Below are 121896 nucleotides of genomic sequence, written 5' to 3'. Positions count from 1 at the left end.
AGTCGGTGTACGCAAATGTGGATCATTTTTTAGGCTCTACTAACCCGGGTTCTCAAATAACAGCTTTCATGTGGCTCATGTGGTATATTTGGAAAGCGCGAAATGCTCGCGTTTTTTGAGGATGTGATGGATAACCCGCTGGACGTAGTTAGGTTGGCGGAGGGAGAGGTGAATGCCTGGTTGTAGGTCCAGGTGGATCTTGTCCCTACTCCTAGACAAAGGGGGTCTACAAGCTCCCTTCCTACCCTCTTTACAGGTTATCGGTGTTTCGTTGATGGGTCTTGGAAAGCGAATGATGCTTTTGCAGGTGCAGGTTGGGTTTGTTCTTCCTCTCAAGACTCGGTGTTAATTATGGGAGCAACCAATTTCCGACGAAGTTTGTCCCCCCTACATGCTGAAGTAGAAGCTCTCATTTGGGCCATGCGGTGCATGATCGGGCACGACTACCAGGACGTGGCTTTCTATACGGACTGTTCTGACTTGGTGAAGATAGTGTTTTCTCCTCACGACTGGCCGGCTTTTACACCCTACCTCGACGACATCAAGATAGATCAAGCGGAGTTTTCTTCCTTTTCCCTATCACTCGTTTCTCAAAATGCGAATGTAAGTGCGGATTCTTTGGTATGCCAAGCGCGACTGTCTCTGCAGCATGTTTTGTTTGTAGACTCTTTACCCTCTAATTGGCTCTTTTGAACTGATTTTCTTGTTGTCAAAAAAAAATAGTTTTTGAAATTAACAACGTACATATGGGTCGATCCCCAGTATAATTTAATGAGAAACTGAATCTTAAAAACTTAGAAAAAAAAACACATTTTTCTTCTTCAGTAATGGGCTAAATATATTACAACACATTTTCTTTTTATAATGTTGTTATGTTATATGTAATGGGCTTTGACGAAATCTTAACTTTTGAATTCGATTAGTGACCCAATTAAGTATTTTTGACAAAGCCTTAGTATTTGTTCAAGCATAGTTAGTTTCTTGTGACCCATAAATAAATCCATTCTAAGTTGACAATTATAACTGCGTTCATTTAGGCATTGAATTGCAACAGGTTTTTCATTGGGTTTTAGCTTTTAGATTTTGATTTTTAAAAATTTGGTTTTTGGTTTTTGCAATATATTTTAAAAAGTAATAAACCAAAAAAATCAAAAATCAAACAGTACATTGAATATAAAAGTTTTCCACAAAAACCTCAAATTTATAATATTTAGTTTCTCTTTGAAATTTGGAAAACCTACTTAAAAACTAGTTTCCCTAACTTTTAGGGAATCTAATTTTTAAAAATCTTGAATGGTAAAAAATAATTTTTTAAACAATCAAAAACCAAAATCTACTTAAAAACTAGTAACCATTCAAGGCCTTAGTTTACCTATTAGCTAATTTGAGGAAATCTGATTGTAGTCATCGAACCCATTATAATTTATATAGACCATATAAGTTTTGAGCGACCCATTTAGTCATAGTCTCGTAGATGACTTTGACACATTTGTCTCCACCAATGTCTTACATTATTCGTTAATCTTTGTAATGTCCCAACTGCCACTTTACAGTGGCCCTACGTCCAATTTCAGTCCATAGACCCACCTTAGTTAATGGACTTTACGTCTTTTCACTAGGTCCGTGAGTGCATTTATATCTGACAGCCAGTTTGCTCGTCGGGAGGTTTTAAAGACTTGTTACCATCCCTACAAATCACCACATGATCTTTCCATGTGTTTTGTCCTCACACGCACACTTAACTTTGGAGTTCTCTCAGGATCCTTGACCGAAAATATAAGTGCACTTTGGTGATATAGGTGCCCAAATAAATTCTTTTAAACTTCTTTGCAAGTCTCTGAAACCGGGATGTCACAATTCACCCCCACTACCAGATTGCAACGTCCACGTTGCGCACCAAGACCATCACCCTCAACGGTGTGAGCCCACTCGACTCCACACGCGTCTGGATTCGGCTCTGATACCACTTGTAACGTCCCGACCGCCACTTCTTAGTGGACCCCATGTCCAATCCCAGTCCATTGGTCCCATCTTCTTTATTGGGCCTCATGTCCTCTCACTAGGCCTGTGAGTCCATCTATATACGACAGCCAGTTTGGTACATCCGGGAGGCTTTAAAGACTTGTTACCATTCCTACAAATCACCACATGATCTTTCCCTGTGTTTTGTCCTCACTCGCTGACAATCACTTCCTAGAAGGTCACCCATCTTGAGACTACTCCAGCTCAAGCACGCTTAACTCTGGAGTTCTCACAGAACCCTTAATCGAAAAGATAAGTGCACTTTAGTGATATAGGTGACCAAATAAATTCTTTTAAACCTCTCCTCAAGTCTCTGAAACCGGGGTGTCACAATTTTTGTATAGACGAATATTAGTTTGGATGAGGACAAAAGTTTTAAAAGTTTTCGTATTGAAAATAATTCACGTATTCACGTATTCATGTATTTACAGATTTTATCTTTTTTATAAATGTGCCTTTGATAATATATTTGTTTCCCTTCCACAATAATGCATAAGAATAATAAGTTTTGGCACAAACAAAGATGAGGTAAATTCCATTAAGTGGTCCTTATTTCCACTTGTACTCTAACTTAGGCATTTGTTTGCCATGTGTGAAATAGATTCCATCTTCTCTAGCATCCCAAAAGTTTTTTTTACCATAATGAACTATGATACCACCACCTTCATATGCCATAAATGATGCATGAAACTTGAAATTAGGTCCTTGCCATAAGTCACAAAAAAATTCTGTTCCCGTAACACTATCATGGAAACTAAAATCGTAGGTTTCTCCCGTACGCAAAAAATGGAAGCCTAGATTGTCATCATGTGATATGCAATGAATCTTCAAGACATTGTTTCGACCAAGGGAATTCTTGAAGAATACAGAGTTTTTCTCATTCCATTTAAATTTGGCGTCACTACATCCTACGCACAATCCAATAACAAACAGAAAACACGAGAGACGATTCATTGTTTATCTGTTTGAATTAGCCTTCCTTCTATAATTTTCTTATAAAGTTAAAAGTAATCTGTAGATAATTTAGAGGGACACAATATCTTTTTATACAAGAGTGTTACATGGTTGATCATTAATTCTTGGCCTTTTCTATTTTTAAACATGGTTGTTTTGACTAAAATGAATCTGTTGATTGCCTTTGCTGTTTTCTTTTCGCCCTTATCGATTTTTTGGTTTCGCATCTATTTAAAGGATTAATGCCTCTAATAGATTTATCTCAGCGTTCGACTTTTACATTTGTGATATGACTTTGACCGTTTATGTAAAAGATCTTAATATCCAGTTATGACTTTCATTTCCGTTAATAGCATCAGGAAATTTGTGAATATATATTCATTTATCTCTCAATTTTATTTAAACACACATCGATTTTGTTCATAATTTTCTACAAATGGTTAAAATTTAAAAAGCATTATTGGTAATTTCAAAACACAGGCGATTGTGTTTGATTGCTGGAGAAGGAGAAGAGCAAAAGTAATTTCCGAAGGTATAAGATACAAAATAAAGTGAGAATGCTAAGACAAGCACAATGGTTGCGAAATAGGCCATTGCTCGATCTTTCTCTCCGTACCATTAATTAACATCCATTATTATTCTTCTCAATTCCTCACTTAATATTTTTATACTTTTATTTCTCATGGTAGTAAACTGTAATTAAATGTGTGCAGCTAATACAAGAAACAAAGACTGAGTATATTAGTAATACAAGAAAATCATTTATCGTTGGGAAATTTACTATACTAGGACATAAATTGTGGTTTACTACTAATTTGGAGGGTAAGGAGGTTTGGTTTTTAATGGCTATTTCGCCCTTGGAATCGTGTAGTAGGAAAAAGAATTATGAAACATACCATCGTAATTAAAAGTCACCTAAGAGAAAGAGTGTTGGTACAAAATTCTTTTTGGAGGAAAAATGTCCCACCAATCCATATGTAGAGTTAGATAAGAATGGTAGAGTTAGTTTATTTATTTATGATTATTCTGAGAATAATGCAGTAAATTGATGTAGCGTGGCGGTAGTGTCATAGTTCTATGAGAGAGTTAAGAAATTAGTAGAGTTAAGTGGAAGAGTTATATGTAGTTATGGTAGACTTATTAAAATCCACATAGTTATGGGGTAAAGTTAGTAACTACCGCAGACTAATTTGTAGTGGTGGTCGGTAATTAAAAAAAAAATTATTAGAGTTATGGGCAAGATAGAGATAGACGATATATTTAATTATAGTGCTAGTAGAATAAGTATATATAAAAGAGTTATTGGGCATACTAATAACTCGAAGGGTTTTCTTGTGAAATCCCGGTTTCAGAGACTTGAGGAGAGGTTTAAAAGAATTGATTTGACCATCTATGTCACCAAAGTACACTTATCTTTTCGGTCCAGGGTCTTGAGAGAACTCCAAAGTTAAGGGTCCTTGAGCTGGAGTAGTCCCAGTATGGGTGACCTTGCGGAAAGTGACTGTCGGAGCTGTGCGAGTGAGGACAAAACATAGGGAAATATCATGTGGTGATTTTTAGGGACAGTAACAAGTCTTTAAAATCTCTCGGACGTAGCAAACCGACTGTCGGATATGGATTGGCTCACGGGTCTAGTGAGAGGACATGAGACTCATTAAGGAAAGTGGGCTCATAGACTGGGATTGGACATGGGATCCACTAAGAGGTGGCGGTCGAGGCGTTACAAGCCGAACCTAGCCGACTGTGGAGTCGAGTAGGCTCACACCGTGACAGTCTTGGTGCGCAACGAGGACGTTGCGATCTGTTAGTGGGTGTGAATTGTGACACCCCGGTTTCAGAGACTTGCGAAAAGTTTTAAAAGAATTGATTTGGTGACCTATCTCACCAAAGTGCACTTATCTTTTCGGTCCAAGGTCCTGAGAGAACTCCAGAGTTAAGGGTGCTTGAGCTGGAGTAGTCTCAGGATGGGTGTTCTTCCGGGAAGTGACTGTCGGAAATGTGCTAGTGGGGACAAAAAAAAGGGAAAGATCATGTGGTGATTTGTAGAGATGGTAACAAATCTTTAAAATCTCCCGGACGGCAAACCGACCCTCGGATATGGATGAGCTCATAGGCTTAGTGAGAGGATATGAGGCCCCTTAAGGAAGGTGGGCCCATGGACTGGGAGTGGACATGAGGCCCACTAAGAGGTGGCGATGGGGCGTTACACTTCTTCTTCCTTCCTTAGTCAAAACCAGTATCAAAAACATTCCTAAATTTTCTGAAAAATGGTGGAGATCCCTTTCTTATGCGAGAAGTGGTTGTTTTCTAAAAACCGTTGGTTGTTTAGAGTTGATGATAAAAGATGTTGTAGGGTGTTAGGCCTTACTAGATGATTTTTTTATGAGGAGTTTCTTGATATGGTGTAAGAGTTTGTGAGGTTAAGTTATCATACAAATTGTCATCGAAGAGTGCATTGTTTTCATTACCAGAGGACACCCCACTGGTGTTTGTTTGTCATGGTCGACAGTTTGAAGGACTCATCTGACAATGTTAATCAGAAGGAGTTTGTCGACTATGCGTTGAAATCGATGATTCAAGGGAGAAAGTGGAGATCTCTACTACTGATGATTACCATAAAGTGGAGATCTCTACTATAGACGATTACTATAAAGTGAAGGCGGATGGGGAAACAAGAGTGTTAGAAGAAGAGGACAAAGGGGAAGATGACGATGAAGACAATCAAATTAGGTTTAATTGTTGCAATGACCCAGATGGTTTGCCTACTATGTATGGAGTAGACAAAAATAAGGATGCCGAAGGAGAGGTAACTGTGGAAACAATTGAAGAAAGCAATGTTTTTTGTTTCCAAAAAGTGATTGTAGTTTTTGGAGTATGTTTGAGGAATTTAGAGATCAATGATATTGATATAGCTGTTGGGAAAACATATGAGTCAAAAGAAGCTTTGCTGGTTAGATTGAAGATCTTTAAGTGTGGTCCAAAAGTTTGACTTCCATTTCTTCTGACAAAATTTGTTACCTCGCAACTCAAAGTAAATCATGCTCATACCTGAATAAATCAAGCATACGACGATGTGAATCAATTCTCATTGGAGAAGAAAGCATATTATGCTTTAAATCAAATTAGAAATCGAATAAGAAAGCAGAAGATGAAATTGAGTTATTATGAAATCGATTCTCATCTCACAGAAGAAGAATTATGCTCTAGCTTGCTATGAATTTTATGCTTTCAAATGGCGGTGTTAGAAAGAAAAAGTTGGAATCGAGATGTTTAGGTATTTCATCGGGCGACAATTTTTGTTTATGTTCCAGCTTGTCAATTTTTTTGTGTGAGCTGTTTAGTTCTTATATTTTGATAGACTATTGATTTTAACTGATTTGTCAACACTAGCTTTAATGTTGAGGCTGATGTGTCATACCATGAGAGCAACACATTCTTCTTTTATTGTATTGATTGTAAGTTGAAATTAAAACAAAAATATAGAGGTGAAGGAATGACGGCTGAGTTATTAACAAAGATTAATTGCTAGAATATTACGGCTGAGTTAGTAGCAAAGATTAATTGCTAGAATATTATTTATTTACGGCCGATTTATTAAACGATGCGGCTGATTTGCAGATTTTCAGTTCAGTTAAGACATTAAGCGACTGAGTTTGACAGCCGTTTTTTAGTTTTTAATTACTATAATAGTATTAATGTTACGGCTGACTTATAATTTTGTTGGATGACTGATTTAATTAGGCTGATTTACATGTTTGTTTGGTGGCTGACTTGCTAGTTCGGCGAATCATCCATGTCATCATTCCATATCATCATCTTCTAAGGAAATACGAAACGTCTTGTTTTTGACTCTTGTTCTTCATCTCGTTCAAAAGTGAAGGATTTACATGTGTTTTATATTGTTCTTCGCCTTGTTCTTCAATTCTTAATTTTCCTCAATCTTCTTCATTTTCTTTCATGGATCCAGTTCCGGTAATTGTTGTTCCCGGTAATTGGGTAACGATGAATTGGATTGAACGCGTTAAGCCATCAGCTAAATTTGAGTTACATGTTCTCGAACAAGGCACTGAAACATATGTCGCATGATACTCCATCAATTTATGTCTCCAATGATCGAGAGTTGCAATGTTTTTTGGGAATCAGCTACGTCTCTTTGTGGAGTCTTCGGCAAAACATTCTACCAAAATTAGTGGTAAGGACGGATCAAGAGGAATGATGAAATGGCTAATAAGTCAGCCACAAAGCATTATAACTCAGCCGTCATATAAATCTACGGGACCTTTTGTTTTTCCTTAAGTATTATAACTCAGCCATGAAATAATATAAATCAGCGAATTACTTTAAGTTTATTTCTTGTTATAAGTCAGCCACCAAACATTATAACTCAGCTGTCATATGAATCTAAGAGACCTTTCGTTTTCCCTTAAGTATTATATCTCTGCCGTCAAGTAATAAAATTTAGCTGTTTACTTTTATTTCTTGTTATATGTCAGCCACAAAGCATTATAACTCAACCATCATATGAATCTACGAGACCTTTCGATTTCCCTAAGTATTATAACTCAGCTATGAAGTAATACAAATCAGACATTCACTTTCACTTTATTTCTTGTTATAAGTCAGCCACCAAACATTATAACTCAGCCGTCATATAAATCTACTAAACCTTTCGTTATCCCTTAAGTATTATAACTCAACCGTGAAGTAATATAAATTAGACATTCACTGCCAGTAATGACTTGGAATCATTTGCTGTGTGTATTATTTTAAATATATTTGGAATTAAAAATGAAAAAGTAAGCCAGGAAGTTACTTGTAATTACACCCAAAACACTAAATATATGAGTAATTTTTAGAAAATGTATAATATACCAACAATATTCCTACTTTTCTATAACATCTGAGTAATTTGTTCTAAAATGATTTGCTTAGATAATTTTGTCGATAATAACTGTTGATTATGAACTTATTAACTTAATTTCGGTAAACTAAAATTTTAAAGTACAAACAAGATAAATAAAAGGTCCAAAAACAAAAAAGTTATGGTCATGCTTATAATTTACTAGATTAGGCCCGCATATTAACGCAAATATAAGAAAATTATGTGAAATTTTAAGTTGTATTCAAAATATTAATTTTATTTCATTTGATTTTTTTTAAAACCCCGATTTAGAGTTCACACACTCTATCTTGTAATACAATTTCTTTGTATATTACATGATAATAAAATAAGATTTTAATTCTATGCACTCAATCCTAATAAGTAACAATTAGTATTTTCATATCAAAAAAATGTGCATTGTATCAAATTTATATCTTACTTAATATTTTTTTAAAAACTAAAAATTAATAAAATATAACTCTCAAAGAAAAAAAAAAGAAAACTACTTTGATCTCATATTTGAAAAAGTAACAATATCTTAAATATATTTTTTCATATTTTGTAATCTCATAGGTAATCGTTTTACTACTTGTCCAGCTAATTTTAAATAAAACTATACTAACATTATCATTAATTAATCAAAAATTCAAAGACGTTATTATGAGAAAAATTATTTGTTTATGTAAAGGTGATTATCTACAATCTTTTTTATTTTAGGATTAATAATTGACAGTATAATTTATTTGATTATGGTATTAGAGTAATTAATTGTATAATTTTCTTTATTTTTTCTTATAGAATTAGTAATTTAAAATTAGAATTAGTATTCTTTTTTTATATACATATATGAACTGTCTTTTATAATTATTAAATTGTTTTAATTTTAATTTCTTATAATTTACAAATATGTTAAAATAAATTTTTTGTATAACACATGACAAAATCTTTAACTGTTAAAATTGACACGTGTCGTGATCACATGACTTACTAAGTTTGAAAACCAAGGTTTATATAATAACATAAAATTAAATACGCTATCAAATCATTCACCGATTGAAAAACTTAAGAAAATTACATTAATTTCTTATTTTGATTATCTTATTTTTCTTATATTATGTTAATCACTAATTTTAACACATTAAACCTTTTTGTAATTTAATCATTTTCTGTATAAATTTCATTTTACTATATGATTATAATAAATAATAATTTTAATTAAATTGCAAATATTTTCCTTATTAATTGCACATATTTTCTTATTGAAATTTGTAATTAATATATAACTTCCCTACTAGAATTAGTGATATAATATATTACTTTTAGTTTTATATACTTTTCAAAAATATTAATTGTAATCCTTTTATTTTTCAGATTTTTTAATTTTCCTATAATTATTAAATAAATTTTCTTTTCACATATGTCAAAATATTATTTATATACTCGACACATGTCACGATTATATGAATTACTAACTTTTAAAACTAATGTTTATATACTAAGGAGCCAAAAGCTACCAATCAAGTGGAGACTAGTACTAAACCATACACATTCACTCGTTTCCTCACATGAATTGCCAAAGAAAGATAAGATAAGGTTGTACCTCTCCTTAATCATGTGGCAGTGAACCACGTTATCATGAAGCGTTTTATCTTTAGGGTTTTTTGCCTCTTGTTGCTCTCACTATATATAGGTGAGGAAACCAATAGAAATACCATTAAGTAAGATAAAAGAGAAAGAGAAGAAGAAGAAGAAGTAGTAATGGCTTCCTCTATGCTCTCCTCCGCTGCTGTGGTTACCACCCCAGCTCAAGCCACCATGGTCGCTCCATTCACCGGCTTGAAGTCATCCGCTGCTTTCCCCGTCACCCGCAAGGCCAACAACAACATTACTTCCATCGCAAGCAACGGCGGAAGAGTTAGCTGCATGAAGGTAAATGTCATTGATAATAAGACTCGTTAATTTGTCACGTGTAATTGAACAAAATTAAAAATAATTGGAATTGGGAATTATATAGGTGTGGCCACCAATTGGAAAGAAGAAGTTTGAGACTCTATCTTACCTTCCTGACCTTACGGATGTCGAATTGGGTAAGGAAGTTGACTACCTTCTCCGCAACAAGTGGATTCCATGTGTTGAATTCGAGTTGGAGGTAATTTTACTTACATTGCAAGACACCAAAGTCAATAACCGGATTTTCTAAACCAAAATTGATTCACCATGTGAATCTTCCAATGTCAATTGTATTAAATGGTTTTCTCATGTGTATGTAGCACGGATTTGTGTACCGTGAGCACGGAAGCACACCCGGATACTACGATGGACGGTACTGGACAATGTGGAAGCTTCCATTGTTCGGATGCACTGACTCCGCTCAAGTGTTGAAGGAAGTGGAAGAGTGCAAGAAGGAGTACCCTAACGCCTTCATTAGGATCATCGGATTCGACAACACCCGTCAAGTCCAATGCATTAGTTTCATTGCCTACAAGCCCCCAAGCTTCACCGGGGCTTAGTTTCTTTTTTGGAATATTCAATGTTGGCTATGGGGAATCCAGTTTTGTATGGTCGATGTAAATTTAAGTAATTATCAGCCAACTAAAAAGTTGAAGACTTGTTTTTTTAAAAGTGAAAAGTGAAAAGGTTATTTCCTATCATTTCCTCTATTAATATAATTTCATTGTTCTTAGCACTTTTATTACTCTTGTATATTCGTTTTATCTCCTTTAATTTAAACAACATTTTTGTTCCTTTAAATTCCCCTCGTAATTCTTGGTTTTGATTCTCTAGACTAAAGATGAAATTTGCAAAGAGAGACCTTTTCGCTACATTTCGCTACCTCGTATAGGCTCGTAACCTCTGATGAAAGAGAGACCTTATCGCTACCTTTTTTCAAAAAAAAATTGCACGTGAAAGCATAACAAAGATGGTTCAGAACCAAAAGCTTAAGTAATGGGGGAGACCATTTTAAAGATGAAATTAGCCAGTAAAAGGTAGTACAAACACGTATAAAATCCAAATGTATACATTTTTTTAAACCATAAGGCATTCCAAACCCGTAAGTGGGATATATATTTAAGTTTGATTCAAGTTCAAAAAATAAAAATATGGCATCGTATCTAGCAAGGACCGACAAGAATGAAATTTATAATGGAGATATCAAAGCATGAATATCTTGAATTTGGAGAATGTTCCCTATGATGATTATTGACTTGAAAGTGTAAACACTTATTTTTTTCCGAAAGTTCAAGATTAACGAAAGAAATATGAAACTATAGTCGATTACAAATGATGATGAAAAGTTGAAAACGTAGCATCCAACAGGTTTTTTTTAGTTTTCTTCAGAAAGAAAAAAAATCCAATATTCTTGGATTTTTCTATCAAAACAAAATATATACAATGCAAGAATCAAAGGTAAAATACAAAATTAAAAAAATGAATTATTAAATATTCTTTTTCATTTTGCCCCTCATTTATTCACATAGTTTTGGTGTAAGAAAATCCTAGGAAATGAAAGATTAAATCTTCTTTTAGTAAAACAAGTATATACAACGAAAGGGGCAGTACCTTGCAACGCACTACAAAATTGGGATGATATAGCTTCAAAATTTGTTACGCATATAATCTGTAGCAAATATTTGTGACGGTTACTTACTAATTAGTGACAAAAATTAAAATAAACTATCTTGTAGCAAATTTGTAGTTTTTTTTGTAGGATATAGTGAAAATTTAGTTACAAATATATTTTGTGGTAGATTGTTACTAAAATGTAACAATATTTTTGTAACAAATATACTCACAAAAAATATATCCTAACAAAATTTGTAGTAATTAGTTACTAATTATTTTCACAAATTATAATGTAGAAATAATTTTAACTTTAAATTCTTTTAAGTTTGTTACAATTTATTAGTGTAACAAATAATACAAATTGTTACACAATAATTATGACAGTTAGATATATTTAGCATTGTTTTATTAAATGATGTGATTATTAAATTTTAGTATCATTTGTTTTTGGTTAGTATCATTTGTATTAATCTTAGCATCACTTAGTAAATGATGTCAAATATTTAGTTAGTATAAAAAAATTATAAATGACGTTAAATATTTAGTTAAGATCGATTCTGAGAAATGACGTTAAGTTAACTTTTAGTATATGCATCACTTGGAAACCGATTCAAAATATTAACATCATTTAAAAAAAAATTATCCTCTATTTCGATCTACGTTTTATTCGACATCTTCCTTTTAGATCTTAAGGTCATCTCTCTCTCTCCTTATCACCGATGGCGGAAGAAAAGACAAAAATCTGATGATCGCTTTGAGATCGATTTGAGAGGAGAATCGAGAAAAAATACCCAAGAAACTCGTCTCTAATCCGGCGTGATCAGCATCTACACCGCGGCTGATTCAAACTCTAATTCTATCTAATGAAAGCTATTTGGTGACCAAAAAAAAAAAAAAACTCTGATTCTATTCTAGTTCCAGTCAAGTATCATGTCTACTTAACCCAAATGCCTTCGATCTACTCTTTTTTGTTTCTTGGTGAAACGTTAGTTAAAATCTCTGTGTAAATTTATGATTTATGCTTAAAAAGAAAAATTATGTCCATTTAAATCATAAAATTTGTTTTAACCATAAAAGAAAAAAAAGATATATCTAGTTCACTACAATGAAAATAGACCACATGTAGAAAACAATATATCGATGTTAACTCTTCATAAATCCCCATTTTTGAGTACGTTTTTTTAGTAGGCATCGAGAAGAACAAATTCAAAATTGCTAACTTTTAAGAGACATAAGCCACCAAATTCAAAGCAATTTTATAGTCCAAATAATACTTGATGTTTTACACAACCACTCGATGCTATTAACGGAGTGAAAGTCTTAATTGGATATAATTAAGATCTTTTACATAAACAGTCATGATGCATATAAAAAAAAAAGAAATACTCTTAAATAGCTCTTAAAGATGTTTTATAGATAAAAATAGTACACCTTCTCTCGAGAGAAGCTGCTCCTCTGTAGCTCTAGTCTGAAAGGCAAACAAAAGGGACAACCTATGGTGGATTGAAGAGGAAATTGGTTTCTCAAGGAGGCTCTTCCTCTCGACTGTTAGTTTAGACGATAAGAGAGTGTAGCTAGTGTAGGAAGTAGCGATTGAGTGTAGAGAAGTGTGAGTGACTGTAGATCGGATAAGAGAAAAGTGTAGAAGAAGAATTCTTACTTCCTACTTAATTTCGATCCTAGGTACAAACTACATATGGACAGTTACATAAAGAATATTCTACAAAAGATGCTGTACACATTTTACATAGTGAAAGCGACATGTCTCCTTAAACCCAACATGTGACTTCTCTTTGACTTTGCTCACCCACTTTTTCGCAAATCACCAACGGCTCTTTAAAAAGGATCTAGATATTTTGCTGCCATATAAGACTCACTCTCATGGGCTGGACTCGCTTAACTTCTTCTTGGTACGGACGACCCATCTCGTGTGTTGGTTGTACGGACATACGGACGCACGAATGGTGGTGTGAGTTCTCATACTCTCTCTTAAGCTTGATCAAGAGTATTTTTCAAGCTTGGACTCATGAACACCCACCTCATTAAAAACCTTAGTATAAAAAACCACTTGGGAAAAACTATACTCAAGGGAAAAAGAGTGTACGTGCCATGTTTGGCGCTTATGGCCGAGTGAGATCCTTAAGACCAAGTTTGGAGTGAATATATTCACATACTTGTGGACTTGTCGCCTTGGTGAGAATGTCGGCGAGCTGTTCAGAGCTTTTAGTGTGGCAAGGTAGAGTGACACCAAGTTGAATTTGTTGTCGGACCTTATGACAATCAACCTCGATGTGTTTTGTCCTTTCATGAAACACGGAGTTAGTGGCTATGTGAATGGCTGCTTCATTATCACAATGCATTGTGATAGGTTTTGGGGATTCAACTCCAAGATCCTTTAGTAGAGCTTTAAGCCACATCAGTTTGGTAGTTAGTTTCCTCATGGCTCTATACCACCTTTTGTTTCTTGCTTTTCCATGTGACAAGGTTGCCTCCTAGGAACGTGCAGTATCTGGTTGTGGATCGACAATCTTCACGGTCGCCGGCGTAATCAACATCACAATATCCTACCAATTTCATGTTCTCATTTCGTCCCATCCAAATTCCTTGTCCGGGTGCACCTTTGATGTATTTGAGGATCCGGTTCACCATTTTCCAATGATGGACAGTGGGGTTTTGCATATGTTGGCTAGCCTGGTTCACAGCAAAACAAATGTCAGGTCGAGTAATGGTAAGATATATAAGCTTACCCACTAGTCGCCGATATCGTGTGACATCTTCGAATGGGGCTGCCTCAAGCTCTCCCTTTCCTCCTGCCTTATAGTTTTCCTCAAGTGGTGTTGACACTGCTTTTAAACCTAGTATACCTGCTTCACTCAATAAATCAAGAGCATATTTCCTTTGTGATAAAAACAAACCTTAATCCGACCTATATACTTCTATCCCAAGGAAATATTTAAGTTCTCCAAGATCCTTAATGTCAAATACTGATTTTAGGAAGATTTTAGTGTCTTGAATACCTACCTTGTCACTTCCAGTTATGATGATATCATCAACATATACTAGAATGACTACAATACCTTTGTCACTTGGCAATGTGAAGAGAGTGTGATCAGTCTCTGATTTGCGAAATCCTCTCTCTAGTAATGTGGTGCTTAACTTATGGTACCATGCCCTTGGGGACTGTTTTAGACCATAAATTGCTTTGTTCAGTTTAAATACATTTCCTGGACCAATGGTGTCTTCTAAACTCGGTGGCGGTCACATATATACTTCATCTTCAAGCTTACCTTGCAAGAACGCATTCTTAACATCCATTTTCCACAATTCCCAATCTAAGTTGGTTGCAAGAAAGAGAACTACCCGAACAATATGGAGCTTTGCCACCGGTGCAAACGTATCAAGGTAGTCCCCCCCCATACGTTTGTATGAATCGCCGTGCTACAAGACGCGCTTTATAGCGTTTAATCTCCCCATCACTCTTGTACTTAATGGTAAAGATCCATCTTGATGTTACCGCTTTCTTGCCCTTGGGGAGGTCAGCCTCGTCCCAAGTGTGATTAGATTCCATTGCTTGCTTCTCGGCACTAACCGCATCACGCCATTCTTTATGCTCTTTGGCTTCTTCATAGGTTTGGGGAATCTAATGTTTATCAATATGGCCAAGAAACATTTGATGCTCCAAAGGAAAATGTGCAAGAGTGCAAACGGCTTGGATAGGGTGAGCAACCGCCATATTGTTATAGTAGACCCGAGTGTTTCGCCAGTTAGAGGGGTCAAGCTTAAGACGTTGGCTGCGACGTAGGGGAATAAAATCTTCATGATCATGTTCCTCATCATCAGGATCATTTGATATCATTGCATCGTCTGGTTGTGTATCTTCAGATTGGTGTAAATTTTCCTCATTGGCACCGGATTGTTCAGCTTGAGTGAGAGGAGCTTCGGCTTCGTTTGTCTCATTAGGGTCAAGGTCACCGAGTGGAACAGTATCTCTTGGTGAGTTTGGCCCGGTGATACTAGGGTTTTTGTGTCTCCTAGCAGGTTCAATTAACCTTATGCAGTTGTAATACTTAAGGTGTCAATCCAGTTGGGAAACTTCACTAACAATTAAGATGCAATCAAAAAATCACAAGTCAAGCCAATTCAAAGAGAGTGTTTGTCTAACAGTCCTAGAATGATCAGAATGTAAAACGGAAATGTGTTCTAGGATTAGAAACGAAAATGCACGACAAAAAGCGAAAATGAATAAAAACATAAACGATTCTAAGCATGAACTAAAAGGCAAGAAACGAAACAGTCTCAGGAATGTAATAAAAATCAGAAAGAAAGAGGTCCTAAGGATGGGAGTAATTGATGTCGGTGAAGTTTCCTAGCATACAGAGTGTTTAACATGCCACAAGAAATCTATCACTAAACAACGAACATTACAACTTAGCTAATCCAATCTCTTGGCAAAATCTACTCAGACCCAACCACTTCCATACCCAGTTCTCACTAGAGAAACATGGTTGAGCAGGCATGACAAACAAGTTCGTTCATGTCAACAAACATCCTAGACAACTAATCTCTTAGGCTAGGAACGTAAGTCTCTGGCACTAGTTGGTCAGACATTTCATCAAACACCTTTTGGGTGTGGAAATGTCTCGAACCTAGTTCCAATTGATCAGAGAGAAAGTAGCATTTCTAACACTAGTCCAGAAGGGAATCATAAAAATCAAAGCTTAAACACTCTACATCCTAAGATCCTCCACCTAATCTATCCCATCCTCAAGGACTACTACACTACTCAGATCCGAAAATCATTATCAAGGATGCAAACCTAGAAAATATAGAAACAAACATTCTTAGATAGATTGAAAAGTAAAGAACAACTTGTAAAAGAAATCAAATGAAAATATTAAATAAACTCAAAGGTGTCGGAATACAAAGTCTGAGAATGTTTTTGGTGGCTAGGGTAAACCTTCAGGAAAAGAACGAGATAAAAGATGAGATGTCTCAGCAAAGACTTAACAAAATGTATATATAGTAGTCCAACATGGAAAGCCCTAAAACTTAAAACGATAAGGTAAGGAGTCGGTTTGGTAATCTCCTGAAGCGTGTGAAACCAAACGTCTTTCTTCCTGACATGTGCGAAGGAGTCCGTGCGCGTCGAATGGAATGCAATGTCATCATGACTCGGACGGACGGCTGGGGATCATGGCTCGGATGGACGGCTGGGGAGCATAGCTCGGATGGATGCACTGGGGAGCATGGCTCAGACGGATGCGCTGGGGAGCATGGCTCGGACGGATGCGCTGGTGAGCATGGCTCAGACGGATGTGCTTCCAACGTCTCCTCAATACCTAAAATACTCCAAAATGCACAATGTATGCACGAATGATGCAAGAACTACCTAGACATGCAAAGTGTATAGAAAAGAATAGAAAATGATGCAAAACAATCAGTTATCCTAGCTAAATGCATGATAAATATATGCTAAGGAGAGACAAAATATAGACATATCACCCGGTTGAACTTTGGTTGTCCCGATCATTTGTGTTCCCCAGCCTCTCTAGTATAATGCGAAGGTTCCTTGCTCGATCAGATGGAGAAGTAGATAAGCCTTTGAGGTCCTCCCAATTCTTTTTATCATAGTATCCTCGAGATTCGACGAATTTGACATCACGAGACACCAATACTCTTCTAGTTTCAGGTTCATAACATTTGTAGCCCTTTTGTGTGGTGGAGTAGCCAATAAACATACTCTTGGTGCTTTTGACGTCAAGCTTGTCTCGCAACTCACCTAGACAAAGCACATGCACCCAAATACACGTAAATGATCAAAACTAGGTTTTTCTTTGTTTAGTACCTCAAATGGTGAGATGTCTTGTAAAATCTTTGTAGGAGTGCGGTTGATTAGATAACACGCTGCTAAGACCGCATCACTCCAAAAGCGCCTTGGAACTTTTGTGTGCAACATCATGGACCTTGCTTTCTCTCAGCTACACCATTTTGTTGAGGAGTGTATGGACAACTTGTTTGATGAATGATGCCATGTTTGTTGAAGTGTTGTTTAAAGGCATGACTTGTGTATTCGCCACCATTATCTGATCTTAGAATCTTAATCTTTGCATTATAATGGTTAGTCACATAATTTTGGAAGCTAATAAAGGCTTCAAGAACCCTATCTTTAGAAGGGAGAAGAGTTAACCAAATATACTTAGATTTTTCATCAATAAAAGTGACAAAATATTTTTGATTTTCTCTTGATAAACATGGTGAAGTCCACACATCATAATGAACCAAATCAAAACAATTTTCATAAATAGTAAGAGACTTCGGAAAGACAGATTTGCAATGTTTACCAAGGATACAAGCCTCACATTCATCATTTTTAAAAGAAATACTTGGAAAAATAAGTCCTAACGCACGAGTGCGAGGGTGTCCTAGTCTAGCATGCCAAATAGAGCTATTAATCTTATCAGCAACTGAATTAAAACATGAAGAAGAAGAAGATAGGTTCAAGTCCTCAAGCACATATAGATCATCCTTAGAGATTGCTTGGCCTAGCACTTTACTTGTCTCAATATCCTGAAAATGGACATCATTAGGACCAAATATTGCATAGCAATTTAAATCAGTGGTAGCTCTATTAACCGATAACAGATTAGATGTGAAACTAGGCATATAAAACGCTTTAGACACTTTATCAAATAATTTCAAGTTTCCAATTCCCTTAACTGGTACTTTCTCACCATTAGCTATAATAACATTTCCAAAGGCCGGTTTAATTTCATTTATTAGTTTAGATTCACTAATCATGTGATGTGAAGCTCCCGAATCAATAATAAGAGGTTTAGTAGACTTAAGAGAAAGATAAGAGTTACCAGAAGCTTCCTTGATGGATTTGATTAAGGCATCAAGGTCGGATTTCCTCACTAGCTTTGAAGTAGCTGCTAGTGCGGTTCCATTTCCTCCAGAGGCTTGGTGGTTTGGCTCGGAAGACGTTGCTTCTCCCATCATAGTCGCTTGATGGGCTTGCGGCGGTCCTCCTCGGTTGTTCATAGGCCGATTGACTCGGAGATGGGGGTGAAGGATCCAGCACCGACTCTTGAAATGACCAATATTCTTGCAATGGTCACTAACTGGTGGATTCTTGTCATCTTGTTTTTAGTATACCTTGTTTGCGGAAGCTATCTCCACCTTATTGGCCATTACAAGTTCTCCTTTGCTCCCAAACAAGCCCATGGAACCATGTTCCTTTTGGATCTGATTACAAACATCATCAAGGCTTGGGAGCTTATCCGACCTTAAAATATGCTTTATAAGGTCGTTGTAGGAGGGGTTTAGAGTTAGGAGTAGGCCAAACACTTTATCTTGCTCTCGCCGCTCATTCAGGATAGTTAGATCGAGAGTGGCCGGTCGAAGCATCTAAAGCTCTGCCCAAAGGGATCTGAACTTCCCAAAGTGTTTAGTGAACTCCATGTCCTCTTGGCTAAGGTTATTGATGCCTCTCTTAATCTCAAAAACTCGGTTTAAATTGGTTGTGTTTCCAAACACATTTTGTAATGTGTCCCATAGATCTTTGGTCGTCTCAAAATAGGAGTAGGCTTCGAGTAATGGAGCATCAAGATAGTTCTGAATGATGGCTAGAACACTTAGGTCCTCTTGGAACCACTTGTCTTCGCCTTTAGTGGCAACATCTTTGTCGTCTTCGGTTGTAGCCTCCTTTGGGGCTTCTTTTGATGTAATGTGGGTCCAAAGCCCTCGACCACACAGTGCCGTCTTTGTGGTTTTTGCCCACAACAAATAGTTCTCTCCTTTGAGAGTAATCGGAACAATCAAGGTCTTAGTACCTTCCATGCCGAAGAAACCATTGATTAAAGAAGAGAGACTTTCAAAATAGAAACAGAACACGAAGGAGAGTTTTGAAGGGTTTGAAGCGGAAGCATTTGGTGGGTGTGAAATCTAGAATCGGGAGCATTCACTCTCTGCTACCATGTTAGTTTAGACGATAAAAGAGTGTAGCTAGTGTAGGAAGTAGCGATTGAGTGTAGAGAAGTGTGAGTGAGTGTAGATAGGATAAGAGAAAAGTGTAGAAGAAGAATTCTTACTTCTTACTTAATTTCGATCCTAGGTACAAGCTACATATGGACAGTTACATAAGGAATATTCTACAAAAGATGCTGTACACATTTTACATAGTGAAAGCGACATGTCTCCTTAAACCCAACATGTGACTTCTCTTTGACTTTGCTCACCCACTTGTTCGCAAATCACCAACAGCTCTTTAAGAAGGATCTAGATATTTTGCTGCCATAGAAGACTCACTCTCATGATCTGGACTCGCTTAACTTCTTCTTGGTACGGACGACCCATCTTGTGTGTTGGTTGTACGGACGTACAGACGGTGGTGTGAGTTCTCATATCGACAACCACGATTTTCCAGTTATGTACAGTATAATGAACACTGACATCGTCAGAAGTGTTTGGCTGTGGATAAAGTGGGGTTAGCGATTGATGCGGCGGATCAGGGGTTGGTTGTAGAGCAAGGTTCGGTCGCTTGTGATAACGGTTCTGCAGGAAAGAAAAGTGGTTTCTAAACCACTATTTCTGGACTGGGCGGAGCAGCCAATGGTGTATAATATGGTCTTGCTAGACTCGGCTACTGGTCCAGTTATAGACTCACGGGATACTACAAGGGTTGACGCAGGAATCAATTTAGTACGGGTGGAGGAGGATTTGGCTCAGGTGTCTCTTAACTTGGAGGGTTCAGCGATGGTGGAAAATTTGTGTTCTGAGGATGTTGTGGAGCAACTCGGTGCTGATGACAATATGGATTAGGTGGAGTTGGTTACAGTTTCAGCTGAAGGGGATGGTCGCCTATTAGAAGAGCTACATCCTCAGGATGCATCTATTGATGCTTGATGGTGCAATCCCACAGTTCGGGTCAGAGGAGCCGTTTGATTTTTAGGCAGCTGAGAAAGGTCTTTTTGATGATATGCTAACGAAGTTTAATGGGGAAGTACGGGATGAGCTGGCCGCTAGGCTGCTGCTTCACCTGGTTTGCATCCGCCAATTCTTGATAAAAAGGGTTAGCTCCAGGAAGCGTTTTGCGCAATTGCTAATATCACTGCGGAAGCGGCCTGTTTTGGGGGTCTTTTGGATCTTGATATTCTTACAGGTTTTAGGATACTTTGGAGGAAAATGGAGGAAAATAAGCACTTCTGAATACAAACAAGAATATGAGATGGATGTTAGTTCACGTGGAAACCCGCCAGTCTAAGAAACCCGCCTGGCTAAGTAACGAATCCTAAACCGAAAATTTTCACGTTAAAATCTGCCTACTAGAGAAACTTGCCTAGCTGATAAAATACCCTAACTAGGTTGTTACCTTTTTTACCTTATTTTGAGAATTCTATAAATACTTTTTATTGGTTGGGAGAAGGAACCATAAGTTTTATTCCATGCAGCTTTTGAGAACTTGTAAGATTGAGGAGAAATATTCCTACTCTTGCTCTTGATTTGGAGTAGAATTTTGAACCCTTTGAATCTATTCCTTTGCAATTTCATCATGTTTTCTTCATATATGATTTCTATTAATTTTGTTATGTGTGATTAGATTTCCAATTGGGTTTTAGGGTTCTAACTAGGAGAGTCAATGATTTAATGGTTTAATTGGTTGATACGGAAATTCTATCTCTTTGTGGTTCTTTTATTTATATGTTCTTAATGCTACAATATGATTGATCCCCTTATTCTAGATTCTAGGTTTTTCTATGCATCAAAAGTGTTTGATAGAATGCATGAACCAATATAAATTGAGCAATATTTCTCTAACCTAGGAAAATTGATGTTACGGGATATTGTGAACTTAGTGGACTTGTTTGAAAATTCAAATTTGATTAGGAGATTACAAATGAAAGTTTAGTAATTGAGAGCTGGTATGTCTATATTTTGTCTCTCCTTAGCATGTATTCTTCATGCATTTAGCTAGGATAACTCATTGTTTTGCATCATTTTCTAGTCTCTTCTATAAACTTTGCATGTTTAGGTAGTGATATACTCCTGGCTGAGGATCTATTGGCAAGAACACACTTTGCAAGGTCTTGAAGAGGGATGAACGAAATGATGAAGAAGAATGGGTGGAAGATGCAGCGGAATGGAGAGATAAACGGCGGAGAAGGTGAAGATGTGGAATTGCAGCGGATTGAAGGGGAAGAACGAAGTGTACTTCTAAGAGAGATGGAGATCTCTTAGACTACAAGCTTGATTACAAATTAGATATGACACACTAAGAAGTAAACAAGATGAGAAGGTACTACACACTTCTCAGATCAAACAAGTAAAAAGAAGGTTTTTGATTAAAATGTTTGATAAGAAACAAATGAGAACTAAATTGTCTTTTTATAGGAGAAGGGGGACGAAGGAGTAGAGGAGAGAAGGGAGAAATAAAGGTCTAGGAAATCAAGCAAGAGCATTAACAAGGTCAAGCTCATGCACAATGCCTAGAAAAATACAAAAGCAATAAATGCAAAGTTTAAACGAGAGAAATAGAAAATGGGCCATGGCAAAAAGATGAGTCTTGGACCACGAAATGGGGTGACAAAGGGGCCTTGAAAGTGCCACTTAAGCCTCATTAAAAACCTTGTCAAGAAAACCCAATGGGGCAAAACTTGACAAGGGAAAAAGAGTGCATAAGCAACACTTATCCCTTCATCGAACACCGTGTGCTTCGGTCATCATTAAGGTGGTTTGAGCCATGTATTCTTGCTTCTTGTCCAGATCCTTGGTTAGTCCATTGATAGCTTGGTTGAGCCTCCTGGAACGACCAACACTTCCTCCAATGCTTCTGCTGGTACAAGCTGATCCTCCAATGCTTCTTCTGGTTCAAGCTGCTCCTCCTGTCCATGTTCTTTGGTTGAGCTGTCCATGGTCTCATCATCCTCTCCCACTTGAAAAGGATTTGACCTCAAATCCGAATTATCTGCATAATAAGGAAGAAGATCAGAAACATTGAAACTGCCATTAACTTTGTACTTACCTTGGATGTCGAGTTGGTAGGCATTGTTGTTGATCCTTTTGAGCACTTTGAACGGTCCATCGATTAGTTCTGACTCCTATTCAGCTGAAAATTGTTTACTCCTCAAGTATACCATTAGTTGTTGTCGAACCTCAAAGATCATCCTAAAACAACCATTGGATTTATGATCATGCATCATAATATCTCCAATTCTAGTCCTCGCAAAGACTTTGGACGAAATAAAATCTGGGGGCTCCTCTTTTGTACCTGCAAAGTTGTAAATACCTTTGGCAAAAATCAAGTGCATCATTATAGTCATGGATTCACTATAAACATGAAAACATATCTCAGCTTGGTACAAATCATTATCATTGTCATGTTCTGAATGTAATAAACTGATAATCAAAGCTCTAGAATCTTGAGAAACAAATTGGATTAGGGAATTACTTAGCTGAATAGTGCCTTGGGTATGATTGATGCTCATCATGATTAATGGAAGTGGATCTGGGGGTTCTTCTTGGATCATTATGACGCCGATGACATGTTGTTGCTCATCTTGATCCAAATCAGGTGGCTTAAATCGTTTGTCTCCTACTTTCTTTTCAGTTTTTCTTGTGCGCTTCATGACTGCTCTAAAGTCTGTATTCGCTCTGTTGACAAAGACAAGCGAATCATATCTGTGTGATTTTGGATAAGAGAGTCCTTGAGAATAAAAATACTTATCTTATGATTGTTGGATATGAGCACAAGTATTGCATCGGGTGGTTCATCTTGGAGCGTTGAGGAAGCTTTCATTACTTTTCCATGCTCCGCAAGATCTCCTACATCAAAAGGAAATAGTTTAGGCACATAGAAAAAGATCAAACAGATATTCATGTAGTTGTTATCAAAATAGAGTTTTAGAATAGAGCATCTTTGAGCGATCGAAGTAGTTTTCCTGAGATACTTCCAGATTCTAACTTCAAAATGAATAAATCATTTGTTGGCATATATCTGGTGGTTTCTCCTTGATTTGAACAGAACATGTTTCTTCTCCAAAGTACTTATGCTTCTCCATGTAACCTGTTCCTTTTTTAGCACTCATGGGATAGAACAAATGCATTATACTTGAAATATAGAAATAAAAAACATGATCTTTCACATTTGGTTTGCAATGCTCATTGTACAGTTTACAATCACACAACTCTTTTTCAAGAAAATGTCTCATGTCAGAAAAAGGTTTACCCATTACATGCTCAGTTTTACTTTTAAATAATTCCATTGCAATGTTACACAAAGAAACTCTCAAAGAAGAGTTAAATTCATGAAATTTTTCAAACAACAATCCTTTTGGCTTAGAGAACTCTTTAAAAGCAAATGTTTCAAATGTTGGAATCATTTTGTTCATAACAGATTTTGAAACACAAAATTTTTCACATTTTCTAAACTAAAACGTTTTTCATCTTGAGCAGAAATGATCAAAAAATAGTTACGATCTGTCCTAACCAAATCAATTTCCTTACAGTGCTTTCTTGGGTAGTCACAAAGGTATAGTATATGGACTGGTTTGGGCACAATGCTGATATGCTCCAAATCACTAATCAATGGGAAACTCATTTGTTTTGTTTCTAGTGATTCTTCTTTCGGAACTTGTAAAAAGGAAATTATGCTACTCGGCTACTCCGGTTCCAATTGGGTTAGTTTTTCAAGCACAAAATTAGATTGGATAAAAGAAAGATCACACTTAGCTTGAGATAGAGTCATAGGTCCAGTTGGTATAGCAACATCATCCTCAGCAATGAACTGTCTCTCCTGGGCTTCTCCTCCAAGCTGTTTCTCCTCGGGTCCGTTTCTGAGCTGTTCCTCCTCGGGTCCGGACTGGTCCTTTCTTTCAAACTCCTTATTCTCCTTTTCTTGCTCTGCTTGCTTCCATTGTCCTCCATTAGAATTTGTACCTATCTCAATACTTTTGGGAAAAGACAGGTGCATCATAAAAGAATTGAAAGTTTCTAAACCTTGATTTTTTACTTCCTTTGATTTTGAAAGTGTAGAAAACTTACATTGCTTCAGTTCTCCACTTGGTTTGAGTAATGATTTTAGACTTTGCTCGTGAACGACAATTGGTTCAGGGATCTTCTTTGGTTGAGATGTTGACTTAGCCTTCATCTTCTCAAATTTAATGTATTCAGTTAACGCCTCAAAAAGATATGACTGCGTCTTTGCCTCCACGGATTTTGGGATTTTCTTTTCAGGAACTGCTTTGATTGTGGCATTGGCTTGGGAAGCACGATGTAGCGCTTGTGGAGCATACTTATTCCTTATAAGTTTCTTAAGATCTCTCCACAATGTGATATTCGGCTCCTTGTAATACCAACGGTCATCAACTTCTTGCAACCATTATTTGTAAGCGTCTCCAGTAAGTTATGTAAGTGCAAAAGCTAATCTCTCATTTCTTGGGATGTCCTTGTTGTAGAACCAATCATCCATGTTTTTCTCCCACTCAAGGTAGTCTCCTTTTCCTGCAAATGTATAGAGTTTATGAGCCAGAGAGATTTTAGAATGAATCACAGATTTAGATTTGGGAGTGTGAGAGGTTTTCTGTGGACTGCTCTGGATTGATCTAGATGTGTCGTCTGGTGGCTTAGGTTTAAGATCCATGTATTGCCTTTGACGTAGAGCAACAAGCTTTTCATCGAGCATCATTTCCATAGCAGCTGTGATTGATTTCGTAATTCTCCTTTCTAGGCTAGAGGTGGATGACTCTTCCTCTTCTGATGTCACCATGGTACCTGAAAATAAAACAATGATCCAACAAGTAAATTGTTCCAAAAACACGTAACTAAAAATGAGATCTGGAAAAATATGAAAACGAATCCAAAAATTCCAAAATCAATTTTTAAAAATAATAGACTAAAAGAGGATCCAAATGCAATTGATTTCGTAATTTTTGAACAAGTAAATCATTTTATAACATTCTTGCAAGATGAATGAAAATTCTGGGAGAAACAAAGAGTGACAAATGGAATTTCAAAACCTGGTTGCAAAGTGGCTCTGATACCACATGATAGACTCCTGGCTGAGGATGTATTCGCAAGAACAGTCTTTGCAAGGTCTTAAAGAGAGATGAACGAAATGATGAAGAAGAATGGGTGGAAGATGCAGCGGAATGGAGAGATGAACGACGGAGAAGGTGAAGAGGTGGAATTGCAGCGGATTGAAGGGGAAGAACGAAGTGTACTTCTAAGAGAGATGGAGATCTCTTAGACTACAAGCTTGATTACAACTTAGATATGACACACTAAAAAGTACACAAGTTGAGAAGATACTACACACTTCTCAGTTCAAACAAATAAAAAAAAGGTTTGGATACACTTTTAGTTGAGCTGTGCATGGTCTCATCAGGTAGTTCTTGCATCATCTTTGCATACATTGTGCATTTTGGAGTATTTCAGGTGTTTAGGGGATGTCAAGACTGTTGGAACCAAATGAAGGCTGAGACATGCGACTCGACCAACGCTCCCTGGAGAGAAGCAATGCGACTCGACCGACATGCGACTTGGACGGGCTCCCAGGAAGAAGCACTAGCATCCCACTCGATCGATCATGCCTGGAATGAATGTCATCCCACTCGACCAACCACGCCAGACATCCGACTTCTTCCACCTCTTTGATCAAGTCGAGTGAAGATTTTACCTTGGGATTCAGCTTTCGACGTCTTCACTAAAGTTATAGAGAATTGAATCATATTTCCAATGCCTATACACCCAGCCCGAGCCTACATCACTCCAGTCGAGCACTAGTCGAGCCACCAGTCGAGCCACACGTCGAGCCACCAGTCGAGCCATCAGTTGAGCCACCAGTCGAGCCACCAGTCGAGCCACCAGTCGAGACATCATTCAAGCCACCAGTCAAGCCATCAGTCGAGCCAGCCTCCCCAAGCATCATTCAAGCCACCTGGGTCGACGCGCACTTACTCGATCGTACATGTCAAGAAGGAAGACGCTCCATCTCACACGCTTCTGGAGATTCCCAAACCGACTCTTTACCTTGTCGTGTTAAGTTTTAGGGCTTTCCATGTTGAACTATATATACATTTTGTTAGGTCTTGTCCAAGGACATTTTTTATCTCGCTTTTTCTTAAGGTTTACCTAGCCACCTAAAACGTTCTCTGATCTTGTAATCCATATAGCTTTGATTATATTGAGTTTTTGCATTGGATTTCTTATACAAAGTTGTTCATCTCGGTTTTAATCATTTGATGATGCTTGATTCAGTGTTTTCCGAGTTTGTATCCTTGATGATGATTTCTGGATCCGAGTAGTGTTAGAGTTCTTGAGGATGGAATAGATTAGGTGGAGGATATTAGTGTGTAAGGTGTTTAAGTTTAGATTCGTATGATTCCCTTCTGGACTAGAGTTAGAAATACTAGTTTCTCTCTGATCAGTTGGAACTAGGTCTTAGACATTTCCGCACCCAAAAGGTGTTTGATGAAATGTCTAACCAACTAGTGCCAGAGACTTGCAATCCTAGCCTAAGAGATTAGTTGTCTAGGGTGTTCGTTGACGTGAATGAACTGGTTTGTCATGCCTGCTCGACCATGTTTCTCTAGTGAGAGCTAAGTTTGTAAGTGGTAGAGTCTGAGTAGCTTCTGCGAAGAGATTGGATTAGCTAAGTCGTGATGTTCATTGTTTAGGGATAGTTTTCTTGTGGCATGTTAAACACTCTATAGACAAGGAGACTCCACCGACATCAATTACTCCCATCCTTAGGACGTCTATCTTTCTGATTGTTATTGCATTCCTGAGACCGTTTCTGATCTTGCATTTTAGTTCACGCTTAGACTCGTTTGTTCTTTCACTTATGTTTACTTCTTGTCATGCATCCTCGTTTCTAGTCCTGTAATTCATTTCCGTTTTGCATTGTGATCATTCTAGGATTGTTAGATATAAAACCACTCTTTGAATTGGCTTGACTTGTGATTTCTTGATTGCATCTTGAGTTGTAGCAAAGTTCCCATTTGGATTGACACCTTAAGTACTACAACTACATAAGGTTAATTGAACCTGCTAGCATACATACAAAATCCTAGTATCAATTTGGCATCGTTGCCATTTGGGATTCATTTTGCTACATTTAAGATTTCAAGTTTTGCAAGATTAAGTTCTGTTACACCTGTCATTCTGAGTACTGACTTGTTTTGGTTGTCTGCTTGTTTGTTTTGCATCTCAGGAACCAGTTGATTGCAACCTTGCATGCACACCAGATCAAGAGGAAATCACAATCTCCTACCTTCTATTGACGAATCGGTTGCAAAGACCACGACAAGCTCATATTTTCACTGATCATCCCGCACCAGTCACTATGGAACAACCTAACAGACCCAATCCGAGACCGCGACACAATGGTGCTGGAGATGCATCGAACACTCATACTCAGCATGCTAGAATCGTCCCTCCTGCTTTGCAGAATAACAACTTCGAAATCAAAAGTAGTCTGATTTCTATGATCCAAGGGAACAAGTTTCACGGGTTGCCTATGGAGGATCCACTCTTAGACGAGTTCGACCGTCTGTGCAGTCTCACCAAGATCAATGGAGTGAGTGAGGATGGTTACAAGTCGTGACTCTTCCCATTCTCCCTGGGAGACAAGCTTCATAAATGGGAGAAAAACATTCCCGAAGGATCAATCACCACTTGGGAAGACTGCAAGAAAGCCTTCTTGACCAAGTTCTTCTCCAACGCCAGAACAACACGTCTCATGAATGACATCTCTGGCTTTGCTCAGAGGAACGCAAAATCATTCTGTGAAACCTGGGAGCGTTTCAAGGGTTACTAGAGCCATTGTCCACATCACCGATTCAGCAACGAGTCATTGCTGAGCACTCTCTACTGTGGTGTGCTACCAAAGATACGTATGCTGCTTGAAACTGATTCAAACGACAACTTCCTGAACAAGGACGTCGATGAAGGATGTGAACTCGTTAAAAACCTCGCCCAGTCTGATGGCAATTATAACAAGGATTATGACCGTACAGTTAGAGGAGAGTCTGGGTCTGAGTAGAAGTACAAGACGGACCTTAAGAATGTCAGTGACAAGCTTGACCGCTTCTTGATAAGTCAGCAGCAGACTATCCACTTCGTATCTGAGGATGACCATTTCCAAGTTCAAGATGGGGAGGGTGATCAATCTGAAGAGATCAGCTACGTCCAAAATCAAGGTGGATACAACAAAGGTTACAACCCCTTTAAGGTGAACCCCAATTTGTCTTACAGGAGCAGCAACATTGGAAATCCCCATGATCAAGTGTACCCTCCTCAGCAGCAACAACAAGGTCAACAAAAATCTTTTGTGCCTTACCATCAAGGATTTGTGCCTAAACAACAGTTGTAGCAAGGTTACCAAGCTCCTTCAGGACCACCAACAGGATTTGCACCTCAACAAGTTCAGCCTACTCACGCTCCTGATCAATAAATGAAGCACATGATGCAACTAATTCTTCAAGGTCAAGCTAGTGGTTCTCTGGAAACTGCCAAGAAGCTTGCTGAACTCAGTCAGCGAATGGAGTGTTCCTACAATGATCTGAATGTCAAGTTTGAAGCACTTATCTCCAAGATGAAGTATATGGAAGGCAAGACGGCTTCTACTTCTACCCTAATACATGGCCAACTACGTGGAAAAGCAGTTCACAACCCCAAAGACTATGCTACTATCCATGCCATCACCACCCAAGTTGTAGATGTACGGCTCACTGAGGACAATGAGAGTTTAGATGGAGAAGATTTTCTTCAAGATGAACTTCAGATAAAGGATCTTGTCGAGGTGCTCAAAGATCCAATTAAGTCAGCCAAGCAATCTGATCCTGAAGCTACTAAAGAACCCGCTGCTTCCAAAGATAAACCTGTGAGATTCATTCCTCGACCATACAAGCCACCTCTACCATTTCCAGTGAGGTTTAAGAAACAGCTTACTGAGAAGTATAAAGATCTGTTTGAAAAACAAGTCATGGAGATTGAACTTAGGATGCCTTTGCTTGATGCATTTGCACTTGTGCCTCAATATCAAAAGTTTTTAACTGATTTGGTAACAGAAAGGACCAAAGAGAAGGTGGAGATAGATAAAGGAGCTCAAGCTAAGGCTCTGAAAGATGAGAGGGTAGTGCATGTCATAGGTGGGGTTATTCATGAATGCAAGGTTGTTATTCAAAAGATGATTATCCCAAAGAAGGTAGAGGACCCTGGTTCTTTCACCTTGTCTTGTTCTCTAGGTCCATTGGCCTTCAAAAAGTGCCTCTGTGACCTTGGTGCTTCTGTAAGCCTCATTCCACTCTTTGTAGCTCAGAGGCTACGATTCAACAAATACAAGTCATGCAACCTTTGCTTAATATTGGCTAACAGGACTACTAGATGGCCTCATGGTCTACTAGAGAACATGTCCATCAAAATTGGACAAGATGAGATTCCTGCTGACTTTGTGGTGCTGGTAATGGATAAAGAGCCAAAACATCCACTAATACTGGGAAGACCTTTCTTAGCTACAGCTGGAGCAATCATTAATGTCAAGAAGGGGATGATTGATCTCAATCTGGGTAAAAACTTCAAGATGAAGTTTGATATCAAGGATTCTAAGAAGAAACCAACTATTGATGGACAGACCTTCGTGATTGAAGAGAAAGATCATAAAGCTGGGTTTGACATCTCTAAGGGTGTGAATGAGGCAGAAACAGAGGTTTTGGTAACCAAAGAGAAAACTCAAAGTGTCACTCGACCATTCTTCAACTCGAGTGCAATCGTTACCCTCCCTAAGCGTCGAGACCTGCTTCTTGATCACCAACCGAAAGAGACAAGTCCTCCCGCGGTTGACAGTTTTTCTGAACTCCAAACAACCAAGATTCTAAGGGATACAATGGCGGATTTAACAGTCATGTTGGAGGAGATGAGAAGGCAAATCATGCAGCTCCAGAGTAAAGTTAAAATTTCTTCTCCAAGAAAAGCAAGACAGAGGTTGGGGATAATGAAGAAGAGAAGATATTTTCTTATTGAACTTGGGCAGAATGTTAAAGAGTATTTGGCTAGACCAAACATTCTAGAGGGGTCTCCAAAGCCTCTCTATGACCCTCCCAAAACATAAGGAGTATGCAAATTCAAGCTCAGAAACTTTACACAAGCTCACTTGGGAGGAAGTCCCAAAGGTATCAGTGTAAATATTCTTTACGATCTTTGTGTTTTTAATTTTCGTTTTTAGTCTTCTAGTGTTCAGGAATCTGCATAAGGGAGTATGGGCAACATAAAAGGAAAAGTGAAAGCATCACTCATTGAGTCTATCTGCCATCGCCCTCGAGCCGCGTCTACTCCACTCACCCACTCGAGCCAGTACAGGACCACTCGATCGCCGGACTCATCTCCCTCGAGTCGACTTGGTCCGACTCAACCGACGTCATAGTCTTGCAAACTCCACTCTGTCACTCGATCCGCTGAAGCTAAGTGTCGCTCAAGCTGCCACCCCTCGAATTGATCCCTCTCTCCCCATTGTAACCCAAGTTGCATGCACACCTCACTTCGCACATCTCACGTCAACACGCGTAGAACCAACAACTCGACCAGAGTGGAATCACAATCTGTCATTCGATCCGCCATCGCTGGAGCTGCAACATTCGAGTCAACCTTTCTCACCTGTCCTGTTCGATCCAATACTGTCCCACTCGACCGACGTCGTGTAGCATACCTCGAGTCACCCCTGTTCGACTTGACTGGCACCAACATCCCGACAACTCGACCCACCGACTACGTCTCGCTCGAGTCACCACCTTCATCCCCGGAAAACCGACATTCTTCCTTAACAATCTGACATCAAGGTGATTTTGGAAATTTGCATCTCAATCGAATGGAAACAAGGACCCTCTCGCTCGAGTAGTACCGACTCCTTCTTCTACTACTGAGGTACTCCTATCTTCCCTTTGTATATACCATTTCATTCATGCATTGTTTGTGTTATGATTCTTAAATCCTTCTTCAAATTTTTCTTACACACGAGACTTTGTAATTTAAGTTTGGGGGAGGGTTTGAGATGATGTATCTGATGTTGTGTTTTCTGATTCTTATTTCAAATTTTTGCATCATATCATGTTTGAGTTTGCATCCATCTATTTGCTTAGAAAAACCAAAAAAAAATTGAAAAAGAATCGAAAATTTCCACAAAAAGAAAAACAAGGTGTCCATGTAGTTTGCACTTGCATATTAGCATTGAGTCTAGTGTTATTCATATAGGGTTGTTTCATTTAGCATAGGGGTTGATAATAATTGTAACCTTGGTAGCATGCTGAATTCAATATGATAGTTCTTTGATGCATGTTCATTGAACTTAAAATGTAAGACTGAACCAGGATTTGAATTCTCAAAATTGCATTCTGGACTTGATTGAAGCATGTTTAGAATTGACATCATTCCTAATCTATCTAAACCTAATCCTAACATGCAATTATCTCGTTATGCATTGAAGTCGAACTCATGGATACCATATACATACATGGATTGTATTTCACATTTTTACCACCCTTGTCAATCCAAGGAGCTGATTCCCATCTTTGGAACAGTTCCCGCACCCTTAACCAACCGTTCTTTCAAGCCAATCGTATTCTTGAGTGTTAGGCCTTTTCCGAGTTGAGCTTGCTAGTAAGTGTTAGGTTCTAACCGACAAGAGTAGGATCATGTGTAGTTCTAGTTCATATTATCCAGACTAGTAGGACTAAGTGAGAACTCGATTTTGGGTATTGGGTTAGGATTTGGGCAAAAAAGTGAAGAGTAAAAAGAAAGAAAAGGGTAGAAAGTCTTTAGGAGGGGGATGTGTTTTCAAAGTTTACAAGTCTAGTAAAGGATTTGGGTTGAGCTAAGTAAAAAGAGTTAGTGGTTCTGGGCATAAAATAAAAAGATTAGACAAAGAAAATAAAGTAAAAATGCTTAAGATGTCTAGAGTCCTTAGAAGAAAAGAAAAGGAACCATAGTGATAATAAAGATTTCCCAATCCGCTGGAATGAAAAGAAGTGAACTCCTCCTAAGAATAAGTGTAAAGAGTTTGAGATGATGTTTCTGATGAAGGGTAGAGATGGGACCAACTTCTGGGTTAGAATGTTAGGGCTGAGTTTCCTTGGGGACCTTGGGGTATATAGGGCGTTGCTCTTGTATGTATCAGTTGGTTTCAACCTTTAGCCTTCTTTTAAGTTCAGCTCCTTTTCATGAGAGAACCTTGTTCTATATTGATAAAATCACTTGAGAAGGAGAACATCTTCGTCTCTGACCTTTCACCCTAGCCAAATGATTTCAGTGACATTGCATAGCTTGATTCACGGTTCTCTGTTAATGAATGTTAAAAGGAATGATTGATAGGATTGGATGTGTAGATTAAAGATTGGAATTGTTTCAGGTTGTGATGAACTTGTTTAAAGTATTTTAGAGTTCCTTCACCATGCATCAAAGAACTAAAAACAATAACCTTGATTCTTAATATTTTATTCAGCAAGTTTTAGGTTCTGAGACCCCGTTTTAGAACCTTGCTTCAGTACTTTGTTCTTGATTGTTTGCTTGAGGGCAAGCAAAGAATAAGTCTGGGGAGTTGATATGTCTATATTTTGTCTCTGCTTAGCATCATTTATTCTTCATGCATTTAGCTAGGATAACTCATTGTTTTGCATCATTTTCTAGTCTCTTCTATAAACTTTGCTTGTTTAGGTAGTTCTTGCATCATCTTTGCATACATTGTGCATTTTGGAGTATTTCAGGTGTGTAAGAGATGTCCAGACTGTGGAACCAAATGGAGGCTGAGACATGCGTCTCGACTGACGCTCTCATTAGAGAAGCAATGCGACTCGACTGACATGCGACTTGGACGCGCTCCCAGAAAGAAGCCCCTACATCCCACTCGATCCATCATGCCTGGAATGAATGTCATCCCCCTCGACCAACCACACCAGACATCCGACTTCTTCCACCTCTTTGATCGAGTCGAGTGAAGATTTTACTTTGGCATTCAGCTTTCGACGTCTTCATAAAAGTTTCAGAGAATCAAGTCATATTTCCAATATCGTTTATTTCAAGCCAATCAGAGGTGTGGTTCAAGAATTATAATTGTTTTAGTGGATGCATATACACCCAGCTCGAGCCGACATCACTTTAGTCGAGCACCAGTCGAGCCACCAGTCGAGCCATCTGTCGAGCCACCAGTCAAGCACCAGTCGAGCCACCAGTCGAGACATCAGTCGAGCCACCAGTCGAGCCAGCCTCCCCGCGCATCATTCGAGCCACTCGACGCACACTAACTCGATCGCATATGTCCGGAAGGAAGACGCTCCGTCTCACACGCTTCAGGTTATTCCCAAACCCACTCTTTACTTGTCATTTTATGTTTTAGGGCTTTCCATATTGAACTATATATACATTTTGTTAAGTCTTTGCCCAAGACATCTTTTATCTCGCTTTTTCTTATGGTTTACCTAGCCACCTAAAATGTTCTCTGATCTTGTAATCAAGATAACTTTTAGTTTTTCGAGTTTTTGCATTGGATTTCTTATACAAAGTTGTTCATCTCGGTTTTACTCATCTGATGATGCTTGATTCAATGTTTTCCGAGTTTGTATCCTTGATCATGTTTTCTGTTTGTTTTTCTCTTGGCAAACAGAAATTTGTTTTTTTTCCTTTTCTTTTTCTTCTCCTTTTATTTTGATTCATCACCATTATTTTTTTCCTTTCTCTCTTATTCATCAACATCTTTTAATCTTCTTCAATCCATCACCATTACTTTATCCTTCGATCCATCACCATAATATTCTTTTTTCTTCTTTTCGATTCATAGTCTTTCATAGTCACTAAGAGTTCCACTTTTCAGAACTCGAATTCAGTGTCGATCATTTGATTTTCAGTGCAAAAAAAAGTTTTTTTTTAACAACTCAATTGTAAACCTAAATAACCGAGTTTCCGAACCAAAATAACCGATTCCGAATCGAACCGAAATTTTAGTCAGTTCGATTCGGAACAATTTTCAATTTCTGAAAAAACCAGAAACCGATAAACCCGAACCAAAATACCCGAAGAAACCGAAGTCGCAGGCCTACGAGTAGTGTTAGAGTTCTTGAGGATAAGATAGATTAGGTGGAGGATCTTAGTGTGTAGGGTGTTTAAGTTTAGATTCGTATGATTCCCTTCTGGACTAGAGTTAGAGATACTTGTTTCTCTCTGATCAATTGGAACTAGGTCTTAGACATTTCCGCACCCAAAAGGTGTGTGATGAAATGTCTGACCAACTAGTGCCAGAGAATTGTATTCCTAGCCTAAGAGATTAGTTGTCTAGGTTGTTCGTTGATGTGAATTAACTGGTTTGCCATGCCTGCTCGACCATGTTTCTAAAGCGAGAGCTAGATTTAGAAGTGGTTGAGTCTGAGTAGCTTCTGCCAAGAGATTGGATTAGCTAAGTCGTGATGTTCATTGTTTAGGGATAGTTTGCTTGTGGCATGTTAAACACTCTGTAGACTAGGAGACTTCGCCGATATCAATTACTCCCATCCTTTGGACTTCCATTTTTCTGATTGATATTTCATTCCTGAGATGATTTCTGATCTTGCTGTTTAGTTCACGCTTAGACTCGTTTCTGCTTTTACTTATGTTTACTTCTTGTCATGCATCCTCGTTTCTAGTCATGTAACCCATTTTCGTTTTGCATTCTGATCATTCTAGGATTGTTAGATATAAAACCACTCTTTGAATTGGCTTGACTTGTGATTTCTTGATTGCATCTTGAGTGGTAGCAAAGTTCCCATTTGGATTGAAACCTTAAGTACTACAACTACATAAGGTGAATTGAACTTACTAGGATACATACAAAAATCCTAGTATCAGTAGTCAAATTTAGTGACTAGTTCCTTGAAAGATTAATTAAATTTTGTGTTCATGTTCAAGAACGGGTCTCAGTTGTTGAATTCCTTGTTTCATTATTCGTTACTCATTTATCTTTGAAATACTTTACGACCCAATTGTTAATCTGATAAGTTTAATCGTTTTATATATTACATTTTTATTTACAAAACCTGAGAACAAACAAACATTCTTACCATTGGTTCTTGTGGATTCGACCTCGCATATACTACCTTACGGTTAACTGTATTGGGTAATTACTCGAGCTATCAAGTTAGCGTCGTTGTCGGGAACCAATTGCGTTACCTTGAGATTTAGAATTAAGTTATAGTCTAAAAATTGTTTATTTACAATTGTTAACTAAAGCACTTTTTCTCTCTTATTGGTGTTTTCAGGTGTATGACCCATAGTGCAGGCTCTTCACACCTAGAAGAATATAAAGAGGAGTTGGGAAAGTTTGAGAGAGAGAATAAGAGAAAGAAAAGGCTTGCTGAAACGGCTGATTGTTTAGCTGCTAAAAGTTTGTGATTCATATGGCCTTGTTTGGCTGTTGTTACATCCCTGAACAAGTGGTAGTTTTGGAAAATGAGTTGTGGTCGATGTCGAAGCCTGGAATCGATGCTAGGGCATCAGTGTCAATCGCCACCAGGAAGGTGTCCGTTGACACCAATCGCAATGGTTCGCTAGTGATCGATGCGTGTGTTGGTAGAGACAAGAAATCGTTTGTCGACACTAGAGGAATGTGTCGATCGACATAAGCCGAGTGTCGGTCGACACTAGTTCCCAGCAGGACACTGACGTGTTTCTTTTGTTGTCTGACTTGACTATGACTTACTTGTGATTGTTGTTTGTTGTTTGTTGCTTTGTGATATGCTCAAATTAAACCCTAGAGCTACTCTCTCAAATTAAGAAGTAACTGTAATACTTAGGGGTCGAATTCCACAAGGACTCAAGTATACACAATGGATTATAGAGTTTAATAATTAAGCTAAACAAGATGATTTAAATAAAGAAAAGCAATGCAAAAAATTAAATAAAACTGTTGTAAATTCAGAAGATCAAAAAGCTAGGTCCAGGAAATTTCTCAGGAAATTACAAAATATAAAAATCATTAATTAAATAGGATTCAAACAATTAAAAATCAGATCTAGAACTCTAAACTCTTCTGTAAACTAAATCAGTTCTCACTGCAAATATTATCTAAATTTAAAACCAGAAAATCCAAATATCTATTTAAAATTCTAGGTTAAAAATCAGCTTTAAAAACAGTGTCGATCTACTAAATCTAATCTCTTTGCAGAAAGTAATTTTGCTCATCAAAATGTTTTATCAGGAAAATCAATTATATTCTCATATCAATGTATTTTCCTATGTTATTAATTCTAGATGGCCAATCAAGGATTAATATGATGAACAACCTATGATGAAGATCTAGAAAGATAATGAATCATAAATAAACAGATCTAATAAAACATAAAATCCCTGTGAAAATCCCTGAACCTAACAAGCAAACTACTCAGATATAATCAATGAGGAACACATCATAGACTGAATAAATTGCATTAAGAAATCAAAAGAAGAAGTAAAAGAGTTCTGAATCTTCTCTGAAGGAGTCTTGATTCTTTTCTCCAAAAGCTCTCTAAAAAGCTCTCAAAAAGCTGCTAGAATAAAACTTAAAGGTCTTCTAAGACCTAAAAAATACTATTTCTATGTCCAAAAACACGTCAGGGACTAATGATGCAAATATGGAAAACTTTGGGGCAGATTTGTAAAATTTCCAAAACTTGCTTCTCTCTCGGCTAAACATGGTGTCGATCGATGCTAAGGCAGTGTCGATCGACACTCTCATCCTTCCTTGGCTCCAAGTTCTCTTCCTTATCTGAATTGCTCCAAAATCCCTTCTAATTGCTCCATTTTGCTCCTTTCATGCCAAAATCCTAGAAAACCTGATAAGACTCTAAAACATCCTACAAAACAAATCAAAATACTATAAAAGACTCCTAATATCATGGTAAAACCCATAAAAACCATGATATATAGCCTCCCCCAGACTTAGCCTTTGCTTGCCCTCAAGCAAAACAGAAACTTAGACCTGTGAAAGAGGTCTGAAAACATAGAAACTCATTTCTCTCTAAGGTAATGTCATGATCATTCAAACCATAATCCATATGCGTAGCAAATAAATCCAAATTGAACCACCATGTACTTCTCCATTGACATTCATAGCATTCCAAATTCAAACCAAATTCCACTATTTCCTTCATTAAGCCCTCATCAGTGGGTCTCATCAATTTGATCAATGTCAAGAACCTTCTAGACTCATTCCCGTACTATACCATAGCAAGCAAGATATATCTTTTGCAACATGTGGTACTCTTTCTCTCCCCCAGACGTATTCTATTCTTATCCTCCTTTGAGCTTTGCTTTGCTGTTTTTTTTTTACTGACTTTTTTTTTTAATCAAAGGTGTAGGCGAATAATGGGGTCATCGGTAATTTACCTATCCCTCGCTTCCAAGCTTTGTGTGATCATTTGACAAAAGAGTAGAATAATGAGGTCACAGGTAATTTACCTACCTCTCTAAACTTATCAAAATCATCTCATCTTTTATTCTCTTTTTTTTTAAAACAAAGCTCTGAGGAGTAATCTTTTCAACTTAAATAAGGGAGAGGAGTACCATTTTCTTTTGAAGATCTTACTTGTCATGTATGAACAAGGAGTCAAGCTCTATGAACATCAATCTCCTTGATGAGGTAAAAGATAAGTGCAGAAATTACCTCAGGTTTTTATGGATTCAGTTGAAAATTTAGATGTCTTTAGTTTACTGTTCAGCCATTGGATTTTTTATTAGTCGGATTAGTGGATTCAATCTGCAGCATTAATCAACCAAGGCAATACACTAAAAAGAAACATCATAGTTCCCAACAAAAATTTTGAAAAAATTGACTCAATAAAAACAAAAATCGGTTTTGACACACTAAAAACAAAAACTATGTTAGTAGTTAGTACTAACCTCCCCCAGACTTAAACGACACTGTCCCCAGTGTTTTCAAGTAAGAGGAAAGCAAAAAGAAACAAAAACGTACTGAAAATTATAATGAAAAGACGAACTGATTCTGTTACCCATTTGCATCGACCAACGCCATTTCAGTGTCGATCGACACTCATCATGAATGGTGTATTTGGCCGTAACTCCTTGTTAGTTGCAGATAGTTGTGTTGATGGATCAATCCTTGGATGATTATTCTGGTAAGAGACACTCAAACACAAGTTAAAAGCAACATGATAGATAGATAGTTCATGATTTCAAACAAATTTCAAAACAAAAACTGACTCAATGCAAAAAGAAAAATGACTCAAAAGGAAAAGAAAAACCTAGAAGTGGGTTGCCTCCCACTAAGCGTTTGTTTTAATTCATTAGCTTGACTGTGGTGCAGCTCAGGCATCGGGTGGATTAGAACGTGGCAGTGAATGCCTCCCATATCATGACCTCTTCATCCAAGGTGGTGTATACGCAGTAGAAGAGTGAATTCTACCAAGTACATGAGGAACAGGACCAGGGCGGGATTTAGGGCCGCTTTTGAGAAAAACGAAAGAGAGAGAGAAGAGTTCTTGGTGTTCTTGAGTGTTCTTGGTGATTTCTTGGAGTTGTAAGCTTTTTCTGTAGAAATCTGTAGTTGGGATCGTTGTAGGAGCTTCCTATGAGCATTTTCTTCTTGTGTTTAGGTCGGATTTCTTCTGTGGCAAAGGTAAGTGCATGACCATGACTTATCTAAGCTGGAGAAATCTCTGATTTGCTTGTTTTGTGTTGTTAGGCTTGTTAGATTGGTATTTGGGACGATTGGAAGCTTTCTTGTGGCTTGGGATTGTGTTTTGTGGTTACAGGAACAAAAATCCGGCGAGAAGCTTCGGGGGAAAAACGATGCTCGGAATTGCATCGGTCGATGCAATGGGAGCATCGATCGATGCAAGTTAACCTTGTATCGGTCGATGCAGATCTTGCGTCGGTCGACGCAACCTCCAACTGGTGTCGGTCGATGCATGTTGGTGTCGGTGGATGCTGAGTCCTGGTTTGTTATTGTTGATTGTTGATTGTTTATTCATGGTTAGAGATGAGTCTATTGCTTGTGTATATAGCCCAGTAGATGGGAGGATTGCCTTACTGAGTGTTTATAAAATACTCATGCATTGCAATTTGCGTTTGTGGTGCAGGTAAAGGCAAAGTGTGATCGTGGAATCAAGGCAATGAAGAGGAGGATGTTCTAGTGGTTCGCTTGGTTGTCTGGCTTCTGTTAGGTTGCTAGAGTTGGGTCCTAGAATGTTGTTTAGGATTGTCGGTTCTCTGGTTTATGTTGTTTGGATCATTAGTTTATGATTTGGATTTAATATCGGTTATTGGATTATGATTGGATTATTTATTGGAATTGGTATCTGTTATTTCCGTTGTTGGTTGTGTTTGTGGTTAGGTGGCTAGTGGGTATGGGACCACTAGCTGTAGTGTATTTATTATTTATTAATTAAAAAAAAACGGGTCAGGTCGTTTCAGTTTGGTATCAGAGCCCTTACGGTTCTAGGTTTGGGTTCACTAGGTTTCTGTTGTGATGTTTGGGATTGCATGTCTTGATTGATTATGTGAGTCAGTCAATTGTGTGTGGCATGTAGTCCTAGAACATCCTCTTCGAGCCTACAATGTGATTCCACGGTGAGTTTACGTTTTTGTGGTTTTGTGTTATATTACGATTGTTTGTTAGCCTCTGTTCTTAGAAGTGCACTGGTTAAAGGTGTTTGAGTTGTTGGTCGTGGTCGTGGTCGGACAGGTTTCCGAGGCCAGCGAGTGTGTGGTCCAGAGTTCCACGAGGAGGTACGTCGTAGGATCGCAAGCATATCAGGAGTGACCAGAGGGGGTTAGCCGGTGAGCGTGCCGGGGTGTTGGAAACCCAAGTGTGGGGTTGCCGCAGGTGGAGCCCAGGGTCGAGATGATCGCTTGGCGGATCTGTTGGTGTGCTGTGGGAGCGGTTACCGAGAGGGGTACCAGTGTAAGTTCCAGTTGTACCGCTGATAGACAGGTTTTCACCCAGGGTATCAATCCCCTATGCAGTTGTAGTACAAAGGGTTATCAATCCAAATGGTTGTGTATTGCTAGCAGGAAGGATATGATCAGAACAATGCAAGTCAAGCCAAGCAATTAGGGTTTTGGTTCTAACGATTCCTAAAATAAACAAAGTAAAAGAATATAAACAAGTAAACCACACGACCTAAGCACTCGATGCAAGCAATCGAGTACATGATCTAGTGGGGTGATCGAGTATGCAAGTGAGATATGAACAGCTCGAGGTATTACTCGATACAGGTTATCGTGTACCTGATCGGGTAAGTAGTCGAGTAAGTGAAAGAAATGCAAAGAAATAAAATACGAAAGTTCCTAAGGATGGGGGTAATCGAATCCTAAGTGTTCTAGACCAGTACGGATGCCTTACATGCCTCAAGCAATTATTTCCTAGACAATGAACCTCTAAGACCTTGTCACCACACTTTCGCACTAGCAACAATCAACCTTGAACACATTACCACACTGTCGCACTAGCAATATGAACAAGCAGGCATTAAGAATGATTCATTATTGTCAGTAGACTTAAACTCATCTAATTTTGTTACTCAGAGTTAAGTAAACCTCTAGCATTGGCTAAATCAAGCATTTTATCTACTCCTTTCGGCCTGTAGCATTTGTAAACGCCCTAGATCTAATCTCAACCTTTCGGTCTGTTGACAGCATTAAGAGCACCAATCTAGAAGGAAATCTATCAATCATGTACAATCAACTAAAGCATCCTAACCGATCAAGAACACAAAATCATCTATCCCATCCCTAGAAACTTTACTACACTACTCGGACATAGAAGCGAATAACAAAGCAATCAAAATGAATGAAAATGACATTGTATTAAAAGATAGAGTAGAGTAGAGAAAGTAAAGGATAGAAATCTAAGAAAACTACAAAATAAAAATGCAAAACAAGAAGAAAAATGTTGAGTCGCTCAGTTCTCTCACAGGAGCTCTCGCTCTCTGGTTTGAGGGTCTGCGGCGTGCTCCTTTGCAAGCTAGGGGAAGAGGGAGTTTATATATGGAAACCCATTTGACCTAGCTTCCCAGACCTGCCCGATGATCTACTCGATGGGGTACACGAGGGTGAAGTCGGGTTACTCCTCGGGTGGATCTTCGAGTTGCTCTTCATGCTTTTGGATCCTCCTAGATCGTGTTGGGGTTCGGACTTGTTCTTGCAGTTCGATGGCTCCTTCGGGTACATGTTCGAGTTGTCCTTGTTTTTCCCCATTTTTGGCTCTTCAGCACCTGTTTTCATCCAAAATATGCAAATGCAGAAATGCAACACCCTAAATGCTCTAAATGTGAATTCCTACAGTAAATGACCTAAAAATGCTAAGTTAGAGGTATGAACAATGCAAAATATGGACAAAAAAGGATGCTAATAACATGTAAATTAGAGAGTTATCAGACCCCCCAAACTTAAATCTTGCTAGTCCTCTAGCAAGGAAGTAAGAGGGTACGGTTTGAAAGTGGGGACTCATAACCTTAAGATGCTAACCGAAAGATTCAAGCTATAGTCCTTAAAGATAGTTTAATGGTGCTAAGATCAATCAACATACTTACAAATATTTTTCTATGCTTATTACCATGCATCGATCTAGCTCAACCTCCAACTAAAGATAAGGAACATCTCTTTCACATTCAATTAAGTGTTTGGCGAATTCTTGCAAATGGAAGGTGAATCAAGCTCAATCGGTTTCAAGGGTAAGGTTTTTTAGTAAGGTGGTTTCAAACAAATTCTTTGGGTGGTTTTCTCTCAAAAGATGGAATGCTAGACAGTTGTGAAAACTATCTAAGACTGAGAACAATTTGGGCATACAAAGCTTAACTCGTGATGATCTATCCTTTTCTCATTCACTCTCATTTTCATTTTTTTATTTATTTAAACCCCCTAGAATTTAAACTACCCACATCCTTGATTTTAACTCTCTTTTTTTTACTGCCTAAGGTTTAGACTTTTAAACTTTAAACTTCTACCTCTCTCTCTCTCTTTTTTTTTTCTTTTTAGTTTTCTTTTTTTGCTAAACTCCTAATGTAGATATATTATTCTCTTTCTTTCTAGGAGACTATAGCAAGAATTCTTCTTTCTTTTTTTTGTTTACTTAGAGACTTAGAGCTAATTGATTCTAACCTTAGGGACTTTTTCTTTTTCCTTTTTTTTTTATTCCACAACCCAACCCCAAATAAACATTCTAACCACCTAACCTTCAAAACCGAATCTATTAGCTAGTTCAAATTCTAACTTAGCTAAATCAAGAGGCAGTTCTTTGTCGTTCTCAATACTCTCAAGGTTTCACAACCTATAGCACAATGAAAGAGGCCTCACTCAAGAATTCACAACAAGGTTTGAAAGAAAGGTTTGGGTTCATGGGTAGGACAAACGAATCGGGTTAAACGAAAAGATTGGTAAAAAGTGGAGTGCTAATCCGAGTTTGGAGTTACCATGAGCAAGTATTCAAATTCCATAAGCAAGAAAATTAAAGTTCAAATTAAATCCAATAATATAGAGATGTTCTAATGTTCAAGCAAGTGGAGGAAGCATTCAATCGACAGAAAGGGCCTAAGCAAAGATTTTTCATTTTTTTCCAAAGACTGATCTAGCAACAATAAACTGTGACTAAGGGTTATAGCTTCAATCTTAAGGTTTGATTTTAAACAAGGTGGTTTTAATCATTGTCCCCTAAGATGCATATGCGACAATCCTATATAAAAAAAACTAGACTCAATCCTAATATGCAAATGCAACTACATGAATACTTTTTTCTTTTCTTTTTCTTAAAATTTTTCAAACTTTTTTTTTTTTTGGGTTTTTAATGCACATAGATGCAATGCAAACTCAAATAAATAAAACTAGCATGCAAAAATTTGAGATAATAAAAATAAGAAAATAAAACACAATGTTAAATACATTCTAGGACCCTCCCCCAAACTTAAATTACACAGTCCCTGTGTAAATAAATGTTTGAAAAAGAATCCAAGAATCACACAAAATGAATTAAACTAAATGCAATGTTATATACAAAGATCGGATGAAAGTGGTAACTCATGGGTTGGTGAAGAAGGAGGTTGCAACAGCCTCCATACTCGCCAATGTGTAGCCTGGGTCGTCTCCGGCTTCAGCAGGTGCCGGTGTTTGCTCGTCAGAGAGCTCAAAAATGCGCACTGACGACTTACTCGGACTAGCATCCGAGGTGTTGATCGAGGGTGGGATCGCGTAGCTCATCGGGTAGGGCATAAGGACTGAGGAGAGAAAACGCTAAAAACATGTTAATGATATTTACATACCTGCCTTTGGGATTTCCTCCCAGGTGAGCTTGTTTATAGTCTCTAAGCTTGACTTTCAATTCATCTCAGACTGGCGCGGGATCGTTGAGACGCAGAGATGATTCCTCCTCTGTGCTCTCATTTGCCATGTACCTCTTCACTCTCTTTCCATTCACAGTGAATTCTTTCTTATTGTTATCAAGAAGAGTGACCGCTCCATAGGGCAGAACGTCCTTAATTTTGAAGGGTCCTGACCATCTTGACTTGAGCTTCCCAGGGAATAGCCGAAGCCTTGAGTTGAACAAAAGGACATTGTCTCCAGCTTTTAAATCCTTGTGTCAGATTTTCTTGTCATGAAAAGCTTTGGTCCTTTCCTTGTAGATTCTCGAATTATCATAAGCCTCCAGCCGTATCTCATCGAGTTCGTGGAGATCCATTACTCTCTTTTCATGGGCGGTCTTTATATCTAAGTTGAGCAGCTTGGTCGCCCACATTGCTTTGTATTCTACCTCGACCGGAAGGTGACAGTTTTTTTCGTAAAGAAGCTGGAAAGGTGTCCGCCAATCAGTGTTTTGTAGGCGGTCCTATAAGCCCAAAGTGCATCATCTAGCTTGAATGCCCAGTCTTTTTTTGTGATTCCTACAATTCTGGCTAATATCGCTTTAATCTGTTTGTTGCTCACTTCCACTTTTCCGCTGGTTTGTGGGTGATAAGCTGTCGCGACTTTATGCTTGACTCCGTGCTTTTTCAGCAAGCCATCGAAAACCCTGTTGATGAAGTGGGTTCCTCCATCACTGATCACTACTCTTGGGATTCCACATCTGGGGAAGATAATGCTTTTGAACATCTTTATTACGGTCTTGTGATCATTCGTCGAACTGGCGATTGCTTCTACCCATTTCGAAACATAGTCGACCGCCACTAGGATGTACATGTTTCCATTCGAGGGTGGGTAGAAAGGTCCCATGAAATCAATTCCCCAGACGTCAAAAATTTCAACTTCTAAGATTGGCTGCTGAGGCATTTCATTCCATTGACCTATGTTGCCCATTTTCTGGCATGAATCACATTGTACTATGAAGAGCTGTGCATCCTTGAACATTGTTGGCCACCAAAGACCAGCTTGGAGTATCTTTTGGACTGTTTTGAAGGTTGCAAAATTTCCTCCATAGGCGGACCCATGACAGTGCTCCAATACTCCCTGAACTTCCTCTTCTGCTATACATCTTCTGAACAGGCCATCCGTACCTTTCTTGTAAAGATAAGGTTCGTCCCAATAGTAGTTGTTGACATCTCTGAAGAACTTTTTCTTTCTGTGAGCGTCATAGTCCTTGGGAATTTCTCTGCACACCATGTAGTTCACGAAGTCTGAGTACCAAGGGAGCTTAGCCGACTTGATAGCCATGAACTCGATCGAGCCTGTTGACTCGGGGATCGAGTGGGCTATCGTGTGTCCGATCGTGTGGCTCATTTCTTCCAAGAAGGCGATGTGCATCAGTCTTTCCTCGGGCATTGAATCGTCGATTGGGAGTGGGTCTTTGATTCTCATTCTTGACAAATGGTCTGCTACTCCGTTTTCAATCCCCTTTTTATCCAGGATTTCTATGTCGAATTCTTGCAGAAGAAGGATCCATTTAAGGAGCCTGGGTTTGGTGTCCTTTTTCGAGTAACTGTACCGTAGGGCGGCATGATCCGTGTAGACAATCACCTTAGAACCGACTAAGTAGCTTCTGAACTTCTCGAACGCGAAAACTACAGCAAGGAGTTCCTTTTCAGTTGTGGCATATCTCGTCTGGGCATCGTCCATGGTCCTGCTGGTGTAGTAGATCACATGGAGTTTTTTTATCTATTCTCTGACCTAATACTGCTCCCACAGCGTAGTCTGACGCGTCACACATTATCTCGAAGGGATGGTCCCAGTCAGGAGCTTGGACTATTGGTGCACTCACCAAAGCCTCCTTTATCTTTTTGAAGGCGTCTAAACAGTCTTTGTCGACAATAAACTCTGTTTCCTTACAGAGTAGTCGTGTTAATGGTCGTGCGATCTTAGAAAAGTCCTTAATGAATCTCCTGTAGAACCCTGCGTGCCCTAAAAAGCTTCTGACATCTCTCACTGATTTAGGAGGTTGCAGCTGAACCATCACTTCGATCTTAGCCTTGTCGACCTCTATCCCCTTTTCTGAGATCTTGTGCCCCAAAACTATTCCCTCCTGGACCATAAAGTGGCACTTTTCCCAATTTAGCACTAGATTGGTTTCCTCGCACCTTTTTAGCACTTTGCAGAGGTTTGACAGACATGACGAGAAAGAATCTCCATAAACCGAAAAATCGTCCATAAAAACCTCCACCATTTCTTCTATTAAAGGAGAGAAGATAGATGTCATGCATCTTTGGAAAGTTGCGGGAGCGTTGCATAAACCGAAAGGCATCCTCTTGTAGGCAAAAGTTCCATAAGGGCAGGTGAACATTGTCTTCTCCTGGTCAGCAGGGTGTATTGGGATTTGGAAAAATCCACTATACCCATCAAGGAAGCAGTAGTAAGGATGATTAGCTAGTCGTTCCAGCATCTGTTCTATGAAAGGCAGGGGGAAATGATCCTTCCTCTAGGTTGCGTTAAGCTTCCTATAGTCGATACACATTCGATGACCAGTTATTGTCCTTGTGGGAATTAGCTCATCTTTTTCGTTTTTGACGACGGTGATTCCTCCTTTCTTCAGGACACAGTGCACAGGGGATACCCAAGTACTATCAGAGATAGGGTAGATAACTCCAGCGTCGAGCAGCTTCAAAATCTCCTTTTTCACCACTTCTTTCAGGTTCGGATTTAGGCGACGTTGAGGTTCTATACTAGAGTACGATTCATCTTCAAGGTTTATCCGGTGAGTGCAAAGATCAGGGGATATACCCTTGATATCATCTAAAGTGTAGCCTATTTCTCTCCTATAGTTTCTTAATTGAGTGCAAAGCAATTTCAATTCCTTTTCAGGCAGGCTAGAATTAACAATTACCAGATAAGTTGAATTAGGTCCTAAGAAAGCGTACCTTAGCCCATCTGGTAGAGGTTTTAGTTCCACTTTAGGTGTCTTAGATTCGGGCCAATCATTGGTGATTTGGAGTTGCTGCTCGAGGTGGTGCTCGATCACTCTACTCGATGGGGCGATCGGGTCAGTGTCCGGGTTTGTCGGTGTTGAGCAACTGCAGGACATGACGTAGGAGTTGACTACTGACTTGTCCAAAATTCTACTGTCAAGCACTACTCCCTCTCTTTCAGCCTCCTTCATGTTCTCACTTAGCTCTGGTTCGATGACATCTAGATAAGTATCAAGCAATTCCTTGTAGAGCTCCGTTTCTTGATGCACGAATCCCTCCTTACCATCATTTGTCAAAGCTGTTTGTAGGCAATCCCCTATCGCAACATCCTCAAATGCTTCCTCATGCAGTTTTTCTAACTCTTCTATCCGGAAGGTTTGACCAGCTATTGTAGGTTTTTTCATAGATTCCCGAATGTCAAACTGCATAGTGAGGTCTTCCCCGAGCTTTAGATCGATCTTCCCGTTCCTCACGTCAATTATTGCTCCCGCGGTGGTTAAAAATGGTCGTCCTAAGATAAGCGGATCCCTTGGCTCCACATCCATTTCCAAAACTACGAAGTCGGTTGGTACGTCTACTGACCCTACTTTGACCGGCAGATCTTCCAAAACTCCTCTTAGCAACCTCGTAGTTCGATCAGCCAGAACCAGCTAGATGTCGGTAGGCTTGAATTTCTCAAATCCAAGACGTTTAGCTACAGTGAGTGGCATCAAGCTGACTGATGCTCCCAAATCACAAAGACATCTTCTGAACTTCAATGGTCCGATCAAGCAAGGTAAAGTAAAAGATCTGGGGTCACTCAGCTTCTTAGGCGCGGCAGTCCTATGGATTATCGCACTGCACTCATGATTGAGTATAACCATCCCTTGTACTTGTTTGATCCGCTCCATAACTGCATCCTTCAGGAATTTCTGGTAAGGGGGAATTAAAGTGAAGGCGTCCATTAGGGGATGCGAAGTTCGAGTTCTTGCATCTGTTTTTCGAACAATGCCTTGTACTTCTCCAGGAGTTCCTTGCGAAATCGTCCAAGGAACGGCAGAGGTGGCTTGTAAGGTGGGGGGAATGAATCTCCTTTCTTTCTGCTTTTCTCTTCCCGGGTTGTCTGCAGGAGGCAGAGGTACTGGAGAGTCAACCCGATCGCCTGTCCGAGTAGTGAGGTCAGGTAGAGGATTGGATTGAGCATCGGGTTGTCCTGGGGAGTGGCTTTGTTGTTCAGCAGAAGTGGTCGGTTCACCGAGATCCTCCTCATCTACATCATTACTGTCCTCAGTGATGTCCTGTGGTACTGTTCGAGGGGGTAATTGTCGGGCACTTCGTAGGGCGATCGCGTTTGCAGATTCCGTGTGACTGTTGGAGGTGGAAGGCGAGTTATCCGTAATCACTTGAATTCGGGAACCCAAGGCATCAAATCGGTCGTGCAGTTCTTGGAAATTGGCTGACAGACGACAAGCGAGATTGTCGAATCTTACATTAATGGTGATTATGTTCGTCTTCTGAGTGTATAGGACTGTGTGCATCAAGGATAGCAAATCCAGCGAGGACGAACCCGATGGGGGTATCGGACTGTGCATAGGGTGTTGGTAAGGCACGGTTGGGTTCGACTTGTAGTTGTTGTAGCCTTTGTTGTAACCTCCTTGGTTGTTGATGTAGTTAACATCCTTTAGTTGCATAGTATCCCCATCTTGTTGTTGAAACTGCTCTTCCTCTGATATAGCATGAACATGCTTCTGCTGGTTGAGGAGCTGATCGAGCTTGTCATTGAGGGCTTTCATGTCCCTCTTGTACTTGGCATCTTCCTCTCCTGTAGATCGCACAGAGTGATCATGTTCCTCATTGTAGTTGCCATCAGATTGAGCCAAGTTCTCAACTAGGTCAACCTTCATCAACATCTCTGTTGAGGAAGTTAACATGGCTTGCGGTGTCCAGCAACATCCGTATCTTGGGGACCACGCCTCGGTAAAGTGTGCTCAGCAATGAAGCATTACTGATACGATATGAGTTGTATGTTACTATCATATGCTTAAAAACTACGTTGTTGAGCTTGTAATGTCTTTTTATCTCATGATACGATATGAGTTGCAAATTTCTATACTATATCTGATTAATTTGACTTCTATTGTGAGTAGTATATGCTAATTGTATATTGGTATCATATATTTTTAGGAATCTTAGTATCAAATACCGCATTTTCAAAAATACCATTTTTCCTATGTCACTTTTCAATAATACCTTTTGATGTTGTTCATTTTCAAAAATACTCATTTTCTATGTATAGAATGACTAAATGCTAAATTTTAAACATCAAATACTAAATCCTACCCATCAAAACTATATCCTAAATGTAAAATAGAGAACCCATACCTTAAAAGAAAATTCTTCAAATTAAGAGGGGTTATTGGTTATATGATTTTAATGGATTTGGAAATCCAAACAAAAATCATGTGTTATTCAATCATTGATTTTAAAATACTTAACAAAATTATGTGTTATTGGTTCTATGATTTACAAATACTTGTTAAAATCCTATGTTATTCATTTAATGATTTGTTTTTGGATTTCAAAATCCACATTATGTTTTAAATGGATTTGAATGGATTTGATAGTGTAAAATAGAATGATTCAAATCCAAGGGTAAAACATGTTATTTCAAAATCCATGTATTTTGATTCTTAGAATTTACAATTCCATTTGGATTTAGAAATCATCTCTCCAATAACAACCCTAATTTAACATACTGTAATTTGTGTAAAAAGAGACAAAAATGAAAATGTTCGAAAAGAAGTTATTTTGAAAAAATGTACCTCAAAAATGATATTTCTAACAAATTTTCATATTAGAAAGATGTTCCAAAATTTCTCTACATTAAAAAAATAATATTATAATTGAGTTTCTCACCAATACACATGCTCTAATATGTACGAAAAATCTAAAGGGAAAAAAACCATAAACACTCTACTATGTAATCAAAAGTATATCCATGTGTTGAAATACTCTAATACTATATATAAAATGAAAACTCAAATAACATCAAACAAATGAACCCAGAAAAATTAATATGATCAGTATATTTTTAAAATCACAAAAAAATAATCATTACTGAGTAAACAAATAAAAACTAATAATCTCCAAATTACTAAAATTGAACAACAATGTAAGCTAAATCTGTGCGTAGCAGGTGATGACTTCTAGTTTTTATATATATTGTATCCTATGGAATATAATAATAACAGAAAGGACAATTCTATATACCTTCTTGTTTCTAACATTTTCAAATTTGTTCAATGAAGACTGAATCTTCTTCGAATGCATACAAATATAAAAAAAAAACTTATAAATAGAACATGCAGTGAGGTAAATTCATGTATTCATTCCTTACATTGAAACTCACTTGGACAAGATGAAACATATTTTTGATGCTATGATTTTATGTTACATCTTGGTTCAATATTTTTTTTTTCAGTGATGGGCTGAAATATATTACAAGCTTTTTTTGAATATTGTTATATTTTTATATATATTGTATCCTATGGAATATGATAATAACAGAAAGGACAATTCTAAATACCTTCTTGTTTCTAACATTTTCAAATTTGTTCAATGAAGACTGAATCTTCTTCGAATGCATACAAATATAAAAATCTTATAAATAGAACATGCAGTGAGGTAAATTCATGTATTCATTGTTTACATTGAAGGGGCATTTTTAAAAAGTGACATGCAAAAAGAGGTATTTTTGAAAATCTCTCTATTATAAACTGTACTAAACTTTCTCTTCTAAGATTAAAAATGGGCATGACGATTCACTCTCATAATGAATAAGCGATAACGAGTTACACAGTTTTCGTATTATCAGTACATTATTATTTAGAGAAATCATCAGTAAATTACAAGCCAAATTGAATCACAAATACTATGATAATACACATTATATTTAAGGCCAAACGTCTGGTATCTCTTTTCCTCAAAAGGAAGAAGCCAAAAGCAACCAGTCAAGTGGAGACCAGTAGGCACTAACCATACACAATTCACTCGTTTCCCCACACGAGAAAGATAAGATAATGGAGTTTTCTGCCACATGGCCTTATCCTAGTGGTCCGTATCGATAAGGGTGTCAACACCTTTCCTTAATTCTGTGGCAGCTAATGACGGTTTCTTCAATTATGGACCCTTTGAACATTGTAGGGCTTTTCGCATCTTGCAGTTCTCACTATATAAAGATGACCAAATCATTTGACAGGCAAGTAAATAAGAGAAAAGAGCAAAAGAAGAAGAGAAACAACTAGAAGTAGTAATGGCTTCCTCTATGCTCTCCTCCGCTGCTGTGGTTACCACCCCAGCTCAAGCCACCATGGTCGCTCCATTCACCGGCTTGAAGTCATCCGCTGCTTTCCCCGTCACCCGCAAGGCCAACAACGACATTACTTCCATCGCAAGCAACGGCGGAAGAGTTAGCTGCATGAAGGTAAATGTCATTGATAATAAGACTCGTTAATTTGACACGTGTAATTGAACAAAACTGAAAATAATTGGAATTGGGAATTATATAGGTGTGGCCACCAATTGGAAAGAAGAAGTTTGAGACTCTATCTTACCTTCCTGACCTTACCGATGTCGAATTGGGTAAGGAAGTTGACTACCTTCTCCGCAACAAGTGGATTCCTTGTGTTGAATTCGAGTTGGAGGTAAATTAACACATAACTCTTCCTTTTCCTCTAATTTTACTTACATTGCAAGACACCAAAGTCAATAACCGGATTTTCTAAACCAAAATTGATTCACCATGTGAAATCTTCCAATGTCAATTGTATTAAATGGTTTTCTCATGTGTATGTAGCACGGATTTGTGTATCGTGAGCACGGAAGCACACCCGGATACTACGATGGACGGTACTGGACAATGTGGAAGCTTCCATTGTTCGGATGTACTGACTCCGCTCAAGTGTTGAAGGAAGTGGAAGAGTGCAAGAAGGAGTACCCTAACGCCTTCATTAGGATTATCGGATTCGACAACACCCGTCAAGTACAATGCATCAGTTTCATCGCCTACAAGCCCCCAAGCTTCACCGGTGCTTAATTCCCTTTCTTGAATATTCGACGTTGATCATGTCAGAATTTAATTCTGTGTGGTCAACGCAGATTTAAGAATTTAATTAGCCGACTTCAAAGTTGAGAGATTATCTTCTGAAAATGAAAATGTTGAAGGTTATTTTTATATATCAATTTCCCTTTAATAATATCTACTCATTTAATTTTACTTTTGCCCTTAGCCCTTTTATTTTCGTTTTAGTTCCTTTAAACAACAATTTGGTTTCTCTAAATACCCCTAATAAATATTTATTTTGTTTCACTAGACTAATAAACCATTAATCTCTATAGAAAGAAAAAAGTGTTTGCTACATCACAAAGATGCCTCAATCAATCAACCCTCCATGATTTAAAACTAAAGTTTAAGTTAGAGGGTTTAGCCATTTTAAAGATGAAACTAGTCAGTAGAGCTAGCGAAAGGTAGTGAAAGACGTCAAGGAAATCCAACCAAATGTATCTTTTAAAACCGAAACATGTATGCCAAACTGCTAAGTTGGATATTAAGTTTAATTCAAGTCCAAAAAATACAGAGATATCATCATAACAAGCACGGATCAAGTAAGACTTAAACTAATCGAGCATGAATTTGCTAAATTGTGAAAACTGGTTTACGTTAAATTAGATCATTGGCTATATGCATTCAAAGCTGAAACACTTATTAGTTATAAGTTGGACAGAACAATATGAAGTTATAATAAATTCTAAATGTTTTAAGTTTTCTTATAAAAAAAACAAAAATCAATGCTTTTGGACTTTTCAATGCAAACAGAATACACACAATGTGCAAAATTCAAAAAATAAAACAAAAATTTGAATATATAAACAAATTGAAATTACGGACCATTTTGTCCATATCCTGGATTTAATTCTCATCTTTCGGAGTCAGATTAAATCCAAGGTAAAAAAATTAAAAAAAAACGAAAAAAAAAACGAAAAAGTAGGACTTTAAAAGACAATAAATAGCGTATAGAACAAAAAGGGGAGAGCTATTATCCATGACAAGGTTTGGTGATTTTGTACTTCATATGATTTAAATGGGGGACAGGTTAATGAAGAGCTTTAAGGTGATCAGTGACTTGACTGACTTCTTGCCTCGGTTCCACACCGTCCATTAAAATGAGTTATGATCATTCCACACTACAAAAGAACAAGGCTTTTAACGTCAATTTTTATATCGGTTAATGTCGTTAATAAACTGACCCTAATAATATGGCATCGGTTTAGTAGCTATCGTATTATGGGGTGACGTAAATTTTGTGTCACGCAATCTGATAAACTACCATTTATTGTAAAAAAATATTATTTTCTTGTTAAAATAAATAAAAAATTGTGATAAAGAATAATTGAAAAACGACTATGGCCCTTAAAATAAAATTAAAAACCCAATTTTATTCAATACGAGGTAAAACATAACTGTCTTAAGAAAATACAAGATCTTATATTCTTATTTAATGATTACAAACTTTAGTAGAAATTGTAGTTATATTGACTGTTAATCTGGCTACTTTGATATTTACAGAAGTGGAAATTGCATTGTCTTCACCCAAATTTCATAACACCATCGGTGTTGATATCCTTCCGAACAGGGGATGGTCTAGTCCGATCTTTGCATTCATAGACGTCCTCAACGTAGATTTTGTCTTCTCTTCCCCTGATCATGTCCTCTACTCCAGTACTTAAAACGTTGGATGGAAAAATTATGTTCGGTTTCTCCCTTCCCCTGATCAAACCAACGACTTTTACGAGCTTAACCGTGGATATGGTCCTACAAAATTTAAGGTTTTACAAGATTTAAAAACCAATTCACCTCATATTATACTCAATTAAAAATGAGACAAAACTCTATACACTATATTTTTTTGTTCTCTCTTCATCTTCTTCGTTTAAAAATAAAACCGAAGCAGTACAGAATTCCCAAGTTTCTCATATCTATTTTATAAATGCGGCCTTATTAATTCACCAAGTTAAGCCAAGCTAAATCATACATGGTAGATAAAAGGTCCAAAAACAATAAATTTTAATGCGTCTAATTTAATTTCTCCAAAAAGGAAGGAGCCAAAAGCAACCGATCAAGTGGAGACCAGTAACCATACACACTTCGCTCGTTTCCTCACAAGAGAAAGATAAGATAATGGAGTTTTCTGCCACATGGCCTTATCCTAGTGGTCTGAATCGATAAGGGTGTCAACACCTTTCCTTAATCCTGTGGCAGTTAACCACGTTATCATGAATCCTGGACCCTTTGATCATTAGGGCTTTTTGCCTCTTATGGTTTTCACTATATAAACATGACCAAACCAATAGACAAAACAAACAAGTAAGAGAAAAGAGCTAAAGAAGAAGAGAAACAACAAGAAGAAGTACCAATGGCTTCATCTATGCTCTCCTCCGCTGCTGTGGTTACCACCCCAGCTCAAGCCACCATGGTCGCTCCATTTACCGGCTTGAAGTCATCCGCTGCTTTCCCCGTCACCCGCAAGGCCAACAACGACATTACTTCCATCGCAAGCAACGGCGGAAGAGTTAGTTGCATGAAGGTAAATGTCATTGATAATAACACTCGTTTGTCACGTGTAATTGAAAAAAAAAACTGAAAATAATTGGAATTGGGAATTATATAGGTGTGGCCACCAATTGGAAAGAAGAAGTTTGAGACTTTATCTTACCTTCCTGACCTTACCGATGTCGAATTGGGTAAGGAAGTTGACTACCTTCTCCGCAACAAGTGGATTCCTTGTGTTGAATTCGAGTTGGAGGTAAATTAACACATAACTCTTCCTTTTTCTCTAATTTTACATACATTGCAAGAAACCAAAGTCAATAGCCGGATTTTTTTTTTTTTAAATAAAAACAATGTGAATCGCCCAATACAAATTGATTTGAATGGTTTTCTGATGTGTGTACAGCACGGATTTGTGTACCGTGAGCACGGAAGCACACCCGGATACTACGATGGGCGGTACTGGACAATGTGGAAGCTTCCATTGTTCGGATGTACTGACTCTGCTCAAGTGTTGAAGGAAGTGGAAGAGTGCAAGAAGGAGTACCCTAACGCCTTCATTAGGATCATCGGATTCGACAACACCCGTCAAGTCCAATGCATCAGTTTCATCGCCTACAAGCCCCCAAGCTTCACCGGTGCTTAATTCCCTTTCTAAAACATTCATATAAATTATCTCTACTCATTTCATTTCCTATTGTCAGTGTTTTTTTTTTTTGCTGTTTCTGAGACATTTTCTATATCGGATTGTCAAATGTCTGATTTATGAATAATGTAATTTCTATATCTCTGCGTCTTGATTTTTATTCCGATGGTCGATTAGGTTTCCAATATTTGTTACGATATGACAATTAACGAAAGAGAATTGAAGAAAAAAACTTATTGTTGGATAACGTTAGTAAGAAAACATTGTCACATAGAGTGTAAAATTTAGAAAGTATCATTTATCGTTAGATGTTAGAAAGTATCATACTCGGTTTATGTAGAGTTTCATACACTAGTCATCATCATTTTTATTTTCACAAGTATCCTATGATACATACATTTACAATATTCTTGGTAGTTTCTGACGACATATGGATTTATATTTTTATTTGTCCAGTGTTTTTAATAGGAAAAAAATTTAACTTTTAAATTTATAATTTTTTCTTATATAATATTAAAGTAAATTTCCTTTATAACGACATTGAAACATATGTTTGTAAATCTCAGTCACAGATAGTTAAAAGTTAAAACCATAAAGGAAAGGCTGGTCCACTTGAAATATGTGATAGACACATTTGTGGACGGTGTACCCAGTGCCATACAGAAGATAGGCTTGTGGATAAGACCTCATTTCTAGATTTATGATTAAGACCATCTATCTTATTAATGATCTCAAATATCAGTGTGAAACTTGTGCGTCAAATGACTCTATGTAAACCACAAGAAAAATCATCAAATGAGTAACGGTAGCTTTTGGTTCAAACTTGACTCTTAAAACAAAAAGAAATACTAAAATGAAATAGTCTTTTATTGCCTTTTCTTGGGTCAAAAGAATGTTATTTCTAATTAGAACGTATTCTCTCCTGTTTTTTAAAAATAGAGTTTAGAGACTTGTTGTGCACATGCATAAAAACAATATTTTTTACAAAACCTTATAAAATTTTGTTTTACAGATAAATATTATTATAGTCATTTTAACTCTAGTTAATCGGGACAAAACTGTAAATGTCACATAATTATTATGTATTGGAAATACAAAATATATATTTTGAACATATTTTCTCATACAGGTTTTTCCATTAGTTGGTAATTAAAATTTGTATTTGTCAAAATTTTCCAAAATAAATTGAGGTTTCTTGATTTGATACCATTTTATTTCAATCCATTTTTATAAAGTTTAAAATCAAATAGAAAAGGCTTTACAAAAAAGCATATTATAATTGATAAGTAACCCAAATTGAAAATTCATTTGGCATTCAAAATAGTTTTATTGTTTGGCACTTCAACAAAATTAAATCTGCCAAAAAAAAATGTTCAAATTTAATGTTTGACCATAGTTGTTCCAAACTTATAATTTATTGTTCGTTTATCTACAGTATCTAAAAACATTTTCTAACTTAATTATGGAGTTGCGACAGAAGTAGAGTCCAAGGGATAACAAATAGAGATTAGAAAAGAGTATTTTTATTTATTGTTAAATTTTGATTTTTGAGAATATAGGTGTTTAGTTGCCAAAAAAAAAGAAAGAAATAATGTAATACAAGTCCTTGGTTGTTAGCGACATAGAAATGCACAACTTACCGAAAAGATTGGAGAGAAAACAAAAATAACTACAAATTGATCTTACATGTGAGCAACATATAGCAATGTGGAAGCAGTCGAATTAGCCTTCATAAAACCTTTTCATATTTATCCAATTCCAGCTTCGGGAGCATACTTCTTGTCTGTGTGTATTCGCCGCTTCGTGACTAGATCTGACAACTCAGGAAACTATAGGATTAATTACAAATTTTACGACTAGAATTTACAATATCATCACTTACCGAATACAAAACTTCTTGTAAAACATCGAAACAAAAGCACTAGATAGAGAGTATGTTGATGGGCAGTGGCGGACCCAGACAAAAAATTAGGGAGGTTAAGAATATTTTTAAAGTAATATATCCTATAATTTATATTATACTGATATATCATAAACACTAAAAATAATCATTTTTATAAGTAATTAAAAAAAATTACAGAAAAGCTGTGATTTTGTAAAGAAAATAACATATGCAGAAGAAAAATGATATGTATTTAAGTTAAAATGAAAAGAAAAAAACAATAATGTTGTAATATGAGAGAATCGAACCTAAAACCATATTACCAACAGCTAGAGAATTACCAACTTTGCTGTTGAACTTCTCTAATTTTTATACATAAAACCATATTTGAAGATTTTAACCAACCCTTTTCTTTACTGGGTCCACCATTGTTGATGGGTGCACCTTGCGAACCTCGACTCAACAAAGAATATGCTAAGCTAGATCTTGCTGCCACAAGCCTCCATAGTCTAGTAATTTTAAGAAACCAACCAATGATTAAATTCATAATTCACATCCATAATGCCATTAAAAACTCGAGTTTTAACCATGACACCCAATAAGAACCTAAAGATTCAGACACTAATTCCTTTTTTTATTTGTCAAACAAACGCTTTCAATTAAGTTGAATTGTCAAAAAGAGGTGAGTTCTTACAACTAGATTTAACATAAGCAAAACAACATAAAGATAAGAGCTCCATGAGCTTATCAAAAGGATTTTCAACATAAACAAGTTTTACAATATTTGAGAAGTCTATTGGAACAAATGCGGATTCTTCTTTAAAGCCTGGCTACACAGGATCCTCGACCCAAGAGTGGTTATAAATGGCTCTAGCGGATAACGCATTCGAGCTTGTAGAAAAGTGTTCCAATGGGGAACAGTTGGAGGGCTTTTTGCCACCAGGAGAGAGTTCATGAGCATAGGCACAAGTCCTTCAAACTTTTAGAAATAGACTTCATGATTCTAGATAAAGCTACAATCGAGTTTCGTAGAGAATGTTTATCAAACTGTAACAAAGCAGGTGGGTCCTCCCTCACATGAAGCTCAACGCCATGGACGTTAAGGAAATCTACACAAAACTTGTAGTCAGTTTGGCCTTGAGAGTTATCAACAGACCCAAGCTTAAGATCTAGTGGCGATAGATGGGAAGTGGGTTCAATGGGTATAAGTAGCAGGTTCAAAAAAATAGTCGGTTCAGGTTCATACTTATAGCTACACATTGCAAACATCTAACCAAAGCTAATAAAATGGCCTCGACACACAAATCTATCAAACCGTTCTAAAGACACCAATGTTCTACTATAGAGGAATCCTCAACTTGACCAAACAGAAGTAGTGGGTGCTAAAGAGGGTGAGCTTGATATAAACTTATCGGCATCGAATCTGGGAGGGTTCATACTCGGTTCAAGGTCAGGGAAAGGGGCAGCGTCTTGATACGCATCATAGCACATAATGTTCGAGACTCCACAAAGCTTCAACCTTAAACATAAATATGGTGACTAGTAAAGTGCAATATCCATACGGTTTTGAGGATTGATTAAGCTAGTCTTCTCTAAAAGCAGTGTTTCTATGAACGAATGAGAGACATTTCTCTCCATTATCAAGCAAACACGATTTTGAGAAAAACTAAGCAGATCAGTTGAGAATTCATACCTGGATATGAGCCACAATGGCTTTAATGGGCCACAAAGATAATCGAGGCCCAGAAGCCCAGCCTAGTAAACCCTAGGGTTGATGTTGTTGTGTGATGAGAGCAAGACTCGCTGCCGTTCTGTAGGATCACAGTGGCGTGTGGCGATGAAGCACCTTGTTGGACCATCCGCCAGCTTATGAGCTTTCTGTGTGTCGTCGACTTTCCCACTGGAAAAAACACATCTGATGGTCCAAGAGAAGCCCATCAACGAAATTTAGTGGGAAGGGAACAATGGTAGTGCTGATGCTAGTCTAGATGTAGAGCCAAATGATGTAGTGATGAAGTCTTGCTCAGATGTATGAGATGAGGAGCAATTGAAATGTTTTGAAGCTTCTGTTGCAGGGTTCACGAGCGGGTATGCATCCGAGATATGAGTTAGATTGGAGCTTGTAGAGTAACGATTAAATCTTCCGTTAGTAAAGTAACCGTTAGAAAAGAATACTTTTTGGAGAGTTTCGCTTGAACTTTTAAGAGGAAAGAAATTAAAAGTAGAATAAGAGAACATAGCAAAGCTTCAAAAGATAGCAAAAAGGTTAACCAGGTCTGTCACCCCCTGACGCCGGCGAACAGAGATCTCACTAGCATCGGAAGACATGGGTTGTAAGAGGTTCTCGATTCCCGTGCCTGAGAGCTTTTGTCTAATAAACAACTTCTATTTTCTTTCTCATTCAGACACTAATTCCAATCACTAACATAACTAAAGATGTCACTCACACCAATTTGATTGCTAAAATATATTACGTTAGCATGGAGCTTGCTTTGTGGTATTAATCAAAGTGCCTATTGAAAAAAAAAAAAAAGAAAAAAAAAAGGTCAAAATATGAGCACAAAATATTTAAAACTAGGTTTAAATTTTAATAAATTTGAACCTTCAATAAAATGAAGAAATAAAATACGAAAAATAAGAATTCTATTGCTAATGATGTTCAGTAAACTATTAAGCTTTATGACTTCCTAACTGAAAATCAATTAAAATTAGTGTAAGTTTTTTGAACTTTGATGAACTAAAACAGATTTTCGGTGGATCATATCCTATCCAAAAATCTGTTGTTGTTGTTGTGTCGTCTCTGTGCACATGAGTACAAGTATATGTAGTGATGTTAAATTGGGCCTAACATCCGCAGGTCTTAATGGGCAATGTACATTACTTTTAAACTCGAACCCATTAAGAAATCAGATAATTTTAATTGAGTGTATCCTTTTAAGCCCGTTTATTATCGGGTTTTAAGTAATTTAAATGGGTAGCCCTGGGTAGCCCGATTATTTTTATTTATTATGAATCTTGAGGTAAACCGACACCGTTCAGTACCTAGGGCAATCATTCAATTCTTTTACCATTCTTACCGCCGTATCGGCTTCACCGTCGAAGCATCTTTCTACTCGCGTCCCCTCGCCGGTTACGCCGCCTTGTTCGTTTTTGGTGGTCCTCCTTCTCCTCCAGGCCTCGATCTGAGGATGAGTTTTAAGTTTCGATAAAAAATCATAAACCTATACAAAGAGATCCGACGACTCCGACGAATCCTGACTTTTACTTCGAGCAAATGAGCAAATCCTTTATGTGTTAATTCGTTTGTTGAATTGGATTTGTGGGTTTTTGAGTTTTTGATATCTAGGTTTGTGTAACGTTGTGTTTTTCATATTTGGGTTTGGTGAAGGAGCTGGAGGAGAACACCGAGACGTGAAGGAGGTGGAGGAGAAACACCTTTCTCAAAAAAAAAACATATATAATGTAAACGGGCCTAACGGCATACACGGGCCTAAGTAATTAAAACGGGTTTTAGACAAACGGGTATCATATTTAAACGGGTTTAAGTGATCATTCAATTAAAAGGCAGGATCTAAACCGGCAGAGCCTAAATAGGTCTGGATCGTCCATTTTAACATCACTAAGTATATAAAACCATCAACAATGGAAGTGTTGAAAAAAAGAAAAAACTGACGTGGATTAAGTTTTGTTAAATTCATTCACGGTTGAATTAAAAAATTTGGGCCCCACAAACATATGCCAACATTCAATTTTTGTTTTTGTTTTTGTTTTTTTATTTTTGATGAAAAAAAAAGAAATATATGAGAGAGATATGTGTTGTATATTTATTGGACAGTGAGATTTTGGAGATGTTTTTCTTATCTTATCATTTCAAATTCAATAATTATATAGTAAATAATTTTTTATAAAATAATTTTTATATCAAAATTCATCATTTTTAAAACTCTATAAATAGAGACTTGGTTCATTTTATTCCGACACAAAAAAAACCCAACATTTCTACTATATTTTTCAAATTCTTCTCTAACAAACTCTTGTTTATTTCAGATTTTTTATTTTTTTTGGATGGATCCAAACAACAATTCTATCCAAAATTCTACTAATTACCCTTTTCCATTTCCAAATCCCAACAATTATCCAAATCCTTATTTCAACCAATCCCAAAATATCTCAAATTATGGCTTTCCACCAAATTTTGTAATCCGTCATCTGTTCCAAACTATAATCCATATTATGGATCAATGATGCCATATTCATCTCAACCACCTCCTTATTCTTCTACTCCAACGGGTAATGAAAGTGTTCAAGATGTTAGAGAAATTGAATTTCTTAGATTTTTTACGCAAATAACTCTTGGAGGGATGAACAGTGCTGAAGCCACTCTAAATACAGAAGATTCAACTCCAACTCGCCGGAAAAGCCCCAAATGGACAACAGAGCAAAATTTGGTGTTATTGAGTGGATGGATTAAATATGGAACAGACAGCGTTGTTGGTAAAAACCAAAAAAGTGAAGCTTATTGGGGTAAAATTGCTGAGTACTGTAATGAGCATTGCTCATTTCATCCTCCTCGCGACGGAGCTTCATGCAGAAATCATTACAACTACATGAATCAAAAACTAGGTAAATGGATTGGTGCTTATGATAACGCCAAGCGTTAACAACAAAGCGGCTGGTCGGAGAATGATGTATTGGCAAAAGCGCATGAATTATATTCAAGTTCTAGAAAAGGCCAATTCAATTTAATGTCAGAATGGCAAGCTGTTCGTGATCAACCACGTTATGGTAGTCAAGTAGGAGGGAACATTGGATCTGGGAGCAGTGGATCGAAGAGATCTTGTGAGAGGGATGCAAGTGATTCCAGTTTTGTAGGATCTGTTGCTCGTCCAATGGGGAGAGATGCAGCTAAAAAAAGGGAAAAAGAAAGGTAAAGGCACAACTTTGGAAGTAGTCAACGAAGAGTGGAATGAATTCAAACAATTCAAGACGCAAGATTTGGAACGATTGGACAAAATAACCATGAGGCAAGAGGAGGCAAACCAATTAATGAAAGAAAGAACTGAAGCTAAGAAGATGAAGATGTATCTAAAGCTAAGTCAAAAAGAGCATTTTCTATTTTAATAATGTGTGCTTGTTTCGACCTGCTTTAATAACGTGTGTATGTCTCTTTGTATTTTAATAATGTGTGCTTGTTTTTTTCTTATTTAATAATGTTTGCTTGTTTTTTTCCTTCATTAATAATGTGTGCTTGTTTTCTTCTTATTCAATAATGTTTGCTTGTTTTCTTCTTCTTTAATAATGCGTGTTTGGCTCTTTCTCCGACAATGTAACCCATCATTTTCGACTTTTATCCGAGAATCTAATCCATTTTGTTTTTTTTTTCTTTAATAATGTGTATTTGGCTCTTTCTCCAACAATGAAATCTGTGACTTTCGGCTTTTATCACAAAATCTAATCCATATCTATTAATTAAGTAAATGTAATGTTTGTTTGGAATCCGATGATATCAACCACTCAATTTCTTATAAATGAAACCTCATTATTTCAGTTTTGTATACCAATAACACAATCCTCATCTTACTAAAAAAATATCAATAACACAATCCTCAATGGATCCATCTGATTTTCCTTTTGATGTTGAAGCTTACAAACGACAGTCAGAAATTGAAGAAAGATACATCGTGAACCGGTTTAGAGAGCGTTGAAACAAAATAGAAGAAGATTATCCAGGTCGTAGCATGAGAAAATAATTCAAGAGAGATCATGTAGCCGCGAACCAAAGATTGATTGACGAAGGATTTGTCGATCAACCTACATATGATGATGCAATGTTTCGTCGTCGATTCCGGATGCGAAAACAAGTTTTTCTCCTAATCGTTGGTGACTTGTCAAGCAGTAACAACTACTTCACCCAACGAGTTGACGCAGACAATAAAGAAGGTATATCCCCATTAGCAAAATGTACCACAGCTATGCGAATGTTAGCATATGGTATGGCGGCAGACGCGGTCGACGAGTACATCAAAATCGGAGGTATTACAGCATTGGAGAGCTTGCGTAGATTTTGTAATGGAATCATACATTTGTATGAGCAAGTGTATCTCAGAGCTCCAACTCAAGATGACCTCCAAGGAATTTTGCATGTCAGCGAGATGCGGGGGTTTCCGAGGATGATTGGAAGTATTGGTTGCATGCACTGGGAATGGAAAAATTGTCCTACGGCGTGGGAAGGTCAATTTACTCGAGGAGATAAGGGAACCACCACTGTTATTCTTGAAGCAATTGCATCTCATGATCTATGGATATGGCATGTTTTTTTTTACGTGTCCAGGCACATTGAACAATATCAATGTTCTAGATCGTTAACCAGTGTTCGATGATGTTGAACAAGGAAATACTCCAAAAGTGAACTTCTTTGTGAACCAACGCCCATATGATATGACATACTATCTAGCTGATGGTATCCATCCTTCTTATCCAACTTTTGTCAAATCAATTCGTCTCGTCTTCCTCAAAGTGAACCAGACAAGTTATTTGCACAACACCAAGAAGGATGTCGGAAGGACATCGAACGTGCAGTTGGAGTGTTACAAGCTCGATTAAAAATCATTCACGAACTAGCACATTTGTGGGACATAGCTGATTTAGCTATGATCATTCGGTCATGTAGTATATTACATAATATGATTGTTGAGGATGAGCGAGATACATATGCGCAACATTAGACTGATTATGATCAGTCTGACGCAAGTGGTTCTAGTACATCACAACCATTCTCTACCGAGGTGCTACCTGCTTTTGCAATCATGTGCGTGCTAGATGTCAATTACGTGATTCAAATGTCCATCATGAATTGCAAAAAGATCTAGTGAAACACATATTGGCAAAATTTGGGATGTTCCGTTATTAAAGAGGTTTTTAAATTTGAAGTTTTTAAACACAAATGTCTGTGTGTTTGTATTTTCCGAATTTGAAGTTTGTGTAATTTTATTTATTTTAATAATAATAATTTTATTTTTGTTACATTAAAATATTAGCAAAAAATATAAAATTAAATTAAAAAATAGTAATGTAATTTTTATTAGTTTTAAATAACTATAAATGTGTTGTTATCAAATTAAGTAAAAATAAAAATATAAAGTGAAAATTGTGGTGTAAGGTGTTGAATTTTATTAAATAAAACCATTGGAGAGGTTAAAATTGATTTGGGTGTTGAATAATTAGATGGAAGAAAGAAAAAATGATGTGCAATGTTAAAAGTTGAGGTGGAAAGTGTTAGGAAAAAAAACCATTAGTGAGCGTTTAGATTTAAATAAATTCACCCTATCTAATTTGCATATCTCTAAAACAAAATCTATTGACGATCATATCTATGTAGTATAGTATATTATATATATACAATATTCCCTTTATTAATACTCTATTTATGCGTAATTTCTAGCATTTTAGTTTTCACATATCTGGTGGAGAAAAGAATTTCAAGTGATTTTTCGCAATGTTTTGATTGTTTTCAACATTGAGTAAAATGGTTATTAGAAGGTTTTAATAGTAAACATGATAAAGACGTTATATTTACAATTTACTCTATTTTTTATTCTCTTTTAAATGATGGGATGTGGAGAGTTCTTTATTCTCATATAGGATAATTTAGAACTCTCTATATACATTTTTAAGTACATTTTGGCTTCTATCCTTTTATTTGTACTTATTTAAAAATTTATTTACAAATTAATCCCTAAAAATTTTACATATCACTCCAACTAACAAAAATACAGCAGAATAAATATGAAAACAAAAATTATGATATATTTAACCACATCTTCTATTGTGTATTGAAGATTTTATATCTCGGAATCCTTTGCAACAAAAAAAAAACAACAATTTGATTCCTATTTTGTTTTCCAAAACCTGTAAGCTTTGATTCTTAATGTAAGAAAACTTTGATTCATATTTATTTAAATATTATAATTAATATATATATATAAACCTAATAAAATTTTAAAATATTACGACTATGTAATATTAAAAAAATTAAAATACTATATAATATGGTTATATAGTAGATGGGTTATAAAGAGGACATGTGAGAATCAATAAAATATCATTAAATTTGTGCTAATACGGGTTAAATCCTAATTTTATTATTTGTCAACAATATTAATATTAGAACATTGGACATATAAAATTAATTTGATTTAACTATGATTGTGAAAAATAGTTAAATCATCAGGAAAATGTGACTTAATCATAGCGTATAAATGATTTTCTATGTATTTAGATCCTTTATTTTTTTTATAATAATTAAAATCAAAATAAAATCTCAAACACTAAACAAAACTAACTAAATATAACAAACAAATGGTGATGAAGTATATTGCGGGTTAAAAATTAATATAAACATTTAGCCGTAAACGGTCAGAAAATTTAGTTATTTTTCTATTTGCAAAACATCCAATATTTAACAAAAAATAATATAAAATATAAATAATAATAAAGTTATATGCACGCGAAGTACGGCGGGTTAAAATCTTGTTTAGAATTGGTTTATTAACCTTCATGATGAATCATATTTATTCCTATAATGGTGTTATGAAAGAATTTAATTTTTGTGTTTTTGGCGACTTATGAAATATTTTATTACTAGAATCAAATTGACGGTATAACAAATATGTTGTTAATAAACTCAACTTATTATTCAAACGCCAAATTAAACAACAAGAAGAATACTCAAAAAGTATTATTGTTGTTTTTGATAAGAGCGAGTTTTAATTAACCTCTCCCAAGGGAAATTGAACCGTGGTTTGTTCTTCTCTTTTAGGACTACTAGTTCAAACCCTTCTTGATCTAAAAAACTATCATAAGAACTGTATATAAAGCATAGACCAAACTGAAGTCTCTAAAGATACATTGTGGTTTCGGTTGATATAAATTGATTTTTCAATATCTTATCTTAGCTTTTTAGTTCTTCAAAACTCCTATCAACTATTATCTATGTATAATTTCACCAACACATAATCTTTATAATTTAATTAAACCAACTCTCACCGCTCATCACGGCATCATAACGCCGCCACCATCCCCACCCAAACGCAAACGCAAACCATGTCCACTCCTCTTCATATGTTAATATCTTCGGCCAATCCTCAACCAACTTTGAATTAGGCATTTCCATCTCTTCCTCCATAATCTCCGTCGCACCTTTATCTTTCTCCTCCTTTTCCTTTTCTACAGCACTAACAATAACTTTATTTTGATATTTTTGTGTCTCTTCCTTCTTTCTCATCGACTTCATGATCACCAACGATTTCTTGTGTTTGGGCGGCAGAGATTTCATGCTCTCTTTATGAACACTCATTCGAGCTTTCGCGGTCATCCTCGCATGTTTTGATTGATCCCTTCGAGTTTCCTCTCCCTTTCTTGATATATTCCTCTCTTTACCTTCATACACCGAACTTACACGAGCTCTCTTCATAGAATCCACGTGCGTTCACACATTTTTTACATAAACGGTGGGTGTTTTATAACTCGGAATAATAGGATAAGACTTAATATCTCCCATTTATAAAACGTGTATTAAAATGTGTCAACATAGATAGACTTGTTACACACGTATGAGTTTCCGACGGCTTTGATATATTTCTTTTTCTCTGTCAATAGTAAGAGCAAATAATCGAACACAATTTTTCAAAAGAACAAGATTCGATTTACACAAAACTAGGGGAAGATAAAAGAAAAGCTAAAGCTGAAAAGGTGATTAACGTGTGAAGTATATATATGGTTATATAAAAGAAAAAGAAAATTTCGTCAAGAGTAAATCCAGCATTAGTCAATGGTGCTCGAGCGTTTCTATTGTGTATTTTTATTATATGTGCTTTTCTTTTTGTGTACGTGGACATCCATGCATTAATGCATTTACCAACGTAACACTTTTTCGATCGATTGACGTGGACCCTCTTATTTCATGGTTTTTCCTTTCTTTATATTCTCTCTATTAAACCAACAGAAAAATATCACAAGAGTAAACAAAAGACGAAAAAGGCTACAAGCAAACACATTGCTGCTCTTGCTCGCTGAAATTGATCTATCATTTCATAATAATGTGTTTTAAGCCTCAAACAGTGCTTGTCAAGTCTTTCATAATCCAGCTCTACTGTTGTGACTTAGGAAGTATTGCATCCCTTGATTTTGGGCTAAGACACAACACTAAACACTATGTCTATATATGCCAAAGAACCAATATTAAAAATAGGTTTCTGGCTTAATTAAAACACTCAACAGTGGGTAACCTGAACAATATTGTTGGGTAAAAATAATTCATCGACTAACCAACGTGTGACAGTTGCAAAACCATGTGGCCGGTTGTCTAAAAGAGCTAAAAGGTTAATGATGATATTTAACCGGTTGTTAAGAGGGCCGGTTCATTTGATGGAAGGTTGTAAACAACTTCCTAAGAATCATAAACAACCTGCAAAAAGGCCTACCGGATATATAAGAAGCCCAATTATTTATCTTGGAGGATAAACAACCGACAATCAATTGGAAACTAACCATAAATAAAATAGGAAGTTATCAAAGGAAAAGAAAAGGAAGAAGGCGGTTCCTACAAGGAATTAGGGTTCAGGAACCTTATAAATAAACGATCTCTCAAATAAGAAGCAAGTACAAGAGGCTTAGTAAAACCACAATAACCGACTTAAGAGCAAGATTAGGGTTCTAGTTGATTAGTTGTGGTTTGTTTCTTGTACTTGTTATCAACATCTTGATCAATAAAGAGATACTTTTCGACCTAGATTTCTTGTTTTCCGTAGACTCTCACGAACCGGTTATTTTTGCTCAAACAAATATCATAGGGTAAAGCTTTTGTCATTTGTAATAAAGACATCATTTTCAATGAATGACAACTCGAAGCAAATTGCTGGCAAACTAAAAAATTAGTAGACAAGGGATCAAATAGCAAATGACTGAAAATATTCAAAAAGAAACTATGGTTCTTAATTGGTTTGGTTTGAATTAGTTTTTAAGCCAATTAAACAAAGTCGAACCGAGGTTATATTCCAAGGGGTCTTTGGCAAAAACTATGAGCAAGTTTTGTTCTTCAGAGACTTCATTGTGCAGTACACTTCGTATACAAGTAACCGCTCAATTAGTTGTTGTAGTCTCCCATCATATCCACAATAGCTTCAAAAATTTAGGGACTCTGAGCTGTAAAGGATAATTCTCTCCCTTATAGAAGATCTTTATCTCCTTCAAACATGGAAAATAGTCCACGAATTGTTTATCATGTGCATCTCTTTGGATGTTCCTTGGAACCCTTTAATATCTAACACTATTACAGGACAAGATGTGAGTGAACGAACCTTTAAAGGCAGTCATAAGCATCCCCGCAATTATCAGTGACATAGTGCAAGAGACCCTGAAAGTTCATAAAGGAGACAATAAGAGATTCAATTCAAAGTAAGAACTTTATCTTTGGCAAATGAGTTGTTTTTTATACCTCAAGGACAAAAGTTTCTACATGTGGACAGTTCCTTAAAAGAACTGGCATCGCTTGCCATCCTCGACTCTTGTTACTCAGAGAAAGAACCTAAACACAAGCCAATCCACAATAAGACATTTTGCCAATACAGGTTTTAAAACACGACCTTCACTAGTTTATGAGTTAATGACTTCAGTTAAAAATGGGCTTAACTAAACAATTTGAATAAGGATATTACAACTGACCTCGAGAGTATTCGCAGACAAGTTCAGACACCGAACGTTTCGCATGTCTTTCATAAGACCTCGAGAACAACATCATCCTCCACCAAATCGTTATTTACCGCTCTAGCTCGCTCGATTTGATCTTCAGTTACCAAAAGGCTGATCCTAGCCTCAAATAACTTCTCCATTTTAACTACAGGGTATTCTTTAGCAGCAAATTCCGAGTAAAAGAAGTAAACAAGGCTAGGTGTATCAAACGACTAGAAGAGTTTGTTTTCCACCTTAGTAAGCTTAAGTTAACGCTTGCTACTTCTAGGAAACATGGCAACAAAGAGCTACGAGCAAATTGCTAGTGAATAAAAATAAATAAGACAAGCCTCAATAGTAAATGATTCCAAACATTTGAAAAAGAGGAAGAAGAAAACAACATGTTTTGAAATTGGTTTGGGTTGCGTCTGTTTGGTTTGAAAATGTTCTCAAACCAATTAAAATAAAATCAAACCAAAGTTTGCCAAATTCCAAGGGGATTTGGCAAAAACTATGAGCAACTTTTGTTCTTCAAAGACTTCATTGTGCCCTCCACTCCTTGTACAGGTCCCCATTTACCAGGAACTGCACATTGCAATTCTTGTTGTAGTGTTTCATATTCTCCACGATAGCTTCCAGGTCTCTGCCCTTTATATCAACATTCATATAGATCTTGATCTCCATCAAACACAGAAAATAGTTCAAGAGATGCTTTACCATGTGCATCTCTTTCTCTGTTCCTTGAAACCCTTTAATCTCTAAAACCTTTACTGGACAAGATGTGAGTGAACGACCCTTTCCCTTACGAGAAACACAGTCACAAGCATCCCCGCAATTATCTGTGACATGGTGCGAAAGACCCTGAAAACATAAAAGAGACTATCAGAGATTCTATTCAAAGTATAAACTCTATCTTTGTACATGTCTGGCAAATGAGTTGGTTTTTTTCATACCTCAAGGACTAGAGTTTCTAAATGTGGACAGTTCCTTATAAGAACTGGCATTGCTTGCCATGTATGATTTTCGTCACTCTTAATAGTTAACGATTTCAGGTTGTTGAACACTGGCATCGAATCACAGCAGAAGGAAAGCACCTAAACACAAGAAAAACCACAATTAAACATTTCACCATTACATGTTTCAAGACAAGACCTTCACTTCCTCGTTAAAAATGGTGACGAACAAAACAGAACAGAAAAAAAAGAAGAAAACTGACCTCAAGAGTAACAGCAGACAAGTCCAGATATTGAACATTTCGTATGCCATTCATGAGCTTCCCAACATTTTCAAACCGGAGAACAACATTGTCATCACCTTCATCTAACAAATAATCATTTGGCGCTCTTGCCCGCTTGATTTGATCTTCAGTTACCAAAAGGCTGATTCTAGCCTCAACTAAGTTTTCCATGTTAACTACAGGGTAGTCTTTAGCAACATAATCAGAGCAACAGAAGTAAACAAGACTAGGTGTATCAAATGAAATAGTCCCTGTATAATGGTTGGAATTTACTGTTAGTGTCTTGAGGTTTGCATTTGACACAGTGACATCCATAACGTTCCATAACCAGAACACATCATCCAGAACCAATTCCTCAAGCGCAGGCAAAGCTCTAAGAAAAAACTCATCAACATAAAACCCAACTGACTTAATCACGAGAGTTTTAAGCATTGGTAAGACTATCCCTTCAGCCAACCAACCAACAACAGGAGCTGAACAACAGATCATATCCGGTTGAACACCAATACAAAGACTATCTAACTTCAGCTTAACTAGATTCCTACTCTCGAAACATTTTGAAGACAACAGAACGTATTCATCCATACACAAATAGATCAACAGATCAAGTTCACAAACACCACGCGCCAACAGGTTGCTTATCCAATCATCCACACGGTTTGAATCAGAATCACGCATACTTAGACATTTGAGGGAAGCTTTCTTAATGGGAGAATTACGTTGCAATGACAATACTCTATCAACGAAATCCATGAAACTCTGTTGGATTTCTTGACTTTTATGCTTACCCTCTTCGGGATTGAGAAAGACAGAGTTATCAATGTGAAGATTAGGGACAAATGCAATAAGATAGCGCCATCTTTTGGAGAGAACAGATGTCAAAGCAGTCTCCTTTGTGGTAAGGAATGACAATATATGACAAACAATCTCGTCTGGTAGATTGCTAAAGAGATCCATTTTTTTTTTCTCTGCACGAAACAGAGAGAAACCCTAAGTTAACAAGGCAAATAGAGAGCAAAAAAAATCAAATTTGTGGAACGAAGAAACCGCAAACAAAAAAAAGAAAATGAGTAGACTTTGATACCTACCTTGCAAAAAGGACCCAAATTTTAGGTTTTTCATTGAGGAGAGAGACCCAAAGCTTTCAGCCTTTCAGTTTCGGCAATGCAATTGCAGAGGAGGAACACGAAACTGAGGGTTTCAAATTGAAGTAGGGTCTGGTGTGAATATTGGTTCGGTTTTATCTGATTTTTTAAAATTACCGGTTTAATTTTTGGTAAACCGAGATTGCTTTGAGTTTTGGGCTACGCAAATAGACGGATCAAGCGGGCCTAATGTCGGCCGAATACCCAAATACTTTGCTTACCACCGCTGTTGTGTGGCTCTTGTGCCTGTTGTCTTGTACTATTTTTTTTTAGACATGGATTTCAGTATCTAGATCCACTTGATGATCTTTGGAGACTCTCTTGTCTACGTTAATCCTAAAACAAACGAAAAAGAGTTCACTTGATATTTTTACCGATGGGAACATATATTCTAATGGCCGCAGAGTTGTCACTCTCATAGATAAAATTAGGATTTGAAAAATTCAAATCACACACACGTACGGTAAGTAAGGGCAACAAAGAACAACTCAAACAAATTTGCCCGTCTTTGCCCGATCGCCTTGGTTTGAAACAGATTTCAAGCCAATGAAACAAAAAATAAACCAAAATCAAATTCCATGGAAACTTTGGCAGAAATATAAGCAACTTAGGCTTCATTATGGAGTCCACTTCTTATACAAGTTACCACTCACAAGGAGCTGGACATTTGCAACCCGATGACATATTATTATAGTTTTCCATCATCATCTTTGCAATACCTTCAGACGCTTCAGGGACTCTGAGCTGTCTAGGACCATTCTCTTCCATATAGATCTTTATCTCCTTCAAATACGAAAAATAGTCCAAGAAATGTTTTATCATGTGGTTCTCTTTGGTTTTTCCATGAAACCCTTTAATCCCTAAAACTTTTACTGGACCAAGATGTGAGTGAACGACCCTATTCCTCTCGAGAAAGGCAGTCACAAGCATCCCCGCATTTATCTGTGACATGGTGCAATAGACCCTGAAAACATTAATGAGACAATATAGGAGTCAAAGGATGAACTCTATCTTGTACATGTGTTTGGCAAATGAGTTGTTTAAAATATATATATATACCTCAAGGACTAGAGTTTCTAAATGCGGACACTGGCATTGCTTGCCATCCTCGATTGTCGTTGCTCGTAATAGTTAATGATTTGAGGTTGTTGACCACTGGCAATGATTCACAGCATAAAGAAAGCACCTAATAACAAGACAAGCCACAGTTAGAACAAAGCCATGCTCCATGAAGTAAGACGAAGTGCTGGTCTTCTTTTTTTTTTCTGAAAGAAAAGTATCGCAATATATCAAAGAAGAAGACTGACCTCAAGAGTATCAGGAGACAAAACAAGGCACCGAACATTTCGAATGCCATTCATAAGGTTCCCCACATTTGAAAATCGGGTAATAACATTGTCCTCTTCATCCTCAAACCAAATATTGTGTGGCAATCTTGCTCGCCAAATATCTTGTCCACGTACTGATACGAATCGTGGTATCACGTAGACCATGAAGCCTTAACTAATTATTAGGTTATTAGGTTTTCTTTTCATAATTAGATTAAGGCTTTAGAATATTTATTTATTAAGGTTTAGGTCGGTTGTACTAGGGTCTATAAAAGGACTCCTTATGCTAATTGAGAATATCAAGCCCCAAGAATTAACCTTAATCTCTAAGAGAGAATTAGGGTTAAGAGGGACCTAAGCATTCATATTCTTCTTAATTCACAAGCAATAAAGAGGTCCATAACATTTGGTATCAGAGCTTGAGGAGGAGGAGTCTCTACCTGAAGCTATGGCGTTAAGGATTCAACAAGCAAAATACATGAGACTTGAAAGGCAAGTCGACGTGGAGGGAAGAGACGAAGAAGCTAATGGAGACAAATCGGAGCTTGAGGACAAGCTCCTAATCGAGGAGTGGAGTAATGATACGGATCTTGGTATCACGTAGACCATGAAGCCTTAACTTATTATTAGATCATTAGGTTTCCTTTTCATAATTAGATTAAGGCTTTGGAATATTTATTTATTAAGGTTTAGGTCGGTTGTACTAGGGTCTATAAAAGGACTCCTTATGCTAATGAGAATATCAAGCCCCAAGAATTAACCTTAATCTCTAAGAGAGAATTAGGGTTAAGAGGGAGCTAAGCATTCATATTCTTCTTAATTCACAAGCAATAAAGAGGTCCATAACATGTACCAAAACGCTGATTCGAGCCTCAAACAAGTTTTCCATTTTAGCGATGGAATAATCTTCTGCGGCAAAACTAGAGTAACAGAAGTACGCAAGGCTAGGTGTATCAAATGAATAAGGAACTGAACTACCGCAGTAGTTTATTGTTAAATTCTTGAGGCTAGCACTTGATAGAGTCACATTAACATCCAAATCATCCCAATCTTTCCAGTCTATAGAAACTAGGACTAATTCCTCAAGCACAGGCAAAACATGAAGAAGAATGTCAAACTTATCAGTAGATACCAAAACTGAGTCAAGAACGAGAGTTTTGAGCGTCGGTAAGAAAATGCTCCCATCGACCAAACAAATATGAAATCCATAACTTAATTCCAGCTTAAATAATTTCTTGTTCTGGAAAACTTTTGGAAACATATGATTTCTATCTGCTGATGCTGTATCATCAAAGATCGAGAGAACAATCTCTGAAACACCACGCACCATCACATTATGTATCCAACAATTCACATGATCTACATCAATACCGCCTATACCCTCAAGGTAGAATTTCTTAATGGGAGAATTACCCTGCAATGCCAATACTCTATCCATAAAGTCCATGAAGCTCTGTCGAAAATCACAGTCATCAATGTGAAGATTAGGGACAAATGCAAACAGATTGCGCCATCTCTTGGAGAGAACATATGTCGAAGCAGCCTCCTTTGTGGTAAGGAATGACAATATATGACAAAGAATCTCTTCTGGTAGGTTGTTTAAGAGATCCATTTTTTCGGCACCAAAACGAAGAGAGTATATATATTTACTAAACAGTTCAAACAGAATGGTTTGATCTTTCAATTCAAGTAAAATCCAAAAGAAACACGTTAAACTGGTAACATAGCAATCTTATGGATTCGAACTTGAACTTTCATAAAGAAAACTTAAAGCTCAAAAAGCAAATAGGAATCTTATGGACTAAGGAACCCTAAAAAAAAAAAGTAAACCTCGAAACTGTTGAGTTATTTGAAGTCTTATTGAGTCTTGTTTGCACGAGTCTAGAAATAAGAAACTTGGTCTCACTAGTTTGAATTGGTCTGTTTCTGTTTGCGGTTTTCTAGCTTAGTTGAAGTCGTGTCCCTGTTTCACGTTCTGTTTTAGTTATTTTGCTTCAGTACTTGTATTAGCTATAAAAGGCATTGGAAGTCTCTTAATAAAGCAAATCATTCTGTGAAAACTTGTGTTTTCTTTGAGTCTAAAACTACATTTGGTATCAGAGCAAAACACAAATCAAGTGATCGAAAGAGAGAGGGAGAGAGAGAGAGAGAGAGAGAGAGAGAGAGAGAGAGATGAGTGAGGATAAGACACGTACCAAAATTCCTCACTTTGATGGTCATTACGACCACTGGAGTAAATTGATGGAGAATCTCTTGCGAGCAAAGGTGTTATGGAGTCTCGTAGAAGAGGGTTATAGTGAAGCAGAGGAGGGAGCCGAGGTGACTGCAGCGCAGCAGAAACAACTCGACGATCTCAAGATGAAAGATCATCAGGTGAAACATTATCTGTTTCAGGCCTTAGATCGGGTGGTGTTTGAGCAGATCCTGGATCGAAAAACATCTAAGATCGTCTGGGATTCGATGAAGAGGAAGTTTGGAGGCAATGAAAGAGTGAAAAGATCTCTGCTCCAAACGTTAAGGAGAGAGTTTGAGGTGCTAGCTATGAAGTCGAATGAGAGCATTGACAACTACTTTGGAAGGGTCATGGCGGTCTCAAACAAGATGAGGAGCAATGGTGAAGAGATGTCAGACTCGAAGATCGTTGAGAAGATTCTTCGTACCCTGATCGACAAATTCACATATGTGGTGCTGTCAATTGAAGAATCCAAAGACACAAGGAAGCTGACCATTGATGAATTTCAGAGTTCTTTATCTGTGCATGAAAAAAAGTTTAAGAAGAGTGCTTATGAAGAGGAAGATCAAGCACTCAACGTCAATGTACGAGGAAGAGGTGGTGGTTCGTACAGAGGATGTGGTAGGGACAGAGGACGTTTGTTCAACAAAGCAGTGATCGAATGCTATCGATGTCACAAATTGGGACATTTTCAGTATCAGTGTCCAAATGGAGGTAATGCAGCTCACTTTGTAGAACTGGAAGAAGATGAGGTAGTCATGTTGATGGCATATGTGGAACTTCAAGAAAAACAAAGAGGCGATGTCTGGTTTGTCGACTCGGGGTGTTCAAACCACATGTGTGGAGATCGAGCCATGCTCTACAGCTTGGACACTGTTTTCTCTCACAATGTAAACCTGGGAGACAACCACAAACTGCATGTTAGTGGGAAGGGTGCAGTAAAAATCACACTTAAGGGGATAAGCTATGTATTGAATGATGTTTACTATGTTCCTGAGCTGAAAAACAACCTGCTAAGTGTTGGCTAACTACAAGAAAAGGGGCTAGATGTGCTGTTCAAAGGAGGAGATAAGAAGACCTGCAACATATTTCACCCCACAAGAGGAAAAATTGCAGAATTAGTCATGAGCACAAATCGGATGTTTGTGTTGCTTGGTGATAAAAGTGGTACATCAACGGAAGAACGGTGTCTCCAAGTTGATACTTCTGACAAAGCAAAGTTGTGGCATCATCGTTACAAACATCTCAGCTACAAGGGGATCCTCACGTTAAACCAATGGGGAAATGGTCACTGGGTTACCAAGCATTGGGCATGTGAAGGTCACTTGTGAAGAGTGTGTTAAAGGAAAACAACATCGTGTCACCTTTCCAAAATAGAGCAAATGGAGATCAACCGAGAAGCTACAACTTATTCACTCTGACCTGTGTGGTCCGATCACTCCACCATCTAACATACTGAAGAGGTACTTAATAAGCATCATTGATGATTTTTCACGCAAAACTTGGATATACTTTGTGCGAGAAAAATCCGAGGCTTTTCATCAATTCAAGTTGTTTAAGGCAATTGTGGAGAAGCAATCTGGCAGTTTTATTAAGTGTTTGAGAACAGTAGAGGAGGTGGGTACAACTCTGTGGAGTTCAATGAGTATTGCAAGGAGCATGGAATCAAGAGACAGCTGACCACTGCTTACACTCCACAGCAAAACGGCATTGCTGAGCGCAAAAACCAAATTATTATGAATATGGTAAGAGCTATTATGTCAGAAAAGGAGGTACCAAAGAGCTTCTGGCCAGATGCAGTCCAATGGGCAAATCATGTTCTGAATCGATCTCCCACAACGATCGTGAAAGACATGACACCGAAAGAAGCATGGAGTGGAAACAAGCCGTCTGTTGAACACTTTAGGATCTTTGGTTGTATCGGGCATGTTCATATCTCGGATGTCAAAAGGACCAAGCTTGATGATAACAGTGTAAAATGCGTCATGGTAGGCTACAACAGCGAATCAAAAGCTTGGAAGCTGTTTGGTCCAGTAGAAAAGAAAGCTCACAACAGCAGGGATGTGATCTTTGAGGAAGAAAAGAAGTGGGATTGGGATGTCAGTTACTCTGCCGAACAGAACATGGAGCTTGAGTGGGAAGAAGAGTATGAGTGTGATGAAAATGAAAACGAAGAGGAAGAGGTAGAGTCAGAAGAAGCAAAAGGAGATGGAGAGGGAGATCAGAATTAGGTTCCCAATCTTTCTCAACCAGAAGCCACAACATCAACAGTGGGAAGAACAAGAAGACCACCAACTTGGGCTGCTGATTACACCTTTGGGGAAGAGCTTTCGGATAGAGAAGAAGAGGCAAACATGGCAAGAGTAAAGTCTGAAACTCTAGCTTATTTGGTTATTTCAGATCCTACAACCTTTCAGGAAGTTGTTCAACATGTAAGATGGAAAGAAGCAATGGATGCTGAAATAGGCTCAATCAATAGAAATCACACTTGGTCTTTGGTGGTGTTTCCAGACGGAGCCAAAGCCATCAGTGTGAAGTGGATCTACAAGACCAAACTGAATGAGCTATGGGAGGTCGACAAGTTCAAAGCTCGTCTTGTGGTGAAAGGCTATGCTCAAGAGTATGGTATTGATTACACGGAGGTGTTTGCACCAGTGGGAAGAATGGACACAGTAAGAATGATCATCGCTTTGGCAGCACAACGAGGTTGGGGAATATATCAGTTGGATGTAAAATCGGCTTTCTTACATGGTGAACTACTTGAAGATGTTTTTGTGCAGCAGCCTCAAGGATACAGAGTAACTGGGAAGGAGCATATGGTCTACAAGCTGCACAAAGCTCTTTACAGGCTGAAACAAGCACCAAGAGCTTGGTTCAGTCGTATTGAATCATATTTTATCAAGGATGGCTTCGAGAGCAGCTCCAATGAACAGACCCTGTTTGTTAAACGCAAGAAAGGTAAAATTCTGATTGTTAGCATTTATGTTGATGATTTGCTTCTCATTGGTGATGATGAAGAGCTGCTAGTTGAGTTCAAGTAATCGATGAAGAAAGAGTTTGATATGACCGATTTGGGGAAGATGAGATAAATTCTGGGCATTGAAGTGATACAGAAGGATGATGGTATCTTCATCTGCCAGAGGAAATATGCTGCAGAAGTGATAGAGAGGTTTGGGATGCAGAACTATCGGTTAGCATTCCAATAGTTCCTGGTCAGACGATTGGTCGTGACTTAGGTGGAAAAGGTGTTGATTCGACTTTGTACAAGCAGATGGTGGGAAGTTTGATGTATTTAACTGCAACAAGGCCTGATCTGATGTACGTAGTGAGTCTCATCAGTCGATTCATGGCAAGTCCTACTCAACTTCATCTTGCTGTTGTGAAGAGAATTGTGCCTTATCTGATTGTTACAGTGGAGTACGGGATTTGGTACAAGAGGGAAGGATTCACAGGTTTTATTGGGTACACTGACAGTGATTATGTAGGAGATGCAGAGGATAGCAGAAGCACTTCAGGATATCTATTTTTGATGAGTGGAGGAGCTGTTGCCTGGTCTTCTCGAAAGAAATCTATTGTGACTATGTCTTCCACTAAGGAAGAGTATGTTGCAGCAACAAACTGTGCTTGTCAAGCTGTTTGGATGGAAAGAATTCTTAAGGAGATTGGTTTCGAGCAGGATGGTGAAATGGTGTTGCTATGTGATAATACCTCCACCATTAAGTTGTCAAAGAATGCAGTTATGCACGGGAGAGCCAAGCATATCAGGGTTCGTTATAATTTTCTCAGGGAATTAACCAAGGAGGGAGTCATCAAGCTTGTTCATTGTTATACGAAGGAGCATCTAGCTGATATCATGACAAAGCCTTTGAAGTTGGCGATTTTTCAGTGGATCCGAGGAGCGTTTGGAATGGGCATTGTGTACTGATCGCTTGAGAAGGTTCAGTTCAAGGGAGGGATTGTTGAGTTATTTGAAGTCTTATTGAGTCTTGTCTGCACGAGTATAGAAATAAGAGACTTGGTCTCACTAGTTTGAATTGGTCTGTTTCTGTTTGCGGTTTTCTAGCTTAGTTGAAGTCGTGTCTGTGTTTCACGTTCTGTTTCAGTTATTTTTCTTCAGTACTTGTATTAGCTATAAAAGGCATTGGAAGTCTCTTAATAAAGCAGATCATTCAGTGCAAACTTGTGTTTTCTTTGAGTATAAAACTACAGAAACCTACCTTGTTACAAAAACTTAATCCAAGCCCTAATTTTTAGAGGCTTTAGTGAAAAAGGGAGTTGAGATTTGCTTAATCGCTTGTATCTTTGGAACCCATGCACAAGCGAAGAAGTTACGAAGAAAGACTCAAGCTTTCAGGTTTCGACAAGACACATATGCAAAGGCATCGGATGAAGACAACAAGCAAATTAAACAAAACTTGAGGGTTTTATTTCAACCGTTCTATAACATCACCTGAAAGTGCGAGAACTTAAGATCTGAACAATTTGAATAACGATTTCTTTAAACACTTTTTGATTGATAGAAAATCTGTTTACAAGTTTGTTCTAAACAATTTTCTAATCTCTCAAAACTCTCTTAAAGAACTCTCTTGCTCTCCCTAAGTTCTTAGCTCTTTTTCTTTTAGACTAAAACTTAGTAGCTAGATTAACTTTCTTTTGTTTGTGCTAAAGCTCAACCTAGCTATAGCACCACTATTTATAGATCTAGGTATTAGCTATTTAATTAGCAAACTACCTAATCTAATCCTAATAGGAATTGGAAAATTTCCTTTTTCTTTATGGTTTAGGAAATTTTCCACTTTCTTCATGTTTACATTCCAATTGTAAACATGAAGCTCTTCGACCTTCTAAAAGCTTCTCTTGCCTTCTAATCCTGTATGAGTCTTGATAATCGCCGCCATAGATCACTCGATACTCTGTTCTTATATTAGTGTGTGTCCTTCTGATGTAGTTCAAACACTTGTTCAGATGCTGCATCTTCAATCTCCCCCTTTTTGACTTTGTGCTTCGCAAGCATCTGCACTTTAAATCTTTTTCATGCATTCAAATTCATCTAAATGAAACCTTGAATAAACAAAACAAAACACTGCTCCCCCAGAACTGTAGCTCCCCCATACTTGTAGCTCCCCCAGAATATCAGAACCAGACTCCATTTCTCCCCCTGCTTGTGAGCACAACAGTTAAAAACCACTAAATAAGCTTTGACAATGGATGATTCTGAATCAACCTGTGAACCACATCTGTAAGCCTCGGAAGAGCTTGAGCAGTATCAACCAATGCTTCATATGAAATCTCTGCACTATCCTGACCAATATACGGCAATTGTATACTACCCAACTGAACAACGTCAGACGCAGAAGAAGACCCTTCTTCAGCTTGTCTTCCAACTGGTGATCTTTGCATCGGTTCATCACATTCTGGAATCAGATTATGCTTAACCTCATAGATATGTCTTGTTCTGGCGTCCTTTGTATAAAACTCAGCATACACATCTTCTTCTTCATCTGACCACTCAAGCGGACCTTCTTGAACTCTAAGAGTTTCAAAGATTGTTCTTGGAAAAACCACATAGCGAGTAGGATCTGTCCAACTTATGTTCATAATCTGATTATAAACCAACTGCCCAAAATCAAACCGGATGCCCTTGATAATCTTGTAAACTACTCGAGCTCGTTTAACTGAAAGATGATTCCTGTGTTTCGAAGGAACCCAATTGTATGCTGCCAACATTAAAAGAGCTGCACTCTCCTTAGGTAGATCCACAACTTTTAAATTAGCCCAAGTCGATTTATCTTCACCACTTAAAAACTCTGCAAGTTCATCTTTACTCAATTTATCCACTGTTGCATCAACTTTCTTTTCAGCTTTAGTCAAAGGCGAAATACTAAAAGCTCGATTAATCGCCTTAGGAGAAAACTCATACCAATGTCCCCTCACAAACACTTGAACACCATCCCTAGCCTTTCCATTAGGCAAATTAGCATAAAATTCACAAATATTCTCTTTGACATAAACAGAAGGATCATCAACTGTAGCTCCAAGTCCTAACGACAATATCTTCCCAATAAACCCAAATTCATCCGTTCGAGACATATCCAATTGTCTCTCAGCTGTAAATTTCCTAGAGACGAACTGAGAGTACCTTAATTTGGCTGCCTTGGAGATAAACACATCAGATTGAAACCCAGATTTAGTCCGAACATTCCTGGTATTTGGTTCTGCGGATCTTGGTTGTTTTGATTTCTTCTTGCTAGCGGAGGCAACTTCTCCCTGTTTCTTGCTCCTCTGCTTCTCTGTGTACCAGCTTTATCAGGGAGAAGTTTCTTCAACCCCAACCTCTTGTACAGAGATTTCTTCAACCCCAACCTCTTTATCAGACTCTAAACCAAAAGCATTCTCTTTACTCTTGCCAACAAACTCCACCTCGTCATCCATTAGATCTTCTCCTTCGAGATCATCTACCCCTTGATCTATTTGATTCTTCTTCGATTCTCCTTTAGATGAATCATCATCGCTATCGGATCCATACGGCACAATCCTTGGTTGAACTTCTTCATCATCACTCGAATCATCAACCAATTGAGGTAGATTGACAGCCCCATCATCTCGAGACATCTCCGACTTCCTCGCTCTTCACACCAATCCACTTCGAGTTGCACCTACCATCTCCGATTCGTTCCTCCTTCTTCGAGTTTTTTTTTTTCGACACACACGAAGTAGAGACTCTTAGACTTTCCTCTTCTTATTTTGTAAATTACAAAACAAATATTTTTTTTCCCCTTTTTTTTAAACAACAAAAACCACAAAATCTGCCCATATCTCGAGAAATCTTTTCCCAATATCTTAGCCATGTATCTCAGATTCCACTAAACCATAGCCAAAATTAATAATCCAAACACCAATTGAATTTGAGCCGTACCAGCTTTATCAATCCTATCTCCTCCTGTACCAGCTCTGATCTTGTGAGTAATTCACATCTCACAAACACCAATCGAATTTCGCAAGAACGAAAAACGATTAAAATCTAAAGCTTTGGTGAAAATATCTGCTAGTTGTTCTTCAGTATCAACATGCTAAATCAAAACTTGCTTTTTTCAACCAATTCTTTGATAAAGTGATGTCTCACATCAATGTGCTTGGTTCTTGAATGTTGAACTGGATTTTTAGAAATATCAATTGCACTCCTATTGTCACAATACACTTGTAGCACTCCTGACTCCATACCATAATCTGCTGTAGACAAAGACACTGAATTTTGTTTCTTACTCAACCAGGCTATTAGATTGTTACCTAGGAAAAAACAACCTCCACTTGTACACTTCCGATCTGTTACATTTCATGCATAATCTGCATCACAATAACCAACCAACCCTTTGTTTGAACCTTTAGAATACCAAATCCCAAAATCAACAGTTCCTTTGACATATTTGATAATTCGCTTGACTGCTTCAAGATGAGACTGTTTTGGTTTTGACTGAAACCTTGCACATATCCCCACACTAAAACTCAAATCTGGTCTACTAGCAGTAAGATATAGCAAACTCCCAATCATTCCTCTATACTGCTTGACATCCACATCTTTACCATCAACATCTTTTCATAGTTTCAATGAAGTACTCATAGGTATCAAAGCTTCTTTGCACTTATCCATCTGAAATTTTTTAAGAAGTTGTCTAGCATAAGTGCTTTGTGAAATAAAAATTCCTTGATCTTACTGTGTAATCTGCAACCCAAGAAAATACTTTAATTCTCCAACCAGACTCATCTCAAATTCTTGTGTCATACTACTCACAAACTTATCCAACAACTCTTTTGAAGTACTTCCAAAAATTATGTCATCAACATAAATCTGAACCATCATGATATCATCATCTTGTTCCAAGATAAATAATGTCTTGTCCACACTTCCTCTATTATAGTTCTGCTCTAACAAGAAACTAGTTAGCCTTTCATACCAAGCTCTTGGAGCTTGTTTCAACCCATAAAGAGCTTTCTTAAGCTTATATACATACTCAGGCCTAACTGGATCTTCAAAACATTTGGGTTGTTCAACATATACTTCTTCTAGTAAAATCCCATTCAAGAAGGCTCTCTTAACATCCATCTGAAAAACCTTGAAATTCAGAATGCAAGCCATTCCTAGAAACAGTCTAATGGACTCAAATCTTGCTACTGGTGCAAAAATTTCTTCAAAATCTATACCTTCGATCTGCGTATACCCTTGTGCAACCAATCTAGCTTTATTGCGAACCACAACACCACTCTCATCAATTTTGTTCTTGAAAATCCACTTTGGACCAATGATATTCACATCTAATGGTCTACGAACCAGTTCCCAAACATCATTACGCTCAAACTGTTCCAGTTCTTCTTCCATGGCTATAATCCAAAAATCATCTTGAACAGCTTCTATATGATCCTTCGGTTCGATCATCGACACAAAACACTCATAGAAAACTGTTTCTAGAGTTGTAAGGTAGCTTGTCATCTTCTTAAAGTCAAGCTGAATTCCTCTAGTCTTCATTTTTCCATTCAAGTCTCCAATGACATCAGATGCAGAGTGATTCTTATGAACTTGTTGTACTTCTTCCGGTTTTGTAACAGGAATATCCAACTCAGAAACTTCATTGCGTACTTTAGTGATACTTACTTGTTCTGACTCACTGTCTGAATCATCTTCTCGTACAACTACAGACTGATCATCAAAAACCACATTTACTGATTCCATGATTAAGCATGTACGTTTGTTGTACACTCTAAACGCTGTGCTACTCTCCGCATAACCGAAAAACATGCCTTCATCACTTTTGGAATCAAATTTACCAAGATAATCTTTGTCATTTAAAATGTAGCATTTGCACCCAAAAAAATGGAAATAGCTCAGATTTGGTATTTTGCCTTTCCACAGCTCATAAGGTGTCGTGGTCGTATCTCTTCGTACATAGACTCTGTTAATTATATAACAAGCAATGTTCAAAGCTTCAGCCCAAAACTTTTTAGGAACAAGGTTTCCATGTATCATTGCTCTTGCCATTTCTTGAAGAGTTCTATTCTTTCTTTCTACCACTCCATTATGCTGTGGAGTTCTTGGTGCTGAGAACTGATGTGCAATCCCATGTTGTTCACAAAAATCTTTCATAGCTTCGTTTTGAAACTCTCCACCATGATCACTCCGAATTTTCTTGATGCCTTCACATTCATTAAGTAGTTGTAAAGCTAAGATCTTGAAACTGTCTATTGTATCTGACTTCTCACGGATAAAACGTACCCAAGTGTATCTGAAGTAATCATCAACTAGTACAAACACATACTTCTTTCCAGCTAAGCTTTCCACTTGCATTGGTCCCATCAAATCCATGTGAATCAGATCAAGAACTGACTTTGATTGAACGTCTGGAACCTTTTTGTGCTGAATCTTGACTTGTTTTCCCTGATTACAAGGTCCACACACAATATTTTCCTCACTTTTAAGCTTGGGTACCCCTCGTATTATCTCTTTATTCACAAGAGTAGTAAGATTTCTTGTATTCATATGACCAAGTCGTTGATGCTAGAGATCTATACTGCCTTGAGCACTGTAGCATTTGATTGAATGTTTCTCCCACATGTAACAATTATTTCCAGATGTCACACCATATAACTTGCTATTACCTGATTCATCCAATGCTTTGCAATCGACCTTTGTGAATAAGACTGACAATCCTTCGTCACAGAGTTGACTAATACTTATCAGATTTGCATGCAATCCTTGAACTAGATAGACATTCACAAGCTGTGGAAGTTCTGTATCACATGTTGTACCTTTGCCTTGTATGAACCCATAACTTCCATCTCCAAATGTTACTGTACCTCCCTTCAATTTCTTAATATTCTGTAAATTACTTTTGGTTCCAGTCATGTGTCTTGAGCAACCGCTATCGAAGAACCAAGGTTCCGTATCTTCTCGTTCTTTAGTAATCATGGCCATATTGCATCTAAATCTGATCCAGAAGCTACAATTGACCCTGACTGATATAGGTCAGCTTTCTTCATCCAAACCTGTCTTCTAAGGTATAGACCTTCTGCCAATACTTATAACAAAACCGTTTGAAGTGACCGATTTTCCCACAAAAATAACAGCTTAAAGACCCGTTAGAAATACTCGTAGATGTCTCCTTCTCAGATTGATATGCTTCAGCCGACACAAATTTAGTTGTATGTGATTTAGCTCCCTTGTTCTCATTATAGCCTAATCCTCTATGAGTATACTCAGTTCTCCCATAGCTCAAAATCTTGTCAAGTTGCTTTGTGCCAGCGAACATGTGAATCTTCCTATACTATTGATCAAATTCAGATTGTAGTTCTGCGGTTTTTTTTCTTTTCATTGAGCAGCTCTTCTTCAAACTTGTATGCTTTTGCTGATAGAACCAACTTCTCTTTCATCAAATCAAGTGAATCCTTAGCAATCCATTTTTCATTCATCAATTCATCTTGCAAGGACATAACAAGTGCTTCTAGACGAAATTTTTCTTTCACCAACCCTTGATTTTCCTTTCCAAGAGTAATAAGTGTGTTTCGCACTTCTTTGTAACTCTGAACAATGTCAAGAACTTCTTCTCCTTCTGAGTCTGAATCAGTTACCTCTTCCCCATTCTCAAATTCAGTGATTTCTACCATAGCCACTGAATTAATGAGCTCTTCTTCACTACTGCTTTCATTGTCTGATTCATCCTCAATGCTAATCATAGATTTTTCTTTCTTAGCATTAGGGTTACTCACACACTCTTCATGTGTATGTCCCGTACCTTTGCAAATTGTGCACTTGGCATCTCGCAACTTGATTGTCAGACACTCTCGAATAAAATGACCATATCCCTTACATTCATGACACTGCATATCAGCCTTTTTGTCCTCACTTGTCTTTTTGAATGAGTTACCTTTCCTTTGACCTTGACCTCGTTCTATTCTTCTTAAAGCTCGATCAAACCTTCTTACCAACAGGCTCACAACATCTTCTTCTCTTTGGTCAGTTACGTCTTTGCTAACTGCTAGAGCTATTCCTCTTGGTTTCTTAATTCCATTAATTTCCATCTCGTGTGCCTGTAGCATTCCGACCACTTCACCATAACTGAGATTGTCTAAGTCTTGAAAGACAATTAAGGCTGTCTTGTATCCCATGAATCTTGATGGAAGACATCTTAAAAACTTTTTGACTAACTTCTGGTCCTTATAAGTTTTCCCAAGAGTTAAGGCTTCTTGTGCTAGAGCACTCAACTTTGAACTAAAGTCTGAAATTGATTCATGCTCCTCCATCCTTAGATTCTCAAATCTAGAGGCCAACATATCTTTTCTCGAACTCTGTACTTTTGTTGTTCCTTCATAATGAATTTGAAGGATATCCCATGCCTTTTTAGCAGTTTCACATCCTTGAATCAATTCGAACTCTTTTCTTCCAACACTACAATGAATGGCGCTTAATGCTCTTGAGTTGAACTTTGATCTCTTTTTTTCTTCATCTGTCCAGTCTGATTCAGGTTTGGGAATTTTCTTGCCTGATTCATCTTTGATTGTCGGTTCCTCCCACTTTTCTAGAACAGTCTTCCAAGCAAGACGATCAATACCTCCGATGATAGATTTGATCCTCGACTTCCAGAACCCATAGTTTCGGTCATCCAAGACAACCTTGTTGTTGTTGATCAGATCTCCGTAGCTCTCCATCTTGTCCACAGAGTCTCACCTGTAATAATCTGAACAAGCCCCGCTCTGATACCAATTGAAAGTGCGAGAACTTAAGATCTGAACAATTTGAATAACGATTTCTTTAAACACTTTTTGATTGATAGAAAATCTGTTTACAAGTTTGTTCTAAACAATTTTCTAATCTCTCAAAACTCTCTTAAAGAACTCTCTTGCTCTCCCTAAGTTCTTAGCTCTTTTTCTTTTAGACTAAAACTTAGTATCTAGATTAAATTTCTTTTGTTTGTGTTAAAGCTCAACCTAGCTATAGCACCCCTATTTATAGATCTAGGTATTAGCTATTTAATTAGCAAACTACCTAATCTAATCCTAATAGGAATTGGACAATTTCCTTTTTCTTTATGGTTTAGGAAATTTTCCACTTTCTTCATGTTTACAATTGGAGTGTAATCTTCGACCTTCTAGAAGCTTCTCTTGCCTTCTAATCCTATATGAGTCTTGATAATCGCCGCCATAGATCACTTGATACTCTGTTCTTGTATTAGTGTCGTGTCCTTCTGAAGTAGTTCAAACACTTGTTCAAATGCTGCATCTTCATCACTGGCTTATTTTCGGTAAATCGGAGCAGCTTGAGCGTTTGTGCTACGAAAGTACTGAATTGCTTACACAGAATTAGGCCCAAACTTTAAAAAATAACAAAATTAGACGTATTGTTGACCAAAGAACCAAGCAAAATAGTTATATTAACATTTTTTAAGTACTACATGTACTTTGTACTTATAAATTAAAAAAAAATATATTTACAAAATTAATCCTTAAAATATTGCATAAAACACAATAAGTAATATATAACAAACAAAACTGATTACTAATATAATATACCTTAAAAATTTGAGAAATCATTTAGGTTCTTAAAATATATCTACTAATTTGGTTTATAATTTACTAAATTTATAATGATTATCATATACTATCAAGATAGTATATCTAATCCCTTATATAATAAAACGGAAGTACACAACTTTTTTTTTGTAGACTATATAATTTATATAAGTTGGTTACAAAATAGGTTATACATTAAATATAGGTTGGTTACAAAAAAGGTTATAGATTAAATGGACAATTCGTAGGCTATATGAATACACTTAAGAATATCCCAAAGAATCTTCTTAAAGAGAATATTCCAATGATTTATACAATTTCCAAAATAAAATATTTAGTATTTCATGTATTGTTACAAAATATATACTGGTAGGCATAAAAATATACTGTTAGACGTAAAAAGGAATAAAATCTTGGCAATTTATCACACTTAATCGTGATTTCCAATATTTTATTGTGCAGCTGAAAATAAAATCTTACCTAAGCACGGGTCATATTAAAAGAATTTCACCAAACCTGTTCAAAAATTAAAATAAAAACAAACAACAAACATAATCATTTCTCATACATATAATTATAAAATTAACAATATAAAAATTAAAAAATAGGTGTTTTTTCAAGCCATCATATTTAGCATATGGTTTTATTGCATAATGTTTTATTCAAAAAACTTTTAAAAACAATCATATAAATTATATTTTATTCTAAGTTTATAATATAAATTAAAGGAATTTCAACACGTGCTCTAGCGCGAGTCCTAATCTAGTGGTAAACTAAATTACTATACATACATGATTATTTGAATATTCTTTACCTAAATGATAATGTCATACAAGGTAACAACCCATACTATGGGCGAGTAGAATAATAATTAATTAATTACTATAATTTATATTTAAAAAATTTATTATACTTATCGATAAAGATCTTATTAGGAATTAGGAATCTTGTGTAGTATATTTTTTTAGTTTTATTTGAATACTAGATGAGGACCCGTCCGATGTGCGGGTTTAAAGTTTTATAAATTAAATTAAATTTAATAAAAATATATTAAAATTTGGTGTACGTTATTTATAAATTTTATTTTTATTATAATACACTGATTACTATTAAAAGTTTATTTTTTACACCTAAATATACTTTATATTACAAATATATTCTTTATCATCAGTTATAAAATGTCTATATGAACACATTAAGCCTACTATTTTACTTTCACTTTTGCGTAGTTTTTTAATTACTAAAATTGTTGGCTGAAAAAACATTTTGAATAAAAATATATTACAGAATATACTAATCAATGATGTATCATCATAATAATGTATGACCACCATGAAGAAAACCTCGGCTCCACCCTCATCCTTTATGGAGAGAACCTTGCGTCCAACCTCCTCCACCATGGAGAGAACCTTGGCTCCGCCTTCCTCCTTTAGGGAGATAACCTTGCGTCCAACCTCTTCCACCTTCCTCCCTTGGGGAGATAACCTTGCGTCCAACCTTCTCCACTATAGAGAGAACCTCGGCTCTGCCCTTCTTATGTGTGGAGAGAACATGTTCACGTCTTTTTGCTATCTCAAAATGGCTTGCTCCGACAACCAATGAAAGTAAAAATCTTTTTCTAACGTCACAAAATCTTTTGATAGTAACTAATGTTAAATTTCCCAATGTATTCTTAGAAGTATCTTTGACACATCATGATGTAGGCTCTGTCTCTGTAACGCCTCAACCTCCACCTTGCTTAGTGAGCACATGTCCACTCTCACTCCATGGGCCACCTTCCTAAGTGGGTCCTACATCTATTCCCGGTCCGTGGACCCATCCATATTCGATGGCCGGTTTGTTACGTCTGGGAGGCTTTAAAAACTTATTTACCAACCCTACAAATCAACAAATGATATTTTTCTTTGTTTTGTCCTCACTTGCACAGTTTCGAAAATCACTTCCAGGAAGGTCACCCATCATGAAGTTCTCTCAGGACCTTTGACCAGAAAAATAAGTGCATTTTGGTGACATATGTGGCCAAAATCAATTCTTTTAAACCTTTCCGCAAACCAAGGTGTCACAATCTTTGAGCTCCTATGGATCTATCAACAACGATTTATGTTTTTCTAATCTATCGATCTATGTTTGTTGTAAGCTTATGTCTGATTAGCCTATTTTATCAATCCATTAGGTTGATGAGCTTCTAATTGTTATCTCCCGTTGAGATTGAATGAATAATGGTAACAATTCTGTTTGCAAAAAAAAAAAAAGGGTTTATGACCAACCATTGAAAAATTAGAAGAAAATTAATTTGACGTACATAATTAAAGAAACAATAGAAAATTATAAGCACAATAATAAATGAATCGCAAATAATTCAAAGATAAAATATAAATTAAATAAAACAATTTAAAATATAGTATTAGGAAAAAAAAACGCATATATTAATTTTTTTTGGATCAACATGTTAATCTTACCTATTCTCTACTGAAAAGGTAAAAAGTTGGAGAAAATTTTTGGTTTAAAAAATAAGAAAAATTTATCTTCCCATTAAAAAAGATTTCCCAATTAAACAAAGTTGAAAGCAGTGTTTTTGAATAAATTATTTAAATATGAAACGATCTATGTTTATATATACAAAATTTAAAATTAATAATTAACTCTATATTTTCTTTAATCCCTTTTTATATTTTTTTTGTAGAATTAATAACTTAAAATTAAAAATAAGTAAATAATATTATAATTTTGAATTTTCTGATATATATATATATATATATCTATAATCTCCTTATCATTATTTCAAAAACAATTATATTTATAATTAATTCTGTAATTTTTGATAATTATCTTTTTACATTATTAATATTTTTTGAAACAAAATATCTTATTTTTGTTGTAATTAAATTTTTCCTTTTAAATATTAACTTTTACACTTGTCAAAATCTGAGATTGATAACTTCACACATGTAAAACTCCCGTTCTTGACTCAGAGTTTAGGATCATAAGTTTGAATTTTCTTCCAACTATATTTATAATTGAAAAAAATGCAAAATCAAAAGTTAGACACTTATGAAGGTGTTTTATATTTTATTTAGTCTAATGGTAGAACACTAGTGAGGATCTAAATTTTTAATTTTTGAAAACTTGTGAAAGATGTTTAGGTTACATTGACTCTAAAACTTGACACACACTCTAATAAAATATGAGTCATCCTCTTGGTTGTAAACCCTCAACAAACCTACGATTAGAATCTTGGCTAGCACAGAGTCTTCCTAAACACACCTTGATGATCCAAATTGATTCTGATAAGTGATTGATCGTATAAAGGAAATTTGTTCTTGGTATTTCATCTTCAATTGCTTCTTTAGAGACAACCTCCCTAAATTCTGATCAAATCTAGCATCATAGCCAAGACCTATTAACTGGAAATTAAAACGATTAGAATGAGAAAAAGCTTTGTCCAAATGTCCCTTATAATCAAATATGGCAATTATTAAGTTAAAGAGGATTTCAGTAACCTGTGAATAGGCAGTACATGTCATCCAAGGACTGGAGATTCTTATTGCAGCCACCAACAATGACAAGAAAACCAGCTTTGAGAGGATCTTGACAAGCCCCTACAGAAGAGAACCTAGCAGATGGACCTTCCCCCATGGTGAGGAGTACAAACAACAAAGAAAAAAAAGCAAAAAAAAAACAATGTGAATAGGTTTCCTTATAATGGAACCAGTACTCGTTCTTGCAAGTGACAAACCTAAGAGTATCCAAAAGCTGTATTTGGAAGAGACTATCCATAACCTAAGAGCTAATCCAAAAGCTGTGTCTTGAAGCAAAAAGGTTGAGGATGTCAAAAAACCATTTGATTGTAGCTGCAGCAGCAGTCAATGAGAGATAATGCTGCTTATAGTACTTCGAATTAATTTTTAGTGTACTTCGAATTTCCCCTATCGTCTCATTCAACATGAAAAATTCTTACTTGAATGAATGAGGTTCATGCGCCTTCACATGAATGTCTAAGGCAAGTATTATTAGTTACAATTTTAACTACAAAGAGTTTCTTTACGGTTCAGTTTCCTGTTTTGTCTCAATAGATTGTCAATATTTTTTCTATGATATATTGTCTCAATATATTTTGTCTAACTAAAACAAGTAGATTCCATTATTAAAGACCAATAACTGTAGTTTCCAAGCTATCCATCCACTTGTGACAAGTTCTCCTGCGGTTTTGTTCTAAATCCATTGTCTAACAATTCACTTTGGAGTAATTAAAAACTGATGAATTCAAGGACAAGCACATTCGTAACACTACGACGTTGTTAGTATCGTGACAGATGGTAGCTAGATGAATTCAAAGACACGCACACGCACACACACACACACACACACACACATTTATGAAAATAGAAAGAAGACACTGTTACTGTATCCGCTGATTTAACGCTAGGACATTAGACTACGCACTATGCAAAGGAACAATTTCAAACATCGGTTTCTGCCGTGACATTAATAGTGAGATGTTTGGAGTAAAGGCGAAGAACAACAACTCAAAGCAAACTGATGGGGAAGGAAAAGATGTTTCTGAACAAGCAACAACTCGATAGGAGCTGGATATTGCAACTCGATGATTTCCTGTTGAGTTCCATCTTCTCCGCCATCACATCAGAAACTTCAGTGACTTTGAGTTTTGTATGATCATTCTCTTCCATATAGATCTTTATCTCTTTCAAACATGGAAAATAGTCTAAGAGATGTTTTATCATGTGCATCTCTTTCACTGTTCCTTGAAACCCTTTAATCTCTAACACTTTTACTGGACAAGACGTGAGTGAACGACCTTTGTCCTCTCGATATACGCAGACACAAGCATCCCCGCATTTATCTTTGACATGGTGCAAGAGACCCTGAAAACATAAAAAGGAGACTTCAAAGCATGAACTCTATCTTTGTACATGTTTGGCAAATGAGTTGTTTCTATACCACAAGGACTAGAGTTTCTAAAGTTGGATAGTTCCTTAGAAGAACTGGCATTGCTTGCCATCCTCGACTCGGTTCACTCTTAATAGCTAGAGATTTGAGGTTTTTGAACACTGGCATCACTTCACAGCTTATAGAAAGCACCTGAAAACAAAGAAAAACCACAATTAGATTTAGACGTTTTGCCACTAAATGTTTTAAAACAAGACATTTGCTTGTTCGTTAAGAATGACCTGTTCCAGGAAACTGACCTCGAGAGTATTAGCAGACAAGTCCAGATACTGAACATTTCGTATGCCATTCATAAGCTTGCCCACATTACCAAACCGGAGAAGAACATCACCATCATCAACCATTAACCAAACATCATTTGGCGCTCTTGCTCGCTTGATATAATCTTCAGTTACCAAAAGGCTAATCCTAGCCTCACCAAGCTTTCCATCTTAACTACGGGGTAGTCTATAGCAACATAATCAGAGTAACAGAAGCGAACAAGACTAGGTGTATCAACCGAAAAAGTGCCTAAATAAAAATAGTGATAGGCAATATGGTTGGATGTTATTGTTAGTCTCTTGAGGCTTGCATCTGACACAGCTGCATCCCTTGAACTCCAGGTTATATGACCCATGACTAATTCCTCAAGCGCAGGGAAACCATGAAGTAGACTCCCAAACTTATCAATAGATAAGTCAACAAATTTAAGAATGAGAGTTCTAAGCATCGGTAAGAAAATGCGTCCATCAAACCAATCGATATCAAGTGCATAACTTATCTCCAGCTTAACAAGTTTCTTGCTCTCAAAACATGTTGGAGACCAACCCTTTTTCTTACCAACCGTTTGAAGATCCAGAACGATTAATAGACCAAGCTCTTCTACACCACGCTCCAACACATTACGTATCCAAGCATCAACTCTAACTGAACCAACATAGATACATCTGATGGAGCAGTCCTTAATGGGAGTGTTACCCTGCAATGCTAATACTCTCTCCACAAACTCTATGAAGAGATCTCCAACGTCGTCCCTCTGCTCTTCCCGATGCAGAAAGATGTAGTCATCAATGTGAAGATTAGGGACAAATGCAAACAGATATCGCCACCTCTTGGACAGAACCGAAGTCAAAGCTGCCTCCTTTGTGGTAAGGAAAGACAATATATGACAAATAACCTCTTCTGGTAGATTTCTAAAGCGATCCATCTGCTCTGCACCCAAAACGAAGAACAAATTTCAAAGCTTTTCATGAGAAAATCAGAGAAAGATTGCATTTTTGTCAAATTCATGTAAACAAAGTTTTGATTTTTTAACCAAACAAGAGAATCTGAGTAAAGTTGAACACCTAACGAAGATAGGAAGAAAAGACTCAAGCTTTCAGATTGGAGACGATATGACAAAGAAGCTCGTCTTGTAGGTTCCTTAAGAGATCCATCTGCTCTTGCACGAAAATGATAAGTACCAAAGTATCTTATGAAAGAGGATTAAGAAGTCTAAGCATGGATTCATTAAAAAAGTTGATAAGAAGGAAAAAGTTGAGAGCTTCAGTGGAAACGCAATGAGTGAAACACATGATAAGGAACAGTTCGTTTCGTTTTGGATTTCACTACTTGAAGCTTGGAGAAGAATTCCGCTAAAGACAACTCCAGGAGAGGGACTCATAGCTTATGAAAAAGGATCATCGTTATAACTGGTAGCTTAAAGTATCTTATCAAGGTAGATAACAGAAATAGAGGTGAGAAACAGAAGAAATAGGGATTAAGGTGAAGAATCAGAGGGAAGGAGAGAGAAGAAGAGAGACGATGAGGAAGAAGAAGATTAACATTGTTTGTTCATTCATTCGATGACCATTTACAGAGAAAGACGCAAACTTAAATAGAAAACGATACTAACATAATTGGGCTTAGCTATAATTAGAGACGAACCCCATAAGGGTCCATTAAGATAAAGCCCGATCGTATCAATACTCCCCTCGCGATGAACTACCTTGTCCTCAAGGTAGAAGAAGAAAGATGAACTTGATCCCTGTGATGACTTATCTTCTCCATGTGATAACTCAGGTGGCCTTGGGGCATGGAACAACTCATAAGCGAGAGAAAAAGAAGAGTGGACATGGTTCATGTGATAACTATCTTCTCGAGGAGATAACTCTGGCGGCCTTGAGGCATGAAACAATTCGTAAGTAAGCAAAGTCAAAAGGATCACAGAATAGAAATTGGTGACCTTGAAACACATGGTTCTGTGGACATCCTCCGCGTGGTCAAGTTCTCCTTTAGCCATGGGTAGTGGGGGTGTAGTTAGCTGAACTTGAGAAACAACAAAAACAACTAACTCCCAATTGGAACCCAACCAAGTTTGCGTATCTACCACGTTTTCATAAGCTACGAGTCCCTCTCCTGGAGTTCTCTTTAGCGGAAATCTTCTCCAAGCTTCAAGTAGTGAAATCCAAAACGAAACGAACTGTTCCTTATCATGTGTTTCACTCATTGCGTTTCCACTGAAGCTCTCAACTTTTTCCTTCTTATCAACTTTTTTAATGAATCCATGCTTAGACTTCTTAATCCTCTTTTCTCTGACACCAATAACGCCTAGCCACCACTCGCTTCCAAAATCGCAACTAGCTTTTCCTGGATCAATTGGTCTTTTATTGCAAGTAGAGATCCCAAGCGCATTTTCCTGGAGTTGTGCAAACCATCTACTGCTCCTATGATTCTCCTTATTCCAGCCAGTATCATGGTAGAGAGACATAGTTTTTGTCTTTAAATTCTCACAAGACATAATTTTATCCGGCACTTTTGAAGTTAGACTTTCACCTGTACCAACCCATGCGTATAATGGCCATACAGTCTCTCCTTCATGTTTCTCATCCAAGACCACAACAACCGCTACAATTTGATGTGTAAGAATCACGCTTTTGCCACTCAAAGCCTTACTCACCCCTTTTAAAGCTATATTGTCCTCAGGGTAGTAAGCAACCGCCATTCCTCCATTCCTTCCATGCTCATCTTGCTCATCTTCACTACCTTCTTGCTCATATTCACTTCTCATTTTCACTTTTCTAGTGCTTCGCTTCAAATCCTCATCCTTGTCACAGAGAATGATCCAGTAGTCTTTAAGGTCTTGTCTTCGCTTTAGCTTCACAGTTAGATCAGCATGGTAATTTTTCTCGAGCCATTCCTACTGAACTCGATTAACTAGTAAGAGGAACTTACTAGGCTCCCACACTCGATTTGCCGGAGAAACCTCATGATTCTCAGGAATATGAAACACTTCCACGCAGCTTTGTAACCTTGCACTGACGGTTCTTCTATCAACATCAAGGAAAACAAGTCTCACTTCCCGACGTTCACAATATATATTCCGCCTTAATCTTAACACTCCAGAAACTTTGTAATCCTTCTCTAGCCAATACCACATAAATTGTCTTAACTCTATACCACCACACTCCCATACACGATTAGCTGTTCCAGGGTCAGTTTGTTGTTTATTGCCAGCAAAAACTCCAAAAGCGAGACACACATCATCAACAGTTCTATCACAACCATAAAATTCCACTAACCAGTGTAATAGAACTTGTTTAACCAAAAGTCCACCAGGTTCCCAAACTTGGTTAATGACAAAAGACACATATTGCCTACTTCCATTCCCGAAAGCTCCAGCAATCATAGAAGAACCAGTGATTTGTTTCTCATATGTACCATGTATCTTCCCCAAATGCTTGGCCAGAGGACACATCCCCAATTGTTCTCCACTGATGAATTTTGCATCAGTGTGAGAAATCATACCATCAACACAATCCGGCAAATAGTCCTGAGGAGGATACCAAAACAACTTCACCACTGTTCGCTTCTCTTGAGAAGGACTTCCATGACCTTTTGTCTGCAGTTTGTTGAAACGATTTCTAGCTACAGAAGAACAAGAACCAAAACGCATACCATAATTTGCCAAACATGTTGCTAACGTTGTGTTCTTCTTTCTAGACCCCTTCTCAGAATCACATCTTCGTTTCATCCCGCTTGCTCTTACCTTTAAAACCAAATTGGGAGATCTCACATAAGCTTTAGACTCCAGTGTTGATGAAGAAATGAGGTCATCAACACTCACACTCAATTGATTCACAGGAGGGAACGAGAACCTATGAGAGCTGATTTTCACGTGTTTCTTAGCAACCACCCAAGAGTAATGCTTTGATCTGAATGAGGCTACCACAACTCGATATCTCGCCTTCCACCTTCTTTGCTGAAACTGGTGGAATTGATGCTTGACAAGAGCTCTTCGAGTTCCTCTTTGTTGCTTTTCCTCTCTACCATGAGAACTGCCATCGAACTGACCCTATCATCACCGAGATACAACTGATTCTGTGGTGAACAAACTCGGAAGGCCAGATGCAAAGAGTTATAACGATGATCCTTCTTCATTCTTCTTTTCCGAGCCTTGTGATAGCTTTGCCTGATGTGCATCCTACGTTTTCTGAAAGTTTTAGCAACAAACGGATCCTGAAAGGTCCAATTTGTGTAAGAAGCCTTTTGGACTTGAACGCCCACCACTTGTTCGACAGATGTCTCAACAGAGATTTCTGATATCTTTCGCGGTGTAGGATCTCACGGTGGAAGATATAAACTCGTCGTGATAGTTTGTTGCCGAAATGGTGGAAGATCCGGATTCGCCATGGTGATTTGAGGAACCGATGACGGAACAGATGAACTCGCCGTGTCGCGTAACCAGCACATATATGCATCGTACTGCGCCCTCAGCTTCACCCGGAGCTGGTCGATCGTCTCGCCGAGCTCCGCAAAAGACGGCGACTGAACGAGATGAGCAGCTTGAGTAGTATAGTTCTTCATTGTTTTTTTTTTTTTTTTTTTTTTTAAAGCTCTCAACGAAAGCACCAATTGATAAGTACCAAAGTATCTTATATGACCCATGACTAATTCCTCAAGCGCAGGCAAACCATGAAGTAGACTCCCAAACTTATCAATAGATAAGTCAACAAATTTAAGAATGAGAGTTCTAAGCATCGGTAAGAAAATGCGTCCATCAAACCAATCGATATCAAGTGCATAACTTATCTCCAGCTTAACAAGTTTCTTGCTTTCAAAACATGTTGGAGACCAACCCTTTTTCTTACCAACCGTTTGAAGATCCAGAACGATTAATAGACCAAGCTCTTCTACACCACGCTCCAACACATTACGTATCCAAGCATCAACTCTAACTGAACCAACATAGATACATCTGATGGAGCAGTTCTTAATGGGAGAGTTACCCTGCAATGCTAATACTCTCTCCACAAACTCTATGAAGAGATCTCCAACGTCGTCCCTCTGCTCTTCCCGATGCAGAAAGATATAGTCATCAATGTGAAGATTAGGGACAAATGCAAACAGATATCGCCACCTCTTGGACAGAACCGAAGTCAAAGCTGCCTCCTTTGTGGTAAGGAAAGACAATATATGACAAATAACCTCTTCTGGTAGATTTCTAAAGCGAACCATCTGCTCTGCACCCAAAACGAAGAACAAATTTCAAAGCTTTTCATGAGAAAATCAGAGAAAGTTTGCATTTTTGTCAAATTCATGTAAACAAAGTTTTAAAATTTTTAACCAAACAAGAGAATCTGAGTAAAGTTGAACACCTAACGAAGATAGGAAGAAAAGACTCAAGCTTTCAGATTGGAGAAGATATGACAAAGAAGCTCGTCTGGTAGGTTCCTTAAGAGATCCATCTGCTCTTGCAGGAAAACGAAGAACAAATTTCAGATCTTTATGAGAGAAATCGGTGGTACAAACAGAGAAAGGTTTGATTTTTACAAATAAGGTATAACAGAGAGAAACCCTAAGTTAACAATATGAGTAGCCGAAAACGAAACTTTTGAACTAAGAAACCCCGAAAAAGTTCAGTTACCTTGTTTAATGGCCCTAGAAGCGAAGACAGGAAGGAGGACTCGAGTTTTCAGTTTCATGTAGGAGAAGAAGACATGGGAGAAGCCCAAACATCCTTTTTTAAGAAGAAATCGAAATTGAGGATTTTATTAGATCCGGTTCTTTGAAAACCACCGGTTTAATTTCGGTATAAACCGGGACAGCTTAAGTTTTGGGCTGCAAATAGTATCAATGTACACTAGCTGCACTACACTAGCACAGTTTGTCATAGAGTTCTCCATCTTCCTTAACCAAGGGAACCCTTTAATCTTTAACTTCCTCACTTGAAAAGATATGAGTTTACGAACTATTTATTCTGTTTAATGTCTAAAGATTAGCGACTTCAGGTTGTTAAATATTGTTAGTGATTGATTTACAACATTGCGAAAGCACCTGAAACGAGGCAAAGCCCCAACTCAACGTTACAAAGCTAACGTTACTTGTCCTTCTTTTAGATCATCTCTAAACCAATAGAGAGACAAACAAAAGAGTAAACTGAACAAATTGTTGCTCTTACTCGCCCAAATTGATCGATCAGTTAATAATACATAGGATGATTCGAGCCTGAAATACTGAAACACCACGCTACAACACATTAAACAAACAAAGAGCAAGTTTTGTAAGTTGATGACTTCACTGCGCAGTCGTATACTTCCTATACAAGGAATCACACACCATGAACTAGACATCACAACTTGACAACTCGTTGTAGAGTACCATTAGCTCCACGACATGCTCATACATTCCAGGGAGTTCAAAGGTTGTAGGACCATTCTCTTCGGCATGTATCTCCATCTCCTTCAAACACAGAAATGAGTACAAGAAATGCTTTATCATCTTTAACTCTCGAGTTGTTCCTCGAAACCCTTTAATATATAAATTCTTCACTGGATAAGATATGAGCGAATGACCTTTGTCCTCCCGAGCAATGCAGTCACAAGCATCCCCGCATTTGTCTGTCACACAGTGTAAGAGACCCTAAAAGCAAAAACATGACAAAATTGTAAATGTTTGAGACATGTCTTGTTACCAAGTACTTTCATTGTTATATCTTCTTACCCAAAGGACTAGAGTTTCCAAGTGTGGACAGTTCTTTAAGAGAACTGGCATTGCTTGCCATCCGAGATCCACATGACTCAAAATAGCTAAGAAAGTGAGGTTGTTGAACACTGGCCCAGAGAAAGCACCTAAAACGAGACATCACCTAGTTGCATATTACATGATTCCCAAGATAAAAGTTCTTTATTTGTTGTCTATGAAATCAACAAAATAGTATACTGAACTCAAGAGTAGTAGGAGACAAGAAAAGCTTCTTCACATTTCGTAAGCCACTCATGAGCTTCTTCGCATTACAAAATCGGAGAACAACACCATCCTTTAAAAAATCATTATCTGGAACTCTTGCTCGCTTAATCTGATCTTTAGTTACTTAAAGGTTGATTTTAGCAACAACTAAGTTGTCCAAATTAACTACTGGATAGTCCCCCGCGACATATTCAGAGTAATCTAAGGAAACAAGATTTGGTGTATCAAAAGAAAAGCTTCTAAAACAACTCTGATACTTAATTTTGAGGGACTTAAGGCTTTCACTTGAGACAGTCTCATCCCAAGGTACCCACTCAACATAAACCAGTTCCAATTTCTCAACCACAGGGCAACCACGAAGAAGCATTTGAAACTGATCAGGACGAAACTCAACCAACTCAAGAAGGAGAGTTTTAAGCACCGGTAAGAATACTCCGCCCTCCACCAACCCGTCAATTCTAATTTCACTCATCAGTATAATCTCAACTAGTGTCTTGCTGATGAACACTTGTGGAGGCAGAAAATAAGTATATCCAAAACAGATTTCTCTATTTGATTACTGTTTTTTGCTTTATGTTTGATCTACTTTTGTTCTGCTCTGTTTGATAGTTAAGTTTGATCTATGTTCTTCGTAGCTTTCCACTCGACCCTGTACTCGATCAAGCATACGATCGAGTGCTTGCTCGAGTCCATTTCCATGTTCTTACTTTATGTCATGCATCTTTCTAGTTTCATTCCTGTTTCATTTCATATCTTAGTTTCAGTTATTATCTTGCATTTAGTCTGTTATCTTAGTAATTTATATTCTGCATTTACATTTTTGTCTACAACTGTTACCTCAAAACCATTTTCATATTTGGCTTAACTTAAATAAGTGTTTACATCTTGACTGCTTGCATCACACTCATTATGGATTGACATCTCTTATACTGCAACTGCGTAATAGTAATTGAAACCTCTTGCATTCCACCTAATCGTACATCTTAGGGTCTTAGCTTGTGTCTGTTGTCTGATTGCATCATTCATACATTCATAAGTATATTCAAACCCACAGAAAAGAACATGTTTTAATTTGACGCCGTTGCCATTTGAGTAGTTGTTTGTGACAATTTGGATTTACACAAGTTTAAGATTAAGTTCTATTGTTACACTTGATCATCATTGACTTGAATCTTCATCTGCTTGGTTGTTTTGTGTTTCAGGTACAAACTCGACCCAACACTCGACCGTCTGCACGTACGAGTGAATGATCGAGTCACCAAGCCGGATTCAGTCAGTCTTCTAGATTCAGTCAGTTCGATCCTCAACTCGAGTCGGTGCTCGACCAAGTGTCATTTCGAGTGGTTGATCGAGTCACTTACCAAAGTTCACTCGAGCTAGTGCTCGACCGTCAGTTAGTTGGAGTAGGTGATCGGGTCAGTACATGCAACCAGGTTGAAAGGAAACAAGAACCTTGAGAGATACATTGAGCACATCAACCGTTTACCAAGGGATTTAAGGCAACATAGAACCAGAATCCTTCAGGAACATGAACAACAGCTGATCATGGATCCACCCATGCCGAGACCAAGACAGATTTGGGCAGGTGATGCTCCAAACACCCACACACTAAGGGCTGGAATTGTCCCACCTGGAGTAGCAAATAATAATTTTGAGATAAAAAGTGGGCTGATTACTATGATCCAGTCAAACAAGTTCCATATTCTGTCTATGGAGGATCCTTTAGACCATCTTGATGAGTTTGATAGGTTCTGTGGCCTGACCAAGATTAAGGGAGTAAGTGAAGACAATTTCAAGCTCAGACTCTTCCCATTTTCACTTGGAGACAAAGCTCATTTGTGGGAGAAGACTTTACCAACAGGAGCAATCACAACATGGGATGGCTGCAAAAAGGCTTTCCTGGCCAAGTTCTTCTCTAATGCAAGGACTGCTAGACTGAGGAATGAGATATCAGGTTTTGCCTAGAAGAATAATGAGACTTTCTGTGAAGCATGGGAAAGATTCAAAGGTTACCAAACCCAATGTCCTCATCATGGGTTTAGTAATGAATTCCTACTTAGCACACTGTACAGAGGAACTTTCTCAAACAAAACATGTGGATGAAGGATGAGAACTAGTAGAAAACTTGGCCGAATCAGATGGGAACTATAATGAAGACTATGATAAGACTGACAGATTTGTTGAACCTATCCAGGATGAGAAGTACACGAAAGATTTGAAGACTGTGCATGACAAGTTAGACAAGATTCTGCTTAGTCAGCAGACAAACATTTACTTTCTTGTTGATGAAGACACAACAGTTCAAGCTGGGGAGAATGACATGGCTGAGCTGTGCTTTGTACAGAACCAAGGTTGTTTCAAGCCTTACAACCAGTTCAAGAACAATAATCTGTTCTACAGAAGTAATAATGTGGCAAATCCACAAGACCAAGTCTATCCAGCTCAACAGCCCCAACAACATAACAATTCTGTGCCCAAGCAGCAACACCAAGGTTTCCAAGCTCCAATATGTCCCCCAACAGGGTTTCAGACTAACCAAAGCCAGAAAACAAATTTAAGAGCTATGATGCAGCAGATGCTACTTGGACAGGCAAATGGGCAGCTTGAGACGGCAAAGAAGTTGGCTGAGCTTAACCAGAGGCTGGATTCTTCTTACAATGATCTGAATATATAGTTTGAGAGTTTGAATTCTAAAGTCAAGTTCATGGAGAGCAACATTGCTTCTACATCAGCTCCTAAGCCAAACCAACTACTTGGTAAGGCTGTTCAAAATCCAAGGGAGTTCACAGCTAAAGCTATCAAGTTCTATAAGGAAACTGTCACTTAGGACAGTGAGGTTCAAGTTGGGGAGGATCTGTCACAAGGCAAATCTCAGATTGACAGTTTTACACAGAAAACAGAAACCAGAGTACCACTCGACCGTGTTCTCGACCTGACACACGATCGAGTACATGATCGAGTGACTGATCGAGCTGATCCCAAAGATGCTGTTAAACCTGTTAGATACATCCCTCCTGCTTACAAGCCTCCTGTACAATTCCCAGGGCGTTTCAAGGAACAAATACTGAAAGAACTCAAGGAAATAATTGAAAAGAAGGAATTGATGGCTTTGAAAGAAGAGGTAGTCATTCAATACAAAGAAGAAGAGAGAGGACCTGCTTTGGAACAATATGCTCCATATCCTCTCTACCAAGGCATGCTACTTTAGATATCACAGCAGAAGGCTCAGAATCAGGATAAGAAGGATCTTAAAGAGTTTGAGGGAGCCATCATTCCAACCAAACTTGAAGACCTAAGTCCATTTAATCTGCCTTGCTCTTTTAGCTACTTGCATTTCAACAAATGCTTGTGTGACCTAGGGGCATCTATCAGTGTAATGCCCTACTCCATTGCACATAAGCTTGGGCATACTAACTTCAAGCCCAGTAACCTCTACTTATGTCTAGCTAATGGATCACATAAGGATGTGGTTGGTAAGTTGGAAAATTTCCCAGTCAAGATAGGCAAGGCCAGAATTCCCACTGATTTCCTCATTATAGACATGGATAAGGAGTTGGAAGACCCCATCATCCTAGGAAGACCATTCCTAGCCACTGTTGGAGCTGTAATTGATGCTAAGAAAGGGTTGATAACCTTGAACATAGATGAGGGTTTGATCATGAAATTTGATATCAACAACCCAACCAACTTGCCTTCTAGAGGTCAGCCTTTCGCTCTTAAAGACAAGAGAGATCATGGAATCTCAAGTGAAGTGGAAACTTCAAGGGCTAAGTTCTCTTCTCATGAGGAATCAGTTGAAAAGCTCAAGGGTTCAGTTCAAGAGTTGACTAGCTTCGTGAAGGATCTTCAGGTTCAGATCAACAAGAGGTCTTTGAAGAAAGCAAGACCAAGATTCAAGCTTAAGCAGAAACAAGGTTCAAGTGATTAAGAATGAGCTTCACATTGATCAAGTTACACCAGGGAGGATCCCATCATCTCCTTGGTCTCCAAACCAAGCCTGAAAAGGCATCAAAATTCAAGCTTAGTGACTTTAAACAAGCTCACTAGGTAGGAAGTCCCTAAGGTATTATTGTACATAAGTTTTATTTTCCTTGTAGTTTTGATATTTTTCTTTCATGTTTGTGTTGGGCAGGCATTTATTAGGGAAGTATAGATGGGTTTGAGATGAATTGAACTTGTAGAAAGGAGTTGTTGGGCTCACTCGACCAGCCCACGAGAGGTACTTGATCGAGTGATTGCAAGCCTAGGCCCACTCGGTTCAAATTTTCTTTTTCTCGATCGAGTGGAGGGAGAAGCAATTTTGAAATTTGAATATTGGTCAAGAACTCGACAACGTGGGGTCGAATGGTGGGGTCGAGTGACATCAAAAGTGAGTCAAAGATTCCCAATTCAAATTTGAATGGTATGGACGCTCCACTCTTGTCTCCTTGTTCCCTTTATCCTTATAAAGAGAAAACTCGATTTTAGTCTCTCACACTCTCTCATTTGCTAAAAACACTAAAAATCTAGCTAGAAATCTCTCTCAAGTTTTATCTTCTTGCTCAAGCTTAGTTCTTTTGGTTTTTGGGTTGCTAACATATTCACTTTGAGCTTTGAGTCTATCTCTTTCAGTTTCTTTCAAAATGACTTCAAGGTCTAGAGAGACATCACAATAAGCTGTTATTCGTGAAGCTGAAGGAAAGAAGGCTGCTGATCGATTCATGGATCGCCTTGATGCATCCTTGGTCATACAGAGAGAAACTGGTGAACAAACTCGACCGCGTACTCGAGGGGGCAAACGACCGAGTGCTAGCTTGAGTAAGGGGTCGAGTGGCTTTTCGAAGAAGAAAAACCAACCTGTTGAGGAAGATCCAGAGCGTACAGAGAGTGATGAGGAGATGGAGGTTACTCTTGAAGAGCACATAAGAAAACACAAGGCAAAAGGGAAGAGGCTAGCCCAAGAACCCCAAGAAGAAGATATTGAAAGTGAAGAAGAAGAGGAGGTGGAAGAAGAATCTGATTCCCAAACCCCAATCCAACTCTATGAAGCTTTCATGAAGATGAGCTTCCAAGGAACAAGATATCCACATAAAGAAACCACGGAGAAGCTGGGTATTGCTGAAGATGTTGAGTTTCTGTTTGAGAAATGCAACCTAAGCAAATTCATGAGTTTGTGCTTGGAGGGGTATAGGGAAGAGAGTTGTGAATTCCTATCCACCATCAAGCTTCATCTCTTCACAAGCATGGACCAAGACATGGGAGCTGGTTACATTGAATTCACCATCAAGGGCAAGAAGTATGAGCTGTCACTCAAGCAACTAGCCACACTCTATGGGTTTGAAGTTGGAGGTGAAGAGGACATGGTCATACCTAGGAGGAACTCTTTGCTGTTTGGGAAAAAATTGGAGACAACAAGCTTTATTCTTCTTCCAAGACCAAGAGTTCAAGGATAAGGAGTCCAGTCCTAAGGCACTTACACAAGGCTTTAGCAAACACATTCTTTGCTAGGAAGGAAACTGGAAATTTGAATAAGGGAGAGCTTAAGATGATTGATGTAGAACTCTATGGGATCATCACACAAGCAAGAGATGAAACTGTTATCCTTGGGAGCAGTGTGGATACAGATTTGGCTATGGTCCGCATTGACCAATTCATCTATTATAGAAGCTGGGTGAGCAAGCTGCACAAGTGGAACTCAACTGGAGTTCTAAGCATTGGATGCATCATCACTCCAATCCTTGTAGCTGTAAATGTACCACTTCAAGGAGAGAAAGCCAGACAAAGATGGATATTAGCTGTAAATGTACCACTTCAAGGAGAGAAAGCCAGACAAAGATGGATAGACACCCAATATCTCACTTCCACCCTCATTCTAGCAATTGAAGTTGCACCATGGGAAGCACCTCTTCAACTTTGAACATCCAACAGTGGGAAAGACTCAGCTTATTCTGCCTAATCAAGCACTCACCACCATAAGAGAAGGGCTGAACATTGACTTTTGGCCAGCTACTTAATTCTTGTTTGATGGTACAACCCAAGTAAGAGAGTATCAAGCTAGAGATGTGGAGATGGATGACGGGGAAGAACAATTTTATTTTGAAGAGTATGAACCAAGCCCAAGAGATAGTAGAGGGGTTAGAGAGACAAGCAAAAGGGTAACAATTTTACAAAAGTGGAACAAATGGCATGGGATGATTGTAGATAAATTGAAGAAGAGATGGGGAAGATGGCTAAGTCCATAAAAGGTTTAAAGAAGGAAATTGCTGAGCTAAAGAGTGGAGATTCATCATCAGCACCATCAAGGCCTTTGAGGAGGATCAGCTCAACTAGAGCATTGTCCAGAGCTGAAAATTCGGTGATACTAGCTAGAGCTTCACTGCATGAGCCAATTCAGAGGGAGAGAGGTTCACACTGCACAGAACTTCAATTTCCGAGGCACTTGACCGGTGCACTCGAGCACCTCCGATGTACTCGACCGAGCACCTGCCCAGACCTCCTTATGGCTTCCCAGCTCCAACAGGTTATCCACCTTACCCCAATGGTCCAGCTTACCCACCCTTTCCACCTTAGTACTTCATGGACCCATCACTTCTGCAACAATACTATGAGCACCAAGGTCAGCCATTCTACCCACAACAGGCCACTCAACCAGCCAGCTCGACCCAGCACTCGATCGAGTCGCAACCGATGGCCATAGTCGTGTACCCTGTTTCTCCACTTCCAAGTCAAATTCAAGACCCCAACTACACCTATGACAGCATGAGTGATGTTGTAGAGAACTTCTTCAACAATCCATAAGGTACCACAATCACCATCTCAGTGTAAATACCATAGCATTTCTTGTTTTATTTTATTCTAAGTCTTGAATCCTCTTTCAAATTTCTCTTACACAAGGGACTGTGTAATTTAAGTTTGGGGGATGGTTTGAGATGACATTTGACATTATTTTCTATCTTCTTAGTTCAAATTTTTATCATTACCATGTTAGTATTTGCATTTCATTTAAGGCATAAAAAAACCAAAACAATTGAAATTTTTTCACAAAAATCTTTAAAAAAAACAGAGTGTTCATGTAGTTTGCATTGCATAATAGGATCTTGTTTATCGTATTTCATATAGGATTGTTTCATATTTGCATTAGGGATCTATGATGAGTTTAGCCTTGTTAACTTGCTTGATCCAAGTAGCTGATTTCATCATTGCAACATGATATGAAACCATTGCCTGTTTATAAGAACCTAATATTGACTTTTAATTATCAGTTTGTGCATTGCTTTAAACTCATGGATACTTTATACATATTTGGATCATCTTTCCCATTTTGACCACTCTTGTTGATCCAAGTAGCTGATTTCATCATTGAATCAATTTCCCCTACCCTTAACCAACCTTTCTTTCAAGCCATGTTATATCTTGTGTGTGTGAGGGCCTATTTTGGGATTGAGCTTGGTAGAAAGTGTTAGGTTTGAACTGACAAGAATAAAACCTTGTGTAGTTCTAGTTTGCATTTTTCAAAATAGATAGGACTAGGAGGTTTAAATTCTGGGTTTGGGACTTGGTGAGTTCAAAAAGAAAATAAAAGAGTGAAAAGAGAAAGAAAAGGGTAAAGTCCTTAGGAGGGAAATGTTTTAAAGAAAATTCAAACTCGAAGTGAAAGAATGGGAGCATTAAAAGTTCTAAGTGAGGTTCTGGTCAAAGAAAAGAAAGAAAGAAAAGAAGAGTCTAGTGAAAAGCTTTATGACTTGGGAAACAAGTAAGAGTAAGAACTTTAGCAAATAAGAAAGAAACCCCATTCCACTGAGTGAAATCGAGTAAAACCCCCTCCTAGGACAGAGAAGCAAAGAGAAAAAGGGCAAAAGCGAAAAGATGAAGTTAAAGGGTAGAAATAGGACATCATGGGTTTAGAATGATTAGGAACAATTACTTTGGGTACTTTTGGGTAGACAAGGTTCTGTTCTTGTATGTGTCTAAGTGATTGATCAACAGGTCAATTAAAAACCAATGTATACTCCACCACGATCTAGTGGTATCGTTGTAACACTTCATGATCGAATTCACAGAGACCAAGCAATTGCACTATGAAATTATCAAGATCAAATATAGCTAAGACAAAAGAAGGTTGTGTTTGAAAGTCACTAACAAAGCAGTAAATAAAAGAGTGTTTAAAATCAATTAATAAAAGCATTGAGTGCAGGAAATCATAGGGATTATGATAACGAATTTAGATGATTAGATAGGGATGCATTAAACACAGTTCTTGAACTCAAATCACGTTTGTAAAGCTATCCTACTTCCGCAGCGATAACTATCTAAGCAATGAATTTACTAAATCCTAAACTTCCGTTTGAATCCAGCAAATCAAGCAAGCATTAATAGGTTCAGGTTTGACTAGTTCACAAGATGCCCCAACTTCAACTTCCGTTGGCTAAGGTCCACCTTGCTCACCTAAGTTCTTTTCTAGCAACTCAACAACACTTTTGGTGCCACGATGAATTAAGCCTATGATCATAAACTAGGTAGCTAATCTATTTTAGGCTTTAAGAACAACAATAGATGAAGAACAAAATAGATCAACCCCAAATATAGATCACCATCGTTGGAGAATCATAAACCCCTTTGAAACCCAAAACCCAATAGAGAAACTACTCAGACATGGAGAAACAGAAACAGCAAATCGAAGATGAAGAAAGCATAATTGAATTGCAAAAGAATAGAAAATAGGGTTTAGAAGTTTTCTCCAAGGTGTCAAGAAGGATTAGAGATTTTCCCCCAATGTTTACAAGTGCACAAAGGCTGCATAGAATAAAAGTTGTCTTTTTAGAGGTCAAGCCTCGTGCTTAAATAGTAAAATAAAACCCTAAAAGTCTGTTTAAAACGAAAAATGAAAAGTTTCTTCATGTTCGGGATCGGTCGATCCGAATGTGGATCAGCCGATCCAGGATGCTTTTTCTGTGTTTTCTCCATCTGCTAGCTTGTCCGATCGGTCTTCAACCAAATTGGCTCCAAATGCATGCTTTCATCCCCAAAACACTCAGTTTCCTCCAAAAGCAACCTAGAACCTGTACAAACTCATAAAGGACAAAAAAAAAACTCTAAAAGCACACTTTGACTCAATAAAAGACTCAAACCAAACCTAAAACATATGGTTAAAACCTATAAAATACATACACATCAATTCCCCCGGACTTGAATCTTTGCTTGTCCTCAAGCAAGAACAGACAAAAACTCAGGAACAGAGAAAAGGTTTGAAAGTGGAAACTCACATATTCTTGGGAACCTCTTCTTTGAACTCTTCATCACATCAAATTAAGAACTACTTTTTGTACTCTGCCCATGATTAGGATCAACACTCCCTACTCTGAACTCCACAGTCTTAGAGGACCTTCAGCATCTCCATTGTTGTCTCTCTACATCAGATTAGTGAAAATGTGTGGTCTCGCCGAGGGAATATCGATCACCGAACTTATTGAATCCTTCAACCTTTGAATGCCCAAGACTTCCTTCATATGCTCCCTTTCCTCTCTCTTTTCTCACTTCCAAAGTATTGATTTTTCCCTAATTTTTTAGGGTATCTTGGTATTTTTTTTATCAATCATTTGCTATTTTCTTGTGGACAGGTTTCCATGCATTCCAAAGGATGCACGGGTTTACGCACAATCCTCGGTTCACTTCTTTATTACCATTATCCTCTTCTTCTTCTTTTATTTTTCTCTCTTATTTTCTGTTTCTTTTTATGAGTATTGAAGGGAAGAGAGAGGGGAAGCATACTTTGCGAGGAGATGCATGTCTTGTAAGGCTTAAGGGAGGAGTCTTGTCCAATGCATACCAAGTCCCAAGGTAAGAAGTTAAATACGGCTAAGTCCTTTCAAAGCTAGAGACAACACTGGATCAGCTTAATGTTCTCCTTGGTGAGGGTCTTTTGGGGCGTGTTGAGACTTCTCATGTTCATTCCAAGCTTCATTCAAAAATCAAAAGTACTAAAGCAATCATAAGAGTGTTAGCTCAAAGCAAAAGATTCTTAGAAATGGTCATAGTTTCCCAACATTTTTGACTCAATAAAAATAAAAAAAATTGACTCAAAGACTCGAAAAATCAAAAGGAAACAACCAAAGAAAACGACATTAGTAAGTTAGAGACATCCCTCCCCCAGACTTACTTCACACCGTCCGGTGTGAAAGCAAAACCAAGAAAAGAATGAATCCGACAAAGAAATAAGAAAAATGAAAAAGAAACAAAAACCGGTGATCTCGCATCTGGTGTTGGCAAGGGTGCCCGTCGAACATGTTGACAGCTTGTTGATCTCTCTTCAAAAGAAGGTCTACCTTAGCAGTGAGATTCTTAATAACATTTGTATCCACAGAGCTAGCAACATGCAAAGAACGATCATACTCATGACTATGATTGCTGTTACTCGCTACAAGGTTTTCGATCAAGAGGTTTGCTTCAGCGGCAGTGTTAGTAGAAAATCTCCTCTGCTGGCAGTGTCGAGTGCCATCTGGTACTTTTGGTCATTTCCTCCATAGAAGATGTTCATAATATTCTCTTGTGAAAAACCATGATGAGGACAGTCCCTCATATACTCCTTGAATCTCTTCCACGCTTCACAAAAAGACTTCGTACCACCTTGTGATAAGGTAGTAATCTTGCTCCTTAACATAGCTGATCGTAACTTAAAAATGCTGCTCTACATTGCTCCCAAGTGGTAAGTGATCCTCGGTCCAAGAGATTTAGCCATCTCAAAGCCTTATCTCCTAAGGAGAATTGGAACAAAGTCAACATGAGTTAGTCATACGGAACTCCATTAGACCTCGTAGTACTAGCCAATCTCTCAAAAGCTTCAATATGGTCTAGAGGGCTCTTTGCTGGTAATCCATTAAACACACGATTCTGAACCAAATTGATGAGACTATGCTTAATCTCGTAGTCTTGTCTCGCAGGAGCAGGAGGTTGAATCGCATATCGATTCAGAAACAGCCTGTTGTGAGCTTCTTCATCCCTCAAAGTAACACGTCTTGCTGGTTGATTCGGATCAGGTTCGTTTCGCTCTTGTGGGACCTGTCTTTGTTGAGGCTGAACAACAATCCCTTGGGGGTTGGGTTGACAAGCCTCCGTGTTGTTTCCATCGTCCATAGCGTTTGACTGGGCTTTTGCTTTTCGGTTCTCTCGTTCAAGTTGTGCTAACTCCTCGTTTCGCAGATTTCGCAAATCAGTAGGCTTGTGGCTTCTTGTTTGCATAAACCTGAAACACAAGAGAAAGAACTCAAGAACTAATTAGTAAATAAAAATAAAATATATCATAGACTAAATTCAATTCTAAAATTCCAAAGGCAACGTTTGGTCCCCAGCAACAGCGCCAAATTGATCAAAGGTCAATTAAAACCTAATGCGTACTCCACCACGATCTAGTGGTGTCATCGTAACACTTCAGTATCGAATCCACAGAGACCAAACAATGAACTATGAAATTATGAAGATTAAATATAGCTAAGAAAAAGGGGGAAGTTTTGTGGAACAAGTAATCTTCACAAAAACAGAAAGTAAATAAGTTGTTTTAAATTGAAAAAGAAAATATTGGGCGTAGGGAATCTATGGGGATATAATTCTCGGACTAAGGTGGAAGATGGGATTGCATTAGACACCGTTCTATAACTCAAATCAATGTTGTAAAACTAACTCAAACCGTCGTTTGGACCTAGCAAACCAAGCAAGCAATAACAAGTTCAAGTTTAATAAGTTCACAAGGTGCCTCAACTTCAACTTCTGTTGGCTAAGGTCCACCTTGCTCACCTATGTTCTTTTCTAGAAACTCAACACTTTCGGTGCCACGATAAAGTAAACCTATGATCATAAACTAGGTAGCTAATCTAGTTCAGGCTTTAAGAACAAAAATAGATGAAGAACAAAATAGATCAACCCCAAGTCTAGATCACCATCATTAGAGAATCATAAACCCCAATAAAACCCGAAACCAAATAGAGAAACTACTCAAACATGGAGAAACATAAACAACAAATCAAAGATGAAGAAAGCATAATGGAATTGCAAAAGAATAGAAAATAGGATTTAGAAATCTTCTCCAAAGTGTTAAAGAGGATCAGAGATCTTCTCCCAAAGTTACAAGTGCTCAAAAGCTGCGTAGAATAATAGGTTGTTTTTCTAGAGGTTGTGCCTCATCCTTAAATACTAAAATAAAACCCTAAAAGCCGGTTTAAAACGAAAAAGGAAAAGTTGTTTCGGGTATGGGATCGGTCGATCCATAATGTGGATCAGCCGATCTAGGATGCTTTTTCTCTGTTTGCTCCATCTGCTTGCTAGTCCGATCAGTCTTAACCAAATTGGCTCCAGATGCTTGATTTCATCCCCAAAACACTTAGTTTCCTTCAAAAGCAACCTAGATCTTGTACAAACTCATAAAAGACCAATAAGACTTTAAAAGCACACTTTGACTCAATAAAAGACTCAAAACAAAATTATATGTGTTTATTGACTTCTCTATTTAATCACTGTTATTCGCTTTCTGTTTGATTTACTGTCATATTGCTCTGTTTTTATTGTTTAATCTGATTCTGTTCTTCGTAATTTCCCACTGGACCTGGTAACTCGATCGAGCATACGGTCGAGTGCTTGCTCGAGTTCTTTTCCAAGTTCTTGTTTTGTGTCCCGCATCCTTCTAGTTTAATTCTTGTTTCAATGCACATCTTTGTTTCAGTTATTGTCTTGCATTTATTTTGTTATCTTAGTAGTTTTACATTCTACATTTCATTATTGTCATTAGGTTGTTAGTATTAAACCATTTTCACATTTGGCTTAACTTAGATAAGTGTTCACATCCTGATTGCTTGCATCTTACTCATTATGGATTGACATCTCTTATACTTCAACTGCATAAGAGTAATTGAAACCTCTTGCATTCCACCTAATCTTATATCTTTGGTCTTAGCTTATGTATGTTGTCTTATTGCATCATTCATACATTCTTAGGTTCAGAACCACAAAAAGATATGTTTCAATTTGGCGCACTTGCCAAATTAGTAATTATTTGTGACAGTCAGGATTTAAACAAGTTTAAGATTAAGTTCTATTGTTTCTCTTGATCACTACTGACTTGAATCTTCATCTGCTTGGTTGTTTTGAGTCTCAAATACCAACTCGACCCAGCACTCGACCGTCTGCACAATCGAGTGGTTGATCGAGTCACCAACCAAGATCAACTCGAGCCAGTTCTCGACCGAGTGTCAGTTCGAGTAGGTGATCGAGTCAGTTGATGCAAACCAGATCGAAAGGAAACCAAAACCTTGAGAAGTACATTGAGCATATCAACCGTTTACCAAGAGATTTGAGGCAACAAAGAACCAGAATCCTTCAGGAACAAGAACAACAGTTGCTGATGGATCCACCAATGCAACAAAGGCCAAGACAGATTGGAGCAGGAGATGCTCCAAACACTCATACACAGAGATCTGACATAGTTCCCCCTACAATAGTAAACAATAACCTAGAGATGATAAAGTGGGCTGATTACTATGATCCAGTCAAACAAATTTCTTGGTCTGCCTATGGAGGATCCCTCAGATTATCTTGATGAGTTTGATAGGCTTTGTGGCCTCACCAAGATTAATGGTGTAAGTGAAGACAGTTTCAAGCTCAGACTCTTTCCATTCTAACTTGGAGACAAGGCTTACTTGTGGGAGAAAACTTTGCCAACAGGAGCTCTAACAACCTGGGATGGCTGCAAGAAGGCCTTCCTCGCCAAGTTCTTCTCTAATGCAAGGACTGCTAGATTGAGGAATGAAATATCAGGGTTTGCACATAAGAATAATGAGACTTTCTGTGAAGCATGGGAAAGGCTACCAAACCCAATGTCCAAATCATGGGTTTAGTATTGAGTCTCTCCTTAGCACACTATACAGAGGAGTACTACCAAAGATCAGAATGTTGTTGGAGACTGCATCTAATGGCAACTTCCTCAACAAACATGTGGACGAAGGATGGGAACTGGTAGAGAACTTGGCCCAATCAGATGGGAACTACAATGAAGACTATGATATGACTGTAAGATTTGTTGAACCTACCTAGGATGAGAAGTACAAGAAAGATTTGAAGACTGTGCATGACAAGTTAGACAAGATTCTGCTTATTCAGAAGAACAACATTCACTTTCTTGTTGAGGAAGACATAACAGTTCAAGCTGGGGAGAATTAAATGGCTGAGCTGTGTTATGTACAGAACCAAGGTGGTTTCAAACCTTACAATCAGTTCAAGAACAACAATTTGTCTTACAGAAGTACTAATGTGGCAAACCCCAGAAGACCAAGTTTATCCTGCTCAACAGCCCCAACAACAACAATTATGTCCCCAAGTAACAACACCAGGGTTTCCAGGCTCCAATTTGTCTCCCACCAGTGTTTCAGAAATCAGACTAACCAGAGCCAGGAACCAGATTTAAGAGCTATGATGCAGCAGTTGCTACTTGGACACCCAAATAGGCAGCTTGAGACTGCAAAGAAGTTGACTGAGCTAAACTAGATGCTGGATTCTTCTTACAATGATCTTAATATTAATTTTGAGAGTTTGAATTCTAAAGTCAAGTTCAGCTCCTAAGCCAAACCAACTACCTGGAAAGGCTATTCAAAATCCAAGGGAGTTCACAGCTAAAGCTATCCATTTCTATGAAGAAGCTGTCACTGAGGACAGTGAGGTTCAAGCTGGGGAGGATTTGTCATAAGATAAAGCTCATAGTAAGGGTTTTACACAGCAAACAGAAGCCGAAGTACCACTCGACCAAGTGCTCCGTCAGGCACACGATCGAGTGTCTGATCGAGTTAATGATCGAGTTGTTGCTGCAGAAGCTGACAAACCTGTTAGATACATTCTTCCTGCTTACAAGTTACCTCTGCCGTTCCATGGACGTTTAAAGGAACAAAAGCTGAAGGAACTCAGAGAAATAATTGTGAAAAAAGGTTGTATATATTCAGCCATCACTGAAAACAAAATATACCAAACCAAGATGTACATAAAATCATAGCATCGAAAACATGTTTCGTCTTATCCAAGTGAGTTTCGATGTAAGAAATGAATACATAATAAGTTGAATTTATAAAATGTAAAATTATCAGATTATCTTGTGGATTATCCACCCAATATAATTCATGCCCGATTTTGTTTACAATTTTAGGGACATGTTCTATTTACCTCACTTCATGTTCTCTTTATAAGGATTTTAGATTCTCTTTTTTTTTTTTGAATTTTTTAATTTGTATGCATTGGAAGAAGATTCAGTCTTCATTGAACAATATTAGAGTTTATGATTACACTAGTGGACAAATAAAGGACATCCATATAACAATAGAATTATTCATAACAAGAAATTATTTTTTTTTCCTCACTTTCATTTATCAATCTTATTATTTTCTTAAAATATTTTGTTTGTATTTTATAGATATTTTTTATTTTTTAAAACAATCGCCTAGTCGAATTTTATGGTTTTTACAAATAAATGAATGATGGATTTATGATGTTTAAATGATGATTATAGCATTGTGTAATACTCCAGACAGTACTCCAAGAACATCACCGGAGTACTCTGGACAAGATAGCTCTGCAAATATAATACAAAGAACTATAAGCAAGGATAATCGAATATTTAATGAAGATATTTTTTTCTGATCAAATAACAGGCTGCAGAAAAAAAGGATAAGGAGAGGCTTGTAGGTCCAGGATTTTTGTAAGTATTGAACCCAAATTGCTACAATGGGACCAATTGCTCAAAGGTAAACCTTCAACTTCCCTATCTTTCAAAAACCACATTCTACGGGAACTCCTAAGACAGATAAGACCAGAGGAGAATTTTACGCTAGTATGAATGCTAAATAACTAATCAATACCTAAGCGGTCCACAAGACTTGAGACCTTTTCCCCATAAGATGAAGTACAATGCCGTGATGAGTCCATTGATAAGAGAAGATACAATCTGAAACAGTTAAAGGAAAAAACATTTTATCACCAAACTCTCCAATTTATATGTAGTAAATATACATGCAAGAAATCTGATACAGTTTAAAGTAAACCTGTTGATTAGAAAGTGCCCTTCCTTTCCATGGTTTTTGAAGTATCAAGAAGATGATGGACGAAGGCACCAGACAACAGAAGAGAAAGAGAACAACTGGCCCTCCTATCTGATTCAAGTAGCGGTACATAGAATAAACTGACAATATCCTAAAAAAGTTCCCAATGAGGTGGACTATCTTTATTTGGAATGGTGTATGTCTGCAGATCAACAAATACTTGATTAGGCATCAGATTACTCAATTCTAAGCCAATGTCAAAACAAGGGAAGACGAAAATAGCTACAAATGTGCTCAAGTTATGGACTCACTTCACACCTTCAACCTAGGAGTATTAAATCAAAAACACAATAATCCAAAATCAATTAAACCATATGATCACATATATAATTGGTATCATTAACAACTCCTCCTAAATCAACCAGACTAAACCGATTCAACTTCAGTTCCAGACTAAACCGACATCACTCCCAATTACAATACATTTCCACCGTCACAATGGGTCCACACACAAGTCTTGAAATTGAACCACCATCAACCTTCTAAGTCTACATTTAGTCATTATGCTTATATTCACGTCCTAGACAATATTTGCTCCCAACTCATCCACTCTAAGGTCAGCACCTTCGAGGTATACCGATCTCACTCTCAGACCACTGTCCTCGAGTCATACTGTCTCACTCTTAGATCGCAATCCTATAGATCTCGATATCAGTTTAACTATTCATCCCCTTAGGAGAACTATCCATCTCTATAGGAGAACCACCATCTCCTCTGCCAGTCTCAGGGCCACAACCCCTCGAGCTATCGATATCTAGGGGAATAACCATCCCCTCAGGAGAACTAATCATCTCCTCAAGAGTTGTGGTAAACACCTCCTGGCCAAATCTACCTCCCGTGATCCGAGTACAACATCGCATAGCCATACCTATCCACCCATATTCCTCACTAATAGCCTTGTCAGTAAATCTGCAAACAGATCATCTCGGGCCTGAGTAAAACTTTCTGTCCCACCGACAGCCTCAATACTAGCTCACTTACCAGCTACACTGATGCCACATCAGCCTCACCCTCGTAACTTATCCGGATTCGAATAAGAAGTCCTGACCTACTCGGTCGTGGTACTCCGAAGATGTAAGTGGTATCTTCAAGGATATGGTTGTTTAGGCAGTTTCAACTGCATTCATTGAGCCCTTGGTGCAGATTGTAGAACATGCCGTGACACATTTTTCAACAGCTCCATTCACGATTTCACTAGCATCTAGTCATTGAAACAAAATTTGAATGTATTATAAATATGTTCTCTTGTGGAGTATTAAATGTATGTGGAGAGTTATAAGCTTGTATTGATGAACTGATGATGAAACAAGGCTCGCTTAAATACTAGTTGGTCTACAACTTGCAACCACAAAACTTTGTTTGATAGCCAGGTTTATCACATGCTGCGTGGACCAACCCTATCTTAATTATTACCTTCACCTCTCTAATTCAGACCAAGGATAGTTTATATCTTCTTTTTCTTTTTCTTATTGGTTAAATAGAACCAAACAAAGAATTTTGTTGAAGTTTTGTGTTACTTAATATATTAGTTAGGATATTCCGTATAAGTTTGGCTGGTTATATGTTGGTATGTTCGTTTTAACTGCTAATCATATAAATTATTATGTACTTTCTAAAAATTACGTCGATAATTTTTTTTTATCAATTCTTGTGTATGAGTAGTTTGGAGAAGGAAAGATAAAAACGTAGTTTGTACAACGTGTTTTTCTTTTCTTTGCTCAATTTATAACCAACTCTCTTGTGGTTATGTAGGTATATATTAAATTTTTAACCAACTCTATTGTTGTTATGTAGATATATATTGTTATACTAGCTGATGGCAAATTAAAATATGAGACAAAAATCCAAATAGTTTGTTAGACCGTGTTTTGTGTTTCTTTTTGTTTCGTTTTAACAAACTCTTTTGTTTCGACTTTTAGTTTGAAATTTAAATCCATAATAGATTTGGCTTTATTTCCATTTTCGATTTTATAGTGTTATCGATAGATATGATTTTGTATTGGCATTACCAAAAAAAAAGAAAAAAAAAAAGCATTTTATTTTGTCATTTTTTAACGACAAGAACTTTTTACATGTCAATATGTGTGTTCGACAACTATATTTTCCACGAATTTATTATTTTATCATCCAGTCATTTACGTAAGTATGTTAAAGCCATATAATCTTTTTAGTTTGATAAATGAAGATGGTTTCCATATAGAGCTTTTTGGACTCTTGCAAGATATCTGAAAATTTGGGAATAGCTTTGTTGCTATATTTTTCAATTTTACTGCTTGTCTTGCCAATTATGTGGCAGATTCGTTCGCTAAAAAGGCTTTAGCCTCCTATGATTTACTGTGTTTAAACTCTAATTCTATCTAATGAAAGCTATTTGGTGACCAAAAAAAAAAAAAATTCAGTATATGTTAACTGAATCTGATACTTCTAGTTCTAGTTAAGTATCATGTCTACTTAATCCAAATGCCTTCGATCTACTCTCTTTTGGTTTATTTGTAAATTATAATCGTCATATATTTGGTCTTAATGAAACCAAATGGTCTTAATGAAACCCCAATAAACTGAAAATCCTTAAAATATAATCGTCATAAATACAGCAGAACAAAAACAAACGAACTCAAACGATAACCGATTTCCCAAAATAAAACATTGTCTTTAAGAAATTAAAATTGCTACTCCCCTAGAGTTGTAGCTCTCCCATACTTATAGCTCCCCCAATATACCAGAACCAGATTTTCACCACCACTTCTCCCCTGCTTGTGAACACAACAGTTAAAAAAAAACTGCCAAATCATTCTGGAAAATGGATGATTCTGAATTAATCTGTGAACCACATCAGTAAGCCTCTAAAGTGCTTGAGCAGTATCAACCAAGGCTTCATACGAAATCTATGTACTATCCTGACCAATATGTGGCACACGAATGCTGCCCAACTGAATAACCTCAGATGTAGAAGAAGACCCTTCATCTACTTGTCTTTGACTGGAGATTTTTGCATATGCTCTTCATTTTCTGGAATCAGATTATGCTTAATCCCATAGGCAATCCTATTATGACATCCTTAGTATAATATTCAGCAAAGACCTCTTCCTCTTCGTCTGACAATTCAAGTGAACCCTCTTGGAACCGAAGTGTTTCAAAAATTGTTTGAGGAAAGATCACACCCTGAGTAGCATCATTCCTACTCATGTCCATAATTTGACCATAAATCAATTGACCAAGATCAAATCAGATGCCCTGAACAATCTTGTATACTACTTGAGCTCGTTTAACAGAAGGATGATTCCTATGAACAGAAGGAACCCAAATATAGGCTGCCAACATCATGATAGTTGCAACTTCTCCAAGTAAATATCTAACCTTTAAGTTTGACCATGCAGACTTGTCTCTTCCACTTAGAACTTCTGCAATTTCATCTTTACTCAGCTTACCTACTTGTGCACTTGTTGTCTTCTCTACTTTAGTCAATGGAGGAAGATTAAAAGCCCGATTGATAGTCGTAGGTGAAAACTCATACCAATGTCCTCGCACAAATATTTGTACACCATCCCTAGATCTCCTATTCGGCAGGTTTGCATAAAACTCACAAACAACCTCTTTGGCATAAATAGACGGATCTTAAACCGTAGCTCATAACCCTAGAGACACTACTTTCTCTATGAACCGAAATTCATCAGTTTGAGACATATCCAGTTGTCTTGCAGCTGTAACCTTTCTACAGAAGATCTTAGAGTACCTTGTTTGAGCCGCCTTGGTGACAAATAAATCTGACTGAAATCCGGATTTTGCTCGAACATTCCTAGTACTTGGTTATTCGGATCTTGAACGCTTAGCCTTGGATACACCCTTCGACTTGACAGATGAAGAGGCTTTCTGTTTTTTGCTCCTACGCTTTTTCGTGTGTCGTTCGATCTGCTCTTGTACAAAAGTTTCCTCAACCCCAAAATCTTCATCAGATTCCGAAACCACATCCTTCCTTCTTCCTTTGCCAAGGAATTTGATCTCATCATCAATAGAATTTGCATCGTTGGGTTCCGCAAATCCTTGTTCTACTCGAGTTTCGATCAAATCATCCTTAGATGAATCATCATCACTATCGGATCCATATGGCACAATTCGAGGTTGAACTTCTTCAGCGTCACTCGCTTCATCAGCCAGATATGGTCGAGTTGCTACACCATCACTTCGAGACATCTTCGACTATCGTCCTTTGCTTATCAAACCTCTTCGAGTCGCCCTTACCATCTTCGATTTGTTTTCTTTTAGGGTTTTCTTCAACACAAACAAAGTCGTAGAGACTCTTTGACTTTCCTCTTCTTATTTTGTAAATCACAAAAAAATATTCTATTTTTCCATTTTTTAAGAAATTTCAAAAACCACAAAATCCACCCATATCTCGAGAATATTGATGTGTGGTTTATTTCGTTCCAAAATCTTTTACCTTAAAAAGACCACACAACGGCTGCAAGTGCACAGCTAATCGGTAGTAGTATTTAAGGATCGATCCCACAGAGAGAGAATTGTTGTTCAGAGAATCCGTCGAAAGAGATGTAAGGCTAGGACTCAATAAAAAGGGGGTTTTGGTTGTCACGGTTGTAGCAAGCAAATAAACGTAAATAAAATGCAAATAAAATAAATGAAACAAGCGTTGGGCATCAAGGGGAATCGCAGGGGTTCAATGATCTATCTATCTAGGAAAGTTTAGGGTTAGTTTGTTGATGTTCATATATTTTAAACTGTTTTCCCTTAATATATTCACATCTTTTGCATTCTTTGCTATCCTTTTTGACCATTATTGCATAGTTTTAGGATTGTTCTTGCATTAGAGTGTAGTTGCATTGCATTTGCATCTTTTCTTGCATAAACAGGTGATTTTGGAGCCTAAGAAGCATGGAAGCAATGCTGAGGAGAAGTGAAGCAATCATGAGGAGAAAGCAAAGGAGTTAAGGCTGGAGAACCAAGGTCCGGAGTCCCACTCGACTGCCCACTCGACTAGACACTCGACCGTGTGCTGAGAGAGACTCGACCGAGTGGAAGGAGCACAAGAAAACCCAACTCGACCGGTCACTCGACCGAGCACCGGGTCGAGTTGGCCGAGCCGCCTGGCTATTTTGTTTTTTAGCATTTTTAGGACTTCCCCTCCTTTTTCCTATTTAAGGACCTTGTACGCTGCAGCCACCAGTGTGCAGCTTTTTAGATATTCTCAAACCTAGTATTTTACCCTTTTTGGGAATTTATGCTTTTTGCACTTTTATTTTCTTAGATCTTGTACCTCTTTTGAAGGAAAAAACACAAGATTCTTCATACTTGTTTGTTTCATAACTTTCAAAGTAGCAAGAATTCGAGTTTGATTCCTTCTCCAATATTGTAGATCTCTGTTTTATCTTTCTAATCATGCAAGTTTCGTGTTTTTTCTGGGTTTATGACTTTGTTGTTCATCATGTGTGATTGTGAGTAGTTTCATTAGCTCTTAGGGATGGTTTAGGCTGGATGGATGTTGTGGTTATTTGATTTGGTCAAGCTTGACTGTTGTAGATCTCTTCTAGGCTAGATGTTCTTAATGCTGATCCTATAACTGAGAGGGTAGGGTTTGATCTCAAGCTTCTTAGCATCACACCAATGTCTAAGGTGCATAGATAAGGCTAGATCTAGAGATTATCATTAGGCTTGCTAAGAGATTAGAAGTCTTGTTTGATTCTTGACATATTGCTTAATGCTTGCTTGTATAGATTCTTTACTTTGTGAGAACAAGTCTAGAAATATATGAGCTTGATTGTTTGTGCCATGAGAGTGGATTAACATGTTCTTAGAGATTAATGTCTAGAGATTAGCTCATGTTTATTGAGGTTTGTTGATCAAGTTAGATAACCACAATCTAAGTTCAGCCCATGAATCCATCCCTAAGACCTTCCTTGTCTATTGATTTCTTAGTCTAAATCTTGTTGTTTGATCGTTGTTTGATTTACTTTTGTCTTGCTCTGTTTTGTATGCATTGCTCTGTTTTCCGTTTTTGTCCAGCTCGACCCTGCACTCGATCTACACTCGATCGAGTGCTTGCTCGAGTTCATTCCCAGAACTCTTGTTTATGATTTGTGTATGTCCTGTCTTGTTTCTTATTTCTATCTAGTTGCATTTCTGTTGCATTCATTTAAGTTTCCTGTTCATTACTTTCCTTGCATTAGTTCATTACCTGCATTACTATAGTTTGATCTCTGTTCTAGTTTCATTATTGCCATATTCATTCTGTTCCATTACATTTAGTATATTGTCCATTCAGCTTTTACATTCTGCATTTTACATTCTGCAATAGGTTGTTAGTGACAAACACCCTCTATAATTGGCTTAACTTAGACAAGTATTGCACACCTTGATTGCTTGCATTCACTCATTTAGGATTGATACACTTAGACAAGTATTGCACACCTTGATTGCTTGCATTCACTCATTTAGGATTGATACATCTTATACTACAATTGCATAAGGGGAATTGAAACACCCTTCTTTCACCATTGTTCATCATCATCATCACATC

General features: G+C 37.5%; 11 protein-coding genes, 3 non-coding genes and 5 pseudogenes across 17 annotated transcripts; 7 read left to right on the top strand and 12 right to left on the bottom strand.

Annotated features, from left to right (window-relative positions):
- Nucleotides 1–2393: 2393 nt before the first annotated feature.
- On the bottom strand, nucleotides 2394–3001 carry LOC147937235 (S-protein homolog 9-like). Its single transcript, XM_087470561.1, has one exon. The coding sequence runs from the start codon at nucleotides 2974–2976 to the stop codon at nucleotides 2572–2574; it is 405 nt and encodes a 134-aa protein (XP_087326687.1). The 5' UTR covers nucleotides 2977–3001; the 3' UTR covers nucleotides 2394–2571.
- Nucleotides 3002–9577: 6576 nt separating this feature from the next.
- On the top strand, nucleotides 9578–10544 carry LOC104719510 (ribulose bisphosphate carboxylase small subunit, chloroplastic 2). The gene is made up of 3 exons (XM_010437443.2): nucleotides 9578–9787; nucleotides 9873–10007; nucleotides 10129–10544. Exons 1-3 carry the CDS (start codon nucleotides 9617–9619, stop codon nucleotides 10366–10368), a joined length of 546 nt encoding a protein of 181 aa, XP_010435745.2. The 5' UTR covers nucleotides 9578–9616; the 3' UTR covers nucleotides 10369–10544.
- Nucleotides 10545–12343: 1799 nt separating this feature from the next.
- On the top strand, nucleotides 12344–52006 carry LOC104719509 (ribulose bisphosphate carboxylase small subunit, chloroplastic 2-like). 3 transcript variants are annotated; one of them, XM_087469288.1, is made up of 4 exons: nucleotides 12344–12544; nucleotides 50954–51214; nucleotides 51300–51434; nucleotides 51587–52006. In XM_087469288.1, the coding sequence occupies exons 2-4, from the start codon at nucleotides 51044–51046 to the stop codon at nucleotides 51824–51826; spliced, it is 546 nt and encodes a 181-aa protein (XP_087325414.1). In that variant the 5' UTR covers nucleotides 12344–12544; nucleotides 50954–51043; the 3' UTR covers nucleotides 51827–52006. The 3 variants fall into 3 exon arrangements, with proteins under 3 accessions (XP_087325414.1, XP_087325416.1, XP_087325415.1); XM_087469290.1 differs by lacking the exon at nucleotides 12344–12544 and adding an exon at nucleotides 31464–31607; XM_087469289.1 differs by lacking the exon at nucleotides 12344–12544 and adding an exon at nucleotides 49983–50113.
- On the bottom strand, nucleotides 22115–23046 carry LOC147937234 (uncharacterized; annotated as a pseudogene).
- LOC147937233 (uncharacterized) lies at nucleotides 23383–24017 on the bottom strand (annotated as a pseudogene).
- LOC147937232 (small nucleolar RNA R71) lies at nucleotides 28152–28258 on the bottom strand. The gene has a single exon (XR_015569769.1). It is a non-coding gene; the product is annotated as a small nucleolar RNA R71 (small nucleolar RNA).
- Nucleotides 52007–54148: 2142 nt separating the features above from the next.
- Nucleotides 54149–55123, top strand: LOC147937231 (ribulose bisphosphate carboxylase small subunit, chloroplastic 2-like). Its single transcript, XM_087469287.1, has 3 exons — nucleotides 54149–54374; nucleotides 54459–54593; nucleotides 54744–55123. Exons 1-3 carry the CDS (start codon nucleotides 54204–54206, stop codon nucleotides 54981–54983), a joined length of 546 nt encoding a protein of 181 aa, XP_087325413.1. The 5' UTR covers nucleotides 54149–54203; the 3' UTR covers nucleotides 54984–55123.
- Nucleotides 55124–60930: 5807 nt separating this feature from the next.
- On the top strand, nucleotides 60931–63775 carry LOC104720572 (uncharacterized; annotated as a pseudogene).
- A 1935-nt stretch (nucleotides 63776–65710) lies between these two features.
- Nucleotides 65711–66351, bottom strand: LOC104719508 (uncharacterized). The gene has a single exon (XM_010437439.3). The coding sequence runs from the start codon at nucleotides 66335–66337 to the stop codon at nucleotides 65891–65893; it is 447 nt and encodes a 148-aa protein (XP_010435741.3). The 5' UTR covers nucleotides 66338–66351; the 3' UTR covers nucleotides 65711–65890.
- Nucleotides 66352–68901: 2550 nt separating this feature from the next.
- On the bottom strand, nucleotides 68902–71053 carry LOC104719507 (F-box/LRR-repeat protein At5g38396-like). Its single transcript, XM_010437437.3, has 4 exons — nucleotides 70918–71053; nucleotides 69809–70797; nucleotides 69546–69686; nucleotides 68902–69453 (listed from the first exon to the last, which is right to left on the bottom strand). The coding sequence occupies exons 1-4, from the start codon at nucleotides 70949–70951 to the stop codon at nucleotides 69133–69135; spliced, it is 1485 nt and encodes a 494-aa protein (XP_010435739.2). The 5' UTR covers nucleotides 70952–71053; the 3' UTR covers nucleotides 68902–69132.
- Nucleotides 71054–71591: 538 nt separating this feature from the next.
- Nucleotides 71592–73914, bottom strand: LOC104720571 (putative F-box protein At5g38390; annotated as a pseudogene).
- Nucleotides 73915–74474: 560 nt separating this feature from the next.
- Nucleotides 74475–75866, top strand: LOC147937230 (uncharacterized). Its single transcript, XM_087468715.1, has 2 exons — nucleotides 74475–75455; nucleotides 75576–75866. Exons 1-2 carry the CDS (start codon nucleotides 74475–74477, stop codon nucleotides 75864–75866), a joined length of 1272 nt encoding a protein of 423 aa, XP_087324841.1.
- A 15429-nt stretch (nucleotides 75867–91295) lies between these two features.
- Nucleotides 91296–93715, bottom strand: LOC104719505 (F-box/LRR-repeat protein At1g52650). The gene is given in 5 exon segments (XM_087470652.1): nucleotides 91296–91973; nucleotides 92050–92190; nucleotides 92298–92488; nucleotides 92491–93249; nucleotides 93384–93715. Coding segments are annotated over 4 exon segments (1443 nt in total). The 5' UTR covers nucleotides 93245–93249; nucleotides 93384–93715; the 3' UTR covers nucleotides 91296–91616.
- Nucleotides 93716–98640: 4925 nt separating this feature from the next.
- On the bottom strand, nucleotides 98641–99736 carry LOC104720569 (F-box protein At3g59000-like). The gene is made up of 4 exons (XM_087468714.1): nucleotides 99434–99736; nucleotides 99238–99373; nucleotides 99019–99146; nucleotides 98641–98937 (listed from the first exon to the last, which is right to left on the bottom strand). The coding sequence occupies exons 1-4, from the start codon at nucleotides 99734–99736 to the stop codon at nucleotides 98641–98643; spliced, it is 864 nt and encodes a 287-aa protein (XP_087324840.1).
- A 1085-nt stretch (nucleotides 99737–100821) lies between these two features.
- Nucleotides 100822–103192, top strand: LOC147937228 (uncharacterized). The gene is made up of 4 exons (XM_087468713.1): nucleotides 100822–101218; nucleotides 101403–101787; nucleotides 102097–102385; nucleotides 102473–103192. Exons 1-4 carry the CDS (start codon nucleotides 100822–100824, stop codon nucleotides 103190–103192), a joined length of 1791 nt encoding a protein of 596 aa, XP_087324839.1.
- Nucleotides 101197–101303, bottom strand: LOC147937229 (small nucleolar RNA R71). Its single transcript, XR_015569694.1, has one exon. It is a non-coding gene; the product is annotated as a small nucleolar RNA R71 (small nucleolar RNA).
- Nucleotides 103193–107924: 4732 nt separating the features above from the next.
- On the bottom strand, nucleotides 107925–116658 carry LOC104719504 (uncharacterized). 2 transcript variants are annotated; one of them, XM_087468381.1, is made up of 3 exons: nucleotides 115311–116658; nucleotides 115128–115213; nucleotides 107925–110482 (listed from the first exon to the last, which is right to left on the bottom strand). In XM_087468381.1, exons 1-3 carry the CDS (start codon nucleotides 115437–115439, stop codon nucleotides 110026–110028), a joined length of 672 nt encoding a protein of 223 aa, XP_087324507.1. In that variant the 5' UTR covers nucleotides 115440–116658; the 3' UTR covers nucleotides 107925–110025. The 2 variants fall into 2 exon arrangements, 1 of the variants encoding a protein (XP_087324507.1); XR_756628.3 differs by lacking the exon at nucleotides 107925–110482 and adding an exon at nucleotides 114651–114841.
- Nucleotides 109794–109900, top strand: LOC147937227 (small nucleolar RNA R71). The gene has a single exon (XR_015569789.1). It is a non-coding gene; the product is annotated as a small nucleolar RNA R71 (small nucleolar RNA).
- Nucleotides 113022–113120, bottom strand: LOC147937226 (small nucleolar RNA R71; annotated as a pseudogene).
- Nucleotides 116659–121896: the final 5238 nt, after the last annotated feature.

The sequence above is a fragment of the Camelina sativa genome, chromosome 10, assembly GCF_030686135.1.
Source record: "Camelina sativa cultivar CO46 ecotype springtype chromosome 10, ASM3068613v1".
NCBI lineage: Eukaryota > Viridiplantae > Streptophyta > Magnoliopsida > Brassicales > Brassicaceae > Camelina > Camelina sativa.
The sequence above is the reverse complement of the archived record's forward strand: the minus strand, read 5'-3'. Positions and strand labels throughout refer to the sequence as shown.

Excerpts from the sequence above, each read along its gene's own strand:
- LOC147937235 (XM_087470561.1), bottom strand. The coding sequence starts at position 2,976 with ATGAATCGTCTCTCGTGTTTTCTGTTTGTTATTGGATTGTGCGTAGGA.
- LOC104719510 (XM_010437443.2), top strand. The coding sequence starts at position 9,617 with ATGGCTTCCTCTATGCTCTCCTCCGCTGCTGTGGTTACCACCCCAGCT. Across the intron at positions 9,788-9,872 it reads GAAGAGTTAGCTGCATGAAG|GTGTGGCCACCAATTGGAAA; the intron begins GTAAATGTCATT and ends GGAATTATATAG. Across the intron at positions 10,008-10,128 it reads GTGTTGAATTCGAGTTGGAG|CACGGATTTGTGTACCGTGA; the intron begins GTAATTTTACTT and ends ATGTGTATGTAG.
- LOC104719509 (XM_087469288.1), top strand. The coding sequence starts at position 51,044 with ATGGCTTCCTCTATGCTCTCCTCCGCTGCTGTGGTTACCACCCCAGCT. Across the intron at positions 51,215-51,299 it reads GAAGAGTTAGCTGCATGAAG|GTGTGGCCACCAATTGGAAA; the intron begins GTAAATGTCATT and ends GGAATTATATAG. Across the intron at positions 51,435-51,586 it reads GTGTTGAATTCGAGTTGGAG|CACGGATTTGTGTATCGTGA; the intron begins GTAAATTAACAC and ends ATGTGTATGTAG.
- LOC147937231 (XM_087469287.1), top strand. The coding sequence starts at position 54,204 with ATGGCTTCATCTATGCTCTCCTCCGCTGCTGTGGTTACCACCCCAGCT. Across the intron at positions 54,375-54,458 it reads GAAGAGTTAGTTGCATGAAG|GTGTGGCCACCAATTGGAAA; the intron begins GTAAATGTCATT and ends GGAATTATATAG. Across the intron at positions 54,594-54,743 it reads GTGTTGAATTCGAGTTGGAG|CACGGATTTGTGTACCGTGA; the intron begins GTAAATTAACAC and ends ATGTGTGTACAG.
- LOC104719508 (XM_010437439.3), bottom strand. The coding sequence starts at position 66,337 with ATGAAGAGAGCTCGTGTAAGTTCGGTGTATGAAGGTAAAGAGAGGAAT.
- LOC104719507 (XM_010437437.3), bottom strand. The coding sequence starts at position 70,951 with ATGAAAAACCTAAAATTTGGGTCCTTTTTGCAAG. Across the intron at positions 69,687-69,808 it reads TGTCTGCTGTTACTCTTGAG|GTGCTTTCCTTCTGCTGTGA; the intron begins GTCAGTTTTCTT and ends TCTTGTGTTTAG. Across the intron at positions 69,454-69,545 it reads TAGAAACTCTAGTCCTTGAG|GGTCTTTCGCACCATGTCAC; the intron begins GTATGAAAAAAA and ends TTATGTTTTCAG.
- LOC147937230 (XM_087468715.1), top strand. The coding sequence starts at position 74,475 with ATGAGTGAGGATAAGACACGTACCAAAATTCCTCACTTTGATGGTCAT. Across the intron at positions 75,456-75,575 it reads GAGACAACCACAAACTGCAT|GGGCTAGATGTGCTGTTCAA; the intron begins GTTAGTGGGAAG and ends CTACAAGAAAAG.
- LOC104720569 (XM_087468714.1), bottom strand. The coding sequence starts at position 99,736 with ATGAGTGAAATTAGAATTGACGGGTTGGTGGAGGGCGGAGTATTCTTA. Across the intron at positions 99,147-99,237 it reads TCCTACTACTCTTGAGTTCA|GTGCTTTCTCTGGGCCAGTG; the intron begins GTATACTATTTT and ends GTCTCGTTTTAG. Across the intron at positions 98,938-99,018 it reads TGGAAACTCTAGTCCTTTGG|GGTCTCTTACACTGTGTGAC; the intron begins GTAAGAAGATAT and ends TTTTGCTTTTAG.
- LOC147937228 (XM_087468713.1), top strand. The coding sequence starts at position 100,822 with ATGCCGAGACCAAGACAGATTTGGGCAGGTGATGCTCCAAACACCCAC. Across the intron at positions 101,788-102,096 it reads CCAATATGTCCCCCAACAGG|TGAGGTTCAAGTTGGGGAGG; the intron begins GTTTCAGACTAA and ends CACTTAGGACAG. Across the intron at positions 102,386-102,472 it reads TGATGGCTTTGAAAGAAGAG|ATATCACAGCAGAAGGCTCA; the intron begins GTAGTCATTCAA and ends ATGCTACTTTAG.
- LOC104719504 (XM_087468381.1), bottom strand. The coding sequence starts at position 115,439 with ATGTACCGCTACTTGAATCAGATAGGAGGGCCAGTTGTTCTCTTTCTC. Across the intron at positions 115,214-115,310 it reads GGGCACTTTCTAATCAACAG|ATTGTATCTTCTCTTATCAA; the intron begins GTTTACTTTAAA and ends TAACTGTTTCAG. Across the intron at positions 110,483-115,127 it reads AAGTCTTGTGGACCGCTTAG|GTTTATGCAAACAAGAAGCC; the intron begins GTATTGATTAGT and ends CTTGTGTTTCAG.